The 133941-nt window shown below is 38.8% G+C and overlaps 6 protein-coding genes and 1 long non-coding RNA gene across 17 annotated transcripts; 5 read left to right on the top strand and 2 right to left on the bottom strand.

The window, feature by feature from the left end:
* Positions 1-734: 734 nt before the first annotated feature.
* On the bottom strand, positions 735-9719 carry LOC127450826 (uncharacterized). Of its 2 annotated transcripts, XR_007899036.1 has the most exons (4): positions 9576-9719; positions 7990-8125; positions 1271-1373; positions 735-1020 (listed from the first exon to the last, which is right to left on the bottom strand). It is a non-coding gene; the product is annotated as an uncharacterized LOC127450826 (long non-coding RNA). The 2 variants fall into 2 exon arrangements; XR_007899035.1 differs by lacking the exon at positions 9576-9719 and having other exon boundaries at positions 7990-8162.
* Positions 9720-11881: 2162 nt separating this feature from the next.
* LOC127450555 (prolactin) lies at positions 11882-16787 on the top strand. Of its 2 annotated transcripts, XM_051714779.1 has the most exons (7): positions 11882-13185; positions 13438-13495; positions 14032-14240; positions 14481-14602; positions 14862-14969; positions 15437-15619; positions 15827-16787. In XM_051714779.1, the coding sequence occupies exons 3-7, from the start codon at positions 14198-14200 to the stop codon at positions 16013-16015; spliced, it is 645 nt and encodes a 214-aa protein (XP_051570739.1). In that variant the 5' UTR covers positions 11882-13185; positions 13438-13495; positions 14032-14197; the 3' UTR covers positions 16016-16787. The 2 variants fall into 2 exon arrangements, with proteins under 2 accessions (XP_051570739.1, XP_051570738.1); XM_051714778.1 differs by having other exon boundaries at positions 11882-13495.
* A 6892-nt stretch (positions 16788-23679) lies between these two features.
* LOC127450694 (protein arginine N-methyltransferase 1-like) lies at positions 23680-43326 on the bottom strand. 2 transcript variants are annotated; one of them, XM_051714973.1, is made up of 10 exons: positions 43178-43326; positions 41937-42032; positions 41591-41746; positions 41351-41414; positions 38448-38590; positions 38252-38339; positions 38028-38143; positions 37783-37933; positions 37556-37677; positions 23680-25030 (listed from the first exon to the last, which is right to left on the bottom strand). In XM_051714973.1, the coding sequence occupies exons 1-10, from the start codon at positions 43202-43204 to the stop codon at positions 24947-24949; spliced, it is 1047 nt and encodes a 348-aa protein (XP_051570933.1). In that variant the 5' UTR covers positions 43205-43326; the 3' UTR covers positions 23680-24946. The 2 variants fall into 2 exon arrangements, with proteins under 2 accessions (XP_051570933.1, XP_051570934.1); XM_051714974.1 differs by having other exon boundaries at positions 41937-42023; positions 43178-43283.
* Positions 43327-54845: 11519 nt separating this feature from the next.
* LOC127450452 (AP-2 complex subunit alpha-2-like) lies at positions 54846-103266 on the top strand. Of its 3 annotated transcripts, XM_051714561.1 has the most exons (22): positions 54846-55592; positions 59607-59818; positions 69755-69948; positions 70963-71092; positions 74090-74191; positions 78727-78986; positions 79224-79392; positions 79531-79668; positions 80114-80296; positions 83673-83770; positions 83932-84163; positions 84270-84458; positions 86649-86782; positions 87134-87196; positions 87619-87690; positions 96013-96095; positions 96817-96907; positions 97050-97172; positions 97266-97382; positions 97482-97551; positions 98119-98253; positions 101977-103266. In XM_051714561.1, the coding sequence occupies exons 1-22, from the start codon at positions 55526-55528 to the stop codon at positions 102052-102054; spliced, it is 2940 nt and encodes a 979-aa protein (XP_051570521.1). In that variant the 5' UTR covers positions 54846-55525; the 3' UTR covers positions 102055-103266. The 3 variants fall into 3 exon arrangements, with proteins under 3 accessions (XP_051570521.1, XP_051570522.1, XP_051570524.1); XM_051714562.1 differs by lacking the exon at positions 87134-87196; XM_051714564.1 differs by lacking the exons at positions 87134-87196; positions 87619-87690.
* A 3070-nt stretch (positions 103267-106336) lies between these two features.
* Positions 106337-109325, top strand: LOC127450460 (tyrosine-protein phosphatase vhp-1-like). The gene is made up of 5 exons (XM_051714573.1): positions 106337-106541; positions 106705-106832; positions 107065-107224; positions 107447-107570; positions 107762-109325. Exons 2-5 carry the CDS (start codon positions 106740-106742, stop codon positions 108873-108875), a joined length of 1491 nt encoding a protein of 496 aa, XP_051570533.1. The 5' UTR covers positions 106337-106541; positions 106705-106739; the 3' UTR covers positions 108876-109325.
* Positions 109326-115064: 5739 nt separating this feature from the next.
* LOC127450475 (ras-related protein R-Ras-like) lies at positions 115065-121351 on the top strand. Its single transcript, XM_051714614.1, has 7 exons — positions 115065-115327; positions 115660-115750; positions 115964-116051; positions 116928-117030; positions 117852-117960; positions 119045-119163; positions 119244-121351. The coding sequence occupies exons 2-7, from the start codon at positions 115667-115669 to the stop codon at positions 119329-119331; spliced, it is 591 nt and encodes a 196-aa protein (XP_051570574.1). The 5' UTR covers positions 115065-115327; positions 115660-115666; the 3' UTR covers positions 119332-121351.
* A 6878-nt stretch (positions 121352-128229) lies between these two features.
* LOC127450474 (transmembrane gamma-carboxyglutamic acid protein 2-like) lies at positions 128230-133269 on the top strand. 6 transcript variants are annotated; one of them, XM_051714610.1, is made up of 8 exons: positions 128739-128766; positions 128849-128947; positions 129391-129484; positions 129627-129790; positions 129913-129946; positions 130906-131035; positions 131115-131258; positions 132679-133269. In XM_051714610.1, the coding sequence occupies exons 3-8, from the start codon at positions 129400-129402 to the stop codon at positions 132722-132724; spliced, it is 603 nt and encodes a 200-aa protein (XP_051570570.1). In that variant the 5' UTR covers positions 128739-128766; positions 128849-128947; positions 129391-129399; the 3' UTR covers positions 132725-133269. The 6 variants fall into 6 exon arrangements, with proteins under 6 accessions (XP_051570568.1, XP_051570572.1, XP_051570573.1 ...); XM_051714608.1 differs by lacking the exons at positions 128739-128766; positions 128849-128947 and adding an exon at positions 128230-128262; XM_051714612.1 differs by lacking the exons at positions 128739-128766; positions 128849-128947 and adding an exon at positions 128236-128254.
* Positions 133270-133941: the final 672 nt, after the last annotated feature.

The raw sequence follows: 133941 nt of genomic DNA, 5'->3' as shown, positions 1-133941 counted from the left end.
AAAAATACTCAGCATGAAAATTATTTTTGCAGTGCAGATCCTCTTGTACGTTTTGTCTACTCTACATAAAAGGAATATTCCGGGTTCAATACAAATTAAGCTCAATGGACAGCATTTGTGGCGTAATGTTGATTACCACAAAAAATTATTTAGACTCGTCCCTCCTTTTCTTTAAAAAAGCAAATATCTGGGGAACAGTGAGGCACCTACAATGGAAGTGAATGTAGCCAATTTTTGAACGTTATACTACTCAGTTTTAATATAGCCACAAGACAAAAACAATATGGGTGTAAACATGATTTTAGTGTGATAAAATCACTTACTTATAGCCAATTTTACAACTTCGTTGCCATAACAATGTAATGTCAACAAACCCTAAAATGACGATTGAAACAACTTTACAGCTCAAATAATAAATGAGAATAGTTTTCTTCTTTAAAAAAGAATTAATGTAAGTGCTTTTATAAAACTATGAGTTTCACATTTCTGCCTTTAAACCTCTCCAAATATTTGCCCCATTCACTTCCATTGTAAGTGCTTCATTGTAACACAGATTTTTGCTTTTTTAATGAAAAGGATGGACAAGTCTAAATAATTTTTTGTAGTAATTAACATTATGCCACAAATGCTGTCCATTGAGCTTAACTTGTATTGAACCCGGAAAATTCCTTTAAGGAACATGAGTAAAACTCAGAATAACTTAAATAATCAAGATGAAACAAATGTTACAAATGTTGAACCATTTTTAAACCTTTATTTCACATTGTAAGCATCTGAGACACATCATTTACATCAAATCATAAGCTCTCCCAAACTGTCTACAGATCAGATCAATACAATCATCCACATGAGGGGAGGGGAGGTGGGTGGTTGGAGGAATCCATTTAAGCTTCACAGGGGGGTAGAGAAGGGAAGAGACACAAGTATGGTCTCTGCTGCCAACCCCATCAGAGTCATTTAGTCCAGTGCCATGAGCTGCAGGGAATGATGGGAAGGTGGAGGACTCAGTGCAGTAATCCTCTGAGAACAACCACAAATAGAGAATTACCTTATGACAATTCACCATTACTGAGATCAGAAACTGCGACTGAACTCTGGTCATTTTTAAAACACAGACCAATCCATAACACTGTGACCAGTCAGCAGAATTGACATTCAGAAAAAAAAGAAAACAAAGTTCATTACATGGTTCTCCTGCCGAGCTGACATAATAAAAATATACATCTAACAAAGCAAATGAGAATGAAGACAGCAGGTGGATGTGCATTACTTCTGCATGTTGAGCTCCTCATGATGCCTCAGCATTGCTCTTCACACAGGCAGCAAACGCCTCCATCAGCTCCTTACATGCTTCCTCACCATTCTCCTTTACACTGAAGCACACAGAACACATGCTTATTACTCCAGCACAGGTACACACGCAGGCTTTCTGTCTGCACAAGCAGAATCACATCAACATCATCACACAGACAACATATAAATGCAGATCAATAATAATGAGGCCATTAAGCAGGTTCCAGAGGGGTCCATGGTAAGATTTTGACATAAAAGTATTAGGGCTGTCAAAAGATAAGCTAAAAGAAAACAATTAAAATTCATTATAATAAAAACTATAAATTATAATAACAAAAGATAAATTAATTGCATAATGTTTAACACATTCAGAAACCTTTTAAGGAAAGAAAACCAAATAAAAAGAGTGGGTTGTGTCAATTTGTGTGGATGACACTTGTAGTGCAGCATACTCTATACTTTATAAAGACTCTGGACAGAGGTAGATTTCTGCAACAGCTTAACTAGTCTTTTTTATAATACAGGTCCTATATTTCTCAAACTTATTCAGTTTGAGAGGTAGAGAGCCTTTTGTTCCTATAAAGTATCAACTGAGTTGAGTTTAAACATAATCATTGTAATAATGTGAATTTTAATAATACTGATGATAATGCTTAATAATATCCAGTACATATGTTTGAATAAAGGGGTACATGTCATGAGCCTTACTGATTAGGCTGTGGGCAAAAAAAGTTGAGAAACACATCTGACACACATGTAGACCAGTGTTGTGTAAATTACTCAAAGAATTAATCTACTACAAATTACTGATATCTGATAAATTTTACCCAGATTACTTTATAATTTAATATCGGGAAACACTTTACAATACAGTTCAATTTGTGAACATTAGTAAACTACATTAATTATCATATACTAACCATGAACAATACTTTTACAGCATTTATTAATGTTGGTTAATGTTAATTTCAACATATCCTGGTAATTTGATTTAATCAAAAGTTGTATTTGTTAATATTAGATAATGTAGTTTGAATTTACATGAACTAATAATGAACAGTTGTATTTTTGTAAATTAACATTAACAAAGATGAATAAATGCTGTAAAAAAGTATATTATTCATTGTTAGTTCATGATATCTTATGGATTAACTAATGTTAATGAATGGAACCTTATTGTAAAGTGTTACCAAATATTGTCTATATTTTCTCCTTGTTTATAGTCGCACACCTTTCATCTGTCACAGAAACACAAATAGATGTACATATAACATATTAATTCATATTTTAAATGTATTATAAACAATACTATTTTGGAAATGTGTTACCCAAATCATGTACTTAAAAGTAATTACCTTAATTAAAAAGTCAGTCATTGTAATCTGATTACAAGAATTTAAAATGTAATGCATTACACTACTTTTTTACTAAAAAGTATTTTGATTGCAGTAACAAATTACTTTGTAATCAGATTACACCCAACACAGCTGAAGACATTTTACTGTATGATCAAGCAGCACAGCATAAACTGTGCTATAAAGACAGAATACTGACTCTTCTAAGGACAAAATGACTCTACAAATCAGACAAACAGACTGGATTCTACTGGAACTGAATGAGACAGTCAGTATGTATGAGTTTGTTTGAGCGAGATTATTTCAGCCTCTCCACACTAAACAACGGCAGACACTGACACACTTCATTAGAGTGATGAAGCGAATAGGAGTGTTGGAACGACAGTGCAAAGAGGGAGGGAGGGAAGGGAATAATCCATGTGAACGAGAGAAAGATAGAGTGCTAGAGAGCTTGGAATCATGTGACAAGGCAACCAAACAGCTGCTGCTGGCAGGTAATGGATAAGAGGCATGCCCACTGATGGAAGAGGGTGATGTTGTGACCCATGATGAAAAAAGCCCCTCCCCCACTCAGAAAGCATTTTCAGTTGATTCCTCCCCCACAGATCATCTGCAGCATCTCACACGCTGACATCAGTGAGCAGTGATGTAACACACAGCTGGTCAATTTAAATATAAAGAGCTTTATGCAGACCAGTTCTAATGAGCCACGTGATGCAGGATTGGCTTCAGGATGCACTAGTAAAGGGCATTTCCTCTTCATAGGCAGCCATATTAATACTTCAGAGATTCACAAGAAGGACATGCGAGGATGAGGGGAGGGTAGGAGAATGGTCCATTGTGATGTTCACTCTTCAACACAAGACTAATCAACAGTGTGGGACAAGCTCCCTTTATCTGGACAAAAACCAATTAGGAAGTGATTATGTCCTCATCCTAAATGACCACTCAGAAGAGATCACAAAACCAATTCAGGTCAACTGGTCAAGAAAACCATTCATGGTTTGATTTGGAAGAATGGTTGATTTAAAAGTTAGTTACATTGATTTTAAAATACTTGAATCCTTTGTGAAAGTGCATTAAATTAACCGAACTGAAACATAATTAATTAATAATTATTTTCTTTATTTATCACACATTATACATTTGCACATATATGGTGAAATTCTTCTTTTTCACATATCCCAGCTAGGCTGGGGTCAGAGTGCAGGGTCAGCCATGATACAGCGCCCCTGGAGCAGATAGGGTTAAGGGCCTTGCTCAAGGGCCCAACAGTGGCATCTTGGCGGTGCTGGGGCTTGAACCCCCAACCTTCTGATCAGTAACCCAGAGCCTTAACTGCTGAGCTACCACTGCCCTTCATGGCATGTTTGAAGCAAGGTCAAAAATGAATATCAGCTAAGGGCGAAAATGCCACTGAAATTGACAAATATGCCCCTGAAATTGAAAATGTGGGGGCAAAAAATGCCTCCCTAATGAATTCCTTTATTTCTTATTTGTAACATCAGATTAAAAATGCATTTTAATGAACTGATTAAACTGAAGTATTTGACATAAAACAATGACGTCATATTTTGTATGGTTAGAAAAATATGCCCTAGAAATGCCCCCATAAAGTTTTCTTTTTTTTTTTTTTAAAGACTCTGAAAAATAAATCCAGGGGGGCAAATTGCCCCTCAATGGAAAAGTTGATTTCTGACACTAGTTTGAAGTCATTTAAATTTGGAAGTAAATAAATCAAACCCTTTAGTCTGTGGTATAAAAATCCAATGACACCGCAGACAACTGGGAGAAGGAGTTGATCGCCATCTCCAAATTGAGACTAAATAATTCACATGATGGCCTGTCCTTCACATATATAATGCAGAAGGAAAAGGGGCACAGCCCTGAAGTGTTCTGATCTTAAACACAACAAGTAAATACAAAGACCTGCCCTTCCAAGGATAGGATGTTCAACATAATGTAAGTCTGAGGTAAATGGAAATACTATCAAAGCTGGCTAGACCCCTGAACTCGCTAGGTAGTTTCACTTGATCGTAGAGCTAAAGACCAAAATTCTTACAATCTAACAATAAGGAACCCATAAATAAAAATAAACCACTGAATGGAGTGCCTATACCAAAGCACATCATGTGCTGATAGATTTTAGGCCTTTGTTTATTAATGGATTGAGTAACACAATTTACCCTGAGGGGGGCTTTTGCAAAACTGTCTGCAACAATACATTCCAAACACTACAAGCACAGGCCTGCTAACAAGAAACAGGAGGCACAATATATGCAAAAATGTAAAAGATTAAAAGAGTGTTTGCTTTTCATTATCATTTTGGAAGGACAATACCAAGACAAAATGGCTGAACATTGACTCTGAGAGTGGTTAATGTTTAGTCACAGCTAGCCATTTCACATATTGGTATGTAGTATGCCCTATACTAAGATCATAAGGTCATTACTATGAAACACAGCCAATTTACACAACCACAAAGTGATCTCAAGAATCAGAATGTAACAGAAAGGATGTGAAGTTCACATGTTCCACAACATGCAAACAGATCAATAGATAAATGCTTACTTCTAGGGTTAAACCTATAAATGTAAATCTCTTGTGATCCCAAAAGTCCATGATGATCCCATTTGTGGGGCAGCATGACAAAGAAAAGATCTCTTTTGTTTATGGTTAAACTGGAAAAGATGGCCATTGGGATGTGTTTAGACCAGGTGTAATGTGCACATGGAATGTGATCCAGTGTACAGAACGTGTCACACTGTATGATGAATGACACACAGACACATTTACGCATAACCATTTATGAGAGGGCTATAAATACCAGTGTGGTTTACATTACTTATAGAGTCAGCCTTCTGTGATCATTCTGACCAGCAACATGCATGTGCTGCTGACTAGCTGAATGTTCACAGAAGTCTGACTCTTTAAAAGGTCAGTGACATATAGAGGTCAACTGATAGTGTATTTTGCAGATACCGCTAAGTAAGGTGGTGCAAAATAGTATTGTAATGCCCTTTTTTCAGTGTTAAATCAATGCACTTTAGCACGGCTACAATCAGTGCAAAATGCTGCAGCTAGACTTTTGACATGAACAAGGTATTTTAATCATATTACTACAGTTTTAGCTTCTTTGCATTGGTTACCAATTCATTTTAGGGTTGATTTTAAGATTTTATTAATTACATATAAGGCATTACATGGGTTGGTGCCAGAATATTTAGCAGAACTTTTAAGACCTTATGAAACTGTTGGCTGTTCCAAGATCCAGGTGCAAAACAAAAGGTGATTGAGCATTTATAATAAAGGCCCTACGATTATAGAACAGCCTGCCCTGGGATATTTGATCTCCTGAATCTGTGGCTGTTTTTAAATCTCGTTTAAAAACTCATTTGTATAGACTTGCTTTTATTACTATGTGAATATGTTGGGTTTTACTGTGTGTGTTTTTGTTTTATGTTTTGTGAAGCACTTTGTGCTTTATCGCTAAAAGGTGCTATATAAATAATCTTATTATTTTTATGGAAAAGGCCAAAAACCGATTAATCAGACGATAGTTTTTAAAATCGATTTATCAAATGTAAAAAAAGAACATATTCAAAGTTATTTTAACTATGACGGGCACAGACATAGAGGCTACAAGAGTACAAAATAAATAAAATTCCAGATGCAGTTTATTGTTCAACCAAAGTCCCAATAATAACCAGAAAAATGAAGAATCAGTGCATAACGCGGGACTTTAAACTATAAATATGTCCGAAACTGAGGGGACTCTTATTTTGAAATGACGAAGACTTGACTCTGTAACTATGCTTTATATTTAAGTATTACCAAAATAAGCTTATTATAGCCTATATATTCACCAGATTAATGCCTTTATTGAGGAATAAGATTTATTACTATTCACAAGATACGAAGTTGGCAGATTCAATGTATGTGCTGTACTGGGCACGTTTCCATATTGTTGCATTTTTCTTTGCATGACCTCACTTCAATCTAAAACACTTGATTATCTAATCAAAACAACAAAATATGCATTGAAGTGAGGATAAAAATATGGATGAATATTGAATACAGAAAGTCCCCACGTGATTGTTTTTAATTCACCTCTAGAGTTATACTGTAGAACCAATGCGTTATAACTTTAGAATTTTCCAGTGCCAGTGACAGAGGAACATGGTGGAATAATAATCATTTAAAAAAAAAAACGATTGGCAAATATCGGCATAGATATTCACAAACTGAACCTAAAATAGTGTTCTAACTGCTAACAGTCTTATGCTGTCATGGTCCAATTAGAACACTGGGACTTTACACATTATTCTGCGTGAGTCCAGGCTAAAGTCTTAACCCCACACCCTTCTTCTATCTGGTCCTCACACACCAAAGGTCAAGGCATGTGCAACCTTATCAGGTTTCTCCTGCTGCCCAGGCCTGTCTACAGTGCAAACACAAAAAGCAGCAAAACTATATTTTTTGGGTGGGTGTGGGGATTTAGGGTCAAAATACATCTTGAACAATGGCTGGTGTCAATGATCAGGAGAAAGGACTAACACAATGAAACCCAAAGTGAATGTTCATCATCGATAGCATGCATGTACACTGGCCATCACAATCCCTATGCATTTACAGGATTTAAAAAAAACAAAATCCACTAATCCAGAAGGGAATGGTGGGAGGGCAGGGAATAGTGGAGAAAAGGCGCTTCCGCAAACATCAATGATTGTGATGAATGTAAGCAGTCACCACTCACTCAAACATGCCAAAGCAAGGCCAGGGAGGCTGCAGGGACAGAGATAGTGAAGACCCAGAGGGCAAAGAGGGAATGGCAGAGCAAGAGGAAAAGCATGACGTAGGCACATTCCCAACAGCCAATCAGGCGTGAGGAAGAATCGAAGTTGAAGAAAACCCCAGAATCCCTTTAATGAGTGACCCCACCAACCCCACTGCTGCTGCCTACTCGGATCAAAGTGACACCAATCAAACCATTTAAAAAACTCACAAAACGTAATTAAGTTACGAAATCATAAGAGACACCATACTAGATCCCCCCCACACACGCGAAAAGAAAAGAAAAAAAAACCACCATGTCGCATTTGTCGAAAGGTCCGTACTTCTTCCTCCATTTTGGATCGCCATCACAATTCAGCATTTACATTGCAAATTATAACTCTACCAAATAGTGATTCTAGCCATTCAAGAAGTACAATAATGGTATTATATGGAAATAGATCTATGTTGTTGAGTGTGAGAATTTAACACATTTTCATCAGGTCCATACGGGGTTAAAATGGACCAGTACTATGGACCATACACTACTGCTACCCCAGTCACTTACCATTTGTCTAAATCTGCCTTGATGGCCACACAGGGTGCTGGGACAGGGGTCTCGGCTGGAGCTGCAGTCTCTGAGTCCGACATGGTCTATTGCGTAGATGTGTAGCTATATGTGAGCGTGCCTTCTCTGTGTGCTCCTGTGGTTGCATGTGCAAGAGCAAGGGAAAAAGAGAGAATGGAGAGTTACAGTTGGCAAGTAGGAGGGGGAGTGTACATAGTACACTGGGGAGGGAGGGGGGAATGTGAGAGGACACACATGTGTACATGAGCAAGAGTCAAACGGTGCACAAGTTCAACTTATCTAAGCAAACCATTACATTCACTTTTCAGAATTTGGTGCTTAAAATCTAAAAGGCATTTCTGAGGCAAGTGCTTCTTTCTGCACCCTTAGAGCATGGTGCATAAATTATGCTGATGAGACAATGGAAAGTATTCAAAGAAACTTGCACTAAAAGCTGCACTATTTGTGTCACACATAATCATCTAATGGACTGTACACGGGCGCCGCCTATTGGCAACATGTGTTCATGACTGTTACATGCGCACTGCTTCATTTTAATTTCTCCACCACCAGCAGCCCACTCTTGTCACATAATTAGCTTGCCCTTTAAACGTTTTCCCCCCAGTATTGCAGAATGAGGTGCTGGCTACACTCTGTAAACCACGGACTCCGCATCTCTGAAAGGGCGTCATTTATGGTCATGGAAATGCAATTAGCTGTTTCTCTGTGAATTGTTATTATTGATTTTTAATTTGAATGTACTTGATACAGGGTGCACATCCGTTCTCCAAAACTGTCTGCACTTATTCGAGTGGGTTGCACACCTTTTAGAGTTGTACGAATAAAAGGTACAATTCGTGAGAGAAAAATGAATCAAAAACAATTTGTTGCTTTCAGAAAAGTTCGTACAATTCAAGGTGTGTTCAAAGTAGATAGGTCATTCATTGCTCACCCGCCTCCCTCTTCCGTTAAAATAGTTTCACCGCGTTCAACAAAAAAGCTCCTTATTAGTGTTGTATGTTATACTTAATGGGTCCTCTAAAGCCCGAACTTATTCCTGTAATGCGCGAGTTGTTTAAAACACAGCTCTGTTTATACTGCAAAATTTTACATCCAATTTATTTTACTGGAACTTCATTTTTAACAGTATTTGTCAATAAATTGCTGCCAAAGATGCCTGTAAATATAAACAAAATAACGATGAATTACGTACGTGTTCTAGTTAGTTTAGCAGCCTAAGTGTACCTGGACAGGGGCAAAAAACTCAGTCAGACCTGAAGCTCAATGAATCCACCACATATGAGGTCAGTTCAAAAGTTAATGACGAATAAGCATACATTCTAATTCATTCTAATTCAATAGGTTATGCAGTAAAATCCTTTCCTTGTTTTTTTCTTTTTTCTCCAATTTGAAACAAAAGACAATCCAACGTGCGCATGTGAAAATGACTGGGGCCCTTGACTGCGCGAGCGTTCTTCTCTTTGGACATCGTGTTCTCTGAACTCTCTGAAGTCTCATTCATATGCATTTACACCGGTGCCAACGGACTAAGTCGTTTTAATTAAATTAGCATGAAATGTCTTTACCTGGTTCTGCAGGCCTGACGGATCTGCCAAAAGTTGACTGGAAAACAAAGTGAATAGCCTATTGTTGAGTGGTTCCACGCCCCTTTCTTCAGGAGTCTTGGGGGAGGGCAAAACGACCAATGCAGAGGACACACGAGAGTGAGGGGCCACAACAAATTCTAAACTGTATTTTTTGAAAGGGGCCCAGAGCAATATACGGTCAGGGGGTCCAGAAGACCTTGCTACGACCCTGCTTGTTAGGTTTTCAAACACTGTATCCTGTATAGTTGTAAAATCAGGATTTTAAGCAGAATATTGTGCATTTAAAATAATTATTTCGGGTTCAATACAAGTCACACTTAGTCGACAGCATTTGTGGCATAATGTTGATTATACAAATATACATTTTGATTAATCTCTCCTTTAAAAAAAGAAAAAAAAAAAAGAAAAGAGGTTACATTGAGGCTCTTACAATGGAAGTGAATGGGCCCAATTTTTGGAGGATTTAAAGGCAGAAATGTGAAGCTTATAATTTTATAAAAGCACTGACATTAATTATTCTGTTAAAACCCCAGAATTGTTTGAGCTGAAAAGTTGTTTAAATCATAGTTTTTGTGGGATGACAGTGCATAACATGGTATTACACTGCATGGCAACAAAGTTGTATAATTAGATGTAACTTTACACAGAAAAGGTTAGTAATCTATTTTATTTCACTAAAATCATGTTGACACACGTTTTGTTTACGTTTTGTAGCTGTACTTTTGAAACAGTATTTTAAAGTTTACGCATTGGCCCATATTTACTTTCATTCTAAGCGCCTCACTGTAACCCAGAATTTTGCTCTTTTTTTTTTTTTTTTTTAAAGAAAAGGACGGACCAGTTGAAATGATTTCAACTGGTCCGTCCTTTTCTTTAAAAAAAAAAAAAAAAAAAAATAAAATATATATATATATATATATATATATATATATATATATATATATATATATATATATATATATATATATATATATATATATATAAAGTATGGTAATCAACATTATGCCACAAATGCTGTAGATTGAGCTCAACTTATATTGAACCCCCAATATTCCTTTAAAGAGGACAGAAGGATTTTCTCGTGCAAAGATAAATGAAAGAGGAGCTTTGCAACAAGCTCTCAAATGTCCACCTAAAGATTTGGTAGAGGGTCTTTGTTTGCACATGTGTGTGTGCACTTTCTGAACAAATCTCTCACTGGGGGGGGGGGGGGGTACACAAACGTGGAAACATGCTAAGTCAACGTTTATGAGTGTACAGTCTCACAGAGAGACAGCATACTGACTTAATTAAGTCAGAAATAAATGAAGGAGGCAGAGAACAGGAAGGTTTTGTAAGAACAGGCCTCAATCACACCAAGTGTATTCAAGTGTAGATAAACCAAGAAGAAAGGAAAACAAACCAAAAAAAAGAGGACCTATATGCTCCCAGTCTTGAGCAGGCCATGACAAATAAATGTTTCCTCATTGCTGGGGGGAAGGGTCTCTCAGTTTCAGTGTGCCAATTTACTCTAAACGGTGTGTCTGCAAGAGTGTGCAAGAATGCGCACAGACCCTCCATCATGGAGCAGACCTGCATGTAAAGCAGGGGTGTCCAAAATCCGGCCCGCGGGCCATTTGTGGCCCTCCGACTGCTCTGATGCGGCCCGCGAGATATTTTAGAACCAGAACCGAAGTAGGCCCGCTATGGAGTTCTATGGAGAACTTATCTGAAATTCATATTCTGGGCACTGGATGTCGCTATCACGTGCAGCTGCTATTCACAGCGCATCGCCTCCTCTAGTGTGATCTCACTGGCAGAGTTCAACAGAAGTTTGAAATACTCATTATTTCCAAGGATGAAGCGCCCCGCAGAAAGAATGATGCATTTATTAAAGAATTGACATCATGTTAGATACTTTACGCATGTACTTGTTCTTGTTAAAATGTCCCGATAACTCGCATCATTAAACTGAGTAGAGAAGCAGTAGTGCGAGCGGCTGTTGTTAATTGAGCGCGCACAGAGACACGCGAACCGAGCATACTCTTCCAGAACATCCTCTGTAGCACTGGTAAGTATAATCAATTGATTCGTTCTGATATTTAGTTGAAAAATGATTGACAGACTTCCCAGCGCCATTTGAATGAGGACATACTGTAGGAGAGAGCGCTTAAAACACTTCAGTTTGCACATGTACGTCTGTAAAATAAATAAAGCGCAATCATTTTGATCAAATTAAAACAGTATTTGTAACGCAAGTAAAAACAGAACAGAAGCTATAATTGGATAGCTATAAAGAGTAATTTCTTGAAAACTAAACAGTAATTTGTTGCATCACTTCATAAAAGGAAAATGTAATCTTATTCTGATTATTGTGATGGGTCACACCCAACACTTATAGCAGCTCTATATGTGCTTTGCAGTGCCACTGAATGGATGTCAAAAAGATGAAAATGTGAATAAATGAGTATAATATTTTGTATAAGATGCATCACTGTTCCATTATAAGAGTTCTCTGTGAGTGAAATACCCTTTCCTTTCCTTTATTTACATGTAGGGCCTACACAAGCATACCATGGAGCACAAATTATGATTAAAACTTGCATAAGCGTACAATATAAAGATTATGCATTTTGGCAGTCTACTAGCTTCTAGCCCTTTTTTAAATTATTACAGGAATGTGGCCCGTGGCACCTTATTTTTTCTGCATTTGGCCCCCGACTGTAAAAGTTTGGACACCCCTGATGTAAAGGATCCACTTGATGAGAGTTATGGTCATCATTAACTACTCTGTCATTGTGTTACATTATGTACTATAAGTTCTGAGAGATCAATCGAATCCTCAAACCCAAAAAAGTTTTTAAATCTAATTCTAACTGACCTGGATAGGATTACCTAGACATAATAAATAAGGACACATGTGTGCCAAAGAGATTATGTAAATTGTATCAAGGGGCAGTCAAGAAGAGGGTATAGTCATAGTTCTCAAAGTCAGACTGTAAGGTCAAACAAAGAATGTTTATGTACATTTGTATTATTGTAAATATATACAATAAGTGAACAAAAGGAGGAGCTTATGGTAAGTAGGGGGAATGCTCATGCAATACTGGTTACGGCACACAGATCTATAGTATCGCTGTTTCCCCTTAAACATCCATTACAGACAACTATATCATGCTCCAAGAAAACATGCATAAATTATGACAAATAAAATATTGCTAAGACTGCTAAATAAATAATACAAAAAAGCAATCCTTGGGAGGCCTGGGTAGCTCAGCGAATATTGACACTGACTACCAACCCTGGAGTCACGAGTTCGAATCCAGGGTGTGCTGAGCGACTCCAGCCAGGTCTTCTAAGCAAACAAATTGGCCTGGTTGCTAGGGAGGGTAGAGTCACATGGGGTAACCTCCTCATGGTTACGATTAGGGGTTCTCGCTCTCAATGGGGTGCGTGGTAAGTTGTGTGTGGATCGCGGAGAATAGCATGAGCCTCCACATGCTGTGAGTCTCCGCAGTGTCATGCACAGTGAGCCATGTGATAAGAGACGTGGATTAACTGTCTCAGATGCAGAAGCAACTGAGACTTGTCCTCCGCCACACGGATTGAGGTGAGTAACCGCGCCACCACGAGGACCTACTAAGTAGTGGGAATTGGGTATGCCAAATTGGGAGATAAGGGGATTAAAAAAAAAGAATAATAAAAAAAGCAATCTTTGCTTTTTGCAAGAAATCATGCACAAATATGACAATTAAAATCTTGCTAAGACTGCCAAATAAATAATATAATAAAGCAACCATTTGTTTTGGGAGCTTTAGCATCTGAGTAAACAGGGCCAAATAACCACCTTTTGTCATTTCAGGACTGAGAGAAACTTGGTTTGAAAGTAGTATTATATGACAAAAGAAAGCAGTAGTCAGGTGAGTAATAGTGCTTCTCATGATTTTGTCTTTTACAGTTGAATACAGCATACCACAAGAGTTCTTTTGGGATTCTGGGAGACAGCTTTTTGCATAATATCGCATCATCCCATGACTGAGATAATACAAAATAGGTCTTGCAGTAATAGTGATGTTTATAAACCTCCAGTGACATGTCTGTGTCAATTAGGACTTTTAAGAGGTGCCTTTGTGCACTTCATGGAAATGTAAAAATTACTTGCACAAATGTTTACACAGTTTGTTCTGACTTTTAAAAGCAAATAGGTGTCCCTAGAGCTGTGAGCTTTAGGACTGAGGGTAACCTGATTGTTGTTCTGTAATTTATTTTAAGAGACTGATCAGTAATATGGTCTCAGTATGTGTTAGAGATAAAGTTCCATATTACTGAATCTCTGCATACAGCAAAATGTTTAAGTACTCTAGCAGAATTATGGTAAATACATAATTCCCCCCCCCCCACGCTTATCACTATTGATTAACCAAACTCTCAAAACAATGTTTTTCATTGGTTTCAGGATTAAACTAGTTTAGGTACAATACACCTGGAGTGTAAGTCTTACTGCATATCCAAATAAAAGCACCAAGGAGACTATATAATGAGAAGAAAATGACGAGAGCCCAAGAGAGTAGAGCAGACAGCACAGATTTAAGCAAGAAAAGAAAAAAAGAAGAAAAGTACAAATGATGGCTCGATTCCTTCAAGGTTCTAGACTATACTTTGCAGGTAAGTGTGTGGTGTGTGTTGTTAGTGAGGTATCCGACCTCAGGGTTTTTGTACCCTATTCTTATCTTTCTCATTCTAACCTTTCCCTGCCACATTTTTCACTTTTTCTCACCTGCTTCCCTTTTTACATCTTCTTTTTTCATATGTTTTTCTTTTCAAGCTTTGTGGACCTCAGCTCCCTCTACCTGCATACTTAATTGCCCTTTAATGCCAGTTTTTCCTTTTCTCTTTATCTTTCAGTGACTGTTTTGATGTTCGCATTTGTCTCCATCAATGGTGTTGGCCTGAACGATTTACTGGAGAGAGCTTCTCAACTTTCAGACAAACTGCACTCCCTTAGCACCTCTCTCACCAATGACCTGGTCAGTACCAAACCCTCTCACTATAAACATCCATGTGTGTGTGGTGTGACATGCCTGCAGTTCCAGGCCCATGGGAAACTTCAGTTTTATCCAATTATGCATTTATTTCATTGATATGGGATTCATGGCTAAATGCAAGTCAGATTAATGCCTGAGAGGGTGTCTCTTTTGAACTGGTGAATCATTGGATATTAACCTCTCATTTTCTATTGATTCAAATTTCCCTATAAATATCTGTTCACCTTTTTGTCTTCCACAGGATTCTCACTTTCCTCCAATTGGGAGGATAATGATGCCTCGTCCGTCAATGTGCCACACATCCTCCCTTCAAATTCCCAATGACAAAGACCAAGCCCTAAGAGTGCCAGTAAGGACTATATGGCATCCATCTTCATCTCAATTCCCTCTTCATTTGCCTATATCATCTTAAAGGGATAGTTCACCCAAAAATTTAAATTCTGTCTTCATAATTAATTCACCTTCATGTCGATCCAAACCAGTATGACATGTTTGGGACAAGATGAGGGTGAGGTAAATAATGGCAGAATTTTCTTTTTTTGGACATAGTGATACAGTTACACGTAGTACACTGCAAGTTATCATGTTTGCCATTTCTAGAGTTTTTTTTCCAACTCCCTCTTGTGGTGACTTTTGAAATTGCAGGCAAAACAATAATAATAAAAAAAAAGGTTTTAGGCTAGAAGGTGCAGCAATGTGCATGATGTTCAGTGTTATGGATAAATTATTTACACATAAAGGTGTTATTAAGGATCGAGGATGGATCGTGCTGTTTATAATGTGGGATGGTGAAGTAAGTTTTATCTGCTTCTACAGGAGGATGAATTGCTGGCTTTGACCCGGTCTCTACTGCTGGCATGGTCCGATCCCCTCGCTCTTCTCTCATCTGAGGCATCCAGCCTGGCACATCCAGAACGCAACACCATTAACAGCAAAACCAGGGAGTTACAGGACAACATCAACAGTCTGGGAGCAGGTTTGGAGCGCCTCATTCACAAGGTTGGTCTGATTATTAGATTGTGTGCAATAAAATGACAGTTCACAGCATATATATTGTTAATGTTATTTGTAAGAGGACAACATGAAGCAAATTGGAATGATTTTAGGAAAAATTACAGCAAAAGGAAATCTGAAATCACCTTAAACAGTGTTAATCTTGAAATTTTCTCATCATGTCCCTGACTTTAAATTTTTACCTCTCTATAGATGGGCTCATCTTCAGAGAACCTGTCCGATCTCCCTTTTTTAATTAGCAACCTGGGCCAGGATAAAACCTCTCGTCTTGTCAACTTTCATTTCCTCCTGTCCTGCTTCCGCAGGGACTCCCACAAAATTGACAGTTTCCTCAAAGTTCTCCGCTGCCGAGCAGCCAAGAAGAGACCTGAGATGTGTTAAGAATGTCTCTTTCCATTATAAAGAGTGATTTGGAATGTTTCTTTATGATACCATATGGCAAACCATGCCTTCTATTTGTTTCTAAGCCATAGATATTGACGTACTTTTCCATATACTTTAATAAATAACTGAGATAATGCGGCAGAAGATTTCTCTGTCTACAAAGATTGAATTAAAAATGGTCAGGTCAGATCTATAGTATGCTCATTTAATGCACAAAGTAACATCTCAGATAACTCTTTATACACTGATCAGCTACAACGTTAAAACCACCTGCCTAATATTGTGTAGGTCCCCCTCGTGCCAACAAAGCAGCACCAACCCGCATCTCAGAATAGTATTCTCAGAATAGTATTCTGAGGTGCTATTCTTCTCACCACAATTGCACAGAGCGGTTATCTGAGTTACCGTAGACTTTGTCAGTTTGAACCAGTCTGGCCATTCTCTGTTGACCTCTCTCATCGACAAGGAGTTTCCATCCACAGAACTACCACTCACTGATTTTTTGTTTTTGTTTTTGGCACCATTCTGAGTAAATTCTATAGACTGTGTGTCAACCCCTGTTGTGTTAGGGTTGACCTACACAATATTAGGGAGGTTGCTGATCGGTGAATGTGGCACATAGGGCTATGTTAAAATGATTGACCATAGCTTAACGCAATGCTTGTATATTAGGTTTACTAAAATTTATTTGTTGAGGAGATGATGTACTATTTTTAACAATTTTACTTTTACTTTAATATTTAAATAATTTTTTCACCAATGTCAATACATTTCTATCATGCAGATACACTGACTCATGAATACTCTATTTTACACACACATGTGGAAAAGGTTAATAAATACAGAGCTCCTGTCATATTTATTAGAACAGTCATAGTCAAACACACAGACAAATACACAGTGCAACATAAATGTTTTATAATGAGAAGTAAGACACTTAGCCTAATATAGGGAAAGTTCACCCAAAATGAGAATTCTCTGATCATTTACTCACCCTCATGCCATCCCAGATGTATATTACTTTCTTTCTTCAGCAGAACACAAATGTAGATTTTTAGAATATCTCAGCTCTGTGGGTCCATACAATGCAAATGAATTGTGGCCAGAACTTTGAAGCTCCAAAAAACACAAAAAGTCAACATAAAAGTACTCTGTATGACTCCAGTGGTTAAATCCATATCTTCAGAAGCAATATAATAGGTGTGGGTGAGAAACAGATCAATATATATATATATATATTTAAAAAGAGCAAAAATCAAGGTTACAGTGAGGCACTTACAATGGAAGTAAATGGGGCCAATTTTTGGAGAAAATTGAAAAAAATGTTAAGTTCATAATTTTATAAAAGCACTTGTGCAGTGCAAACATAAAATTAATAATGGAGAATGCTTTTCATATATCACATTATAGTGTAGTCAGTAATGTGCAAAAGTTTTAGGTGGCGTCTGGTGTGATACAGAGCTCTCTGAGGCAGCACTCACACAGGCGACTGTGAAATGCATTGACGTCCTATCCTGGCCACCATGTCTTTCTCCTTCACAAAGGAAGAGAAGAAACTGTTCAGCGAATACAGGAGATCTTTGGGAAAGGAGCTACAAAACACACAATGATTCTGTTCACAAGGGAAGATGATCTGGATGACAGGATTGATGAGGACTATCTAAGAGAGGCTACAGAAGAACTTACAGCCTTAGTTGCCAAGTGTGATAGAAGATACCATGCTTTCAAAAGTAAAGATAAAAGCCACAACCAAGTGTCCACAAAAGATTCAAGATATGGTAAAAATGTAACAGTGTTAGATGCTACTCAAACTCAGCATACCAACTACTGGAGAAATATAAGAAAAGAGAGGCTGAGTTATAATGGGATGCTGAAGTTTAGAGGGAGATGAAAACCAAAGAGGCTGAGCTTCAGAGGAGGATAAGACTCATGGACCAAGAGGAGCAGCATCAAAGGTTAAAGAATCACAGCTGCAGGAACAACTAAGATGACATGAATTTAGAAGTGTCCTAGATGGTGTTGTTATGATTTCCATGCTGGGGCAAATGCAACTGGTAGAAAATGAGAGAAGATGAGAAAAAGAAAAGGCACAAAGAGCTTAAAGTGCAGAGAGAGAGAGACAGAGAGCAGAGCAATTAAGACATCTGCATTGCACGGAGGAAGAAGAGCAGAAGAGAATACTTGAAGCGACCCAAAATAAATGTATAATGGAGAGAGCCAGATAGGTTTGAACAGTAGAAGCTAGACATGTCAAGGAGGTATGAAGCAAATGTGCTGAAAGAGTAGAAACATAGCAGAGGCTGAAATTGATGAACGGTTGAAGAAATATGTCAAAACAAAGAACAGTTGCATTATTTCATAAGAGCTGTTTTTGACACAGTATCAGAATACACATGCAATAGTTTACAAATCAATACGATGTTTTTTTTTTTTGTTTGTTTGTTTTTAAACAAAAGTGTTACATTTTAGCAAATGTTATCTTCTGCAATAAAAAAAAAAACAAAAAAAAATGCCACAGTTTCTGAAAATTTCTATTGTGTGATGTCACCTGACACATTATACAGACTATTAAAAGATACTTTTTTTTTTTTCAGTTACTAACAAAATTCAGGATGTTGATCTACATAAATTTGAAGTATTTAAAAGTTATTTTTTGTAAAGGAATATTCCGGGTTCAATACAAGTTAAACTCAATCGACAGCATCTGTGGCATAATGTTGATTACAAAAATGTATTTCGACTCGTCCCTCCTTTTCTTTAAAAAAAAAGAAAAAAGAAGCAGAAATCGAGGTTACAGTGAGACACAATGGAAGTGAATGGGGACAATATTTGAAAGGTTTAAACACAGAAATGTGAAGCTTATAATTTTCTAAAAGCACTCTGTTAAAACTCATGTATTTGAGCTGTAAAGTTTTTTTTTTTTTTTTGGGGGGGGTTGTTTTAGGGTTTGTTGACATTACTTCATCATGCCAGTGAAGTTGTAAAATTGGCTAAAACTTTACACAGAAAAGGTTAGTAAGTGATTTTATCACACTAAAATCATTTAAACAAAGATGTTGTTTCTTTCCTGAGGCTATACTTTTGAAAAAGGGATTATTTTTACATTTACAGACTGACTTCCATTGTAAGTGCCTCACTGTATCCCAGATTTGTGTTTTTTAAAAAAATTTTAAATTTTTTTTTTTTGTAAGAAAAGGAGGGGCTGTGGTGTTTGACAAAAGACAATGAGGCCAAAAATGCTGTCAACAACTGTCTTTACTCTTTCTCAGCACAGGAAGGCCCTGTCCCAAATAAAAATGTAATGTAAAAAATGCGTCATCTGATTGAAGTCTGTCCCAAATGCACACTTTTACCAATCATGCCCCCTCATGGACTTGCTGACTAGTGCCCCATCGGTCTGCACTCAGAGGAAGACCACAAGGGCGGAGGGTGCCATTTGGGACAGGGCCACTAACTCTCTGTTAGGCAGAACCAATCGAACACTTCATAGTCAGGCATGCATAGTGATAACAGAACAATATATCGTCCTGTAAAACAGCGCTCTCTAGTGGACACAACAATTCTACAATTCAGGCCATCTGGAGTGCAAGTCGTACGATGGTTGTGGGGGACCCAATGAATCCCACCGCAGTTATCCAGCTGCAAGTGCTGCCAGGGTCGAGAGGGCCAGGCTAGGGGCCGGAGGGGCGGGGGAGGTGAGTGACTTGTCTTTCCGCTCACAAGGCAGGCTGGGCAGCCTTTAACTAGAATTTCAATCTCCCTGTCTAGGCCCGGCCACCACACCCATTCATGGCAGCACTGCTTGAGCTTCACTATGCCCAGGTGTCCCTCGTGCGCCATTGCTAACACACGTGCACGAAGGGGCCCTGGGACCACAGTGAAAGCCTGTGTGCCACGCAGGTGTCCTCCCAGCAGGACAGCTCGTCGTTGACATGGGAGAACGCAGCTAGTTCTCCTGACACATGTAATGGTCAACTGTCTCGGATTTAGGTATGGAGCTGCGAAAGAATGGAGTCCTATTTCGAGGCTGTTTTGAGCTCCTATAATGACACGATGCCTCGCAGGGGTGTGTGTAGTAGTTGGATGATGTCCGTTTCAGAGTGGCTAGTCTCTTCAAGTGTGTCCTGAGCCAGGACGGAGCGAGACAAGAGGTCAGCCACCAACTGTAGGCTGTAGTTATACTGATGGAGGTGGTCATACTAGCGATGCAGTCTCAATGGTCTGTGGCCTGTTCCTGTGGTTGCCAGTAGTACCACTAGGTTGTGGTGGTCTGTCCTCAGTGTGAAATGGCAGCCGTAAAGGCACAGATGCCATCTTTCGCAAGCCCAAACACACGCTAGTGCTTCCCGTTTGTCCACTGAGTATCATAGCTCCGTTGGGTTAAGTGCACGAGAGGTGAAAGCAATGGGCCTCTCGATGCCATTCAGCACCTGTGACAGCACGGCTCCGATGGCTGTGGCAAACGCATCGCAGGTGACCAGGGTGTTACAGGAAGTGCTGAAATGTGATGAGGTGAGTTGGGCCTTGAGAGTGCACACAGCCTCAGTACATGCTTGAGTCTACACCCAGGGCTCGTCTTTCCAGAGCAGCTGCTGCAGGGGGGCTGTAGTGGCCGAATACTGGGCAGAAACTTTTAGTAGTAGCCTGTCATCCCTAAAAAGGAAGCCACCTGGGCTGGCAAAGTTGGTTCAGGGATGGACTGGATAGCCTCCACATTAGACTGGAGTAGGGAAATGCCCTCTGCCGATAACCTGAACCCCACATATTCAATAACTGGCACAGCGAAAAGTCATTTGTCGCTGTTGAGGGTTAGTTTGTTTTTGGCTAGTGCATCGAAAACCTTGCTGAGGCGCTCATTATGGATATGGGTGGTTGCGCCATGCACTGCAACGTCGTCGAGATAAATGACTATGCCTGGTATGCCCGCTAGCACTGAAATCATGACCTTCTGGAAGCAGGAAGGGGCGGAGCTAAGGCCAAACAGCATCCTGGTATAACGAAAGACTCCCGGGTGTGTCACGAAAGCCGTCAGGTTCCTGTTGTCGGAGTGAAGGGGCACCTGCAGATACCCCTCTCTAAGGTTCAGCTTGGAGATCACTGTTGAGCCATAGAATTGGGCTGTGAGTTCCTCCGCTGTTGGCAGCGGGTAATTGTCGGGGATTATTGCCTTGTTGACTTGGCATTTATCTTAACGTATCTCTGGAGCCAAATAAAATGGCCTCAGTTTTTTCCAGGTGTAAGGAGTGTTTTTTTTTTAATCAATCCTGTTGACACATTTTGCATCTCTGTGCTCATTTTTACTTCAAGAACCCTTTGATCCACTTGTGAAACTAAAATTGCCGGATCATCTGCATAAAGAAAAAGTTCTTCTGAACAGGCTGCTTTAAAATCATTATATATAAGAAAAAAATAAAGGACCTAAACACTCCTTTGTGAAACTCCACAGGTTATGAGTAGTAAACGTTCTGCTCTTAATTTAAAGAGCGGAATGCCATGGTGTACTATAGTATCAAAAGCTTTCTGAAGATCTAACATAACCATCCCACATAGTTTACCTGTGTCTGCCTCCGTCCTAAATACAGCAGGCATGTTTCAGTGTAAACTCCTAAAACAAGATTATAACTCAAAATATTATGTCTAATATATATATATTTTTAATCTGTTCATAAATAATCCTTTCCATCACCTTTGACAGTACACATAAAATAGAATCTGGTCTATAATAAGTGCCATCTATATAAGAAGGGTAGTAAGTTAGAGGTACCCCTAGCACTCTTTAGCTCTCCTGGAATTGTGCCTTGTTCTATTGAAAGATTTATAATGTGATACACCATAGGACTAATATTGTAAATTTAGCAGAATCCTTAAGAAAGTTAGCAGGAATATTATCCAAACCTGTTACTTTATTTAAGTTCAATTAGATTCTTAAAAACATCACTCACACTGACTCTATTTAACTCAAGAGCCTTGCAAAATGCCACATTGAGGACAGAATGAGCTAACTTGTGCTGGAAGCTGTTTAACTAGTTGTTCAGCAACTGTAGTAAAATATCAATTAAAATATTCTGCTACCTCTTTTTGATGTTAATTTCCCCTTAAAGTTAGGACTAATTCTTGAGAATTGATCTTTTACCTGCTTAATATATCCTCTTTTTCTTTAGAACAATATATCATCTGTAATCCAAGGCTCAGTTCTTTATTTTTTTAAGGTGCAACTTTCTCTAAAACATGGCAGAATATACCTTTAAAATATTCCCATGCTTTGTCAACATCTTTACACATCATAACACGTGACCAGTCAGCCTGCCTTTGGGCTTCTTTAAAAACCTCAGGACTATAGTTTTTAAGCGATCTTATTGTTATAGAATTGTATGCACCCAGTAATGTTTTTACTCATTTAAAAAGTTTTACTTCTAAAGAAATAGTAATTTTGAAACATAAGTATAAAATCATGACCACTCATGTGAGATGAAGAGTTCGGTCATATCAGTAACCCTTTATAAGCTTTTATTCTACATGGAGAATAATGTTTCTATGGAAACCTTTGTCATTAGGGTTCAATAGGGCTAAAAAGGCACCCCTTAAGGAAAATTAGCTTTTTTTCTGGTCACAAAATGTATCAATGTCAAAATATTTTGTATTTATTTTTATTGAATATTGATGGAGCAACATAATGTGTTGGGGTAAAAGGCCTCAAAGGGGGTTAAACTTATATCGTGTAGATATAGGGGCAAAAGTTATTGTGAAAAATTTGTCAACTAATAGAAATACTTTTGAGACAGCAAGATGCTTTGAGTAACAAATTAAGATGATGCTTACTCAAAATAACTACTTCAGAAAAAAAGTCCACACTTTGGTGATATAACACCGCGTGTTGAGTAATGCCGGGTTCACATAGTCCATGAGTGGCACGTTTTCGTTCTGGTGCCCATATTGACAGATGACACAATTCACACTGCAAGCGCAAGTCGTGAGGTGAGCCAGATAGACTCAACTCCTAAACTATTTTTGCCACGCGGCTCACGCTGAGCTCAGCAGCTCTGGGTGCCGTACAACACTAAAATAATCAGATTATTGAAAAGACACAAAAGCAAATCAAAATTATTCAAACTGAACCTATAGTACACTACAATTTATATGTCTGCATGCAAGTAAACTGAATAAGATAACTTAAAAGGAAAATTAATAAACTGCCAGACCTTTTGCCATTGTGTATATGGGTGTACAGTATAGACACAACATTAACCAATCACAACCAAGTGTGCTGATAAAGATGAAGTGCACGTGACTGTCCACTGTTCTCCTTGAAGCAGTAATAACCTCAGCTTATGACCTTAAAGAAACAATTTGGCGTAGATATCTTTATTTCTTGCGCAGAGGCACTGCAGTTTCTCGTGGAAGAGACGAACGCAGCCAACGCGACCGCCCCGCTCACGGTGCATGTGTGAACCCGGTGTAATATGCATTAGCCTACAACTTTATTCTGATAGATAAAATGTCAATTAAGACATCAAACAGCCTCGTACATTGTCTTTCAAGATCACAAATGAAGATGTCATAGGACAGCAAGTCCAACTCCACACCAAACACATCATTTGGGAAAGGGCCTAAAATGTTCAAATTTTTAATTTTGCATTTTTGGTCATTGAAAACATACCATGTAAAGTTCCAATTTATTGTTTTTATTTCAAAAAAAAGAAAAGAAAAAAAGAAAAACACACTTCCTATTGGACAAATGCCTGTCTGTTAATAACCCACACCAGTGCTAAACAAAATGTGAGAACTCGCACTCCTGGACAAAAACACTGTAGTACTTCGCAACACATGAAAACTGAAGTCACAATATGGGCCCATGTAAAGTTACTCAAACACAGGAAAAGTATCACCCTTCACTAAAAACACAAATTAAGAATTTAGTCTGAAGTTTTCCTTAGCTGAATAAAACTATAGGTCTGGGTCTGAGAAGCTTGTTTTAAGTGCTTACAGTGCAAAAAAGCAGCAGATAAGCTTAACCAAAGTCATTCACTGGATGAATTTTCAATGTGACATTTAAAAGGCAAACAGATCTAAAATAATGCTCATTAACACCATCTATGAGTTACACAGTAGATTACTAGGTTGCCTCATACATAATATAACATTATCCTCTGTGTCATTGCCACAAAAGTATAACAAAAATATTATAAATGGTAACACTAGACGAATTAAAACTTTCCCCCAAAGACAAAAATGGAATGGGAGGCACCTCTACTGATGGTCTAACAGAACTACCTCCACTACTCTTCATATTGGCCACAAAAGTACAGAGCAGAAATACAAACCAACATGGGCTCATTTAACTTATCACAGGGCAGAGCTCCTTTACACAGTGAAATTAGCTGATTTACAGTTCTTACAGTAACCAACACAGACACGTTGACATGGTAGGGGAAAACTCACACAGGAGACTCCTACTGTTCTTATGTAAGAAAAACAAACAAAACACACAGAAGATGGATGGTATGTTGCCATATACACTTCTTACAATTCAGCCAGAGACTGACCTCCAACAGACATACAGGCAAAGAATGCAGTCATGTGTGCGCAAGCATGCACCCTAGGGAGCATAGAGGCTAAATGGTACACCTAAAATTTGGAAAAACTGGGCCAAAAGGAATTGTACAAAAAAATAAAAATATTGCACAAAAAAAAATGCTATGTTGAGTCCCCTCTGGCATATAATTACATGAAACTAAATCATTCATTTAAAAATGGTCAAGAACTCACAATCCTCATCCAACAATATACCACAAGACAAAAAAAAAAAAAATGTCTGTCACATGTAGTCATGAAACAAAGAGAACATGGTAACACAAACATGCACTGCTCTCCGATTTGCCCCACCCACACACACACACACACACACACACACACACACACACACAAACACTAGCGCATTCGGTACTCTGATGTCTTGGACACCTCACAAAGCTGACCCTTGAAGTCGATGTCGACATTAAAGTCAAGATCTCTCTGGAGGGAGAAAGAAAGAAAAAGGCAATGAGTGAGTTTATATGAAACCAACATACAATATATAAAAACAAAATCCACCTAATGGACAGGAATGTGAACCATCTCAAGGCAGTAGAACTGTAATAATACAACACTCTTATAAGCACTATGTTATACTATGGTCTATTTGAATGCTCTATTCTGATCGTCTAGAATGCATGCCTTAAAACAGTTTAAATCACAGGTAGTTCCAGTCCGTTTTAATCACCGTTCTATATTAATCTGCCTATTCTGCTGTGCTCTGCAATGAGACATTTTGAGAGTTTTACGCCTCCATTTAAACTACCACCGGACGCAAATACAGGATAGCAAGTCTGATGAATCTCAGAGCTGGGATCAACAGTCACATTACAAAATACATCATGTCATGCAATGCCATCTTTAAATCAATAGACTATGCAGTCACTTCCGCGTTTTACCTCAGGGGGCTCACTTCTGGCACAGTGCATCACATTTCATTCTAGGCTATCAGGGGAACCTTCAAACAGAAATTCTGGATCTTGACACACCACCAAAAAACATGGGTCATGTCTCCATCCTCCGATTGGCATCTTCAGCAGGTGGGTGTGTCTTTAAGACCAAGCTTATACAGTCTAGTCCAATAAAATCTATGCAAAATTTTGTATTATATAAGACACACCCCTGCATCTCTAGATGCAGACTTAAATTTGTGAAGAATCTTAGCCCACACTCCTTCCTCCAATGCAGAGTTGAAATCTTTCTCCCAAACTCTCTTGAGAAGGCTCCATCCCCCAGACACTGAATTAACAGGGAGTAATACACTGATGCCTCATGACCTTTTCCAAAAGCCACAATCACCTCTCCCAAAGCATCTGCCTCCTTAGGGGGGTGTGTGCTACTCCCAGAAATAGTACAAAGCAAGTGGTGCAGTTGTAAATACCTATAAAACTGAGGTCTGGGGATCCCAAAATGTTGGACCAAGTTTTCAAAAGATCTCAACACTCCACTTTCATATAGGCCACAGAGTGTAGCAACCCCTCTCACAATCCACTCTGGCCAGTTGAAAGGGGACTTGCCAATACACAATCTTGGGTTCTGCCATATGCGAGGCAACATTTAAATAAGTGTCCAATTTAAACAATCTGGACACTTTAGTCCATACCGAGTGTAAATGTGAAATAACGGGGTGTAACAACTTTTCCGATTAGTTTGATAGAGGTGCTTTGTAATGGCGAAATAGGGGCAAGAACTGCCTGTTCAATAACAAACCAGGGAGGGGCTCTCTCAGGTGGAATTGACCAATGAGCCAAATGTGTGAGACTGAACGCATAGTAATAAAGCAAAACCTTGGGTAGGCCTAGCCCACCTTTGTCATCAGCCTATGTAACTTATTAAATGCAATCTGGGACGTTTACCATTCCAAATGAAGGACTTCGCTATGCTATCAAATTGTTTGAAATAAGAGAGGGGGACATCTACAGGGAGAAATTGTGGCAGGTAGTTAAATTTTGGAATACAATTCATTTTAATAACATTAACCTTCCCAATCATCGATAAATGTAATGAAGCCCACCTGCCCACATCGCTCAAACATTTTTATTAAAGGATCGAAATTAACTAACTAAATTAGACAAATTCGCTGGGAATAAAATCCCCAAATACTTAATGCCCTGTTTGGGCCACTGGAAGGCGCCTGGCTGGAAAGCAGTTACTGGACAGTACGCTGTCAGAGCCAAAGCTTCGGATTTAGACCAATTGCCTTTTATCCTGAGAATTTGGAAAAGGAATTAATAATTCTGTGGAGGCAAGGCATAGATCTACACTGAACAAAAATATAAATGCAACATGTAAAGTGTTGGTCCCATGTTTCATGAGCTGAAATAAAAGATCCCAGAAATTTTCCATACGCAATGCTTAGATTAGATTAGGGCCTAATGAATTTATTTCAATTGACTGATTTCCTTATATGAACTGTAACTCAGTAAAATCTTTGAAATTGTTGCATGTTGCGTTTATATTTTTGTTCAGTATAGTAGGTTCAGAGACAAATAAAATATCATCTGCGTAAAGCAGAAGCTTATGCACCACACCACCCGCAATCACTGCTGGAAAATCATCCTCCCCCCTTATTGCGGCTGCTAATGGTTCCAGGGCAAGACAGAACAATAATGGGGAGAGAGGGCAACCCTGCCGAGTGCCCCTATTCAGAGTAAAATAATCTGAAATTGTTTGTACCGCTGCTACAGGGTGTCTATAAAGTAACTTAATCCAACCAATAAATGTACTCCCGAACCCATACATTTCCAAAATCTTAAAAAGATAATCCCATTCTACCATATCAAATGCCTTTTCGGCATCAAGTGAGATGGCAGCGACTGGAGACCGATCATTCCCTACGGACCACATGATATTGATGAGACTCCTGATGTTATCAGAAGAGCTGCGGCCCCGAATAAACCCCAGCTGATCTACAGTGCATCCGGAAAGTATTCACAGCGCTTCACTTTTTCCACATTTTGTTATGTTACAGCCTTATTCCAAAATGGATTAAATTCATTATTTTCCTCAAAATTCTACAAACAATACCCCATAATGACAACGTGAAAGAAGTTTGTTTGAAATCTTTGCAAATTTATTAAAAATAAAAACCGAAAAAAAAAAAATCACATGTACGTAAGTATTCACAGCCTTTGCCATGACACTCAAAATTGAGCTCAGGTGCATCCTGTTTCCACTGATCATCCTTGAGATGTTTCCACAACTTGATTGGAGTCCACCTGTGGTAAATTCAGTTGATTGGACATGATTTGGAAAGGCACACACCTGTCTATATAAGGTCCCACAGTTAACAGTGCATGTCAGAGCACAAACCAAGCCATGAAGTCCAAGGAATTGTCTGTAGACCTCCGAGACAGGATTGTATCGAGGCACAGATCTGGGGAAGGGTACAGAAATATTTCTGCAGCATTGAAGGTTCCAGTGAGCACAGTGGCTTCCATCATCCATAAATGGAAGATGTTTGGAACCACCAGGACTCTTCCTAGAGCTGGAAGCCTGACCAAACTGAGCGATCGGGGGAGAAGGGCCTTAGTCAGGGAGGTGACCAAGAACCCGATGGTCACTCTGACAGAGCTCCAGCATTTCTCTGTGGAGAGAGGAGAACCTTCCAGAAGAACCACCATCTCCGCAGCACTCCACCAATCAGGCCTGTATGGTAGAGTGGCCAGACGGAAGCCACTCTTCAGTAAAAGGCACATGACAGCCCGCCTGGAGTTTGCCAAAAGGCACCTGAAGGACTCTCAGACCATGAGAAACAAAGATTGAACTATTTGGCCTGAATGGCAAGCATCATGTCTGGAGGAAACCAGGCACCGCTCATCACCTGGCCAATACCATCCCTACAGTGAAGCATGGTGGTGGCAGCATCATGCTGTGGGGATGTTTTTCAGCAGCAGGAACTGGGAGACTAGTCAGCATCAAGGGAAAGATGAATGCAGCAATGTACAGAGACATCCTTGATGAAAACCTGCTCCAGAGCACTCTGGACCTCAGACTGGGGCGAAGGTTCATCTTCCAACAGGACAACAACCCTAAGCACACAGCCAAGATAACAAAGGAGTGGCTCCGGGACAACTCTGTGAATGTCCTTGAGTGGCCCAGCCAGAGCCCAGACTTGAACCCGATTGAACATCTCTGGAGAGATCTGAAAATGGCTGTGCACCGACGCTCCCCATCCAACCTGATGGAGCTTGAGAGGTCCTGCAAAGAAGAATGGGAGAAACTGCCCAAAAATAGGTGTGCCAAGCTTGTAGCATCATACTCAAAAAGACTTGAGGCTGTAATTGGTGCCAAAGGTGCTTCAACAAATTATTGAGCAAAGGCTGTGAATACTTATGTAATTTTTTTTTTTTCGTTTTTATTTTAAATACATTTGCAAAGATTTCAAACAAACTTCTTTCACGTTGTCATTATGGGGTATTGTTTGTAGAACTGAGGAGAATAATGAATTTAATCCATTTTAGAATAAGGCTGTAACATAACAAAATGTGGAAAAAGTGAAGCGCTGTGAATACTTTACGGATGCACTGTATAAGAGATGTCATAACCTTAACTTAATCGGTTAGCCAAAAGTTTTGCATCTAGTTGGATCAGGGAAACTGGACGGTAACTTTTACACTCGCTTGGATCTTTGACCTTTTTAAGAATCAGGCTGATCCAGGTGTGTGTCATGGTTGGAGGAAGCTTTCCATTCTTTAATGATTCAGTATAAACTTCTAACAAAAGTGGAGCCAGTTCTGTAGCATAGGATCTAAAAAAATTCTGCGGCAAAACCATCTGTCCCCGGAGTCTTGCCAGTAGGTAGGGACTTAATTACCTCGTCAAGGTTATCTCAGAATCAAGAGCGTTTTTTTGGCTCAGTCTTCAGTTTAGGAAGATCTAATGGTTCCACAAAGTTTCTAATATCTTCATCAGTAGACGAAGACGTGGAACTATAAAGATCAAGATAGAATTCTTTAAAAGCATTATTAATATCAATGGCTGAGGTAAATATTTCACCACCAGCAGATTTCACTGAGGGAATGGTGGAAAAAGACTCTCTCTGCTTTATATATCTAGCCAAAAGCTTCCCTGCTTTGTCACCCGACTCAAAGTATGACTGTCTTGCCCTGGATAACCAAAACTCCACTTTCCGCAACAAAATAGTATTATATCTATATTTCAATCTGGTCAATTCTCTGAGGCCATCAGATGACATATGGCGCTTCAGCTCTGCCGCTGCACTTTTAATATTTCCTTCCAACTCCATGAGTTCTCATACTTTGGATTTTTTGATGGAGGCATACTGTATGATCCGACCCCTAAGAACTGCTTTAAGTGCCTCCCAAGCCATGCCCACAGAGGATACTGAGAATCAGTTGGTCTCCATATAAACACTGATTTCAGTCTTTAACATTTTTTTGGGAATCAGGATTTTGCAAAAGGGATACAATAAAGAGCCAACTATATGATTTATTTTTCTCCGTATGTGGCAACATCTCCAGACTCACCAGGGTGTGATCTGAGACTAAGATGTTTCCAACTGAGCAATCAATAACAGATGAAATGAGGGACTTAGAATCTATTCTAGAATAAATCCTATGGACAAATGAAAAGAATGTATAGTCCCTACCAGATGGGTTCAAAAGTCTCCAAATATTTGTAAGACCAAGATTTTTTACACATCCTGTGAAGCGTCAATGTTGCTCTAGGGGCTTACACGCTTTTGCTTCGCTATGATCAAGGACTGAGTCCATCAAAAGATTGAAGTCTCCTCCCAAAATTATGCCATGAGGGGTGCCAGCGGCTTGCAACATCCCTTCAAGATCTATAAAAAAAAAGCCCTGATCACAGCGTTAGGTGCATAAATATTAGCCAAAATCAGACTTTGCCCCTGAATTTCTGCTAAAACAATAATGGCTCTTCCTAATTTATCATTAAACTGTTTGAGACATTTGAATTGTATATGTTTATTTACCAACATAATGACTCCCCTGCTCTTAATCCAACACTAAAGAAAACACATCCACCCCATATCTTCCCAAATTTTTCAGCTTCCTGCGGGGAAAGATGTGTTTTCTTGAAGAAACACTAGATAATATTTCTTACGTTTAAGAAAAGAAATAACCTTTTTATGGGGTGCCCCAACCCATTCACATTCCATGTGGAGAGTGATAGTACACTCATATTAACATTTGTCATTTTGATATAATAGAAAGACAAAATTATGAAGACCACATTTCAACATTAATGCAACAAAACCCCAAACAAAAACAGAAAAACATGTGCATTAACCCCGCGCACGACAGCGCCAACCAGCATCAATCCCTTTAAACTCTGAGTCAAGTACACCTACGAGAGCCCCCATGACAACTTTGCCATCAGATTGCTCAATTTTGCCTCACAAATTTGTAAGGGAAAACTACATAACATCAAATATTTTGTAACACAAACCCCAGCCAATAGGTAGAATAAACACAAAGAACATGTAGACTCATTCACAGAACTGTCTCAAAGGTGTGTTCTTTCACAAAACAAATTCCAGCCGATATAAAGCCGTTCAGTTTCCTCGTCAGACAAACAAATCTTCTGAGTGCAGCAGATGACAATCATTCCAGTGTCCCACGAAAATACTCCACAAATCATACTCCAGCCAACAGGAGGCATAAGCACAAGGAACTGACAGATTCATCCATAACTGTCCCGAAGTAGTGTTATTTAACAAAACAAGCTCCAACCACTAGGCGGAACCAGCACAAAAGGAAATGAAACACGCATCCCGATTCCTCGGATGGTCAAGAGTCAATTCACTGAGGCCACATAAAAGTATATCCCATGATTTACACAGTCTGCCAACTTTATAAAAGACATCCTTTGTGTGGGCATGTAGATATTTTGTGGTCATCCGTAGTGTCTATTCTCAATCTGCCCGGGTACTTCATTGTAAAAGTGATCTTCCGTCAATGCAAAAGTTTCTTTAAGGAAAAGTGTTAATCCACAAACCAAAACAAACTCCAACCACTCAGCGTAGCCAACACAAAAAGAAACAAAAATGGCGCCCAGCTTCCTCCGAAAGCCAGAGTATGTACAGTGAGTCAAATCCACTCACAAGAGAAACACCCAATGGTTACTCACCCATTGTTTCAATAAAAGACATTGCCTGACTGGGACATGTAAATACTTGCTGTATTTATTATAGAACCATATTTTCTTGTTCCCGGACTTTGCAAGTTCAACGAGAGAAACGCAATCAGTTCAAGGAATGTAAGAAACTCTTACATCAGCGAAAGATCACTTTTGCTCTGATGTTTCCAGCTAAATTGAGAACAGAAACGAAGGACGGTCGCAAAGTATTTACATGTCCCAAACAGGCAATGTCTTTTATTGAATCAATGGGTGAATAAACCATTGGGTGTTTCGTGTGAGTGAGTCGAATCGCTGTACTTACTCTGGCTTTTGAGGAAGCTGGGCGTCATTTTGGTTTCTTTTTTCTTTTTGTGTTGGCTCCGCCGAGCAGCTGTAGTTTTTGTGAATAACACTTTTCCTTAAAGAATTTTTGCATTGACGAAAGATTACTTTTGCATTGAAGTTCCTGGCCAGTTTGAGATTGGACACTATGGATGACCATACAATATATACATGCTCACACAAAGGATGTCTTTTATAAAGTTGACGGATTGTGTAAGTCATGGTATATATTTTATGCGGCCTCCGAGTGAATTGACTCGACCATCCGGGGAACCGGGATGCCAGTTTTGTTTCTTTTTGTATGGTTTCTGCCTAGCAGCTGGAGCTTGTTCTATTGAACAACACTCCTTTGGAACAGCTGTGGATTCATCTGTTCGTTCTTCGTGCTTATTCCTCCTGCTGGCTGGAGTTTGTTTTGCTGAGTATTTTTACGGGACATTGGAATGATTACGTCATCTGCTGAACTCATAACAGCCGGCTCACTGAAAATTCGTTTGTCTGTCCGAGGAATCTTAACTGTTTTATATCAGCTGGAATTTGTTTTGTGGAAGATCACATCTTTGAGTCAGTTCTGTGAATGAATCTACATGTTGTGTGTTCATTCTGCCTATTGGCTGGGGTTTATTTTACAAAGTATTTTCTGTTATGTAATTTTGCCTCACAAATTTGAGGCAAAATTGAGCAATCCGATGGCAAAGTTGTCGTGGGGGCTCGTGGGCGTTCACGGACCTTTTGAATTTAGAGGGATTGTCGCCGGTTGGCGCTTTCGTGCGCGGGGTTAATGCCCACGTTTTTCTTTTTTCTGTTTGGGGGGAAGTTCGGGGTTTGATTGTTTCACTAATGGGGAATGTGGTCTGTATAATTTTGGTCGACAATTTATATTTTCTACTATATCAAAATGTCAAATGTTAATGTGTGTACTCTCTCCACATGGAATGTAAAAGGGTTGGGGCATCCCGTAAAAAGGAGAAAGGTTATTACTTTTCTTAAACGTCAGAAATATGATAGTGTTTATTCAAGAAACATCTCTCCCCGCAGGAAGCTGAAAAATTTGGGAAGATATGGGGTGGACATATTTTTAGTGCTGGCTCAAGTAAGAGCAAGGGAGTCATTATATTGATTAATAAACATCTACAATTCAAAGGTCTCAAACAGACTAAAGATAAAGTAGGGAGAGTCATTATTGTTTTAGCTGAAATTCAGGTTGATTTTGGCTAATATTTACGCACCTAACGCTGATGATAGGGCTTTATAGATCTTGAAGGGATGCTGCAAACCGCTGGCACCCCTCATGACATAATATTGGGAGGAGACTTTAATCTTTTGATGGACTCAGTCCTTGATCACAGTGAAGCAAAAGTGTGTAAACCCCCTAGAGCAACACTGACGCTTCACAGGATGTGTAAAAATCTTGGTCTTACGTATATTTGGAGACTTTTGAACCCATCTGGTAGGGACTATACATTTTTTTTTTTTTTTCCATCAGTCCATAAGATTTATTCTAGAATAGATTTTTTTTTTGATATCCAAATCCCTCATTTCATCTGTTATTGAATGGAAATATCTTAGCCTCAGATCATGCCCTTGTGAGTTTAGAGATGTTGCCACATATAGAGAAAAAGAAATCATATAGTTGGCGCCTTAATGTGTCCCGTTGGCAAAATCCTGATTTCCAACAAATGTTAAAGACTGAAATCAATGTGGGCGTGGCTTGGGAGGCACTTAAGTCGGTTCTTAGGGGGTCGGATCATACAGTATGCCTCATTCATCAAAAAATTCAAACCACGAGAACTCCGAGTTGGAAGAGAATATTAAAAGTGCAGAGGCAGCGCTGAAGCACCGTGTCAGCTGATGGCCTCAGAGAACTGAAATACTTCAAAAGATATTGAAATTACAGAGAACTTCAAACAGAACCGAAATAGCGACTAGGAGCGCTATTATGAAATAGATATAATACTATTTTGTCGTGGAAAGTGGAGTTTTGGTTATTCAGGGCAAGACAGTCATACTTTGAGTCGGGTGACAAAGCAGGGAAGCCTCTGGCTAGATATATAAAACAGAGAGAGTCTCTTTCTATCATTCCCTCAGTGAAATCTGCTGGTGGTGAAATATTTACCTCAGCCATTGATATTAATAATGCTTTTAAAGAATTCTATCTTGATCTTTATAGTTCCACGTCTTTGTCTACTGATGAAGATATTAGAAACTTTGTGGAACCATTAGATCTTCCTAAACTGAAGACTGAGCCAAAAAACGCTCTTGATTCTGAGATAACCTTGGAGGAGCTTGACAATGTAATTAAGTCCCTACCTACTGGCAAGGCTATGACAGATGGTTTTGCCGCAGAATTTTTAGATCCTATGCTACAGAACTGGCTCCACTTTTGTTAGAAGTTTATACTGAATCATTAAAGAATGGAAAGCTTCCTCCAACCATGACACAAGCCCGGATCAGTCTGATTCTTAAAAAGGACAAAGATCCAAGCGAGTGTAAAAGTTACCGTCCAATATCCCCGATCCAACTAGTAAGGTTATGACATCTCTTATACATATAGATCAGGTGGGGTTTAATCGGGGCCGCAGCTCTTCTGATAACATCAGGCGTCTCATCAATATCATGTGGTCAGTAGCAAATGATCATCTCTGGTCGCTGCCATCTCACTTGACGCCGAAAAGGCGTTTGGTATGGTAGAATGGGATTATTTTAAGATTTTGGAAATGTATGGGTTCGGGAGTACATTTATTGGTTGGATTAAGTTACTTTATAGACACCCTGTAGCAGAGGTACAAACAAATTGATTAATTTCAGATTATTTTACTCTGGATAGGGGCACTCGGCAGGGCTGCCCTCTTTCCCCTTTATTCTTCTGTCATGCCCTGGAACCATTAGCAGACGCAATAAGGGGGGAGGATGATTTTCCAGGGGTGGTGGCGGGAAGTGTGGCGCATAAGCTTATATTTTATAATTTGTCTCTGAACCTACTAGATCTATGCCTTGCCTCCACAGAATTATTAATTCCTTTTCCAAGTTCTCAGGATACAAAGTTAATTGGTCTAAATCCGAAGCTTTGGCTCTGACGGCATACCGTCCAGTAACGGCTTTCCAGCCAGGCGCCGTTTTATAGCCAGGGATTTTATTCCCAGCAAATTTGTCTGATTTAGTTGTTGTTAATTTTGACCCTTTAATAAAAAGATTCAAGCGATGTGGGCAGGTGGGCTTCATTACATTTATCGATGATTGGGAAGGTTAATGTTATTAAAATGAATTGTATTCCAAAATTTAACTACCTACTACAATCTCTCCCTGTAGATGTCCCCTCTCTTATTTCCAAGGAATTTGATAGTGTAGCGAAGTCCTTCATTTGGAATGGTAAATGTCCCAGATTGCATTTTAATAAGTTACATAGGCCGATTGACAAAGGAGGGCTAGGTCTACCCAAGATTTTGTTTTATTACTATGCATTCAGTCTCAGACATTTGGCTCATTGGTCGCTTCCACCTGAGAGAGCCCCTCCCTGGTTTGTTATTGAACAGGCAGTTCTTGCCCCTATTTCGCCATTACAAAACATCTCTATCAAACTGATCGCAAAAGTTACACCCCGTTATTTCGCATTTACACTTGGTATGGACTAAAGTGCCTATTGGGCAGAACCCAAGATTATGTATTGGCAAGTCCCCTTTCTGCTGGCCAGAGTGGATTGTGAGGGGGGTTGCTACACTCGGTGACCTATATGAAAGTGGAGTGTTGAGATCGTTTGAAAACTTGGTCCAACATTTTAGGATCCCCAGACCTCAGTTTTATAGATATTTATAATTGCGCCACCTGCTTTTGTACTATTTTTGGGAGTAGCGCACACCCCCATGAGGCGGCAGATGCTTTGGGAGAGGTGATTGCGGCTTTTGGAAAAGGTCATGAGGCATCAGTGTATTACTCCCTGTTAATTCAGAGTATGGTGGATGGAGCTTTAACTTCTATTAAGAGATTATGGGAGAAAGATTTGAATTTGGTATTGGAGGATGGAGTGTGGACTAAGATTCTGAAAAATGTCTGTATCTAGAGATGCAAGGGTTCGCCTTATTCAGTTCAAGATTTTACATAGATTCTATTGGACCCCCTCTAGACTGTATAGGCTTGGTCTTAAAAGACACACCTACCTGCTGGCGATGCCAATCGGAGGATGGAGATATAACCCATGATTTTTGGGGGTGCATTATGTTCCAAGGGTTTTGGTTGAGAATTCAGAATTTTGTATGTGATGTCTTGGGTACTCAGGTTTCGTTTTGTCCCAGACTCTGTATTTTGGGAGATGGGGCAGAAATCAATGTGGAGAATAAACATGGAGGATTGGGTCCTAACCTGTGTTATGGTCGCCAGGCAGGTGATTTTGAGGGGTTGGAGCACCCCCGTTTCAGGAGTGGTGCTCGGAGATGGGGAGAGTGGCAGCCTTAGAAGAGGGGTCTTATAGAAGACTAGGGAATCCAGATTTGTTTGTAAGAAAATGGGGTGGATATTTAGCATTCTTGGAGGGTTCTCGGGTGGAACAGCGGAGAGAGAGGGATAACTGTCAGTGTGTGTGATGTATATATATATTTTATTATTATTTTTTTCTTTCTCTTAGTTGTTGGTTTTTGTATTCTTTTGTGCGTGTTCATCTAAGACCACAGGGATGTTTGTTGAGGTTTGGGGTGGGGTTGGGGAGGAGGAGGGGTGGTAGTGGGTGTTAAAATTTGATTGTGTATTTATAATTACGTTTTGTTCTTCTGTGTTTTAATAAAAATGTTAAATCAAAAAAAAAAAAAATTATTAGGCTATTATTGTCAAATATTACAGATCATTTGCCCATAGACATACAGACGCGCTTGACTACTAGGGGGCAGCCCCCCCACTAAGGTTTGGAGTGAATTTGGACTGAACTATGTAATTCTTCCTCTCCTCAGACACGAACTGCAGCGCTGCTCTCGTGCGTCATCATTAGTTTAATGTGATCTCATGTTACGTTAAATGAGATCAAACGAGCTGTGTTTTGCACGAAGTGGGAGAGAAGTAAACCAGGACCTATCAAATAAGTCTTTAGCTGCCTGGCAAGACAATCTGAATTGTAATATGATTAACTTATATTGCTGCGCTGCTCAGCATGTGCCACACACACACCTAGTAGAGGACGCCGCTCGATCAGGCATCGCTGACTGAATACAAGCTATAAAACACAGCTTTTTGCGGTTTACTTAACTCGCAAGGCCATAACCGCAATTTCTTAACTCTGTTTCAAATGTAATCTTATCGCACTACTTCATCTGAGTTTGATTTAGAACTGGCAGAACTTAAAATCTAACGACCCCCTTAAGATAGATATTATTAGTCAAAATTAGAGAAATATTTACAAAGACAATACAACATTACTGTTTAATGTATAATATCGACCAGCTCAGATGGTAAACTAGAAAAGAACAGATTATATTCTTAAAAAAAAAAAAAGTGAGGTTTCAGCATGGCAGGGGCTGAATACATGAAGGAGCTTACATTATTCTTGATGTTGGGTTTCATGCTGATGGTGCCAAAGATCTCCTCTCCAGTCTTTACAGTTAGATAGTCATCAAGGTAGAACACAGTCTGCTTCCAGTGAGTGTAAGGAGACTCTGGGCCTGAAGAAACAACACTGCATTTCAACTGGACACTCATACAACACTCATGAGAAAATTGTATGGTTACAAAACAAAGTGTGTGTGTGGGGGAGGGGGGGAACGCACTGGTAGAGAAGCCAGTCCTCTTGTGGCAGCGAGTGAACTCTATGTTGAAGTAAGTGACCAGTGCATGGATGTAGTCATTCCTCTTCACCTGCAGGCAGAATGGTGATGTGAAGGATAAGTCCTCAATCTTCACTGTGTAGATGTCCACCTCCTAGTGCACAGAGAAAAAGGGTAAATTGAAATCAAACTTTATAAAAATTAAAAAAACTTATTGTGAGAGCACATTTGGAATAGAGGAAACTAACCTTGATGAGGCAGGCAGTACTAACAAGTTGCTTGGGGTCAACAACATCCACCAGTGGTTCCTTGATGGCCACTTCCTTGATACAGGACATGTCAAAGCCATAAACATTCTCCCACCCTGATAAAGCGAACATGAAACAATTAAAAGGGTGCCATTTGTCAGAAAAGCACTGAAATACCTCAATAGTGCATGTTTAAATGTAACTGCTATTAGATCGACACGTACAGTGAATTTTGTAGTCCTTGTACTGTCTGTCTTCAATTGCAGTGACGTAGAGTGTAGCTCTGTCAGGGAAAATCAGACCATCAGGTTTCTGAAAGAGAGAAACATGACGTAAATGAACAATGAAGAATTAAGGTCAGCAAGAACAATTTCTTTACCAAATAGCTTGGGAAACACAAGGATGTTAGCATTCACCCACCAGCCATTTGTCCCTTGCATAAATGACAGTGTTAAGCATGGACTCATAGAAGAGACAGTAGCCCATCCACTCAGAGATGATAATGTCTACATGTTCCACGGGAAGCTCCACCTCCTCCACCTTGCCCTTAATGATGGTAACAACTGGAGAGAAACAATAAGGTTTAAACATTAAGATACATCATGTTCAAACTGTCAAAACTACCGAAACATAGCTGTGCTAATTAGGGATGTTCACGAGTAATCGAATACACGTTCTGCACCAGCTACTCGAGTATTAAAAACACTTTTCGAATATCGCAAATTAATTTTCCTTTCCACACTTGCCTGCTGCGAGCAGTGCTGAATTACATTGTTTTCCCTCTGAATCTCTCACCACATATTGCTGTTACAATTGAGTCCACTGGAGGGCGCTGTGGATACGAGTACTGAGGTGTTGGATGAGAGATGTAATGGTGTCTGTGCTTTTAAAGACAAAGTGTGGCAATACTTGTGATATTTTAATTCTTATTGAATTCTACTCTTTTTGTATTCGGTTCTTGGAGTCATGCAAACCAACAGACGAGGATCAGCGTTTATGGTGGGGAAAAAAGTGAAGCGAACTCTGAGCTTATCAGACCAGTATCGTGTGCTTGAAATCTCTGAACACCGGCAGAGCGCATTTTATAAAAACCAAACTTGACCACTTATTTTTCTGAATAATAACTTGTGAAATTATAAAAATGTGATAGCCTTTAACTTGTTAAACTCTGATGCTTTTTTGGGCTGCCGCCTTAAATTTTTCACACTCAAATGTAAAAGCTCACTGTTTACAAACTGTGTCCTAAATTGCAAAAAATTTGGTCTCTTAAGAAAACCCCTCAAAAAAAAAAAAAAAAAAAAAAGATTGCATGTGTTTATAATCTTGTGTTTTTTTGTTTTTGTTTGTTTTTTATCTTTTTTGACAGGGGTGGAAGCCTATTCTTTTATATTTCTCACAAAAAGCATCATCATATTTATTACACATGTATTTATTTTCAGACATGCTCTGTGATTAACACATGTCAAAAATATGGGGTTAAGTAAAACCAAGGTATTTTTTTAAAGCACCTTGGAGTGCCATGACAGTATCATGAAATACAAACATGATCAATCATTCAGTACCATAGCATTACCCTGGTAACGGCACAGTGTCTTTTTTATTATAGGGCTCTAATGTTTTTCTTGTCTCACTCTTAGCACATTCATCCTGTCATCTCTGCTGCCTAAAATCTAACCTCATCATCCTCCTTTTATAACTTACACTTATATTACTTTCTCTTCATTTTTTTATATTCATGTTATTTTCTGTATTCTGTCATTAATATTTATAATATACAGGACCTTAACCCAAAAATATGGCAGTACAATGATGCTGTCAAGATAGTACCATGGTTTTGAATGGTTATCATGGTAGAATACATGTCCAAAAAGGTAATGATATTTTTCTGAAAGTGATTAGTCTAATGGCTTTAGTTTCAAAACCAAACTGGTTTTGACTGAACCAGACAGCTCCATTAGATTGTCAATTTTCTATAAAAGATGAATTGAAAGTCTAGCACTGAAAGTGATGCGACCACTCCCCTTGTAATTCATAAATTTGTCTGCAGGTGCAAGAAATTAGTCAAGTATTATTCTTTTGATGAACTTACAACACAATACATGGAGTGGACTTTTTACTCACCTCATGTATAAGGGAGGATTACTAGGTGACAGCAAGCACTAGAATTTTTTCTCCATCACAATATACAGATCTGAAATGTAGGTGGTGCTCCAGCACATTTTAGCCCTCACAGATGTGCTCGTCCATAGACGTGGTCTAATTTCAGTTTATGCACCACCCTCAATGTTTTAATTGAACATCTCGGCCTCTGACTGAACTAGAAGCTCAATCTAGGTGTTATTAGAAAGCTGCGATCCTCGTCTTTGCGATGATATATAACATTTTATCAATTGTCGCAAACATGATGATTTATTTGGCATGATTTTCCTGCTGGATGGCACATTTTGTTCTGGACATCTGGATTACCCAGCCAAGCAAGCTCACAGACAAGTAAAAAAATGGCTAGTTTTTTTAGACAACTGCCTAAGGTAAAAGCTGATATAAAGTTTTTTGCTGTTTGGGGCTTACAGCAGCAACGATCGGTGCATAAATGGAACATATGTAATTAATGACTTACAGAAATCATATTTCATTGTGATTCTTTTGAAATGTGGTATTAGGAGAACAGAATAAACTGTACAGTCATATTCCAGAGAATGAGAGCTTTCATTTGATATATGACTTGCCGATGTAAGTGCCATATTCATATTTCTACCCCATTACCTCTAGAGGGCGTTAATTTTCAACGCACATTTTCAGGCCTTTTGTTATTTTCTGTAACAAATGCAAAAGTGATGGTATTCTCTGAAAAGGTCAGATTCTATGCTTTCAAACAATACCTCACATGCCTGACTTATGTATACGGGGACTTCAATGTTTTAGGTGTAAACTTATCACGATATAGCACCCCATGAACCCACCGGTGGGTCCATAGAGTTTATATCAGTGCATTACCCTCATGCCGTCAGTCTTGGTTTCTATGTAAGCCCCAGGTGAGTGCAAATGTTTTTTTACTGTTATTTTTAAATCACACCCCCTCCCACTTATTAATGCATATTTCATTAATTTTTTTCCCAAAAGAAAAACAGTTTGTTGAAGTTATCTTATTTTGAATCCGTGCTTGGTAAAGTTTGTGAATTAAAGTTTTTGAAACACGCATTTTAATTTGAGTAATCCAGTTGTGGGTTAGAGTACTCGACTACAAAATTACTTGAAAATGCCCATCCCAAGTGCTAATGACTTTTGCAACAATGTGAAAGTTAAAAGCTCTGATTGGTGCTTACCATGATCTAACTTGTTGGCCTTCACAATTTTCACAGCATAGTCTGATATGCTGCTGCACTCAATCTGGGGAAACAATGAACAAAGTGAATATTCAAGAAACTGACAAAAGCACAGCATGATCACTGTCCATATACATGAGCATGGCAGGCACACATCACATTCAACCAAACTACTCAATATCCATCTCAAACACAATGGGGTGAACATTTGCATAAAATGGGTGGGGTCTACACACTCACCCCAATAACTTTCTTTGCCCCTGCTTTGGCTGCAAACATACAAAGGATGCCAGTTCCACTTCCAACATCCAGCACCACCTTATCCTTGAACAGATGCTTGTTATGGAACATGGAGTTCCTGTATGTCAGAGTGCGAACCTCATCCTTCAGCATCTCCTGTGGACACAGAACACATTTTCATAAGTCATAAATCTAGTAAAGTTAATTTTTCATAAAAAAAATAAAAAAAAAAAGTAAAAAGACATCAATTCAAAACAGGGGTCTCGATTGACAATGATTTACAGTCTGAATATTGTATGCTGTGCTACCATTATTCATCAGACATAATGGTCCAATAAGACTGTACCTCATGGATACCGAAGTGTGCATAAGAATCAAAGTAGTAGTCCTTGGAGGTCATGTCTTCTGCTGCAGTCTTAGCTGAGCTCTCTCCCTGGGACACCTCAGGGGGGGAAAAGACATCAAATTGTGCACAAACAAACAACCAGGATGATGTAAGGTGATTTCACTATGCTGCACAGAAACCAGTACACCGAATGCATTTTCGATAATGTCTCATGGTTTAAATAGACAAAATAAAAAATAAGACAATTTCTTTCAAGAAAGGCGACCTGAAAACAACAAAAAGCCTTTGGTTCCAGTTCAGTTGCTGAAATGTAGAATTAAAACCATTTTATTGCCAAGCATGTTTTGGGGACCATATTTTACTTATATTATTTGACAACTTTGGTCAAGCTGGTCTATATGCAACAATAACTGGCTTATAAATGTTGTGCTAGCAACATAGACTAGCATTGCCCTATTAAAAACAGTTAGGACCATTTAAAATGGACCAAACTATTCCAAGTAGTTTTTTCTTCAGCCTAACAATTTTAAGTTACTGCAAAACAAAGGAAAGTGCTAGTTATGAGACTTACTCGACACTTTATTTTTATTAACACGATCATTTAACACAATTTGGTTTTTTTCAAACTTTTGAATTTCATCCATGTGGGTAAAAACGTGGTCGAAAAAAAGTAATAAAAAATAAATATAAAAAATAAAAAGAGGGTCAACTACAGCATCTTGGCTAATAATAAGTGATTAATCGTGGTCGGTTAGCTAAGCCATAAGCAGTTAAAAAAACTAGTCTGTTTCAATCCCAGACTTCAGTCCCATGCGGTCTGTGCGCAACAATAAGTCATTCGAGCAGATTTAGCTTATTAGTGAGCCAGCGTGCTTTCTAAATGACCCTCAGGAAAACTGAACAAGGGACTCGCTAACATGATGTAGATAATGTATTTTATAAATGGTTCTACCTCACATTTAAAACTAGAAGCTACTCTCATTTTTAGCCAATTAGCACTAGCAGACACGTGAGGACAAATGAATGAATTGTCATCGGCGGGCTAAAATGGATGCTCAAGATGCGTGTGCGCACATTTCTAACCACCTGACGACAACTACATACGCAGCAAGCAAATCCCTTCAACGACTAAAGCCTAGAAAACCAAAACGGCTTAAATAAAGGTAGTCCTTACGAGTGTAACGCGCTATTTGATACTGGGTGTGTTATAAGCGCAATAGCCTTGAGTGGCTCCAGCTTACCTCCATTCTGTCAGCGGTCTCCGCCATTTCGACGATGCTGAACTGGCTTCCACCACGACTGCAGCACAGCTCGTGCAAAACACACTTGTTAAGTTCCGGCCTCTGTGCTACGGCTAAAATATCTGATTGGACTGCAATCACGTGTTTTCCTAAAAGTACCGCCCATTCTTTTGAAAATCTCCACCATAGGCTCAACCTTACGTTGAGTTTACGCTACACGATTTTAGCCCTGATTTTCCACTCGCCGACAGTTAATGGAGATCGCGACAAAAGTCCGAAATCAGAGGCAAATCGGTGCTCGCTCCCGTGAGCGACGATCGTTATATGTATGAATGTTCAAAGACGCGATCTGAGTGTTCGCCGATGCGTCGCAGATGCCCGAGAGATATTTAACAGTTTAAATATCTAGACCTGTCTGCAACTCCAAGTCCTGCACTGTGAAATGTGTTTTGATGTGTCATCCACAGCAGCTCCCTGAACCCAGTCTCATCATGCATCTATTTGTATGGCGAACACAATAATATAGTTTCTATCAGAATAAATTCGCATGCACACGCATTCAATTATTTGAAACAAACAAAGCACAAACATGTCCTTGTTGAGCACTTCTCGCGTGTGTTTTGTTGTGAAACGTATTTTGGAGACCAGACAAGAGTTGTCAGGGATTCTTCCTAGTGAAATGTTGTTGCATTTTCTGCTCGTTTTGAAACGCGACTTTCATTGGCCCAAACTGTTACAGAAAGTGCTATTGCTAATTGTTTAGTCCTAAAAAAAAAAAAAAGTAAACAATGTCAACGAACACTGTTGAATACATTTATATTAATAATTACATACCTCTTATGATGGTTGGTTCCCTTTAATTATTGTATCTATTTATTTTCCATCAGGATTGATATATATATATATATATATTTGTCTTGTGTATTTCTATATATAGGCCTACTTATATTTTCTATTTGCTCTTTATTTTTATTCTATTTTTTATTACCTCTGTCTTCTTGCTGTATTATTTTTGTGTACTGGAACCTTCTGTCACCAAGACAAATTCCTTGTATGTGTAAGCATACTTGGCAATAAAGCTCATTCTGATTCTGATTCTGATTATTCTTTTTTGTTGCAATGTTCTTTTTTCCAGTATGTAACTTCTGTAAGTATGCCAGTTGTTCTTGGCAAATAATAACAACAATAATTGTTTAGTCCACGTTAATTGATAGTATTATTTTTTATACACGATTCATATCTAAAATTGCTATTTTGTGCAAACATGACTAAAGTGCACAAGATAAGTTTAAACGGCTCATATTAAAGGTATTAATTTATTAATTTAACAGACCAAAACTAAAAAGACCAAACTAAAAGATGTAAGTAGGGCACCCTTACACAAACTAAGCCATAAACTAAGTAGTTACATACACTATATTGCCAAAAGTATTCGCTCATCTGCCTTTAGACGCATATGAACTTAAGTGACATCCCATTCTTAATCCATAGGGTTTAATATGATGTCGGCCCACCCTTTGCAGCTATAACAGCTTCAACTCTTCTGGGAAGGCTTTCCACAAGGTTTAGGAGTGTGTTTATGGGAATTTTTGACCATTCTTCCAGAAGCGCATTTGTGAGGTCAGACACTGATGTTGGACGAGAAGGCCTGGCTCGCAGTCTTCGCTCTAATTCATCCCAAAGGTGCTCTATCGGGTTGAGGTCAGGACTCTGTGCAGGTCAGTCAAGTTCTTTCACACCAAACTCGCTCATCCATGTCTTTATGGACCTTGCTTTGTGCACTGGTGCGCAGTCATGTTGGAACAGGAAGGGGCCATCCCCAAACTGTTCCCACAAAGCTGGGAGCATGGAATTGTCCAAAATCTCTTGGTATGCTGAAGCATTCAGAGTTCCTTTCACTGGAACTAAGGGGCCAAGCCAGCTCCTGAAAAACAACCCCACACCATAATCCCCTCTCCACCAAACTTCACAGTTGGCACAATGCAGTCAGACAAGTACCGTTCTCCTGGCAACCGCCAAACCCAGACTCGTCCATCAGATTGCCAGATGGAGAAGCGTGATTCGTCACTCCAGAGAACGCGTCTCCACTGCTCTAGAGTCCAGTGGTGGCGTGCTTTACACCACTGCATCCGACGCTTTGCATTGCACTTGGTGATGTATGGCTTGGATGCAGCTGCTCGGCCATGGAAACCCATTCCATGAAGCTCTCTACGCACTGTTCTTGAGCTAATCTGAAGGCCACATGAACTTTGGAGGTCTGTAGCGATTGACTCTGCAGAAAGTTGGCGACCTCTGCGCACTATGCGCCTCAGCATCCGCTGACCCCGCTCTGTCATTTTACGGGGCCTACCACTTCGTGGCTGAGTTGCTGTCATTCCCAATCGCTTCCACTTTGTTATAATACCACTGACAGTTGACTGTGGAATATTTAGTAGCAAGGAAATTTCACGACTGGACTTGTTGCACAGGTGGCATCCTATCACAGTACCACGCTGGAATTCACTGAGCTCCTGAGAGCGGCCCATTCTTTCACAAATGTTTGTAGAAGCAGTCTGCATGCCTAGGTGCTTAATTTTATTCACCTGTGGCCATGGAAGTGATTGGAACACCTGAATTCAATTATTTGGATGGGTGAGCGAATACTTTTGGCAATATAGTGTAGGTTAGTTAGTAACTCACAGTTTGGTGGCTTTTAAGTCCCCAGTACAAGTTATGGTGTTTATAACGTATAATTTTAACTGACTGCAATTTTAAGAGGCTTGTTAAAAAGAATAAAGACTATTTGTGATGTTATACACTGCTGTGTGCCTAAAAGTCACATTTTAAACAACATGTCATTTTAATTTAAGTATAATTTCCCTATAATTTTTTTGTCCCTTGATTTGATTGTCTGCCCTTCTGTGTCATGATACTGTGACCTTTAATTAACCCTTATGCACTGTTCATCATTAAATCACGTTCCAATTGTTCCCGGTCAAAAGTGACCGGAAACAATAAGCATGTCATTTTTTTAATTGTTAAGAAAGAAATGTAACAACTCTAACTTCAATCATGTAAAATCACTAAAGTTGTGTATTTTGGGTGGGTTTTTGGGTATTTATATACCGTTTGAAAGCTTAGTCTCAAGAATCAAACTGTGCTGTCCATTTAAAAAAATAAAAACCAGATGAAATTCCTAGATGGCTGCAGAGAGTTACTTATTCACCCCTGATTGCAGAGAATATGATTTCTAGATTTTGTCACAAGTTCTGCATTTAGATATATGTTTAAACATAATGTTCAAATATATATATATATATATATATATATATATAAACATTATCAAAGACCACTTTTGTCAAAGTTTAGCATTTTGCTTGATTTGTTTGAGGTTATTTTTGTTAGCTTTTGCAATATTATTACAGTCAAGCCTGAACATGGTGTTACAAAGAGAGGACATATATAGAAAAAGCATCACTTATCATTTACTTCAAACATCAAAATTCAGTAACTCAATAATATAGTAAATAAAGTAATTCAATATAAATATCAAGAAAATGAACATGAATGTGCTGTGATAATTCAAACAGAAGAATAAACATTTTCAATAGCAAACTTAGTATTTATTTAGCAAAAAGTCAAAGAGGTGAACAGCAATAAAGAAAATCAATAAAGAATCAATAAACTTATTCATAAAAATTATCAACAAACAGTAAATAACAGCATTATAAACAGCATGATAAACAACATTATCATAAAGTACAGTGTTGCAGTCTATGAATTCTTGCACAAGTGGAAATGGGTGTAAATTACTGCATGTGACTTGCATGCATGCATATGTGTGTGTGTGTGTGTGTGTGTGTGTGTGTGAGTGTTATTATAGTTAACGAAAACTAACTAAAATAATTTTCGTTAACTAAAATAAAAATAAAAACTGAAATTATTGGAAAAAACTGAAACTAAACTAAAATACTTTTTCATAACTCCAAAACTAACTAAAATAAAATTAAAATGATCTCAAATTCATTTTAGTTTTAGTTATACTAGGGTGGATATGGGCAAAGTGGGACACTTTTGGAAATTGTACTTTTCTTGACACTTTGAATTATGATCTAAAGGACACATAACCTAAGATCATGGCTCGAGTTGAGGGGGGATGCGAGGGGATGCCATCCCCCTTGTTGCAAGAAATACCAAAAAGCATCCCCATTGTAAAACTCCCATCCCCCCTTACCATCCCCTTTAGATCAATTGTGTCATGTATTACTTAGAACTAATTATGCAAGTAAAATATTTAATATTTAATTTGAATACCTTTGATAAATAACTGACTTTAAATAAAGGCGATTAGCCGGTCAGAATTAGATTTTGACGTGTGAGGTTGCCAGATTTCTATATGTGAAATCTCCCAATCAGATCTGGACACTTGTCCAGTTTGGAAATATTCTGCCAGGGCGATGCTTCATTCCCACAATTTGGCAACCTTGAATGCGCAAGCACTCTCTCCACTGCAAAAAGATGCTGGATTTCTGAAAACACTGGCAGGTATGTCGGAGTTTGTGATGGGTTGACTTGTCCTTCAAAGCGTTCACATGAAACTTACGCCACAAGTTTTCAAATGTTTCATGCACTTTCAAACATGGTAGATTGGAGTAGAAAAAATGTGTGTCTGCGGTGGGCGAGCGATCTAGAAAAAAAAACTTTTTTATGATCATAACGTGGATACTTTTCATAAAATTAATCATAAAATACAATTACAGAGGGTAACAGGTGCATATTATGGCCATGTGTCCTAAGTGTCAATGAAGTGACGCTCATTTTTGTCCAAATCTATTAAATTAAAAATACATAAAAAATAAAATTCACACAAACCATTTACTTGAATACACCTCTTCTATGATGAGCATTTTTCAACTGCTGAGTTTAAAGTCATAGTGATATTTTTTCTGGGGCTTAAAGTAAAAAAAAAAAAATTATGTAAAAATCAAAAAGAGAGTTAAAAAAAAAAAAAAAAAAGTCAAAGTCTCATTAAAATCTGAAATTCCTCAAAAAATAAATGTTGGCTAGCGCAGAATAATATTTGATTGTTATTTCTTTAAAAAATAAACAGTGAAACAATTGTTTTAAAATATGATTCATATTTTAAAATGCTTTTTTCCACCAAATCAAAATCTTTGGGTGTAACCAACATGTAGATAGACATTTTGTTGTTTATGTTGACCATAAAAACTATAAAACACAGTAAAATAGTGTTTTGTCATTATTTAGTTTGATGAGATAAACATTGGTACTGAGACTATTTAGTATAAATGGGCCACTTCTATTAAAATGGATGGGAGAAATTGGAACGCCCAGCAGTCAGCAGATGTAGAAAGGAAGATGTTTAAAAAACATCTGATATTTATTTTGACATGTTTATGAAAAGGCAGATTTTGTTCATGTGGTGTAACCCTGAGAAAAATTCTTGATTTTTTTAACAAAAAATTCATAATATTTATTAAAAAAAAGAAAATAAAAAAAATGCTTGAAAAATTTGTTTGAAAAAGTTGTTCATGTATTCAAGGTGCAAAGAATGTATTATAATACGTTTTACTCAATGGTTACACCACATGACAATTTGAAAGTTTTTTTATATATATAAAGGTTTTTCAAAAATTTATGAAACCAAATTGGACAAAGATTACATTTCTGAAAATATGACATAAGTGTTTTAAACTAGATTTTGATATATATATATATATATACATACATATATATATATATATATATATATATATATATATATATATATATATATATTAACATTTTATTGGTTCACAAAACAGGATTGAAGAAACAGAACATACACACGCAGAATCAAATTATATAACATTAATTCCTCCCCTGAACACTCCCCCCCACCCCCACCCCTTTATTTAAAATTAAATAAATAAAAATCAGATTTCAGATTTTAAAAACAGACAAGAGGAAACACTTAAGAATAGATTAAAAAAAAAATACAATCATACATTTAAAACTACAAATCTCTCTCCACTGCCCCTCCCCGAGAACCCTCCAAAAAGGCCAAATAGTTGCTCCATTTTTTATTAAACGCATCCATGCTGCGTATCCTTTTATACGTTGTTCCCTCAAATGCCGCTACCCTGCCCATCTCTGTGTGCCACTCTCAAAACAAGGGTGCTCCAGCCGACCTCCCTCCCCTAAGAATAATTTGTCTTCCAATCGTAACACTGGCTAGGATCCCATTTTTTATGTATTTTTCCCCAAAATAATGACCGCCCCATCACCTAAAATACAGAGTCTGGGGCAAAATGAAATTTGAGCTCCCAGTACATCACACATAAAACTCTGAACCCTCAACCAAAATTATTGGATCTTAACACACCACCAAAAAACATGGGTTGTGTCCCCATCTTATGATTGGCATTGCCAGCAGGTGGGCGTGTCTTTAAGACCAAGCCTATGCAATCTAGAGGGGGTCCAATAGAATCGATGTAAAATCTTAAATATCATAAGGTGCACCTTTGAATCTCTAGATGTAGACTTGATGTAGACTCCCTCCTCCAATACCAATTTAAATCTTTCTCCCATAATCTCTTGAGATAAGTTGAAGCTCCGTCCCTCAGACTCTGAATTAGCAGGGAGTAATACACTGATGCCTCATGACCTTTTCCAAAGGCAGTAATCGCCACTCCCAGAGTGTCTGCCGCTTTAGGGGGGTGTATGCTACTCCCAAAAATAGTACAGAGCAGGTGGCGCAGCTGTAAATACCTAAAGAACTGAGATCTGGGAATCCCAAAATGTTGAACCATATTTTCAAAGAATCTCAACACTCCACTCTTATATAGGTCACCAAGTGTATTAACCTCCCTCACAGTCCACTCTGACCAGCAGAATGGGGACTTATTAATACTTGTAATATATTTGGGTTCAGCCATATGCTTGAGGCTACATTTAAATAAATGTCCGAATTAAACACTCTAGACACTTTTGTCCATACAAGTGCAAATGCGAGATAACGGGATGTAACTTAACTTCTCTGGTTAGTTTGATAGAAAGGCTTTGCAATGGCGAGATATGGGCAAGAACTTCCTGTTCAATACAAAACCAGGGAGGGGCTCTCTCAGGTGGAAGTGACCAATGAGCCAAATGTCTGAGACTGAATGCACAATAATAACACAAAATCTTGGGTAGGCCTAGCCCACCTTTGTCAATCGGCCTATGCAACTTACTGAAATGTAATCTGGGACGTTTACCATTCCAAATGAAGGACTTCGCTATGCTATCAAATTGCTTGAAATAAGATAGGGGGACATCTATATGGAGAGACTGTAGAAGGTAGTTGAATTTTGGATTACAATTAATTTCAATAACATTAACCTTCCCAATCATAGATAAATGTAATGAAGCCCATCTGCCCACATCGCTCGAAAACCTTTTTATTAAAGGGTCAAAATTAACTCTAACTAAATCACACAAATATGCTGGGAATAAAATACCCAAATACTTAATGCCCTGTTAGGGCCACTGGAAGGCGCCCGGCTGAAAAGCCGCTGCCGGGCAGTACTCTGTCAGAGCCAAAGCTTTGGATTTAGACAATTGACTCTGTATCCCGAGAACTTAGAAAAGCAATTAATAATTCTGTGGAGACAAGGCATAGATCTAGTGGGGTCAGAGACAAATAATAAAATATCATCTGCGTAAAGCAAAAGCTTATGCGCCATACCTCCCGCCACCACCCCTAGAAAATCATCCTCCTTTCTTATCTTAGCGCCAAATGTCGTCTGATGGCCTCAGAGAATTGACCCGATTGAAATACAGATACTATACTATTTTGTCGTGGATGGTGGAGTTTTGGCTATTCAGGGCAAGATGGTCTTATTTTGAGTCAGGGGACAAGGCAGGAAAACCACTGGCTAGATATATAAAACAGAGATAGTCTTTTTCTACCATTCCCTCAGTGAAATCTGCTGGTGGTGAAATATTTACCTCAGCCATTGATATTAATAATGCTTTTAAAGAGTTCTATCTTGATCTTTATAGTTCCATGTCTTCGTCTACTGATGAAGATATTAGAATATTTGTGGAACCATTAGAACTCCCTAAACCGACAACTGAGCAAAACAATTTCTTGATTCTGAGATAACCTTGGAAGAGCTTGGCAAGGTAATTAAGGCCTTGCCTGCAGGCAAGGCTCTTGGGCCAGATGGCTTTGCCGCTGAATTTTTTTAGATCCTATGCTACAGAACTGGCTCCACTTTTGCTAGAAGTTTATACGGTTATGACATCTCTTATACATAATAGATCAGGTGGGGTTTATTTGGGGCCGTAGCTCTTCTGATAATATTAGGCGTTTCATCAATATCATGTGGTCAGTGGCGAATGATCAGACTCCGGTCGTGCCAACTCACTTGACATCGAAAAGGCGTTTGATATGGTAGAATGGGATTATCTTTTTAAGATTTTGGAAATGTATGGGTTTGGGATTACTTTTATTGGTTGGATTAAGTTACTTTATAGACACCTGGTAGCGGCGGTACAAAGGAATGGATTCATTTCAGATTATTTTACTCTGGATAGGGGCACCCGGCAGGGTTGCCCTCTTTTGCCCTTATTGTTCTGTCTTGCCCTGGAACCATTAGCAGCTGCAATAAGTAAGGAAGATGATTTTCCAGGGGTGATTGCGGGAGGTGTGGCGCATAAATTTTTTCTTTACGCAGATTATATTTTATTATTCGTCTCTGACACCACTAGATCTATGCCTTGCCTCCACAGAATTATTAATTCCTTTTCTAAATTCTCGCGACACAGAGTTAATTGTCTAAATCTGACAGAGTACTGCCCAGTAACGGCTTTTCAGCCAGGCGTCTTCCAGTGGCCCTAACAGGGCATTAAGTATTTGGGTATTTTATTCCCAGCAAATCTGTGTGATTTAGTTAGTGTTCATTTTGACCCTTTAATAAAAAGGTTTTTGAGCGATGTGGGCAGGTGGGCTTCACTACATTTATCTATGTATTAAATTAAAATTAATTGTATTCCAAAATTCAACTACCTGCTATAATCTCTCCCTGTAGATGTCCCCCTCTCTTATTTCAAGCAATTTGATAGCATAGTGAATTCCTTCATTTGGAATGGTAAACGTCCTAGATTACATTTCAGTAAGTTGCATAGGCCGATTGACAAAGGTGGGCTAGGCCTACCCAAGATTTTGTGTTATTATTATGCATTCAGTCTCAGACATATGGCTCATTGGTCACTTCCACCTGAGAGAGCCCCTCCCTGGTTTTGTATTGAACAGGAAGTTCTTGCCCATATCTCGCCACTGCAAAGTCTTTCTATCAAACTAACCGGAGAAGTGAAGTCACATCCCGTTATCTCGCATTTGCACTCGTATGGACAAAATTGTCTAGAGTGTTTAATTTGGACATTTATTTAAATGTAGCCTCGAGCATATGGCTGAACCCAAAATTATGTATATGTATTAATAAGCCCCCTTTCTGCTGGTCAGAGTGGACTGTGAGGGAGGTTAATACGCTCAGTGACCTATATGACAGTGGAGTATTGAGCTCCTTTGAAAATATGGTTTAACATTTTGGGATTCCCAGATCTCAGTTCTTTAGGTATTTACAGCTGCGCCACCTGTTCTGTACTATTTTTGGGAGTAACATACACCCCCCTAAAGCAGCAGATACTCTGGGAGTGGTGATTACTGCTTTTGGAAAAGGTCATGAGGCATCAGTGTATTACTCCCTGCTAATTCAGAGTCTGGGGGACAGAGCTTCAACTTCTCTCAAGAGATTATGGGAGAATTATTTAAACTATTTGAGGAGGGAGTGTGGGCTAGGAGTCTAAAAAATGTCAAGTCTACATCTAGAGATCCAAGATGCATAGAGACTTATGCAATTTAAGATTTTTCATAGATTCATTTAATAAAAAATGGGGCAGTAATTTGGCCTTCTTGGAGGGCTCTCGGGGAGGGGAAGTGCAGAAAGAAGTGTAGTTTTAAATGTGTGTGATTATTTATTTATTTTATTTTATTTTTCTGTGTGTGTTTATACTCAGGTGTGACCACAGGGATATTTGTTGAGGGTCAGGGTGGGGTTGGGGATTGGGAAAGGGAATAATGGGGGCTAAATGTTGATTCTGTGAACATATGTTTTGCTTTCTTTCTTTTTTTTTATATAAAATTTTTTTATATAAAATTTTTTTTATTGATTCCTATATTAACACATACAAGCAAGAACATATACAAACAGAATCCATACTTAACCCCCTCTATATGCTACTCCCAAAAATAGTACAGAGCATGTGGCGCAGCTGTAAATACCTATAAAACTGAGATCTGGGAATCTCAAAATGATAACCCAGATTCTCAAAAGGTCTCAACACTCCACTCTCATACAGGTCGCCGAGTGTAACAACCCCTCTCAAAATCCACTCTGACCAGCAGAAAGGGGACTTATTGATACATAATTTTAGGATCAGCCATATGCTTGAGGCAACATTTAAATAAATGTCCGAATTAAATACTCCGGCCACTCTTGTCCAAATCATGTGCAAATGTGAAATAATGGGGTGTGACTTCACTTCTCCGGTTAGTTTAATAGAAAGACTTTGCAATGGCAAAATAGGGGCAAGGACTTCCTTGCTTCCACCTGAGAGGGGCTCTCTCAGGTGGAAGCATCCAATGAGCCAAATGCCTGAGACCGAACGCATAATAATAAAACAAAATCTTGGGTAAGCCTAACCCACCTTTGTCAATCGGCCTATGTAATTTGTTGGAATGTAGTCTGGGACATTTACCATTCCAAATGATGGACTTCGCTATGCTATCAAATTGCTTAAAATAAGAGAGGGGGACATCTACAGGGAGAGACTGTAACAAGTAGCTGAATTTTGGAATACAGTTCATTTTAATCACATTAATCTTCCCAATCACAGATAAATGTAATGAAGCCCATCTGTCCACATCGCTCGAAAACTTTTTAATTTAAAGGGTCAAAATTAACACTAACTAAATTAGACAAATTTGCTGGGAATAATATATCCAAATACTTAATGCCCTGTTTGGACCACTGAAAGGCGACCGGCTGGAAAGCCGTTACTGGGCACTATGCTGTCAGAGCCAAAATGTTTTGCTTTCTTTGTCAATTGTGTGAATCAATAAAAAGTGTTAATCAGAAACATTGTTACATCTGAACACCAACTTTCACTGATGTAAAAGCATGTTCCACCGCCTCTCATAGATAGATAGATAGACAGATAGATAGATAGACTATTCAGCACATAAAAATATTGCACTATACTGATACAGTACATACTATATTGTAGATTTACACATAGGCTACTCGAAATATAACATATTATACTATTTCTGGTGATCCTCTTCACGCATTCATTTTCACACTATTGCAGACAGCAGTTATAAACCAGAACACCAATTGTGGGATTTAATTAATTTAATTTGCAACCTCTCTTCTAGTAATTTAACACTATTCTCACATTCTTGCACTTTGATACATTCAACGGTGTAGAACTTGTTTTCAAGCCAATCAAAATTGTTGTATCATTTAACAGACGTATCAATGAACAAATGATGTAGCGACTGGCATGGGCAGAAGCGCAAACAGCCAATCAGATGAAGCGGAATGAACTGAAGGCGGGTCATTTTGGGAGGAAGCGTTAGAACGAGCTCAGTGCCCGTTCTGTCACGAGCTCCGTCCTGTACACTGACCGAACGAAAAGTCTCGTACTTTATTGACGACTTTCTACAGCCTAGATTGATCTTTTTCTCGAGAAACGGATCTATCAGTTAGGCTCGTCAACAAGTTGGATTTCCCGTTGTCCCATCGCGGTCATTTGGGTGATGTATTCTCACATTTGATAGAGCTGGCCAGCTCGCTAGCTGTTTGCTAGCTTGCCGTGCGTGACTCAAAGTCAGAGAGGGAGCGATTGTTATTTTAACAACATCCACATTTAGGTGTTTAACCATAAATTAACAACAACACGTTGACTTGTTTTAAATTTAAATTAGTCAGTGCCGCAACTGAGGCGTATGACTTGTATCGTCGCTTTCCCATTGAAGAGAGTTCAAGGGTTTGAATGAATTAGCCAGGGGAAACACCAATCATTCGGACTACAGAGCTTCACTCTCACACGCTGCATTAACCTATTTTATTCATTTGTTTATTTAATATTAATCCAATTCATAATTAGTAGCTTTGCCAATTAGGGTGTGAGTCCGTGGTAGTTAGCCCGCTAGCTCGGTGTGGTTGAACTCACCTACCGCCTGTTAAACCTGCACCTTCCGAGCATCTGAAAGTAATTTGTTTCGTGTTGAGGCCGGCTTGAGGAAACACCCCTGCAAACATGCCGGCTGTGTCGAAGGGAGACGGAATGCGAGGATTAGCGGTGTTCATTTCGGACATCAGGAATTGTAAGTGTCCCTTTCCCTGTCACTCTTAAACACCTTTAGTCGTTTTTTTTTTTTTTTTTTTTTTTTTGTGTGTGCGGAAAGATATGCACAACTCTTCCTATACACGCCCTGAACTGATCGAAACAGATGATGGTGTATTCTGATTTACTCTGTGTTGGGTTTAAGGCAGAATTAAGGGGTAAATCCCACAAGCTTTCACTAAAGTCAGATCAGTGGTTCTTGATGATGGATGTCAGAGTGATCGCACCGTTCACTCCCCGTGGCAGCGGATCAGGCCCCGTTAGCTTTAGCTCCGCTGATGGAGTGATGCTTGATCGCCAGAGAGCCCGCTAGGCCGCCACAGAAAACCGTGTCTTTTACTGCACACTGTCTATCCAGAATGTGGTTTCTGCTGCTCTTATCGCATTGACTAGCTGGTTAGCGGTTGGTTTCGCTGCTCGGCAAGAGGGCACGTTTCAGATGTGTTTTTCACGATAATCCAGTCATCAAGCTGTCGCCTTGAGTTAAGCGTTGTAGGAGGGTCATATTGTGTGTAAGATGTGTCTTTGTGGTCTTATGTTAAGACTATATAAAAATGTCCAGTTTTAAATGCTGCGTTTAAGGCAGGGCCATTTTTAGTCAAATTCTTAAGTGATCATTTTGTAAGTTCGATCTAATAACTGCAGATATGCTTACCTGTTTTTATTCATCTTGTTTGAACTTTTGATTCTCTTCCCGTAATTTTATGCTGAACTACAAAAATGCTTCAATTCTCAATTGGAACACTTTATGTAAATAGGCCAGTTCACCCCAAAATTTAAATTCTCTCATTTACTCAACCCCATGCCATCCCAGATGTGTATGACATTTTTTTCTTCTGCAGAAAACAAACGAAGGTTTTTCGCAATGCAAGTGAATGGTGGCCAGAGCTCTGATGGTCCAAAAAGCATATAAAGGCAGCATAAAAGTAATCCATATGACTTAAGTGGTTAAATCCATGTCTTCAGAAGTGATGCATGTTATATGTTGACTGTATAGTGGTAATACAATTGATTGAGAGCAGTAACCATTAAGCTGGTTTTGCATCAAGAATGTAGTTCCTGGGGGCCTGGGTAGCTCAGCGAGTATTGACGCTGACTACCACCCCTGGAGTCGCAAGTTCGAATCCTGGGTGTGCTGAGTGACTCCAGCCAGGTCTCCTAAGCAACCAAATTGGCCCGGTTGCTAGGGAGGGTAGAGTCACATGGGGTAACCTCCTCGTGGTTGCTATAACATGGATCTAGCTCTCAGTGGGGCACGTGGTGTGTTGTGTGTGGATGCTGCGGAGGATAGCGTGAAGCCTCCACACGTGCTAGGTCTCCGCGGTAACGCACTCAACAAGCCACGTGATAGGATGCGCGACTGACGACCGGGTGGCAACTGCGATTCGTCCTCCGCCACCCGGATTGAGGCGAGTCACTACGCCACCACGAGGACATCGAATGCATTGGGAATTGGACATTCCAAATTGGGGAGAAAAGGGGAGAGAAAAAAAAAAGAATGTAGTTCCTAATTAGGCTAATGACTCAAGGGTGAAAACTACAAATTAGTCATGTATTTATCATACACGTTCTTTCCTTTGTGAGATTTGACATGTGCAAGCTAGGGGTGTAAATCGGCAGTTTCATCCCGATACGATCTTCTAGGCCTGGGCGATATGATAAAAAAAATGATCACTATATTTGTTTCATATAATTCGATATCGATATTTATCACGATATATATATTTCATCTCATTAATGGGGGTAGAACTGCATTCCATGTGTTTGTTAGACCTTAAGAATGAATTAAACATAACTTGTTTGTTTACAAGTAAACTCCATAGGATAAGCTACCTTTAAAGTACACTCAGTTTAGGATTTAATCCTATATACGGTGTGTGACCTCTTTTTATTTATTTTTTTTAATGAAATTTTGCCAATTTGATTATCTTCAGCTGATGTTCGACTCCTGAAAGACTTTCTTGTGACGTTTCACTATCCAGCTCAGTAGGTGGTGGTAATGCACCATAAACTGGATTGCCAACCGACAATAAACATCACCAGAAGAAAAAACCGTTCGTTCTTGTGACAGCGCTATGGATAATTAAAAAATGTTTAACTAAATAGCACATAAATAAACAGCAATGGTGTTGATGTCGGAGTTGTTGTTATGTTCAGTACACAGTGATATTAAATTAACTGGATAGCTAGCTGCTAGCTAGCGGCTACGGAGCCTGATTGGTTTCCATGACCTAGCTGGCTGCTAATACTTCCTAACAGGCTGATTTCATGTCTGTGATTCATTAAGTTAGTTGTGTGTATTACTTTGTTGAACTGCTTGCGTTTTTAGCGACACGTACCTGATCCGATCGTCTAGATATAGAACATAGGTTAAATAACGAAAATTACTCAAAAGTTTATCATCAATATCAACAATTTATTTTTTTCTATAAATATCGATATTGTTTTATCGCCCAGCCCTACAATCTTCTATCGATTCTCTTAGCCACATGATACGATTTTGATTCGATTCAGGGGTCTGCAATCGATATTACAATATCGTGTTCCTATTATACACAATCAATTACATTTATTATGGAAAAAATGCAACCAAAATATAATTTGAATATTTTGAGCTGCCTGAAAAGGGCAAATCCAGTATCCACACTGGGACATCCACAACAAAATAAGGTAGGCTAATTAAGTTAATAACAAATAAATAAATATAATATTTAAAAAAATAAAGTACGTACAATCACACACAAGTGATTATCATTCGTTTGATGACAGCTTATTGCCTTGTGGAATGAGGGAGACACTAAAGGGCCAATTTGGCATCTCTACAATAGTAAAGCAAGTCTTTCAATCCAAAATTCTTGCATATGCACAAGAGGAGAGTATGAGCTATCAGTGTTTTTTCTTGGCTACATCTTCCATGGTTGTATTGAAAACTTCTGTTACAGTTTACTGTGATAAATGTTAGTAAGGGTGTTGATGTGAAGATGTGAAAAGGCTTGTAATTGATGCAGCAGGACAGACGTTTTCTCTTTCCCTTGTAAGCGCTGTTCAGAATATTGCTGTTCTTTAGCCATTTGACATGGTTGAATTGCTCCAAAGCGCTTTAAAAGCGAAAATTCTCATGTAGAATTCAAATGTGTGGCATGTGCCACCCTAGTGTGGGAAGCCCGTTTTAATTGTGTATGTGAGCCACTCTGCGTTATCCTGTCACCGGAGCTCGCAGCCCTGTTGTCGTGCGTACACACATAGAGCAGAGCGCAACTTCAGGCTTCAGTCACTCTGCACACATCCGTGTCCCACATGAGCAGCATATTTAGCGCTTATAAAGCGAGATTAATATCATAAGGTTGCTGCATCGCATGAAGGAAATGCGTACGGACGTGGCTGGCATTAGATCATTAAAATAAAGTTGCATCTTAAAAAAATATATCGATGACATTGCATCGTTAGTTAATTGATCAATGCATCTATCCAGATCGATGGATCGTTACACCCCTAGTGCAAGCTAGAACATTTTAAACCACAATGCCACCTAATCTTAACAAGCACATTTTCCTGTTTAACACTCAAACCTGAAAATTTTTTTGCAATTTCCTGTCGTCTTTCCTGGTCTCCTGTCCTTTTTAGTAATCTACTCTTCTGGCCCCTCGCTTATTTCATTCAGTGCACCAACTAGATGAAGATGAAGATTTCACCAGCATTTATTGGTGAAAAGTCAAATAGATGATAGCCACTTTTTGAAGTGCCATTGAATGTTGTAAGAAGGACCTACCTATCCTAATCTTCAGGGATGGAGAGATTCATATTTTTAATGACAAAGATCTGACAGCACAGTTTAGACTAAGCTGTACAGTGATGGATGCAAACAATTATCTTCATTTGAGGCAGCATGGCAGGAGCCTGAATATGTTCAGATCAACCACAGATAACTGATTGCTTTCCTGTGTCTTTTGCAAAACTGTTGTCGGATTCTCCTGCTTTCTTTTTCTCTTCTCAGGTAAGAGTAAAGAAGCTGAGATCAAACGCATAAATAAAGAGTTAGCCAACATCCGCTCCAAGTTTAAAGGAGACAAAGCTTTGGATGGCTATAGCAAGAAGAAATATGTGTGCAAGCTACTCTTCATCTTCCTTCTGGGCCACGACATTGACTTTGGCCACATGGAGGCTGTCAACCTGCTCAGTTCCAACAAGTATACCGAGAAACAGATTGTGAGTGGAACCATCTTAAAATATCTTGTGCTTACTGTGTGTGGGTGTGTAAATTGTAGACTTGTTTTGTTAAAGTCAACATGAAATCAAACTTGACTCTAATTACTTTCTTAATGCATGTTCTTGGTCTTGTTGTGCACGATTAAGCAGTGTATTAGGGTTGCTCCGATACCAACATTTTGGCTTCGGTACGATATCAGCCCTGGTACCTCAGTATTGATACTTAAGCAACAAATAAAAAGCTTCAGATTTTTATGAAATTACACTTAAAATTACTTGATTAAAAGAACTACATAAAGTCTTACAGATACAAATTCTGCATTTTCAGTTGAAATTATTCTGGATTCCATGTTAAATGTTTTAATTAAATGTTATGATCAAATGGTGTATAATCAAATTAATACATCAAGCTTTAATCAAATGAAAATATAATATTTAACAAAAAATTGAAATTTTATTTTTGGTCAAATAATAATGATAATAATAATAACACAACCATTTAATATTATACTATTGTTATTTTGAGTATTATTGCTACTTTTTGAATATTACATTTTATATTTTTCTGTCTTCAATTTCACGCATGCAGTTGAATAGAGCTTTCATTTTAGCGGGACTTTTATTTTGACAGACCTTTGAGTTCTTCCATTTTTTGATGGGTTAGATATATCAAGTTTCCCATTAATGCTGGAATCATAGATATACATACGGCTGTAATACTCCCGTCGTGACTGCAGTAGAGAAGGAGATTTGAGTGTTCACAGCCATTTATGCACTAAACACACTGCATGAAAATCAAGCACCAGTAGTGTGTTGCGTGTGTGTGTAAAGTAGAACGTTCATTCTTTAGCACGCAACGAACGCGACTGTACAGTATATTTAATTAAATGACATCCTTCTGCTGTTTAATGATCACACTTGGCCATATCGAGATTTTTTTTACATTTTATTTTCAAATTGTCATTGATTTAATTTCAAAACAGTCACATCTCATAGCATTTTGTTAATGGCAACGTACTGTAATATGGTACCGAAATTAGCAACAAGATGATATTGTACCGTTTTAATTTCTTTGGTATCGCAATATTTCATTAGTACCAGTTAACCAGTATACCGCACAACCCTACAGTGTATGTTATTCCAGTGGAACAAAAACATTCTAAAACATTGTAATAAAATTTTTTACCTGTGAAATGACCATCAAGATTGGCTGACGTCACTTTTTAATCCATCCCCTCTAAGCATTTTCAATACAGACCACTTTTCATCATGCAATCAATACATGTAATTTTTTGAGAAATGTCACATTACAAAAAAAATGGGTTGCGAAGTGCCTTTCATGTTGACTTTAATGTATTGTGAAATTTGTTTCTGCCTCTTTTTTTTATATTTGAATTGCAACATGTACAGTGTTGTGAAAAATGGCTAGATTTCTTCTGTTTTTTTATATTATACTAAATTGTTTAAAAAATTCAAACAAAATCTAACATAAAACAAAAAGCAATCTGAGTAAACACAAAATACAGTTTTTAAATGATAATGTAATTTATTGAAGCAAAAAGGTTAACCAGTACCAACTGGGCCTGTACGAAAATGTATTAGCCCCCTGAATTACTATTACTCAATTACACAGTAGTGAACCTTCCCAGAAGTGTCCGACCTTCCAGAATTCCTCCAAGAGCACAGTAATGACTCATCCAGGAAGTCACAAAAAAGCCAAGGACAACATCCAAGGAACCGCAGGCCTCTCTTGCATCCATAAATGTCACTGTTCGTGACCCCACTATCAGAAAGACACTGGCCAAAAATGGCATCCATGGAAGAGTGGTGAGGCGAAAACCATTGCTAACCCAGAAGAAAATTAAGGCTTGTCTGAATTTTGCCAAAACACACCTTGATGATCCTCAAAGCTTTTGGGAGAATGCTCTGTGGACTGAAGAGTCGAAAGTGGAACTGTGGAACATCTGGCGTAAATCAAACAGAATTCCACAAAAAGAACATCATACCTACGGTCAAGCATGGTGGTGGTAGTGTGATGGTGTGGGGATCGTTTGTTGCTTCAGGGCCAGGACGACTTGCAATAATTGAGGGAAACATGAATTCAGCTCTCTACCAGAAAATCGTAAAGATAAACATCTGGTCATCAGTCCGTGAGTTGAAGCTCAAGCGCAACTGGATTATGCAGCAAGACAATGAACCAAAGCATAGGAGTAAGTCCACCCCTGAATGGCTCAAATGAAGCAAAATAAATTTTTTGGAGTGGCCTAGTCAAAGTCCTGACTTGAACCCGATTTGAGATGCTGCGGCAGGACCTTAAACAGGCAGTTTATGCTTGAAAACCCTCCAGTATGGCTGAACTGAAGCAGTTCTGCAAAGAAAAGTGGGCCCAAATTCCACCACAGCGTTGTGAAAGACTGATTTGGCGTTTGGTTGCAGTTGTTGCTGCTAAATGTGGCACAACCAGCTATTAAGTTTAAGGGGGCAAATAGTTTTTCACATGGGTGATATAGGTGTTTGATAACTTTTTTGCTTCAATAAAAAAAAATCTATATTTGAAAACTGTATTTTGTGTTTACTCAGGTTGCCTTTCTTATACTTTATATCTTGTTTGAAGATCTAAAACAATTTAGTATGAAAAATACACAAAAATAGAAGAAATCAAATACTTTTCACAGCACTACTGTTGACATTGTGTGTTCATGTATGAGTGTGCGTGGCAAGGTACCTGCATTCTGTACTTGTAAGCAGTTTAACTGCAGTGTTATGATCATGACCAAAGGTACGTAGAAATATGATGACATCAGAATAGGACAGCTGTACAGGAAATAGGATGGCATTGTTTATAGAGTCATGCATACAATAGCCTTCTAAATCGCTCCTTGTATTTTACAATCAAAATTGTAAAATGTGTTTCAGCATGTCAGAGAGGCTTAGTGGCACTCCATGGCATGTAGACCCACTATGAGGTCTAATTATCTCCTGCTGCTTTCTTCTGCATCCTGCTGGATGTTTCCACTGTAGCTGCTGCTATCAGCCAAGCACCTCTCCACAGGATAACACTGACAGAAGCCGGGCAAAAACTGGGCAATTTGAACATGTTTCAGTACAAAAGAACAACAAAGTGAGGGCCAGACTGTGTCCGCTTGTCCTTTCCTCGAAAGGGAAAGGCATTGAATTAACATTTACAATGCAAACTAGATCAAAACATATGCTGTCAGGAAACAACATATGACCATAGCATTTGTTTTGGCCAAAATAGAGGACATTTACATAGCACTATTGAATTGTTGAGGGGTTGCAGAGCACACAGTATCTTTTGCTTCTGGTTGCACTTTTATATAGCTCTGTAATAAGAAATTAGATGAGGTCATGTATCTTCTTAGCTTTTTGTAAATGTTCTTTTCACTGCAAGATGTTATTGTATAATGATGAGGAATGTGGTGTTGTCGTCATGTTTTGAGTTACTCCTCTCATATTTGTCAAATTCATTTTTTCCCATGAGCCCAGCCCAAAATTTCAGCAAGCTTTTCTCTCTGTCAACACTTGAATAGAGGGGACCAATACCATTGCTGATATAGCCTATAGAAATGAAACAAGCTTCACTACAGATTCAGTTTCTTGTGATCCTTGAAATAAGACTTATAAGCACATTAAAATGCTGGATTCCAAACATGATTTAGGTTGCCAATTTGCCTGCTGTGTAATAAGTGTTAAAATCTAAGACCAAACAATGAATCGTAGCCTCTAGCTAACAGTTTCAATGCATCACTAGCCATAAAATGTAGCTGCTCTTCTGATACATGATCTTAAAATTATACAGTATTTATTTGATACTGATATTTGCTAGTGAAGGTTACAGCTGTGCATCAAGAAGCTAAAAACATCTCAATATTTTCAGCCATTTGACAATATTTTATACGTAAGGGATAATCTAGTCAGCAAGTCAGTATTGCAAAGTAAATCCTGGCAATTTGAATGCCATTTTGGTGAATTAATGTACAAATTTCCTTACGAAACTATAAAATCAGTACATTATTCCAAACTTCTGGCCGCCAGTGTACATAGAAACCAATACTGACAGCATGAGGGTAATACACACACACAAACTCTGAGTCTACATAAAGGCTATCACTTTTTGCCGTGTTAAGAGACTTCACTCACATACACACGTACTGGTCTGATCAGCTTCTGAGATCACGTAGCAATTTTTCCACCAATAAAAGCTGATCCTCGTCTGCCGGTTTGCATGTCTCCAACAAGAACCGAATACCAAAAAGATTATAATTCATTAAGAAACAAATTATTACAAGTATTGCCTTGTAATATAACTTAGCTGCACAGACGGCATGATGTATCTTCCTCTCTCATCCAACACCTCAACAACACGTATCCACAGCGCCCCCCAGTAGACTCGGTTGTAACTGCGAGATTTGGTGAGAGATTCAGAGGGAAAACAGTGTAATTCAGCGCTGCTCACGGCAGGCAAATGCGGAAAGGAATATAAATTTGTGATATTCGAGTAGTGTTTTTAATACTTGAGTTGCTGGTGCAGAACGAGTGCTCTATTACTTGATAACTTGTGCACATCCTTAGTTATTATGTGAAAAGAAAGAGACTGCGGAGTGTCTAGAAACAGCTCAATTCAACCCCCAGTTTGCTTCAGAGATCTGTAAGGTGTTTATATTGCGAAAATGACAATCTGACTGCTCATTATCCTTCTTATTACAAAACTACTTGGCAAATAAATAAACATGAAAAATTTATTTTAACTGAAAAAATATTATTAGCTTGCTTGTAACAATCACATCAATATGAGAAATTGGAAAGATGACTTGCAACATCTGAATGACTGGTGAAATATCACTTTATCCCTGGAAGTACAGTCTTTATTCAGAAGTATCAGACCGGCAGCTGGCACAACTGACCAATTATAATAGAGTATTCCAGACAGCTGTGTAATCTCAGTATTTATGTATTTGCCCTGAATTAGTTTAAATGGGTGAAAAGTAAAAGAATGTAAAATGCCGCATGGGAAGTTTGTGTGTAATAACCCAAACAAATTGTTGAATCATAGTATATGAACTTATTAAAATGGTGTAGAAGAGCTGATTCCTCTGAACTGATTCCATCAAAATATATGTCTGAACACTTTCATACTCATGAGTTGTGACACAAGGAGTCCACTGGCACATTCTTTGGGAGACTTAACGGCCTAATATAAGGCACATGAAAATCATCGAGATATTCACCAAGTTGGTTAATTTTATTTCAAATGATATTGAATGTGTCGTAAATAGGTAGGGCTGGGCAATATGTAAAATATATTTTTGCGATAATTGCCTTAAAAAAAATATCGCAATATCCGATTACATCGTCAACCCCCCTGACGAGGGTCAGTACATTTTTTTGCTTTATTGATTTTGCTTAAAAAAATGTATTTGTTGGGCCTCATGTATTCAGATAGAAGACAAAGGCAGGCCTAAAACAGTCGTAAAACATAACTCAGGCCCCCACATACCAGGTCATAAATTATACTGATAAAAATCGTGCCAAAATCAAACAAAGGGAGTCCAAAACAGACTACAAATCCCATGAAGCCTTGCTCACTAAAGGATCGAACTCTCAACTCCTATTGGATGAGGCACACGACAGAACGCACCTCAACCATGACATCATCAGGAGTAGAAATACCTCTGAAATGCTTCCGGGATTTGCTTCCAGCAACTTTGCTCGCCGTGTGTAGACGCAGCTCATCGCTGCTCTCAGGTGCAGCCTCGTGGCACAAGGAAGTAACGTCCGACTTGAAACTGTGGCCATACAATCTCCATCTCGCTGGACGAGTTGAGATTACTCTGTGTTCCACCGAACACTAACGGATCCGAAGGAGACCGCCGAGCAATCCTCATCTTCATCCGTTTACCTGCAGAAGTGAAGAGATAAAAGATTTCTCTTGCCTCTTCAATCAAGTCAACGTCGCTGATTTCTCCGTCAGCCCGCCGAGAATCAGCAGCTGTACCGCCCACCGACAGAGCGAGGAATCGGCCTCCCGTCATCACCCAAGCCTCGAGGAACCGAGTCTGAGTTAAAGGACGGATGAACACACATTCTGCATCCTCATGCGATTCAAGTAAGAGGTTTACGTCTGGGCAGAGATAGAATATTGTAGTGTGTTATTCTTGTGTATCAAGGTTATTGCTTGTACAGTTTACGGACTGCCATGTCCGCTCATTATTAATACTCAGGGTATTAATTATCACGAATTTGATTTGCTGTATTGTGGTCCAACCACATTGGACTGTTGTGCATTTCTGCCATCGCGGGTGAGACCGGCAAACTGAGTTTATCCATTAAAAAATCAAAGACCGGGACGGTTTACGAGCCGTCCACCGCGTCTCTGAGTGATAAACTAACAGCTGCTTCCTCTCCCACGATCGCGAAACCGGCTTTGGGGCCGTCACTTTATTCTCTCTCTCTCTCGTACTAACCACACACGCGCGATCCCTCACAAACATTCTCGGACACATTTTTGGCTAGTAGATAGCTTCGTGATAAAGCTCAGCTTTGTCCCTAAGCTATCGTACAAGCGGATACACGCGGTAACTGGTAGACGCCATTGACTGGTTTCTCTCCGCCCACATTCGCGGCCATATTCTCTGGCCGGAAGTCTCACGTGACATACTCTTCACAAGAATCACGTCCGCCATTTTGTGCGCGTTCCTCCTTATATACACACACACACTCGATCTCACACACACACACACACACACACCCTTATGTGTTATAGGATTATTTTAGTTTCCATATCTAATCATATCGCTGTTTAGTTTGTAGTTTAAGTCAGAAGTTTATTGACTGCATTGTATTAATTATTAATTGATATTACTGCATAAATAAACTTTGTTATATTACAAAGAAAAGTGTTTTGGTTTGTTTTGCATACACCTGTGTCATGCTGACGGAATGTCAGTGCTCAGATTCAAACCTTCATTCATTGTTTTTTCCCCGAAAATCGATATTCTTCGGATGTCGATTTTCCTAAGAAAACAATCTAATATTGAGACTGTTTTACTATTTGGTTATTAGTCCCTGATTCCAGGGTGGTGCCCCGTCAATGTTAATCCTTATTAATATTCTATTGATTTTTGATAATTGATAATTATCTTTGATTGTTGAATTTGAATGATCAGTAAGCTAGTGTTAATTTTAATTGTTTCATCGATGTTAACAATTAACGATTATCTTTGATAATTGTTGATTTAAAGGATCAGAAAAGCTAACATTGATTCTCATCAATGTTCTATTGATTTTAATAATTAATAATTATCTTTGATAATTATTAATTATTGCTAATAACCAAACCCGCTCCTAAACGTAGCACACTACATTTACTGGAGCCCCATATGAGGTTTTAATGAGTTAGATTCAATTAATTAATTTAAATATTAATTAATAACTAAAGAAATAATTATTATTTCTGATAGTAACACTGATCTAAACAACCAGTAAAGCCCTACATATTCATTTATTGAAACACGAAAAACAAACATTTCTAAATTCAAATTGCACTTTAAACTAAACGAAATAAGCAATAAAACAACAAAGTGATCAAAAATTCTTATTTAACCACCTCCCCAAATCCAAACATTTACTGTCTCCAACGGCTCCATTTGCATCACGGAATCCACGATGCATGCCAACCGCGAGGAAATAAAGCGAATTAAACTCACAGCACCTCCCGATATGATCGGAGATAATTTTCAGCATTCTCACAGACAACATTATTCTTGCAAACAGTTTTCAGACGAATGAAACTCTTTACATGCACTTGTTCCACGAGACGGGCTCGTGCTGCACGCCTCTGTACAAATAGTGAATCAGACACGAGCACTGACGGCTTTTCTTTTGTCTGTTCTTAAAAATATAATAAAGTGTGTTTCTTCAAACGCATGTCTTTGTGACTAACAGCATTTCTTGTCATGTGTCACTTCGAGACAGGTCGCCCGCCTGTTGCGGGTAGATGAGCAAAATTACCCGCGCATGAAATACATTTGGAAATGGAGCTTGCGAACTGGATTCAACCTTGTTGCATTTGACAGGTGGTGGGTGCTAGTTTCTCACCCTGGCCACTGTTTAATATATTTGGTGACATCCCAGATCCATGGTTTTGCCATTTCCCGATATTGTCGATCATCATCTGTTCGCAGTCGGCAACGGGATCATTGTAAGACATTGTCAATATCCGATTACATTGTCCTATTGCCAAGCACTAGTGAAGGTTGTGTTCTTGATAAATTCAGTGCACGCTTTATACTGTGAACTACAATAATGCTTTCTTTACACTGCAAATACTTGAATATTGGTAACTAAAGATAACGCAGAATAATTTCTGAGCCTGGTTATCTTGCAAGACAGATTCTTCCAAACCTTTACAATCATCTTCAGGTATACAGACTTAAAAAGGACATATAACACCAAGATTCGAGAGGGTAAAAGCAGCAAAAATGGAAAAGAAGCATTTTATTGAGTTTCAGCCCTTGCAGCAGTGAGGGAGACACATTAGCTCAGTGAGGGGGAAAAGCTCTCTCTTGTGGTTTAGTACTTACCCTCCGAGCTCTCAGGACTGCTGCTCTGAGCCTGTTTGAAGATGATAGATCTGCAGTGATGCACTGTTGTCTTCATTTCAGCTTTACCGCACACTCATTCGATCTCAGTCTGAGTGATGCTTCGTGGATGGCTTTTTTTATGTGCAAAACAGAGCTAGCGCTCATGTGTAAAGCCCAGAGGTTACGTTAACCGAAAATTCTCCATCAATTACAATTTTAGCGATGGATAAAAAATAAGTTGTCTGGTTTATTGCATGTCCTCACATTAAAAACTAATAGGGATGATAATAGGGATTAGAAGAAAATAGCAAATAAATGTGTGATGGTGAGCCTGTGGAGCATCACGGAATTTTACTGTGTTCAAAGGACTTATTTATTGTTTTACTCACCATTTTGCAATATTTATTGGGGTTTTATTGTGCAATTGTTTTTATCCATCCTATTTATAGTATTTATTTGGTTTTGTTTTTAACTCTCATTTGAACTCATTCTTATGTATTTATTGAAGAATGGTAAGGTGAGGGTTAATTTGATTTAAATAATGGTATGTTCCAATTGAAAAAATAAATAAAAAAAATCCCTATTTAACCCAGCTGTGACTAGGGGAGAGGAAGAAAGATAAGTGTTTGAGTACATGGTCAAGGTCATGCCAGCACTGCATGAGTGCAAATATACTCCAGCCTCAATTGTTTAGGGAGGTGAGTAGGTACTGCTCTTAGTACCTAAAACAGGTGTAGTTTTTAGTCTGTTTTTTTTATGTAACCATGTTTTTATGATTGCTTTTAAACACTTTATTTGCACTTTTTGCACCTCACAAACTTTTTGGAACGCCATTCCTTCTCCACAGTGTGAATCTCTTTGTGACTGCTTTGGTCCCTATCACAAAAAGTTTAAAGTGCCTTTCCGAAAAATGGAGAAAAAAAATGAAAGGGAGAGAGACACGAAGATTTGGGGAGAGAAAGCGTAGTCGAGTGGAATAATTCATGGGATTTTGTTTATTAAATTATTTTATCAGAAATCAAGATTGTTGTTGTGTACAGTTTGTTTTTTTTACATTATTAAAGGAGAATAAAAAGAAAAGGCAGAGAATCTGCAACACAAAAAGAGCTCTTGCCACAGAAGTTCTTGTGATATCAATTAATGTCACATTAAAAATGCCCAACATTACAATATTTTACTGATGTATAAAAATAAGACTTGATAGAATATGTACATCCCAGTCCGTCAAAGTATGATGAATAATTATTTGTTGTGCAACCTTTGATTTAACAGTCAGCATCTTCTTGTTCCTTCCCCTTTCCTTATTATCCCTTCCTCTCTTTCTGTACTCTAGGGTTATCTGTTCATCTCTGTGCTGGTGAACAGCAACAGTGAACTGATCAGGCTGATTAACAATGCCATCAAGAATGACCTGTCAAGCAGAAACCCCACCTTCATGTGTCTGGCGCTTCACTGCATCGCAAATGTGGGAAGCAGAGAGATGGCTGAGGCCTTCGCTGGAGAGATCCCGCGCATCCTTGTGGCTGGGTGAGAGCCTCAGGGGGGCCGGAAGGGTGGAGCAAGGGGAGATGAAGGCAAAAAAAAAAAAATAGGGATTCAGGCAGAGGAACAGTAATGTGGTGTGCTTTTGGAGTATAATGCAAAAAGCCTCATAGAAGGAAACGATAAGTGGGATGGCAAAAGAAGATGAATTAAAAGGGAAATGTGTATTTATGGTGATCTGTACAGGAACAGTTAAAGTGTTTTTGAGTTAATTATTTATGCAGTATGCAAAGCAAGAGGGCACTTGTACTGATTATAAGTACGGCTGTGATTTAGCAGAGTACTGAAGGTAATCACAGCTGTTCTGATACTCAGTACAATAGCCTGTACTGATAAGATATTTTTCTTTTTCTCCCAATTTGGAATGCCCAATTCCCAATGTGCTTTTTAAGTCCTCGTGGTCGCGTAGTGATTCGCCTCAGTCCGGGTGGCGGAGGACGAATCCCAGTTGCCTCCGCATCTGAGATCATCAGCCCACTTATCACGTGGCTTGTTGAGCACATTGCCACGGAGACATAGCGCATGTGGAGGCTTCACGCCATCCACCGCGGCAATCACGCTCAACTCCCCACGCGCCCCAGTGAGAACAAACCACATTATAGCGACCATGAGGAGGTTACCCCATGTGACTCTACCCTCCCTAGCAACCGGGCCAATTTGGTTGCTTAGGAGACCTGGCTGGAGTCACACAGCACGCCTTGGGATTTGAACTAGGGAACTCCAGGGATGGTAGCCATCATCTTTACCACTGAGCTACCCAGGCCCCCTAGATGTGTGATATTGTTTTTCTACATCAGTTCTATAAGCTAGTTGATATCCACTCGAAGTTACATTTTAGACACAAAATGGTTGTTGTTGTTGTTGTTTTTTATCTGTAATATCACAACTAACTGAATAATAGAGGATTATCTTCAGTTATTTGCAGTTAAGTGTCTGACTAAATGAATATTGTGGTAGATGACTAATATGTACAGTATATATTGCTCGTGTTAATGACAGTGACACGATGGATAGTGTGAAGCAGTCTGCTGCTCTGTGTCTACTCCGCCTGTATAAGACTTCTCCAGATCTGGTGCTCATGGGGGAATGGACCTCTAGAGTGGTGCATCTGCTCAACGACCAGCACATGGTGAGTCTGACACACAGGTAACCACACTCATTATCAGGGACTAAAAACGGTTCAAGGAATTAATTTTTGTGTATTATTTTTTGCAGAATGCACCCGAAAATGGAATCGAATTGATTTTCAATTGTTCCGGAGTGATTTTTATAAAAAAAAAAAAAAATTTAATGCTGGTAACCGGTTATTACCGGTTAATTTAATTCCGATAATGTTTTCATGAAACCAAAGGTTTTATCACAGTAAAGTTTTGGAAGGAACTACACCACTTAATGTTTTGTTCCTGAAGGACAATTCTGCATCACACGTTTCTTTCCCTTATTGTCCATCGTGGATGTCGTATTCTGTGAATTAAGACCTTTTTAACAACTATTTATAAATACTACATACTAGAGCTGCACGATTCTGGATAAGTTGAGAATCACAAATTTTTTTTTTTTTTTTTTTGCCTAGAATAAAAATCATGATTCTTCGACTCTGAAGAAAAATGCTTATTTCAGTTATTTACAAAACCTCAACATTAGGGTATTAAACAAAGTAACGTAATTTACTAGAGGTTCTGACAAAATGTTCTCTGCTTCAATCTATGTAAAAATGCAATAAAGTTGTAATCAAATATATACATTTAAAATGTCCTAAGTTCACAAGAGGGTGCAACGAATACATTATAAACCAAACAGCACCTTGTGAATATTGCAAAAAAATAAAATAAAAAATCTTGTTAAAAAACTGCATAATAAATAAAAAACTATTTAACCTGTTTCTCACATGCTAAGTTAAAAGCAAAATGAGCAGAAGAAGCTTCATTAACAGTTCTATGTTAACTTGGTATTGCATTTGTAAGCAAATATGCCAATAACAGAGAGCATGCAGCTTATATACATTTAGACATCACACAGATCTAACATTTTGAAGACTTTGCCCCGTCTGCTTATACATTAACGGCTGTGTTTGCTTTAATATTTCATCAAGACAGTGCAGATTTAATCCCGTCTCTTTACACTGGTAATACATTAGCAGCTGTATCTGTGTTAATATCACCTAAAGAGGGGTATTTCGATTTAAAACAGCGCAGAGTCTCGTGCAGGAGCGCTGCATTCATCACAAAACACAAGTGCATGGGCAGAAACACGTATGTGAGCATTTGAAAGCACCCAGCTGTGATCAAACAGCGCACGGGTAGTGAATTTAGTCAGATCCCTGTAATACCTGTATTTTTGTAGCATCGGTGGCTGTTAAAATATTGAACAGAACAGAGATTCCACCTCAATCCTAGAGAATCGTGGCTGTTTGTAAACCACTATGCTGGACAAACGTCTTTGGCTGTTGCGTTTTAGTTTATTCAGTGTTGTGCAGGAGCACTGTGTTTTGTAGATGCCATTTAAAGTTTAAAAGATAACCATTTAAAAATGTGTCTTGAAGTGAATTACTCATTTAAATTTGACCACCTTACAAATGCATGCCACTGGAACGTTAATTATACATTGCAGAATCGTCATATAGAAATGAGATCACGTGAGTGTCTGAATTAAGATCGAGATCTTTTAACGATTAATAGTGCAGCTCTACTACATACAGTATACTGTACAGTACATGCAAGGCAGATACAAGGAAAACATTATTAAGAGGTAAAAAGTATATTTCTCAGTTGTTTCCAAGCCTTCACTGATTTTTTGTTAGATACGATGCATTAATACAGATTTGATGCTGTTGGGTTTTGAGTGAGAAGCAGATCTGTAATAAAAATTAGACTTAACTGTTAATTAACTGTATGGTTATTATAATTTCTATGCTGATAAATGCATCACACAGGAAAAAAATTAATAGCTTATTTTCATTTTTTTTTTTTTTTTTTTTTGGTTAGGCAAGTGGCTTAATTTGGCCGTGTATTTCCATACCAGGTTGCTTGTTTCTCTTGCGAGATCTGGCAACACTGCAACTGGTATTTCACCCACACCTTAACGCAGAGTACTGTCATTTTTAAAAGACCGTTATTAACCTTTTTTTTATTTTGTTCTAACCGCTAACCATTTGGAAAGGAGGCTGCGGAACTTCTGAACCAGAATGGAAAAATTCTGGTTTTGCTCTGAACGAACCGAAATGAAAAACATTTCGTTTTTAGTCCCTGCACATGTTATTAATTAGGACTGTCAATTGATTCAAATTTGTAATCATATTAATTGCATGTTGTGCTTATGAATTAATTGCAATTAATCGGACATCAATATTTACTGAGGACCCCAAATAAAGGTAATTGTGAATACAATAATTTAAATAATTATACATTTTATAAACATTAATTCAGATCATTCAGATACATTGCATCATGTTGTGGCAACAGACAAGCTTTTAAGCAATACAAAAAGTGGCTTTAAAAATCAAAATATTGTTGTGCTTTATCATTGAACATAACCCTATTGTTGGGCTAATTCCCTCTGCTCTGTTTAAGTGTTGATCTGTACTCGTGTCTGATGGCTGCTTTTGGAGCATCTCAATTTGGTTGCGTTTAAACTCTCTAGTTTTCAGTGGCTTTAGTCATGAGTGCTGTGTTTTTAGGATGCTCTGTCAAGTTAAAGGTAGTTTAAAAAAAAACAGCAAAAAAAAAAAAAACACCTTGAGATCCCAGCATTCTGTTGTGCTCCGTCCAGCTGCCTTTGAGTGCAGAAGCGCTTCTGTGCCGCCTGTTGCTTTTGTTAGTTTGACAAGGTGCGATGTCTACTTCATCAAGTTGGTACATCAAACTTGAATTGCTCTAATGGAACATTGCTTTTTACGGAATTTACGTACAGGTCGGGGACATAATTGTTGATTTTTTGTTTTTGTGTGTGTTATTTTTCATATAATTATTCCTACTAAATTAGCGTGTTAAATCGACAGCCCTAATATTAATGCACACCGGTTTATACTGTGTTTTTCTGTTGAAAATGGAATTTACAGAACAGCTGGTCTCAGTGTGGTTATTGCCAATCATTTTTAAGAGGTTATATTTCTGATCTTTTCTTTCAGGGTGTGGTGACTGCTGCAATCTCCCTGATCACCTGTCTCAGCCAGAAGAACCCAGATGAGTTCAAGACATGTGTGTCACTTGCTGTGTCTCGTCTTAGCAGGGTGAGTCTGTGAATGTGTATGAGGCTCAGCAGCCTGTAGACAGATTTTCCAGATTAGGTTGGTTTACGTATTTCAGAACATTATCATGTAAAAATGCAAAGATGAGATACCCGTATAAAGTCTAATTTGAGCTACGTTGTAGCTTATTCTGATCAAGAACTAACTTAGAGTATCTCAAGTAAAAACTCTTGACTATCTTTCAAAAACAAGCAATGCCATAAAACTTGTGAACTTCGTCAAATACAGTGACTAGATCTTCCACATTCATACAGTAGCTTTAATAAAATATTGATCGCCATATATTTATATTTAACTTTAAATGCCTCCCAGGGCTCTAGACTGTGACTAAAATGGTCGTAAATGCGACCAAAAATAATTGATTGCGACAATAATTTAACATCTAGTCGCCACTGGCGACAATCGGGTTGTGTGCGTTCATAAGCGGTTTCGTCAGATATCATCTTGAGTTATTGAATACATCGTTAGAGCCAGGGCAGGAGTGGGATTCATATTCAGCCCGGGATGTCATTTCCAAGTCAGCCCACACCCAAAAGGGGGGTTGGAGGTGAAGATGATAACAATAAACAAGATCACAGCAAAAATATGCAATATGTGTAATTACTTGAAAATCATTTAAGATCTCCATGTCATTATACCACATACGGCATTCACTAAGATTTTCACTTAGTCATAAGACATCATTGTATGTGTTGTAAAAATAAGTGAATGTTAAAGGGATATTTGATCATTTCCTCACCCTCATGCCATCCCAGTTGTGTATGACTTTCTTTTGCAGAACATGAATGAAGATGTTTAGAAGAACTGTTGGTCCATTCAATGCAAGTAAATGAGAAGCAGTGAGAAACAGATCAATAATTAAGTCATTTTTTTACTATAAATTTCCACTTTCACTTTCATAAGCACTCTTCTCTCTTAAGAGTTCTTCTGTTTTTGGTGATTTACATAAGCATATTGCCCCCTACTGGGCAGGGAGGAGAATTTATAGTAAAAAAAAAAAAAAAAACTTAAATATTGATCTGTTTCTCACCCACACCTATCATATCGCTTCTGAAGACATAGATTAAACTACTGGAGTTATATGGATTACTTTATGCTGCATTTATGTGATTTTTTTTTTTTTTGTACCTTCTGAGTTCTGATCACCATTCACTTGCATTGAAAGGACCAACAGAACTGAGAAACTCTTCTAAAAAGCTTCATTTGTGTTCAGCAGAAGACAGAAAGTCATACACATCTGGGATGGCATGAGGGTGAGTAAATGATGAGAGAAATTTCATTTTTGGGTAAACTAAGTTTATTTTAAAGACTATCTAGGCACATAATAACACTATAGAACTGTAAATGTTTATAACTCTTTCAAGATGTACAGGCTCACACTTTAAATGGTCAGTGCTTTGTATTTTAGATAATTAAAATAGCAACAGATCCAGTGAAACAATTAAGTTTGAGTGATTGTTTTTAAATTTTCACATGCCATTCAAAACCGCACCATTTTACAATGATAAGAGTGAAATAAAAGACTAAAAATAACACATTTGTACTTTTCTTTTACTTGGAATGTAAATGTTCAGGACAAAGGTAAAATGGTTACTGTCTCTTTAAGAAGGTTTTATCGCATGAGACAACATTGAAGGCACTTTGTGTAGTTTGTTTCGTTGAGTTTATTCTTTTGAGAGCTGTATTCATTTACTTTAAGTATTGTTATTTTGTGACAAAAATAATTTTGCTATTATCATTCTGCACTGCTAGGGAAGAGGATTTCAGAGATTAACTAACTGAGATTGTGAGACTGCAGTCAGTATTAAACTTGTGATGATCTTGTACCTGAAGCACGTTCATCCATTCAGCTATTAGTAGCCTATCTGTTCTCGATGGATCTTCCGTGATCCTTCCCGCGCTGTCGAGTGAAGCGGCGCAACATCAGTTTCGTCTCTCACAGGCTACTCTCTCATTTGTTTGGGTGTGAGATGATAAAATACAGGCTGCGTCCGCAATAATACGGAACGCAATTCTGATCCTTTAAATACCGGATGTTACGGACTGTTGGCAATTGTTATGCGACATATGATGAAAGTTTGTCAATCAGCATGCGGACCTAACCTGCCCAACTTTTGACCGGCCCAGCGGGAATTCTCCCGATCTTCCCTATTGCCACTACGGCCCTGGTTAGAGCGCACAACAGTGTGTCTCGCGCTGCTTTTCACCCATTCTGTTGTGACAAGCTCGCTGCACCGCACGCAACAACAAACCCAGTCGTGAACAAATGACTCTTTTGAACCAGGTTTTTTTTTTTCATGAATCACCCGAAAAGAACTGAGGGTTTGAACTCAGGTGCTCTGGTTAGCAGTTTGAATCAGATTCACTTTCTCAGCGAATCAGACGTCAGTGTCCTCACATCTGGGAGTGCAGACATTTCACAATAAGAGTCCCATGCGTATTTCGGGCTTCTTTATAATTAATAGTTCTGTATTGTGCACCACTTTTTTAATTCTTCTGTTAATTATTGATTGGAATTGGAGTAGCACAATAAACTGCATCTGGAATTTCTTTTAATCTTCACTCTTGTAGTCTGTGTCTGGGCCATCCGGTATCCGTAAAAATATATATAATATGTAAAAAGTGTTTTTAATTTTTTTTAATTTTTTATATATATATATATATATATATATATATATATATATATATATATATATATATATATATATATATATATATATATACACTATATTGCCAAAAGTATTCGCTCATCTGCCTTTAGACGCATATGAACTTAAGTGACATCCCATTCTTAATCCATAGGGTTTAATATGACGTCGGCCCACCCTTTGCAGCTACAACAGCTTCAACTCTTCTAGGAAGGCTTTCCACAAGGTTTAGGAGTGTGTTTATGGGAATTTTTGACCATTCTTCCAGAAGCGCATTTGTGAGGTCAGACACTGATGTTGGACGAGAAGGCCTGGCTCGCAGTCTTCGCTCTAATTCATCCCAAAGGTGCTCTATCGGGTTGAGGTCAGGACTCTGTGCAGGCCAGTCAAGTTCTTCCACACAAAACTCGCTCATCCATGTCTTTATGGACCTTGCTTTGTGCACTGGTGCGCAGTCATGTTGGATTAGGAAGGGGCCATCCCCAAACTGTTCCCACAAAGTTGGGAGCATGGAATTGTCCAAAATCTCTTGGTATGCTGAAGCATTCAGATTTCCTTTCACTGGAACTAAGGGGCCAAGCCCAGCTCCTGAAAAACAACCCCACACCATAATCCCCCCTCCACCAAACTTCACAATTGGCACAATGCAGTCAGACAAGTACCGTTCTCCTGGCAACCGCCAAACCCAGACTCGTCCATCAGATTGCCAGATGGAGAAGCGTGATTCGTCACTCCAGAGAACGCATCTCCACTGCTCTAGAGTCCAGTGGCGGCGTGCTTTACACCACTGCATCCGACGCTTTGCATTGCACTTGGTGATGTATGGCTTGGATGCAGCTGCTCGGCCATGGAAACCCATTCCATGAAGCTCTCTACGCACTGTTTTTGAGCTAATCTGAAGGCCACATGAACTTTGGAGGTCTGTAGCGATTGACTCTGCAGAAAGTTGGCGACCTCTGCGCATTATGCGCCTCAGCATCCGCTGACCCCGCTCTGTCATTTTACGTGGCCTTCCACTTCGTGGCTGAGTTGCTGTCATTCCCAATCGCTTCCACTTTGTTATAATACCACTGACAGTTGACTGTGGAATATTTAGTAGCGAGGAAATTTCACGACTGGACTTGTTGCACTGGTGGCATCCTATCACAGTACCATGCTGGAATTCACTGAGCTCCTGAGAGCGGCCAATTCTTTCACAAATGTTTGTAGAAGCAGTCTGCATGCCTAGGTGCTTCATTTTATACACCTGTGGCCATGGAAGTGATTGGAACACCTGAATTCAATTATTTGGTTGGGTGAGCGAATACTTTTGGCAATATAGTGTATGAGATCAAGCTTTTGACACTTAGGACAATTGAGGGACTTGTTCACAACTATTACACAAGGTGCAAACATTCATTGATGCTCAAGAAGGCAACATACTACTATATGCATATTATACTTTATGTAAATATCTCTTACATTTGTATAATATATGAAAGGGATGTGAACATTTGAGACAAAAAGGAATGCAAACTTATCTTCTCAACAATATATTCTGTTTATTAAACCTCTGATTAATGGGTTATCAGCTGTCTTTTCTGCTGCTTTCTATCTTCTGAACAACAATCTAAATCGAGCAACTCTGTGATTTGGTGACTAAAAACTTAAATGTTTCAGTTTAGGAGCCAATGTTTCTTACGTCATTTTTTTTAGTCTGGAGCCCAGTCTCCACATGTTAAGGTTGCATTCTTTTTTTAAATGCAGTTCTGTACTTTTAAAAACAACATTTTATCTTTAAAAATTATTCCATGGAAATTTCTTGAACATTCTTTAATCTTATACCTCTTTGCAGCTCTAGTCTCACATGTGTCTTTTCCCCTTTCTCAGATTGTGTCCTCAGCCTCCACTGACTTGCAAGACTACACTTATTACTTCGTTCCTGCTCCTTGGCTTTCTTGCAAGCTGCTGCGACTGCTGCAGTGCTACCCTCCACCTGAGGATGGCGCTGTGAAGGGACGGCTGGTGGAGTGTCTGGAGACCATCCTCAACAAAGCCCAAGAGCCACCCAAGTCCAAGAAGGTTCAGCACTCCAACGCAAAGAATGCCATCCTGTTCGAAGCAATCTCTCTCATAATTCACTATGATAGGTGCGCACAGTCTTGGTTTCTCCACTCTACAATTTTGTAAAAAATCTGTATTGTTTTTTTGGCCATATGATGCTAGAAACAAACATTCATGCAATGCATCAGTGAAATCTAATTGCACAAATAATAGCTGTGCACGTTTTTGTTAGTTTTGAAATTGAGTCTAATTTATGGTATGAGATTCTGGTGGTTTGGTCTGTATTTAGCACTTATCTCCATTCATTGCCTCTTTCTCTGCAGTGAGCCGAATCTTCTTGTGCGTGCGTGTAATCAGCTGGGGCAGTTCTTACAGCATAGAGAGACTAACCTGCGCTACCTGGCCCTGGAAAGCATGTGCACGCTTGCCAGCTCCGAGTTTTCCCACGAGGCAGTCAAAACACACATAGAGACAGTCATCAATGCCCTGAAGGTAAATTATTCTGCAATCTTGAGAGAAGTTTTTGCAAAATAAAAAACTGGTCATATGTACAGCAGATCCATCCTCTTTTATTATTCATGATTTTTAACAACAGTTTATAACCATTTATTCCATTTGTTCGGCTGGCAGACTGAGAGGGATGTCAGTGTGCGTCAGAGAGCTGCTGACCTCCTCTATGCCATGTGCGACCGCAGCAATGCCAAACAGATTGTCGCAGAGATGTTGAGTTACCTGGAGACAGCAGACTACTCCATCAGAGAGGAGATGGTGTGTGTGTGTTTTCAGTTCCCACAATTTTGGAAAACCTGGTAATATCAGGGAATTCTAAAATTGTGTTTTCCAGGCCTGGAAGTAGAAATTTCTATATGCAATATAATTTTTTTTAGTTATGCTCTAGTCTAAAATACTTTATATTTTGAAGAATAAAACATGCTCACAGCCATAGTGATGTCAGATTTGTTTCAAATCGTTCATTTGAGTTCTTTTTCAATGAATCAGTCAAACTGGTTCACAAATTGGTCTGAAGGATTCACTAGTGATTCAGTCTGAATCTTAATGATTAAAAAAACCTTATCCAGTACTCATAAATGACTGGAAAGATCATGGAAGTTGATTGTCAAAACGTGTGGTAATCCTGCTGAGATAAATCCATACTTCTCTGCACCATCTGTATCTTTGCAGTCACAGGTCATTGTTGACTGCTGTGTTATAGGTGCTGAAAGTGGCCATCCTGGCAGAGAAATATGCAGTAGACTACTCCTGGTATGTGGACACCATTCTGAACCTCATCCGCATTGCTGGTGATTACGTCAGTGAGGAAGTGTGGTATCGTGTCATCCAGATCGTCATCAATCGTGATGATGTGCAGGGATATGCAGCCAAGACAGTCTTTGAGGTAAGTGATACCAACCATTACTTGTCAAAAGGTCCAGAAAATAGATTTCCACCATCATTACCGACACTCAGAGATTACATTTACTGTGAAAATATTTTTATTCCGATACAAATTACTAGGGCCATTCCTACATTTCGGTGACATTTAAGTCCCCAATACAAGTTGTGGTATTTATATTGTTTAATTTCACCCAATTACAATTTTAATAGGTTTGGTATAATAATTAAGACAATTTACTGTATAATGTTACATGCTGCTCTGGGCCTTATAGTTACATTTTTAATAATTGAAGTCATTTTCAACTATTGCACTTAGAGTGCAATATGCTAAATCATTGGATTTCTATTTTTCCCCATACAATTAAGAGTTTAGTATTACATTCTCTCACTAACATGTATTCATTTGTGGTAAATGTGTCATTTTAACACTAATAGTGGAGGTTTTTGTGTGTCCCTTGATTTGATCATTATATAGTGACCTTTAACTGAAGATACGCAGATCAGCCACAACATTAAAACCACCTACCTAATATTGTGTAGGTCCCCCCCGTGCTGCCAAAACTGTGCCAACCCGCATCTCAGAATAACATTCTGAGAAGCTATTCTTCTCACCACAACTGTACAGAGTGGTTATCTGAGTTACCATAGACTTTGTCAGTTTGAACTAGGGTTGCAAAGGTATACCGGTTTCATGGTATACCACGGTATGGAAATGTCAGAGAGAGGCGAGGGGGTCTGACGTAAGTGTGTGTGTGAGTTAAAGCAGTGTTTCTCAACTGGTGGTTCGCAGGTCTATTCGGACTGGGTTGTGTACAGCAGTGAAAGAACAATGCCATGGTTCTCCCATTTGAAGATATTTCGGCGGCCGCACAAGTGATAGGCTATTTAGGACTGCCGAGACAGATTTAATGATAATCTCGCAATCAGCTAAAGGCTTCTCATCTGCACTTTCGCACGAGTGTAACGGAACTAGCTCGCACTAATGATCTGCTATTCTCTCTGGCACGCGCTTGCAACAACCGGGCTTGCGGAGAGCAGACCTCAAAACTGATGTGACCAATTTCAATTCTAGTGAGACTTTTCTAGTTTAAAGCGTTACAGAGAAACTCAAGTCAAACCTCTCAAACAGTAGGCAGCCCTGACATGCCAAACAGCACTGAGGAGGAAAAGAGCAACACTGTGCTATGCGCTAATGTTTTTTTTTCATTACACATCACCTTTACAAAATTGTTTCACGATTTTACATGAGGAAAAGTAACTGTTATATTTTGACAAAATGTTATAGTTTCTTATGAAATAATCTAAAGGTAGAATCTATTAGACCTCATTTTATATCAACAGTGAAAGTTTCAAGATGTGTTTCAGCTAGTATTTATAAATAAATACTATAATTTGTTATTATTATTTCTATTATTTAAGACTGGCTACACTGACCTAACCATGGTAATAAGGAGCCTTTCCTCCTGTGTAATATGTTCTGTTTGAATTATGTTTGAAATTAGAAACAAACGGGATAATGATGGGCTCTTATAAGTAAATATGCTCTTCAAATTTTGCTGACATCAACAACAAAAATAATGTCACTTGATGCATGTCCTTGTACTTAAACCATGAACAAAACTATGCAACATAAAAGGAAATGCGACCCAGGATATATTAAATACAGGTTATGTTTTTACTATGATGGGTCACCACTTAATTTCCAATGTAAAATCTGCATCCTGAAGCAAAAGAGTTAAAGGTACAGACAGGAGCAGTCTGGCTGCTCTGTCGCACACCTACAGTATATGTTAACTGTTAATAATCATAGGACATTACTTTAAAGCTCACACAGCTTGATGTTATTTTTCATTTAGTAGTTAATTTAACATGCTATGCTAACATGTAAACAAACATGCTTTAGTTATATAACATGTTATAGTTACATGCAATTTTTTTTAATTATGTTTATAATTTGGTTTATTATTAAATTCTGTTAGCTTTCTTATTTATTTTATTTATTTTCAAAAGGGACACCTTTTTTTTTTTTTTTACACATACTTCAATTAAAAAAAATGGTTTCAAGTTTCAATTATACAACCAAAAAAAAAAACCTTCTGTTTTCACTCATTTAAGGGTCATTGTAACTGATGATAATAATTGTGTAATACCGTATACTGTATACTGTGAAACCGTGATATTTTCTGAGACTGTTATCGTACCGTGAAAATCTCATACCGTTGCAACCCTAATATCTAATAATCACACAGTAAAGAGTGTCAAATATTTAAGTAGTTTCATTTTGCATTAAATTACTTTTTAATGTTTTTATATTATTATTATTTTTTTCATGTTTAATTGCTACTGTTGCTGAAAAACTTAAAAGCACTGTTTAGTTTGTTCTCTCTTTAATTACCGGCTCTTGAATAATTAATTCTTTAAAAGCTTGAAGCAATTTTTACAAGAGAAACACTGAAGGCCTCATTGTTTTCATTTGAATTGTTAATATATATATTTTTCTTTTACTTTTGTAAAATAACAGTATTTTGTTGCATATTTGCATACCAGTGCAACACCAAGTTAACCCAAAAATGAAAAATCTAATTATTTACTCACCCTCATGAATATCCCAGGTGTTTATGACTTTCTTTCTTCACCAGAACACATTTGAAGAAAATTAGAAGCTCTTGAAGCTCCAGAAATCACAGACAGTCAGCATAAACATCATCTATACGAGTCCAGCTGTTAAATTAATGTCTTCTGAATCGACACTATCACTTTTAGTGCGAAAAAGAAAGGAACACTGTACGGAAGCTTCGTTGGTTTTGGTTTAGATCTGTATTTCTCTGTTTCTTTACTCTCAATGGTGCGTCTGTGTGCTCATCCTGGATGTCTCAACTGTGAGGAGAATGTGAGATTGTCCGTAATGTGAATACGTCACACGAGAGACAGTGTGATCTCCACCCTCTCATGAAACTTACCGGAAGCGATGATTTAGAGTTAAAAAGCACTTAAATATTGATCTTTTTCGCACCAAAAGTGATCATATCACTTTAGAAGAAATTAACCGCTGGAGTCATATCGATGACCTTTATGCTGACTGTCTGTAGATTTATTTAGTACACTTATGTTCAGGTTTTGTAAATCACTGAAATAAGCACTTTTCAAAATCATCTTCAGAATCGTGAGAGAATCGTGATCTTTATTCTAAGCAAAATAAAAAAAAAAAAACATGATTCTCAATTTATCCAGAATCGTGCAGCTCTACTGCATGTATTGTCAGTAGATTATTAGTTATAGTAGATTATTATTATTGTGAACTGTTAATAAACTGTTGTTTTGCCTCCCAAGTTTTGCAAACTGTGTCTAATGCTTTCTTTGTCTCTTAATTATCACAGGCTTTACAAGCTCCAGCATGTCATGAGAATATGGTGAAAGTTGGAGGCTACATCCTGGGAGAGTTTGGTAATCTTATTGCTGGAGATCCTCGTTCCAGGTGAGTAATTTCATCAGCATTTGCTGATATTACACTTGAGATTGTAGACTTGTTTTAATCTTGATGTTATATAAATGATGTCCTCTTTGTTTTTCCCTCTCTCCATTTCATTCATCTTGCCTATGATTTCTCTCATATTACCCCTTGTTCCATCTCACTAGTCCTCTGGTTCAGTTTAACCTGCTCCACTCTAAGTTTCACCTGTGTTCGGTTCCCACTCGTGCCCTGCTGCTTTCTGCCTATATTAAGTTCATTAATCTGTTCCCGGAGACAAAAAGCACCATTCAGGAAGTGCTGCGCTCTGACAGCCAGATCAGGAACAGTGATGTAGAGCTTCAGCAGAGAGCTGTGGAATATCTCAAACTTTCCTCCATCGCCAGCACTGACGTGTTGGTGAGAGCACATGCAAATGGACACCCTTTTACATGCACAGTCTTTGATTTGTGTGACACCATTCATTTGCATAATCATGTCTAACTGTATCGTTCTGTATGTTTAGGCCACAGTGCTGGAGGAGATGCCACCATTCCCAGAGAGAGAGTCATCCATCCTTGCCAAGCTGAAAAAGAAGAAAGGACCAGGAGCCGTGTCTGTGAATGAGCTAGAAGAGGGAAAAAGAGAGGGAGGGGAACTCAATGGAGGGGGAGAGAGAGGAGGAGACAGCTCTGCCATTGCTGCATCTAATGCTGTGAGAGACACAAACACACTTGCCAACAATGGTTTGAGATTCATTCCTATTTGCTCAGTAACACATAGGGTATGAAATTAACACCCTCCACCAGCCAAATGCAGGTACTTTTTTTTCGAAGTAGCAAGTAGTAGTTTTGAGCCATTTTCACATGTTTTGCACTTTTGGCCTTCGTTTCAAAGGTTTCAATGCGGTTTCCAAGAATTTTGCCTTGTATGTTAATGCTTTGTCCAATTTCATGTAAACAAAAACATTTACCAGACACTGTTTCAAGTAGGCAACAAAAAAGTTCATTTCCTACCCTGTTTACATGCACACATAAATGAGCTCTCTGTAGTAATATTCATGCACACACATGCTGAGACAAAAATGCAGATCCAGACTTGAGCCTTTGCAGGCACACATGCACATTAAATGTCTGGCATGTTTGCATTGTGCATGAAGTTGGCAAATAAAGAACAATCCCTGAAACACTCCCACCCACTGTACACATCCTGATTCAACCACTGTCAAACCTTGATTCAAACCGTCAAACTTGATTTCCAGTTGCACACAATTAGGTATGCAACGGTGTCACGGTATGCCACGGTTTTAAAAAGAGACGGTTATCAAACCGTTGACATTTATAATTAAAGGTATTGCATTCACTGTTTTACTTAGGATTTTTTTTCTTTTTTTTAAAATCCAATTAAAGGAATGAAAGTTTCCATTTGTAAATGTCAGTTAAATTAAAAGAGAATCGGTTACATTTACACAGCATCATATAAACTTGATCAAATAAATCTCCAAATTGAGATGTACGTCACTTCATTTTAAAATCCACACATGTGAACTGCACAGCAGAGAAAGCACAGCACACTGAAATGTCAAAGCCTGAACCTTTAAAAAAGTGTGATCAGATCGCAGCTTCCTCCCTCTCAGCCTCTCGCTTGCTCACTCTTTCACGTGCGTGTGGATGTAGGCACGGGAAGGGACATATCTTTTTCACTCATTGCATGGTGGAATTTCATAATCATCTGTGGTGATGGGGGCGTGGCCGAGTGACATCTGTGGAGAGCGAGGTCGAGAGAGTGAGTGTGGAAAGGGTTGGCACCTGTGGGAAATCACTTCTAACAGGTGTTTTATGTTTGCAGTGAGAGCAGAGAGTGATTTAAACGGCGATCCAGACCGCTTCCTCCTTCCCGGTTTCGGCACCACTGTGACAGGTTCTTTGCTCTCTTGTAGAGGAGGAAGCGGGAGCCAGGTGTACACTCTAACGTAAGACTTTAATATTACCACTTTTCAGTGTAAGTCAATAAACTGCTTTTCAGCACAACATAGTTTCGGTGTCGCGCGTCTCTCTCTCCCCTTCCGCCGGTCTGGATCGCCCTTTAAGTCACTCTCCGCTCTCACTGCAAACACAAAACAGCTGTTAGAGGTGATTTCCCACAGGTGCCAACCCTTACCACACTCTCTTGGCCTTGCTCTCCACAGACGTCGCTCTGCCACGCCACCATCATCGTAGCTCAACAAGATCACCCACGAGTGCAACAACGACATGAAACGCGAACACCGGCGAAGTGGTAGTTCTACTGCATTTAATCAGTTTAAAGTTTTTAGAAACTTGCCAGTTAGACACAAGTCAGTCAGACCTTTCAGTGTGTCCTGAAAATGATAGAAATTCTGTTTTTATCTCAAATGTAAATCTGTATATTGTGTGAAAATACACAGAGCATAGAGATGTTGGTGCAAAACAGTAGAATAACGAGTGGTTTTAACGTTATCATAAAGGGGGAGCACAAGATGACAGGGGGATTAGAAAAAAACTAATAAATCAAAAGGGGAAATACTTGGGAGGGAATAAAATCATATATAGGCCAACAGTATGTATTATAATTTGTAATGTTGCCTGCGTTTCAAAAATCAGTTAGGGGATGGCATTTTTATTTATTTATTCATCCAGAAAAATGCCCCAACATCATATCCTGGGCCATCATCCAGTCAGATGACTCGTTGCTGTATTTTTCTAATAATTTTAGTAAGGCACCTTAAAACTGTGATACCGTGGTATTTTTTGTGAAGGTTATCATACCGTGAACATTTCATAGCATTACACCCCTACACACAATATATTAGGCATAGCTCATTCAGCGATTCAACCACTCCGTTTTAAAACAGTGCAATGTTGTGAAATGACTCTTTCTCTTTCAGTCCACTCCGTCCCCATCTGCTGACCTTCTGGGTCTCCGCACGGGTCCCCCTGTTGCTGCTGCTGCTTCCAGTGCAGGCAGCTTATTGGTTGATGTTTTCTCAGAGGCTGGTGTCAATGATGATGGCTTCCTGAGGTAAATGAGGATCTCCTTATGTGTCCTGTTTCAGTCGTTTTAATTAACTGAAGTGAAGAACACTAATATTTTAAACATGTCCTGATGCTCAGATGTTGTATCTGTCCGTCAGGCTTTTGGCTCTTCTGTCGTTTCACTTTCTATCACTCGTTCTTTTTGCCTTCCTTTTTGTGTTTGTGTAATCTTGTCTTTTATCTTGCTGCATATGTGACTTTCTCTTTTCTTGCTTATTTTTCTCTCTTTTCCCTTCCCTTTCCATCTCCCTCATTTTGGTGTGTATGTGCACATGTTTGTGTGTATGCGTGAATGTCTGTTCGTCTCACGTCCTTGCTTTTCATTGGACGATGGCAGAGATCTGGAACCTCCCACTGAAAGCTCTGAATCCCTATTGGCTGAGGGTCCTGGTGACTCTGAGTAAGGGGCCAGTGGTAGACTACAGCAAAACTTACTGGCAGTCAATATTCAACATATAAACATTTAATTTTCTTGTTTCTTTATAGATGTTGTTGTGTAAATGTGTTCTGTGCTGTTTGTGTTTGTGGAGTATTTTATATTTGTAAGCTGAGGTGTGCTGTGTTGTGTGGTGATAATAAGAAAAGCTTACATTGGTGCTGTATTATTTGGCTGCATATTTAATGCTAATACTAATCTCTGCCTTTTTCTCTCCTCTGTTTTGTTTCCCTGCTTTTGCTTTACTCTGCTCTTTTTTTTTACTGGCTCACTGCTGTTCCTAACATCCTTAATCTGTGCCTTTTCACACTTAACACTTCTCACCCCTCTGTTCATCTCCTGGGGTCACTCTTCTTTCTTTGCATCTCTCGCATTTGGTCTCTCAGCTCTGCTCCCCCTTCTGCGGTCTCTGAAGATCCTGCTCCTCCTCTGCCTGAGTCAAACGAACTGCTCAACAAGTAAGAGCTCACTTACCCACTTCACTCTTTCCAATCTTTCACCCGATCATCTCCCAGCACCATCACCGCCAGTCTCAAAATGCAAACAGTGGTTGAAAAATAATTACCGAAACCTAAATCATGGACAAATAAGTTTGAACCTCATTGGAGATCATTGACTTATTTGTCTTTTTTTACTGTTTAACAGTTACTGTTATTCTTAGATTCTTTTCTGTAGGAAAAGTGTGTAAAATGGCCAATATTCACACTCTATTTTTAGTTTCAGTATTAAACAGGATCAACCAGTAAAATCAAATAGATGCAAATCAAATGGATTTCTCACTCTATGTACATTGCAGCAATAAAGGCAATATACATGCTGTGAGAAAAAAACATACAAGTAACTTTTTATTTGCTGTTGGATAAAGACACCTTTTTGTTCTGCAGGTAATCCACATTTAACCTGTTACATGGGCGTCAGTTACAGTGACCAAATTATATATTTAAAGGGATAGTTCTCTAATTAATTTACTTACCCTCATGCCATCCCAGATGTGTATGACTTTCTTCAGAAGAACACATGCAAAGATTTTTATAAGAATATTTCAGCTCTGTAGATCCATACAATGCTAGTGAATTGTGACCAGAACTTTGAAGCCTGAAAAGCACATAAAGGCAGCATGAGTAGTCCTTAGTAATCCATAAGACTCCAGTGGTTAAATCCATGTCTTCAGAAGCGGTATGATAGTGGGTGAGAAACAGATCAACTTTTAAGCCCTTTTTTACTTTTGCCTAGGCCTCCTATGGACAGTCATGAGAGGACCCAGTTCTTTTGTTTTTGTTGCTTTGCATTCTTTGTTCATGTCGCCACCTATTGGACAGGGAGGAGAAATACTAGAAAGAAGGTATGGATAAATGAAAGCAAAAGAATAAATCAGTCATAATTGACCCTTCGCTAAGCCCCGCCTTAAAAGCGCTTCTGACAATCCTGTCTTAGCAACTGTTGCCCTGCCGCTATTACTCTGACATGCGTTTGCTATTTTCCAATGACAGCCTATGGAAGTATTGTATGTTTGAGTACTTTTAAGCGGGATTTTATCAAAATAAAAAAAAAATGTAAAACACATTGTTGCCGGGTCATTTGTAATAGTGACACGAGTTACCCAGAGAGGATACCCTAAGTGTTTTTATTTCTTTAAAAAAAAAAAAAAAAACATTTAAATAAATCTGAAGAAGAGCATGTTATGGATAAACTGTGTCAGCCCTCATTCCCAAATGAACATATAACATCTGCAGCGACACCTACATTTGCTCCAAGGTTAATTAAAGTTAACAACATTAATTCATTTATGTATTGATTCAAGTCATAGTAAAAGCGGTAGTAAATAAACAGTTCTCAGCATCAAAATGAGTGTGTTATGAGACGTTATAAACAGCTCTGTTCACTAACGCTAATGTTATTATGGTAATCGCTATTAAGTGAAGTTTTTCTCTTTTCAAGTGACTGTAATAATCGTTTGCCTTGATTCTGATTCACAGTCTCCACAGTTTTTTTTATAAAATTACTGTGTAATTTAACAATTTCTTTTACAAAAAACGTAATTAATAAATATGCATTAAAATGTCACTCTTCATACCAGCCCACGTAAAAATATTATCCATTCCGTTTGAGAACATTTTGCCAAAAACCACACCATTCACGGCAGTCTCCCATTCATTCCAATGGGGAGTTCTGCAGAGCTTGTCAGAGAGAGCAACCATAACTGGGGGGCGGAGCTTAGTGAAGAGACAATTACACAACAGCCTAGTATGTAGTGATATGCATAAAGAATGTGAATCGCCATAAAACGAAAGAAATTTAATTTGGTCCTCTCTAGGGCTGCCCCCTAATAGCCGACCAAAGGTTAGTCGATGAGAAGAGTCTTGGTCGACCAACTTTTGATTGGTCGGTTGGTCAAAAAAATCTCCACAGGAAACCGATGAACACCGATATTACTGCTGGTTGGACGCTAGGTGGTACTATGGGGTAATTTTCGTTAAGCAGGGTTAGGGTTAAGCCTACACAATAAAGCAAGACACCTTGATTTCAAACTTTGAACTTTATTTTTTATTTATTTTAATTAAAAATTCAAATGAAACTGGAAAAAAAAAAAAATGAAGTGCAATTAAAATGTGTGTTGTTCAACTTTTTGAAAGATGGCTTTACAACAGTTGTCAACATCTCTCTGGCAAAGAACCTGCTTCAACTGTGCATTCTCTACCGGTCAGGTATTTTGTTGTCTGGGAAAATACATCGTGTGTGTGAATAAATTTGTTTTGTCCCCTCCTTCACGATATATATATATATATATCGCAATATCCAATTATATCGGAAACCCCTGGGCTGAGGGATTGGTGAATATTCTTGCTTTGATTTTGCATTGAAAATTAAATTATTTATAAAACGAAAAACTTAAATCAAATACATTTCTAAATTCAAATTGCTCTCCAAACGAAACGAAAAAGCAATTAAAATAATGAAGTGATCAAAAAAATAATAATATATAGGCTATATAAGTAACCACCTTTCCATTTACCGTCAGGCAAGTGTCTGTCTAAACATGCAGGCAGAAAATTACTTACACAAATGAAGACAAAATCAATTATAAATGTAAAAATTATAAAGATGATGATAATCACTGAAATATAAATCATGGATCGAGGTGAACGTGTTTTTGTATTTTATGTTTTAATCACAGCTATAGAGGCTGCAGAGTTGTGGTCACAATAAAACTGCTCTGTGGAAATAAAGTGAACTGAACTCAAAACACCTCCTGAGCTGAGATGTCTGAGGTCATTTGCAGCACTCATAGATGATACTGTTCTTGCAAAAACAATTCAGAAGACAGAAACGGTGAGAACCTTTTACATGCGCGTGTTCCACGAGACTGCAGGCCTCCGTATCAACATGCATGCACTTGGACGGTTTTTCTGTCATCTGTTCTTAATAATATAATAAAGTGTGTTTTTCAAGCGTGTGTCTGTGTGTCTATGGGCAAATTATTTGTAATATTAATTTGATGATAATAATAGTCTAATAATAATTTAATACATTAATGGTAAACGAGCCAAATATCGTCTTGACATCGTCAAAGGCATCAGCTATTGGTGATCACTCTGACCATCGTTGATCCACGTGATCATTGTCTGTCGGCAAAACCCTAATGTGCATTTCTCTCTATAAATTAACAAAATGTTCAGACAGTCTCCTTACTGGTTTTTCCGACACATTCAGAATTATTACCACTTTTGCCGGTGTCGCTGCGGCTCATTTCATGCGTGTGCTTGTAAAATGTATATTTTAAAGGCTCATTATTACGGTTTAGAATTTCTCTGTAATGTACAACAGTGTTAGCAATGTTACTTATAGCATTCTTTCTCAGCCCTGGAACTCGAACCATTTTCTGATGCCCCCCAAAATATATATATATATTTAAGTAATTAAATTAATATCATAAACGTGCAACAACTAGTCGACTAGTGGCTTAAAGTAACGCCTACTAGTTGACTAGGAAAATCTTTGGTCGGGGGCAGCCCTAGTCCTTTCATGAACGTGCATAGGAGTGCTGGGTGAAAGTGGAGATTTATTGTAAAAAAAAAAAGACTTTAATATTGATCTGTTTCTCACCCACACCTATCAAATAGCATCTGAAGATATAGATTTAACCACTGGAGTCTTATGGATTACTTATATGCTGCCTTTATGTGGTTTTTAAAGCATCAAAGTTCTGGTCACAATTCACTTACATTGTATGGACCTACAGAGCTGAGATATTCTTATAAAAATCTTTGTGTTCTGCAGATGAAAAAGTCATACACACCTGGGTTGACATTAAGGTGAGTAAATAGGCCCTTTCCCACCTACAGTCCTGGTACTGTTCCCTCAGTAACTTTCTAGTTGAGAACTTTTACGAGGAACGGAACACCCGAGGAGACTTTTCCCCTGTTGCATTCGCATTCACAAAAGTAACCACCGTAGTGACGTTATCTAGTATCGGCCATTTTTTTCTGACGTTATTTGCAAGCGCGTTTCAATAGCAGTAACAACAACAAAAAAAATCAACAACACCGACGGAGGACGCCGGGTTTGGAGCTACACTTTTGTTTGTTTAGGGCTGTCTTATACGTACTTATGCTGCATCTGAAAATGTAGACAGTAGACAGCCTTATCTGTTAATGGTTTAAACAACAGTGTTTTTGGATGAATGGAACTCCTTGAACAGTTTAAAAAGCACCTTATTTCGTCCTACCTTCATTCATCCTTATACAGCCACCGAAGGCAGCATTTACCAATTTTCAGACGCAGCCTGTGTCTTCAGGTTACAGTTTAAACTGGGCTCATGAGCCACGCATGTGGTGCTCCGTGCTGCCTACAGCTGGAGAAATGAAAGCATGCTTTAACCATGGAGCCCATGCTGAACTCAGGGGACAACATGTTAGAAATGCACTATAAACCTATTTATCAACACAATCTTTTACAATAAAGGCTTTTATGTCCACATTTACATGCACTTAAGAAAGCAGGTTATTTCAGGGTTTTTGCAAAAAGCGGTGTTCTGAAACATCATGTAAAGAGATCGCTTGTACATTGAGGGAATCTTTTCGTAAAGGGAAACCCCACTATTGATTGGTAATTCCGCTGCAGGTCGTGATAGAAAGATAAGGAAACAAACAGCAACAACTCTGGAATATTTTGAAATAATGCGATGTAACAGAGAATACAATTTTGAAGTCTTCCTCAGATACCATGTTTATTTACACAAGCGTCGCGGGGTAATTATGTTGCTGTGGAGAAAGCTGCTTAGTGACAGAGCCGCATGTATATGGGAGTAAAGAGTACGCCGCTTATGCAGTGCATGTAAACAAGAATGCTGCTTCTCGCAATAACCCGCTTTCTGGTGTACATCTAAACGCAGTAATTGACTTAAAGACGTCTTGACTACCACCCCTGGAGTCACGAGTTCGAATCCAGGGTGTGCTGAGTGACTCCAGCCAGGTCTCCTAAGCAACCAAATTGGCCCGGTTGCTAGGTAGGGTAGAGTCACATGGGGTAACCTCTTCGTGGTCGCAATTAGTGGTTCTCCCTCTCAACGGGGCGCATGGTAAGTTGTGTGTGGATCGCGGAGTATAACATGAGCCTCCACATGCTGTGAGTCTCCACGGTGTCATGCACAGCGAGCCACATGATAAGATGTGCGGATTGACTGTCTCAGAAGCGGAGGCAAGTGAGACTTGTCCTCCATCACCCGGATTGAGGTAAGTAACTGCGCCACCACGAGGACCTAGTATGTAGTAGGATTTGGGCATTACAAATTGGGGAGAAAATTAATTTAAAAAATAAATAAAAGAGGCCTTAATGCAAGTTAACCACGCAGTAAAAGGCACGCAGTACTTCCCCTTATGTAAACTAGATTTAATGACCACGTTTAATGTATAATAATGTTCAATTATCCACTCTTAATAAACATCTGATTATTTATATCCGTCATCCCAGGAAAATTCGATGTAGTAATCCAGAAATCACTTTATTTTCTGTATAGACACACAGTCAGATGCGATGAAAACTAAAATAATGAGTGCTTTACATGGATGCCAGAAAGAAGCGTATTGCGAGAAAGAGGCTTATTGAGAGTAAGCTGCGTTCCTGTTTACATGTACTGTATAAGTGGTATAAAAAAAAAAAAAAAAAAAAAAAGCCGTGTGAAAGCGGCGTTCTCCATAGCAACGTAATATACCCGCAACGCTTGTGTAAATAACAAACACGGCATCTGAGAATGACTTTGTTATTTTACTCTGTTGCTTTGCTTTATTTACATATATTCTGCAGTTGCTTCTGTATTTGTTTCCTTAACTTTCTGTTGCAACCTGCAGCAGAATTGCACAGCAATAGTGGGGTTTTCTCTCTTACGTAAAACACCAGAATTCCCCCAATGTAGGTGCGCATATATACGGAGGTAAGGGACAGTCGATAATTTACACTGGTGTTTATAAATGAATATAGTTTGTTGTGTATGTGCTTTTCCTACTGTACTCCCGGAAATGTTGAAGTCTCTCTGCTTTGTTTACTTCTTGTTCGGCTCCATCTGATGACGCCTTACCCCGGTCTGTTCACGCACATGCGCACTCTTCAAAAACCAGTGAGAACGGCGCTAATGTGTTTACATGGCCAGATAAGCCACATTCTCCGGGAGAAACCTAGGTGTGTTAAACCGCTTTCTCTTAATCCCTTAAGTGGCGTAAGGAAACTTGTATTCTTGTTTACATGGCGTTTCAGAATGCCGCTTTCTGCAAAAACCCTGAAATAAACAGTTTTCTTAAGTGCATGTAAACGGGGTCAGTGTCTCCCGATGATGTCACACACACACACCTAAAACGGGCTTTAGTACCGCCAGTGGGAAAGGCCCTAATGATGAGAGAATTTTCATTTTTGGGCAAACTATTCCTGTAAGATTACATACAAAATGAGATCAAAGTTGACAAAATACAGGTAAATGCTTGTAAGCTGAGAAAACCTCTAGTGCCCAGTAGATTGCTTGTGCCTGTTTGCACATTGCAGCATATTTGCGCATAGAGGATTTTTACACAGGTATAAAATAAATCCCTTTTTGCCACTCTTGTTTATGGGCATTGTAGAGAGTTGTCAGGAAATTATGGGAAGCAAGAGATGTGATGGACGTGATCTCGAAATGTAACGAGATGGATTCTCAGACTCTCATTGCCAGCAGAAACACCATGGCTCTTAGGGCCTTTTCACCCCTGGCTCGTTTGGAGTGTTTGTTTCGGAACCTGGCATGTTTTCTCCCTTGGTTCAGTTAGTTTAGGCATATATGAACACGGCAATCACACTCAGATCTGCACCAAAACAATGGCCTGAACGAGGTGGTCTTGGACCGATTGCAAACGAACTCTGGAGCGGTTCGCTTGTGGTGAGAATGCAAACTGACCCAATGGACCAACAAACCAGACAATATCCCTATAAAAACCATGAACATAACAGAGGGATCTTTGGAGAAGACATCTGTAGATCAGCAATTCTCTGTAATTCATCATCAAAATGTGGATACAGCCTTTTAGCAACTATATTAGATATAATTGCACATTTAAAATAGGAACTGTTTTATAATTCCTGAGGTAATTTTAGTACGATCGTTTCTCTCTTTTGGATAGCGGCAGAACACGGGTAGGATGGTTTTAGCAACTTTTTGACAAATAAAAAACATTTTTACGTGGCTTTACTCTGATGTTTGTGTGTGTGTGCACGTGTGTACTTGCGAGAGAGGGAGAGAGAGAGATCTGTGAGAACAGGCGCATTTACAAGGAGAAATAATGCAAAAGCAACTAATGACGGATATAAATAACCATGACGGAAACTTTACAACTCCCATCCATCCGAGTGACGGATAATTTGTATTTGGAGCACAGCCTCTAACTGGTGACGCTCTAAAATTCTCTAAAATTTGTAATGGTTGACAAATTTTTTACAGACATATAATTTTAACCTGTATATATTGATGAGCTTAATCCTGGAACAGTGAACATAGTGACCAATAAGGGGACAGCTTGCTCACATGTGACTTTTATTGACATAGTTTTGGTCCGTTTTGAAAAGTTGCCTTGAGAAAGCGAACCGAACCAAGAAGAAAATGCAACATTGTAACAATTTAGTCCCCATTTTGGAACAAAGCAAACAGTGTACAGGTCTGAAAATGCCCTTAACCTTAGTTAGAATATTATATGAGTCTCGGACCATGACATTGCTGTGGGCAGCAGTCAGCAGAGCACTGAAAAATTATGACTTTTCATCTTTGCTTAGGCGTCACATCTCTGTCTGCCCTCTTGTTTGTCTCTCCCAATCCCCACCCTTCCTTTTAACACAATGTTTTATGCTGCATTCACGTGATCCTCGGATGGTCATATTTCCAAGATTGGCATGCTTGACTTTACCTGCCTTGTTAGAGTGAATACTGACAGCTACATTTGTTAGCATGGATTGAAACTTAGTTTGTTACTAATGCATGAACAGAAACTACTGGCAATTATTTTATTACTAATGATAATGATATGCTGTACATAAATACAAAGTTTCTCCCACCATTAGCAAAAAACATAATTTTGTCTACAATGTAGGATTTAGCAACTTGAGTAGCAACGTTTTCTCATGTGTTGCTCCAGTGGGCAACTCGTGTTTCTGATTTGTTTTAACAACATGTGAATGCACCATTATAAAACCAGTCCTATTGCTATCTACTTAATGATGGCATTGTTAATACATGACCCCACATGTCTCTTGTATCTTGCCCTCAGGTTTGTGTGTAAAAACAATGGAGTTCTGTTCGAGAATCAGCTGCTACAGATAGGCATAAAGTCTGAATATCGCCAGAACCTGGGTGAGTCAGCAAAACATCTGCAAAAACGTAATTGCATCATCTGAAAGTAAACATCAACAGTCAGAAGTTTGGACACCCTTTACTGAATCTGTTTCTTATGATCTTAAAATCCATTTGATCAAAAGGTTAATTTCCTCAATGCTTGAGATTAGTTTTGTAGACAAACAGAAATGTGTGAATTTCTTTAAAAAAAAACCAAACATTTTAATTGAGTTCAATCGAATAGTAGAGGAAAAGCAGTAAACAAGTGCCCACCATACATGGGAACTCCCATGGGCATAAATACGCTTTTTTAAGAGCATCACTGGTGGATACCTCATGAAGTTGGTTGAGAGAGTGCAAAGCTGCAATCTAGGCAAAGGGTGGTTACTTTGAAAAAACTAAAATATAACATTTTGTTTTATTTAAATGAAATTACTTTGTCTCACATAATACCATACTTCTATTGTTGCTTCCTGGTTTCATAGTTCATGTGGACTTGACTTATTATAACGTGGAAAATTGCAATAATAAAGAATGAGCAAACTTGACTGGCAGTATCAGCTGACTTCTGGACTATGTCATCAAATTTATTGTATTTTAACCTGTTTACAGGAGTGTTTTTTTTTTTTACTGGTTATAGCTGGTTTTTATTGCACGTTGCGTTAACACGATAAAAACCTGAAGGTGATGTGTTAATATGTGATTTATTAAAACACGTTTATCTTTCCCTTCCTTACAGGGCGGATGTATCTGTTCTATGGAAATAAGACGTCAGTGCAGTTTGTAAATTTTACCACCACAGTCACCTGCCCAGGAGAGCTACAGTCTCATATCCTTTACATCTACACATGCAAAAACACACATCATTCCTACTCATACATATCGTGATAACTGAGAGTGAATTAAGTGTATCGTCATATGACTGATCTGTGTATGCTGGTTTGTTGAGTTAGCTCCTTGACTGATCCCACAGCTCAATGTTCAGACTAAACCAGTGGAGCCTCTCATAGAAGGAGGTGCGCAGGTGCAGCAGGTCATCAACATTGAGTGTTTGTCTGACTTCACTGATGCACCACTCCTCAACATTAAGTTCAGGTGACAGATGCACACACTTGCACACTGTAATCATGGGTAAACGCTGTGTGCGGTGTTCACTCTGAAATTGAAATGGCTGTTGTGCTGTCTCAGGTATGGTGGAGCTCTCCAGAACCTCACACTCAAGTTGCCCGTTACCATAAATAAGTTCTTCCAGCCCACAGAGATGGCATCACATGACTTCTTTCAGCGCTGGAAACAGCTCAGCCAGTAAGTGTGTGTGTATACATAAAAAAAATGCTGTTTACATTTATTGTTTTGGGAATGAGGGTGATGATTTTCCAAAATGTTATATTCCTCTCTTCACAGGCCACAGCAAGAAGCACAGAAGATCTTCAAGTCCAACCATGCAATGGACCCTGAAGTACTCAAAGCTAAGGTAGCTTCACTCACCCTGAAAAACTTGCCTACTGCATACTGTGCAATGTGGACATTGTGAAACATTTCAAACAGTAGTATGCTACATTATTGTCCGCAGTGGTGTCCAGTTATCACCTCTGTGTTTTTAATCTGAATTTATTTAAAAATTGGTTCACTTTTGGCAAAAATCGCTGCTTATATTACATTGTTTATGCATTGCACTAGGAATGGTATGTTAAGTCCAGTACATTGTATTGTGGGATACAGTACCCAGCGCCTTGTGCTCCATTTATATACTACTCCCTTTGGCAAATATAGTTGGTCATCTGGGTATACTATGCATCTACAGTGAATTTGCATTACACGATACGCAAATCATATGGTAGAATACTGTTCCGAAGATAGCCATTCACTTTAAAAGGGTGATGCATTCCTGTAGAAAGTGTGATTTATTTGCTGACAGTAGTTCACTGAAAATGGCATAAATTGATTGGTTTTTCAAGTGTTTTGTTTTTTCTTTTTTTTCTTTCATTTTCACCTCCTGTTTTTCTTTTGCCACTCTGTCCTTCTGTCTTATGTTTGGTAGTTACTGGGATTGGGCATGGCTCTGTTGGAGAATGTGGATCCGAACCCTGAAAATTTTGTGTGTGCTGGAGTGATCCAAACCAAGGCCCAGCAAGTTGGATCTCTGTTAAGACTCGAGCCCAACACACAGGCTCAGGTATGAACAAACACATTCACAATTATCTGCACTCTTATCCATTGGGCACGTCACACGAAAACCCATTGCAAACACAAAGAAAAGGAAAGAGGCAAAGAAAAGCCATAATCATCAAAAGTCTGGCAGCAAAGCTTGAAGTATATGCTGTTGCTTTATTGGTGGCAGCGACCTGTAATAAAGATAAACATACAGAGCTCTGTCCACAATCTTACAGCACATCTTACTGTTGTCTGTGTGTCTCTGTGCTTCCTGATGCAATTCAAGTCTGGGGAGCAGGTAACACATTCATCCTGCCACCCCCATCTTATCCTTAAATACTTTCCTTCCCTCTATTGTGGTTCATTCAGTGTCTGGTAGTAGAACCCAGTTCATTTGGGGTGACTGGAGATTCACAGTCCTTCTCTTTGTATCCGTGTTTTATCATAGAGTTCCTTTACTCATTGTGTAAGATTACATTAAGCATGTGTATTGACGGTAAGGATTAGACACACTTTGGGACTGCAGAATGGGCACCTATCTGCAGAGATAAAGGGATAGTTCACCCAAAACTGAAAATTGTCATTTACTCACTGTCATGTTGTTCCAAACCCATATGATGTTCTTTCTTCCATAGACGATAAAAAGGAGATGTTAGGCAGACTGACAGCCTTAAGCCAAAAGTATTCTTCGGTCACATATGAACACTAGGCATCTGCGTATATGAAATGTGAAGCAAATTTCGTCATCAGCAGTGCTCGAGCACTGAATGTGTGAAGCCTGAATTTTTTAACCACGCATAGTCTGAATGCGCAGAATGTACATGCGCCTGGAATTATTTGCACTAATTAGTGTGACCAAAAGTTGGCAGCACTCACGAAAAAGTGATAGAAGATTGCCGCTAAACATCAGGAGACAAAGGTGGAAACAACAACAGTGAATGTGCATATTGAGAGCACGTGTGTGAGGAAGTCAGGAGACGCTTGGATTTGTATGACTCAAGTCTAAAGGAATATAAAGACATCTTTATTGGTCTAAACTCCTGAAGAGAAACAGTCCAGGATCACATAGCAGCTGTAGCGCATGCAGCCACCGTCAGTGTATGTGCACACAGAAGGTTTGGCACGGTTTCACAGTATACTGCGGTTTTAAAAAGAGACTGTTATCATAAGGTTGACCTTTATGTTCACAGTATTGCATTTACGATATTACGATTTATTTATTTTTTTATCCAATTAAAGGATTAAAAGTTTCCATTGTAAATATCAGTTAAATTAAAAGAGAATCGGCTACATTTACACAACATCATATAAACTTGATCAAATAAATCTCTATTTTGCGAAGTACATCTCCTGTTTCACTGAACAGTCACTTCATTTTAAAAGCCACACATGTAAACTGCACAGCAGAGAGAGCGCAGCACACTGAAACTTTATTTCCCTCTGCCAAGCTGCTGAAGTCTGTGGTGTGAGAATATTTAGGTTTTTTTAAAAGACCCACAAGGCTCTATCAATGTGGATGGCCACTCAATTTGTAAACTGTCGAAAAACATGTCGGCTCAGGCAGGGAACACTTCAAACCTGAAGAGCCATTTCTGTGATCATCCCAAGGAATATGCAGAGATGAATGTAAGTGAAAATACAATATATAGGCTCATGGTGCGAATTATGGGGGGTCTAAGGGGGTCTCGTACAGACAGGAGACCCCCTGGAAAGCTTATTTGTCCATTTTGGGGGGTCTGGTTTTAAATCATGCGATTGATTTCAATGTTATATTTTAACGCTGTAGTAGGCCTAATGCATGTATTCAATCTGACATCAAAATGTTTAAATGGGTGTGATTTTTATAAAACCTGATTGGAATCAGAGCTTATCAAGATCAGAGCTGCAGCACAGCTCCCTACCTCTCACTTGGCCACTCACTCACTCGCTCGCGCGTGCCTGCGTGCACGGGAAGGGACATGTCATTTGCCCTCTTTGTATGGTGGAATTTAATAATCATTGAAGCTCAACAAGATCACCCACGAGTGCAACAACACCATGAAATGCGAACACCGGCGAAGTGGTAGGTCTACTGCATCTAATCAGTTTAAAGTTTTTAGAAACTTGCTAGATAGACACAAGTCAGTCAGACATTTGTGAATATGCGAAAAAACCCTAAAAACTGTGTCCCCGAAAATGATAGAAATGTAAATCTGTATATTATGTGAAAATGTGCTAAGAGCATAGAGATGTAGGTGCAAAACAGTAGAAAAATTAGGGGTTTTAATGTTTTCATAAAGGGGGAGAACAAGATTATGGGATGTTTTCCTGTCTTACCATTATTATTATATTTCAAAACAGCATAAAAAAAAATTCTGCATAATTTTGTCCATTTCACATGACATTGTTTTTACTTCATTCACCAGATGCGTCTTAAGGGAAATACCTGGAACAATATAAAGGCCTATGTATTTTAATGTTTAATGTTGCCTGCGTTTCAAAAATCAGGACGGCATCAATGAACTATAAAGATTTCAAATGTATTTACTTATTCATACAGAAAAGATCCCCATCATCACATTCTGGGCCATCATCCAGTCAGTTGACTTAGTTGCTGTATTTTTCTAATAATTTTAGCAAGGCATCTTAATACCGTGATACCGCGGTATTTTTTGTGAAGGTTATCATACCGTGAACATTTCATACCGTATCACTCCTTGCACACAGTCAAATGGAGTATCCACCTTTTTCCTGGGGGTCTGAGTGGGGAAACGAATGTGGGTGCAACTTCCGCTGGTTGTTTTTCTATAGCATTCGCTTGCTTCAGCTGCAGTCATTTTAGACCTCGTTTACAGCTGGTATTAAGACGCGTAATCGGGTGCAAAATGTTTTTGAGTGGTTCACAAAAAACACAAACAGAGGTAGTCAAAAACGCATGTGGCCACATTGCATTTGAGGTTTAAATGCCTTCCTGATGCATCCTGGACAGCAGCGAAGCACCACCTCTCACCTGTCAGTCACCTGCCGAACAAAGTTTAAACATACGTAGGGATTTAAATGGAAATAACCATCTGATCAAACAACTTGAAAAAGTGATTACATTCCCAAGAACGAGAACTTCACGGTTCTTCCTCAGTGTGTTTAGTATCAACATGCAGGGTGACAAGATGACAAGCACACATCTGAAGCTGAACTATCACAGGCACTCAATGGGTAATTTTGCTTGAAACTTTGCATTTGTGCTTGGTTTAAATTTCAACTGCATCTGGGAGAAACTGAACACTGGTTTTGTTTTTGCTTTCTTTGTCTTTTATGAATTTTTTGCAGTTTATTATCGTTCAGTAACGCACTGACATAGTGATTGATGTATGTCATCATGAAATCAGGCATTCTTTCCTCAAAATCCCAACACTGCAACAAAAGAATGGATGGACGGATGCCGTAACAACAACTGTGTTTACTTGATAGAAGTAATGCCCACATTTCGCGCTAAGCATTACAGGACGTAGGGAAAAGGTGGAGAATTTGAAAGGCTAGCGATCCACTGTGCACAGATGCTAAACAGAAATACTTTGGTCTTTAGTCACCATTATGTGGCTGTATTAGGCTGTATTAGGTGTTCCCCCGAAAAATTAATGTCATTAGGGTGAGTAAACAATGACAGAATTTATATTTTTGGGTTAACTATCCCTTTAATGTGTCTTCCTCATTTGTGTGGTCTGTGTTTGCATTTGTGATTTGAAACACTACCTGTGTTCTTTCTTAGATGTACCGGTTGACTCTGCGCAGCAGTAAGGACACTGTCTCCAAGCGTCTTTGTGAGCTGCTGGCAGAACAGTTCTAGACAGTGAGCTAAGACCAGCGCCATCTAGAACCAACACCCAGACCAGACCAGCGTTCCACCTGAAAGACCCCAGAATAAAGATTCCACAAAAGCATTCATACATAAGGGAAAAAGTAGCTGTCAGCCTCTGGCAGCCATATTACTGTCCTTCTGATAATGATTATTATTATTACTGTTAATATCATCAGCGCTGCCCTTGTTTTTATTGATGTTTACCTATGTGTGAGCAATGGAATGAAAGGAAGTGCGTGTATGTTTTTTCGTACATGTGTGAAAGAGTCATGGTGATAGTTCTGTTCTCCGTCCTGCCTGTTTAACGATCAACTCCTGTGCTTGTTTTGACTGCTGGTGTGTATTGTGGTTTGGGGGGAGGGAGAAAAGTAAAGAAAAAGATGCAATTTGAGGAAGCATTCCCTCTTTCCTGTTTTATCCATTAAGTTTCAACCTTAAGCCACTCACACGTGTTAGACTGCACATTAGCTGTTTCTTTGGAACATTCCCTTTTAGCCAGTTGTTGAGTGGACTGGGTAAGTCTGTTAGCAGGACAGAAAAACACGATCTCAATACACTAAAAGAAATGGCACTTCCTTTTAAAGAGGCCAGAATCACTAACCCCATCCCTTTATCTCTCCTTTTCCTCCTCCACTGAAGTCTGTCAGATCCAGAGCCATTGGTGTACATAGAAAAATATATTTCAGTAGTATCCTACAAGCATTTCCAATTCATGCCACCATGGTCCTTCTGACAAAAAAATGGCCAGTGCACTTTAAGAGGCTTTGCGAGGAAAGGCTTTTATAGTCCCACCCCTTTTTCCTGTTCTTGTCATATGTATTCAAAACTCGTCCTGACCGCATACCTGAAAAAAAATTATTGAAAAACAAATCTCTATATATAAATATATATATATAACCATGTAAATGATTTCCCTTCATGGTTGCATTTGTATGTCTCCCTGTTGTTGTTGATAGTGGTATATTGTCATTATGTTTGTATTCTTAAGTGGTCTAATGTTTTTGCTCTTCTTTCGGACATTGCATTCTGTACTATGAGTGAATTGGCATAACGTTTCAGGTTTGTCATACAGTGTTAAACAAGGTGGGGTGGAATGAGAATAAGACTAAGTTTAGCAGAGGGAAGGTCAGGTCCCCATGAAGAGTGCAACAGCAGTGGACCTTCATTTACATGTCTCAATTTTTTTTTTTTTTTTTTTTTTTAAATAACTTGAAAGAAAAAATTTAAAAAACATCTGTTGGACTTTGACATCGTGTGTTCATCCTCCAGCACAGTTATTGACTGAAATTAATAGTAGATAGTGGTTACCACATAACTAAATCCTTACATGACACACAATTAACTTTGCTCTGTTGAGTGGTGACTGGCCTCCCATGTAGACACATATTTGCTTGTCTTGCAGCGATAAAACCTGGGAAAGTACTTAGTTTGTGAAAAGTTGTGCAAGAAATTTGTCACATGCGCACAGTTGTACACACAACCATACATTCTTAGGCTTAGAGGACAGGGGCTTCGGGGAGCACTGGACCAAAGCATCTGCCAACTGTCAATCACGTACAGGGATCATAATGATTTTGGTCAGCATTGTGTGGCGAGCGAATGTGTGGTATATTCTGTGCGTGTGGTGTGTGATCCATGTAAAAAAATATTATGAAATGTATAGGACACTGTCATATTAGTTCAATTTAAGGGGTCATGCTTCCCTCAATGCAGAGATGCAGTACTGGGGACATTGTCATTGTAGTTGATTAGAGAGTCACAGTCATGGTGTGTGTGTTTCTGTGTGTCTATGCCGTATCCGCTAGCTAATGCAGCCCCAGTGTATCTCTGTTCAACCTGTCAGATACCTGTGTTAGATTAAATTTACTCTGTACTGAATAATGTGAAAGTAAAATTATGCCATATACTCGAACCAGGTGTTTTCATTGTGTGTTTTAGGGGTGGGAGATCAGGAGAGCTGACAGCATGAAGCACAAGCTAGGCCATTATCTCTGAGCACACTGTTAAAAGTAGCAGCACACTTATACACCTGTGCATAATCAAAATATATGCGTAAGTCTGTGCTAACCAACTAGCACCAGTCTTCACAATCATTTTTAACCTCTCCCTCAGCCAGTGTGTCATTCCCACATGTTTTAAGTCCTCCACTGTCATTCCTGTCTCCAAAACCGCCCGTTCAGCCTCCCTGAATGACTACCGTCCAGTAGCACTAACTTCTATAGTGATGAAGTGCTTTAAAAACAGGTCAGAGCCTACGTCTGCTCCTCCCTCCCCAGCTGTCTGGACCCATTACAGTTTGTGTACCGGTCAACAAGTCCACAGATGATGCCATTAATCACACCCAACACACTGCCCTCTCCCATCTGGACCAGTGGAAAGGGAACTACATGCGGATGATGTATGTGGATTACAGCTCCGCATTTAACACCATCGTCCCCTCACACATCTGTAAAAAGCTCCAGAACCTGGGGCTGAACTCCTCTATCTGCCACTGGATCCAGGACTTCCTGACCTGATGCTCCCAGGTGGTCATGGAAAACTACACTTCTTCTACGCTCACCCTCAGCACTGGAGACACCCAGGTCTGTGTCTTCAGCCCCCTGCTTTACTCCCTTTACACCAATGACTGCTGGGCCAAACACAGCTCCAACAAGTTGGTGAAGTTTGCTAATGACAGTGGTGGTAGGCCTCATCACTAACAATGATGAGAAGGCCTACTTAGAGGAAGTCGATGTCCTCTCCATATGGTGTCAAAAAAACAATCTCTTCCTGAATGTCACCAAGACCAAGGAGATGGTTATTGATTACGGGAGGAAGCAAGTGAGGAACTACAGCCCCCTGATGATCAATAAGGCCACAGTCGAAAGGGTGAGCAGCTTTAAATACCTTGGGGTCCACCTCACAGAAGACCTCTCCTGGACAGCACACACAAACTTGGTGACAAGGGTGCGCCAGCACCTCTACCACCTACGATGCCTGGCCAGGTTCAAGGTTTCCCATAGAGTGCTGAGAGCTTTCTACACTGTGGAGAGTCTTCTCACAGGGAGCATCACAGCCTGGTTCGGAGGCACCACGGGCCAGGATCGAAAGGCGCTGTCCAGAGTGGTGAGGACAGCGGAGAAGGCTATCAGGACTTCTCTCCCCTGCATCACAGACACCTACACCCAGCAATGCAGGACAAGGTCCAGGAGAATTATCAAAGACTTTCACCACCCCGGATACAGACTCTTATCAGTGCTCCCATCAGGGAAACGCTACCAGATCTTAGGACCAACACAGAGAGACTCAGGAGGAGTTTTTATCCTCAGGCAATCCGGCTACTGAACGAGGACACTTGAGAGAGTCTGTATATTCCTGCTTTGCACACACACAGTTTGCACTATAATTTTAATTTACTAAACGTTTTGCACAATGCATAGTTCTGTATATTTCTTTATAGTCGACTATATTATATTTTTTATCATTATGTCCTTAGTTCACTGTTGGTTCTGTTTGTTGCACTGTGTGACGAGGAACAACATTTCACTACATCACATGTATGTAATATGTATGTGACAAATAATAAAACCTAACCTAATAACTCTATTAAACAAGACAGTTGTTTTGTATTAGCATTAATAGTTTGTTTAATAAATGGATGTAAATTATTTTTAATTGTAAGTAGGGCAACACTGCATAGTGTTCTGTTTTGCAGCTGAAGGTGAGTGGAATGATCTGGGAAATGTGCATGACCACAAAAAAATTGAAACATAATGATATCTTTAGTAGAATGCATCGCATAAAATTGTATAAAACAGAGCATAACAGCACAGTTCCTTGTGCAAAATGCATGTAATTATGATGGCAACATGTAAATGTGTCCACTGAGCTAAGCGTTCTGAATAATGCATTTTGTGTTCGAGAGAACCATTGCTCGCATGGGATGTTGAACAGAGCTTGGTTACAAAAACATCAAAAGATAGAAAAGTCTCATTTGACTGATTAAATGCATTCGAACAGTGTGCTTTTAAAAATGCCAACAGAGAGAAAGTGGTCGTTGAATTAAAACCCGATTCATCACAATAAAAATGCCGAGCTCTTCAAGGCAAATTGATGATGGCGAACAAATAGAGCGTGCCCGCGCGCGCGTCAAAGTGCAGCCTTGAGCGCCGATTGGCTGAAAATGACATCACATACAATTGTACTATTCTTAGCTTCTGGAAACGGGATGACCTCATCTTTTTCCTCCCTCTCGCAGGTATAGACATGCAACAACAAATAATGTTAGAGGCGCAGACAGAACGGAGAGCAACACGGGAGCACAACTTCTGAGAGGAGAGATAACGGAACTATTTATAATTAAGCAGATTGAACATTTCTTAGCACAAGTTACTCGCTTCCTCTTGTGCTTGTTTACACATTCGTCCACCAGCTTTGTCGGACTTTCCCAACCTTTTTTGATTTCCCTGGGCACTCTGTTGACTTTGACAGTGCCGGTGAGTATCAGCTTTTGGTATATTGTGATTAAGCCTAACGCGTTTATAGCCATTGTGAATGCAATTTTTGCTATTTTGGTACAGTTTTGAAAAACCCGTCTTTTCTACTGTTTGATACGTCATACTAATACAATGTTGTTCTGTATATTTCCTTTCTTTACAGGTTCGAGGTTCGGATTAATTACATTTACAAAAGATATGGTTTACTACAGGGACAGTCAGTCCGAGCGGCCGCCGTTGTCGTGTATTCTGCCGCATCTCTACCTTGGTGCAGAGACTGATGTAACGCAGGTATGTTTTCAGTTCTCTAATATATATATATTTTTTATTATTATTATTTTGTATTGCATATATCTGCATGATGGATGAGTGCAGAATCCTCCCCATCCCATCTTAAAATAGTTATTTACTTCATATACCAATTTTAAAACTGTTTGCTCTATTGGCGCAGTCGTCCGTGTTGTGCGTTCATAACGTCTCTCCGTAACTTTTTCACCTTTTTACCCTTTGTTTACAACCACAGGATGGTTTATCTGACCGAGGGATCTCATACGTACTAAGCGTGAGCCGATGTTGTCCTCAGCCGTCATTTCTACCCCAATCCCAGTACCTCCGTATCCCAATAGACGACTCCCTTCGGGATGACCTGCTTCCCTGGATTCCTCAGGCGTTGCACTTCATTGGTGAGGGACCCGGAAACCCACTGCTTACATCAGCTTATATTTGCATCTCAATTGCATAACATCATTAATACTATTGATGAATAGAAAGATTATGGAAATATACTGTGCTTGTCATGCATTTCACCACAATTTTCTTATGCTAATGTGAGAAAATTGTTACTATATAGTGCACCATATGCTCTAAAATGCATGGTTTTATTAAAACAAATGAACTTTTTTCAGATGGGGCCATGTCACTTGGCTGCTCAGTCCTGGTCCACTGTGCTGCAGGAATCTCTCGGTCTCCAGCACTCGCTGTGGCCTATGTTATGTATAGTCTGAAAATGGATCTGGACCATGCATACAGGTAATGTGTTTATGTTGCACAATGAGACTGTGCATTAAAATAGAAAGAGACAGACTTATGAAATTTGTGTTATTATGCGTATATGAGAGGATTAAACGGAAGTGCACTGATCTGAGCTGTTTATCAAAAATACGGTTGATTAATTACGGTTGAGCAAATAACTGAATAATCCCTGTCTGCTCATTCCTTAGGTTTGTGAAAGAACGCAGACCTACAATTTCACCTAACTTCAACTTCCTGGGCCAGCTGCAGCTCTTTCAGGGAACACTATCTTTGAAGAATAATAACAACACAAACCTTCACACTCAGTCGCAGTCAGTCGAACCTTTGGATAACTGCCTGCAGCCCACCAATGACAAAAACAATAGCAGTTCTACAGTGTCGCTGTTAACTAAATTAAACCTTCAGAGCAACATGGACAACAACTGTATAATTAATGGGCATACTGAGGATTCCAAAGTAAATGTACACTGTGAGAACAAGAACAACCAAGTGGAAAATATTCAGAGCCAAGGCCAACACGATGAGGTGATGAAGCCAGAGTTTACCTTATCTCTTTCAGACAAGCTTGGAGCTCTCAGTCTCCACACAAATCCTGTAGAGTTACAAAGACCAGTCAGCATCCCATCTCAGACACCAAAGCTCAACCCACTTAAGCCTACTTCTCTACAAATTCCATCCGGCCGCATTTCTCTAGCTGAGAAACGCCAAAGCCTTACTCTTTCCCTAACACCACTGAGTGCAGGTCCTCATACTCACCAGAAGGGGTCAACAGGAAACAGTAATGATTTGAAGCAGAGCTCGACATGCAGTTCTACAGTTATTCAGATGGGGGAGTCCGATGGCCTGGGTAGAGTCAAGATGGAGATGCCTGTAGTAGAAACCAGAACAGAACCAAAAGAGGTAAACAGGTTCAGCAGCAAGCAGGCTTCAGCCAGACAAAGCTGCTCAAGATCACATAAAAAGAAGAGTAAACTAAACAGAGACAACCCCACCTCCTCTTTTAGCAGAGCAAATGAGGAGCAACAAACATCAAAAACAAAATTATTAAACAATTCAAGCACAAGTTCACAGAGACAGATCCAGGGACCATGCGGCATCGCAACTTCCCCACTGGAGCTTTTAGAGAAGGAAGTTATTGGTGGTGTAGAGGCTGTGGAGGGTATGGATGGTGACCAGAGTCCCCTGTCTCCAGTCAGTCTAACAATCAACAAAATACTGGACTGGGGAGAACGCATGCTGCTCGGGGTCTTACTTGGTCCACATATTAAAGTGGGACAGGCTGCTTTGCCCTACAGATGTTGAGGGGGAACTGGTGGTATGGATTACTCTATTTAAAGATACAGGTGTAAACAAGAACTCTTTTAGCAAGGCATAAGAAAGGAAGTGTGATTATACTTTACTTCCCTAATGAACAGGAGGGAACTTAAATGAAGAAGAGGACATTATGGACATAAAAGCATACTGTATGTATAAGTGTGTGATGATAGTGCATGTTCATTCAAGACTATTGGACAGACACCGTTTGACAGACTGATCAGTCAGTGCCTGTTTGCTGCTGACTCATGTATAAATCACTGAATGTCTGCAGAGAGACATGCATTTTGTTCTGTTATAATGCACAGCCTGCCCGTGAATTTATTTATTGAAATATACTGATAATTGTTATTTATAAAGGGGTATTTTGTGGATGGAATTTTAACACTATAGCTTGTACTGAAAACAGTGTTCATTAAAGACAACTATTTTACTCTGTTTCTTCGTTTTTTATTTTCGCTTACTTTAACTCTTTTCAATGCACAATTTTCCAGGACATTTTATGTGCCACACGGTTGTAATATTTAAACAAAAACTCACTAGTGGTTTTTGGAGGGGTATTCTTTATTTATTTTTTCTTATAAATTCCGTATTCAACAGTTTAATTACATTTCATCATCAAAATGGTGTCTAATCAAATTAATTTAAAATAATCAAATGAAAATATATTTATTTAATTAATTACAATTTTCAACATAACATTGCATTGTTTTGTCATATGAAGTGCTACACAACAGAACATCACAGACGTGAGATTTTGCTTTAATACAATATTATTATTATTTAATTGCATTAAACATGACCTTTTTTCCCATTTCATGTGTACATTTAAATTAAGCTTTTATTTTAGCATTTCTGTGTGTTTTTGACAGTAGTTTCTCATCTCTTGTTAACCAGTTTGCTACATAGCCATTGTGATTATTAAACCCCAAAAAGCAATGATTCCATTAATATACATATACAGTCTGTATGTGCTGCACGCTTCATCTACTATATATACACACACCCAGAGCATGTGTGATGCTCATTATGAGGTGATTTAAGCATATGAGCGGCCGACTTCACACATTCATTTTGAAGCATGCAGCACATGCAGATGATATGTTTATGTAATTAAATCGCAGCCTTTTGCGGTTTAATAATCTCACTTGGACACAGGGGCGGACTGGCCAAAAGAAAAACAGGGTGTTGCAGTGAGAGCTGGAGGGGTTTAAACTGGTGGGTGTCTCCAGAGTCATAGCCCTACACTGGGGCTAGTCAACTGGCGGCCCATGGGCCAAATCTGGCCGCCAATCATCTTTGTCTGGCCCTTCGACTGTTTTTGATAAAACTGGCTCGCCATCTGAAATACCATTGCGCTCTCTGTGCAAAACTCAGCGTTCACTAGCGCGAGCCTCAGCAATCAGTGGTGAGTTTAACAACGCTCATTGGCACGTGCAACAGCATTTAGCAGCCATCAGTTGTCCAGACCGAAGCGCGAGTTTAAGCTTTTCTGGCGATAGTTCAGTTATACTGCTTTGCTAAACATGGATCGCACGGTTTAGGTGAGCATTTAATAGCGTCTTTTTTTATATGTATTTTTTTATTTTATTTTTTTTTTTATCAAATGTATATAAATTGCTTAGTTGTATGGAGTGCGGTCACATCTACAAATGTAACAAATGATCACCGCGGTTGTGACAGAAATGTTGTCGGCACATATGCACATTAGGCAACAAAAGAGAAATCAATTATGAAAACTGAACATTCGAAGGAAATGCACTGAAAAGTTTGGTTTTATTCACTATTCTTGAAGTGTCAAACGATCGTGTTTCATCTGTTCAGGGTCAGGGTCTGTAAGGCTCGTAAAAAAAATGATAATGTGAAACTGAACCTACAAATATCCTGATTGTATTTGGTTCTATACAGCTGTGAGTCAGCTCTAATCACGAACAGCATCAACTCAGTTTTTTCTTTTTTGTCAATGAGTGCTATTGTGTGCAGTCACAATAATTGCAGGACTAATTTTTTCTTCACTGAATAGGATGATACTTTATAGAGAAAATGGAAGAATAAGCATTTTATTGTATCTCTTTTTTCCCCCCCAAAAAAATGTAATTTAAATACAGCATTACATTTTTATTTGACCATTGTTTTCATATATGGGTTGATATTGTGAGAGGGCTTTAGCAGATCTAAATGTTTTTATTATTATTATTATTATTATTATTATTATTATTATTTGCAGCGTATTAATGGTGTTTTTGCGATAAAAGCGCTAGCTAAAATGAATACGGATAATTGATTGGACCCCGCCATGTTTTCATCTGGATAATCTGGCCCCCTCAAGGTATTTGAAGAGCCCTGCCCTACACCCTGTTTGACATATCCTGGGAGGCGAGCATCTGAGACTATCAGAGATCCTCCAACCTCCGTTGCAGAGACTGTAACGGTTAATTAGCGTATTACGACAGTAAGTCACCGTTTGGAGATGCCTTACAAGTGAATGGAGAGAGCCGTAAACTAGGAGCAAGGTAGTTTTGTTTTTGATATTCCAGACACATTCAGCGATAAACGGCGATAACTCTTAAACGGCTTAGAAAATATTTTCCAAAATAGTATTACTGTAAAACATGGAAAGATAATAATATTCGTCAAGCTTGTTTTCATTATTTTCACTCATTATTATTAGCATTTGCCTGAAAAAGCCGTCGTAATGTGAGTTACCCCGGGAAGAGGTCCTCCTGTAACAGCGGCAAGTAAGGGACCGTGGAGAAAGTGCATTTTTATTTATTTATTTTTTATTTTATTTTTTTTTGTAATAGCTTGGTGTGTGAACTGCATGTCCAATATAAACCTTCTTTTTGTAATAGGTTTTTTTTAATAAATGACATAGAGACACGAAACCAACGTCATTCAATAGAGTAGGACAGTGCGCAATTTTCACAACCATTCGTTTTACGCATCCCTAGTGGTGGAATAGGGAACTGCACGCCCAGAATCACCTTTCTTTTTGTAATATGTCCTGTGACATACACATCACTGTAATTCACACAACGTTGCGATCATGTCATAGCTGTTACCACACAGCTGCATACAAATATTGAAGAACAGTAATACCTGTGTATGTAACAAGTAATAACATAGAAATCAAGCATTATTCGTTGGACTACACTGAATCTTCATTGGTAATAGACAACTACTGAACACATTAAGTTATTGTAAAATGTAATACCTATAAACTACTATTTCAATCGATTAGCAGTGTGTCCAGTAACACAACCATCTCTACAATTCTTGAAGGTATAGTTTCAGTAACGACTGCTTCTTTAGCATTTTCATTACATTTAAGTAAGTGTTGCAGCATGGGTTAAATGGTAATGACAATTTCCCATAATTACTAGAATTTATACACATGATGTGTTGTGTAGAACCTTCTTTCTTACACTAATTGTTGTGACCATAAATACACTTTAGTAATGATGTAGTTCTTCAACATACAATATGCAACTGCCCATAGCATACCTCAGATCACCAACAAACTTTGTTGTCCGGTACAGATGCTAGTGTGTCAGGGGACACGCTGTATCCCAAAAGATTTGGAAGCTAGCAACATGTCATTCAAACAAGACAGTGCCAAAGTACATGTACTACATGCCAAATTCTGGTTAAACATATTTGTGGAAAACAAACTTTAAACAGGATTTGCAGTGCAGTAAGCTGTCAAGACGGAGACAGGCATGATTTAGTAAATATCTGTGTATATTATACTTAACTGTTGCCCAGCTATGAATTAAAAACAATATTGTATAGACAGTACTGTGTATGAAAGACCCATACAGTAATGAGTGAAACATTACTGTTACATATAGGTGCATATATTTAACTCCCTACGGGTTTAGGTCAAGCGTTGCCCTGCTGACTACTTGATAACATCATACTGACTACAAATAACATCATAACAAATGTATAATCAACTTTTATTAAGTTAATCAAAAGCACATATTTCTTTATCTGCCACAAATTATAAAAGTGTATATGATTATATGCAGAAGTTAATATTGTAATGTCATTAATGTAGTATGAACAAATGTAGTAAAGTTCATCTGTACATTAATATGTTTGTTATAATAAAAAAAAGTGTACAAAGTTTAATTGTCACAATTTCCCCCCACCAGATTCAGTGCAGTAACTGCAAACGATGGTACCACTCCTTCTGTGTCAACATGATGAAACAAGACATCATCAGATTTAAGAGAATAAAGTGGTTGTGTGTGATCTGTGGGTAAAAACTTAAGCACATTTAAAGATTGTATAGGCATATAGAAATAAAAAAAAAAGTGTTATTTTCTGTACAAGATTCTATACATTTTGCAATTAATGTGAAATGCAGGCAATACACAAGCTGTTATTTATGGTTTAGCCATGCAAGGCAATCACACAATCTGAAATATATGAAGATAATTAACCCTTGAGTGGTGTTAATTTTTATGTTATTCACCCAATGTTTGTGGGTCTGATGGAGCCACAACTTTTTTGTGTTTTTAACGCAAAGTATGCATGTAAATGAGTTTGGTCCATCTCCTTCCATCTCTCTCCAAAAACACAAATTCTCTCAAACTTAGTGCTGTCCAGAAGATTTTCTATATGGTGTTTGGGATAAAAATGTCAAAAGAAGACTTTATGTCCTGCACATAAGTAACCGCCATCCGCATCGGCCCTAGTTGCATCCTTATAACATTGTCAGCCATACGGGGTGGCTCATTCCCTACTGATGAGCTTGTTGTAGATAGGCTGGTCCTGGGGCTGACTGAGGGTCAATCTCATCCTCTTCTTCCTACTCACTGTCAGACTCAGAATGGACAGGGACATAACACTGGTTTCGTACCCCCATGCTTTTCGACAAAAAAGCTATTACAAAAAGAAAGGTGATTTTGGGCGTGCAGTTCCCTGTTCAACCACTAGGGGTAAAACGAATGGATGTGAAAGTTGCGCACTATGCTACTCTATTGAATGACGTTGGTTTCGTGTCTCTATCTCCTTTAACAAAAAAGCTATTACAAATAGAAGGTTTATATTGGACATGCAGTTCACACACCAAGCTATTACAAAAAACAAACAAACAAAAAAAAATGCACTTTCTCCACGGTCCCTTACTTGCCGCTGTTACAGGAGGATCTCTTCCCGGGGTAACTCACATTACGACGGCTTTTTCAGGCAAATGCTCATAATATCGAGTGAAAATAATGAAAACAAGCTTGAAGAATATTATAAGCTTTCCATGTTTTACAGTAATACTATTTTGGAAAATATTTTCTAAGCCGTTTAATAGTTATCGCTGAATGTGTCTGGAATATCAAAAACAAAACGACCTTAACCTCGCTTCGCAAGATTGCCTGCGGCTTCTCTTGTAAAAAAAAAACAAACAATTTTATCGTAGTAAACTCCACACATAGTTAATTCAAAAAAGGATTGTTTAGTGTAAAACATGTTAAAGATTAGCGGACAGGCAGTCAACTCATTAAGTGATTAGCTGTTTCCTCACAAAAGCAGGTTTTTCAACACACTGAAGCATCTCCTCCAAAGACATCCATTAAAAAAACGACCTCTTGCCTCCTTTCCAGAGTACCGCCCTGCATTGCTTTTGCTAACCTTATAGGCTCTTTTCATAGAAGGTCTGTGGTCTAATCCAAGTCTACATTAAAATTCTTTAAAGTTTCCATCGGTTTCTTTTCATATAGTTTTTTCAGTCTCGCAAACCCCATATGAAACTGACTTACCGACTCTCGTTACAGGGTCCATACAGACACCTAGACCACTATAAATGTCAACACATAGTTTTCACTTTCACTACTTTTTATGTTTTATTTTTTACGTTTATTTACACGGATAATGAATTTTAAAGTTATTATACTTGTAAAGTAATATCTAAACGTTTACTGTAATGCAGACAAGCCAGGCCCTTTGCCAAATATGGGAAAGATGACACTCGAATTACACATTTATCAAGTAGCCTCGCCTTCTATTGCGGAAATACAAGCGCAACATAGGCGTAGTAACAGCAGAATCGTTCGTCGAATCATTCACGTCAGCCAATCAGAGATCTCAGAGACTCACCGATTAAGGAACGATGCGTTCGAAGAGAAAAACAACACTGGAAGACACGCCCATATAAAATACTCTGGGGGGACGAAGAAAAAAAAAGTGCCCCTGCTCATTAAAAAAAAAAAGCCGTCAGAAGCAAGAGTCCAGAAATCACCAAGAAGAATCCAGCGAGAATCTGCTTTTTATCTCCATGAGCAAATATGGTTTTTATCACGTGTACATCGGCGGAATTTGTAGGATAAATCTTCCGGATTTAGCCCATTAAAGTTGTCAGTGTGGCAGTGAAGTTGTTTGACTTTAGAGTCTCAAATTTGGCACGAGCAGGCTAATTTACTCAAGGCGGCTGCGGAAGAAAGGTAATCGGCGATCGTTGCTCACACCAGTACGGCATTTCTAGTTTTATTTTTCCGTTACATTAATCTGTCTACAAATATATAGAGAGAGAGAGAGAGAGAGAGAGAGAGAGAGAGAGAGAGAGAGAGAGAGAGATTGAACAATGAGGATTCGCTAAATATACATACTTCCCACCGAATCTGTAGCATTGTATTGTAGATGTTTATTAAAGATGCCAGGCCTTAGAAAAGCGGCTCGATGGAGCAGTAATATTCCAGCCTTTTAAAGAGCCAGTTTAAATCTAAAAATAGTGTTTTCGTTTGTATTGATTTTATCTTTTGGTACGTATTTGCAGTAGGAACATGTCAACGGAGGAAAGATACAAGTTGGTGGTCGTGGGCGGTGGAGGTGTGGGGAAAAGCGCACTTACTATCCAGTTCATTCAGGTAAGTGCATTTCCGAGCACATTGTATGAAAATAAAGATACGTTTATTGCACATGGGACAACAACATAATGCTCGGGTAATTATTTCTGTGGATGTGTTGTAACAGTCTGTGTGATGTTTTCGCTGCATGTTCTTTCACGTTAAAGCCCAAAAGCTGCCTTGTGGAATATTTAGGGACAACCAAAATGTAACCATCTTTGTTTTCTTTCACAGTCTTATTTTGTGTCTGATTACGACCCAACCATTGAAGACTCGTACACTAAAATCTGCACCGTGGATGGGAAGGAGACACGATTAGATAGTATGTTGACGTTAATAAAATCTTGCTCAATTGGAATGAATGAGTGTTAAAAATCTCCACCAGTTTCCTGAGTTGGAAGATTTCTGTCAGAATTGCATCACTATGATTAACTGTCGACAGCGGGTTCCTGCCCAGGTTTTGTTTTGACTTGCTGGGTTGCCAGCTGTGTTTAAAGGAGTAGTACACCCCAAAAATGAAAATGATCTCTTCACCCTAATGCCATTCTAAATGTGTATGACTTGCTTTCTTATGCACAACGCAAACAAAGATTTTTAGAAAAATATCTCCACTCTGTTGGTTCATTCAATGCAAGTGAATGGTGACCAGAACTTTAAAGCTCCAAAAAGCACACAAAGCCAGCATAGAAGTAATCAATACTACTCCAGTGGTTAAATCTGTATTCAGAAGTGATATTATAGGTGTGGGTGAGAAACAGGTAAATATTTAAGTCCCCTTTTACTATTAATCTCCACTTTCAGCCCTCCAAAGCACTCTTCTCTCCTAAGAGTTTTTTTTTGTTGATTTGTATTTTTCTTGCATATCACCTACTGGGCAGGGAGGAGAATTTGTAGTAAAAAAGGACTTAAATATCGATCTGTTTCTCACCCACACCTATCATATTGCTTCTGAAGACATGGATTTAACCACTGGAGTTGTATGGATTACTTGATTGCATGAGGGTGAATAAATGATAGAGAATTTTAATTTTGCAGTGAACTACTCCTTTAATGCAAACTTTTAGTGTTGATCGGTTCCTTGTGTGTTTTAATTAGTTATGTATGGAAAAAAATTGGATTTGACATCTTCCATGTACCCCTCTATTTAACTCTGCTTATTTTTCATTTATGTGTGTTTGTGTGCTTGCCTGTTCGTTAGTCCTTGACACAGCAGGACAAGAAGAGTTTGGAGCAATGAGAGAGCAGTACATGCGCTCTGGAGAGGGATTCTTACTGGTGTTTGCTCTAAATGACAGTGGCAGGTAGGTGTTAACCTTGGTGTGTTTGTGTGTGTGTGTATGTATGAGAGGATGGGGGAATAGATGGCGTGACAGATCACTAACTTTCTTGTGAAGGAGGAAGCGGGAGCCGGCAAATAATCCAACGTAAATCTTTATTTTGCACACTTTTCAGTCTACACAAACGGATTGCTTTTCAGCTCAACATAAGCACACGCAGTCAGCTTCGTGTGTGTCTCTCTCTCTCTTCTCCGGCGGTCTGGACTGCCCTTTTAAACCCCTCCAGCTCTCACTGCATCACAAAACAGCTGTTAGAGGTGATTTCCCACAGGTGTCAATCCTTTCCGCTCTTCCTCTCCCAGCCTCGCTCTCCACAGACGTCGCTCGCCCACGCCCACAGATGGTTTCTAGCTTGTGAATGACTGAGAAAAGAACCGAAAGTATGTGGCTACGATTGTGTACGTTTCAAAGACAAAACCACACAATGTGTTTATGAGAATGAGAGTGCAGGTTATGAGTGTTCGTGTTGTTGATTGCACAGAGTTGAACCTCAGCTGCTGAACTTGAGCCTATTTGTGTGACAACTGGTTAAATGTAAATGCAGAGGTTTTTATAAAATAAGAATCCTCACAGATGTTAGACTTGATGTGTTTTCCAGAGTCACAGTAAATATTCTGATTGGCACGGATCATTACAAACTGCAGTCAAGTATTCGGTCTCAGGCATTGCATGGAAGATCAAGTTTTATAGTTATTATTTTTTAATATAGAATTCAATTTACTGGCTACTATGTCACATTCTCCTATAAGAATGCTAATGAACTTTGTTGTTTCTCTCTGTTTCAGTTATAATGAAATTCAGAAATTTCACACTCAGATTTTGCGGGTGAAAGATCGAGATGACTTTCCCATGGTCCTTGTTGGCAACAAATCAGATCTTGACCAGCAGAGAGTGGTAATGATGCACTGATGAGTGTATTTTTTGAAGAAAAAACATTTGAAATAGTCTGGGATAGGGTTGTCACGAGACCAAAATTTTAGTCAATACTAATAGCAGTAAAATTTCCCAAAACCAATTTTGATCCAACGGCAAAGCAAAAAAAAAAAAAAGAACTAATATAATTAAAGGGATAGTTAACCCAAAAATGAACATTCTCTCATTATTTACTCACCCTCATGCCATCCCAGATGTGTATGAATTTCTTTTGCAGAACACAAATTAAGATTTTTAGAATAATATCTCAGCTCTGCAGGTCCATACAATGCAAGTGAATGGTGACCAGAACTCAGAAGGTCCAAAAAGCACATGAAGGCAGCATAAAATAAATTCATACAACTCCATATCTTCAGAAGTGATATAAGTGTGGGTGAGAAACACATCAATATTGAAGTCCTTTTTTACTCTACATCTCCACCTTTGACTGGCTCTGTCCAGTACGTGGCTGAATGTGAAAGTGAAAGTCACTTCCAAGAAATGTAGATTTGCAGTAAAAAAGGACTTAAATATTGATCTGTTTCTCAACCACCCCTATCATGTTGCTTCAGTAGAAATGGATTTAACCTCTGGAGTCATATGGATTATTTTTATGGTCACCATTCTATTGCATTGTATGGACTTACAGAACTGAGATATTATTCTAAAAATCTTAATTTGTGTTCTGCAGAAGAAAGTAAGTACACATCTGGGATGCCGTGAGGGTGGGTAAATGATGAGAGAATTTTCATTTTTTGGTTTACGATTCCATTAATACCTTGCCAAGAGAGGTATTTTGAATGGATTTGTGTATTTGACCATTTAGACATATATCCGCATTGTTGCGACCACTCACAGAGCACACGTGCTCGTAAGCTGTCTGTCAATCACAAAGTGTGTGGGAATGAAATGAGTCAGTACTCTGTACTACCGGTACTGCAGAAAGTCTAGTTTATTACATCTTTTTAATTTTAGTATTGACTTGGTATCAAAGTGCCAGTACTTTTGACATCCCTAGTCTGGCAATTCTCGAGATGGGTTTATTTATTTTTTATTTTTTTTGTAGATCTCAAGAGAGGAAGCCCTGGGGTTTGCCCGAGAAAATAGGATCCACTATATGGAGTCGTCAGCTAAGAACCGCCACAATGTAGATGAAGCCTTTATGGAGGTTGTGCGAGCAATAAGGTATTTCAGATAAAGAGAAGTTGCGAATGACATTGACAATCAGTGCATTGTGATGAACTTGCATTGCCTTCCCTCTTCAGGAAGTTTCAGGAAACAGAGAGTCCACCGCTCCCTTCTAATCACGCTGGGAAGCAGAAGAGTGGTGGCTGTCCCTGCACCCTTCTCTGATGGCCCTCTGCACTGTTGCCTAGGAGACTGAAGTCCTCACTCTCACACCTGGTGCCTTATATGTCTACACTGCACGTGTGTGTGTGCGCGTGTGTGTGCACGTGTGTGTGCGTGGCTGTATGCATCAATGTTTTAGTGGCTTTTACAGTATGTGTGTAATATGAATGGGTTCCCAAGGAGGAACTGAATCTAATGCAAGAGAACCGTGAATCAGTTGGAAAGGGTGACCTTTAGATCTTGTTTCATCCACACATTTTATTATGTGCCTTGTAGAATTATATCTCTTTTGATTTCAGATTCAAGCACAGTATTTTCATCAAAGTATAAGGTTGCAGATTGATTGTGTGTTGAGAGAGATATTTTTTTTTTAAATTCACCACAGAGGTAGGAGCAGGGAATAGCAACAATATATGTTTAAACAACCCACATGAGCGATCACATGCTGTTGACTAAGCTTTTTGATGGTTCTAGTGTTGCTTGTATGTCATCTTAAGTATTGGTTATTGACTCAAAGACAGAGAATAGTTTATTAGCTTAGACTCCTGTTTAGTATGTCCCTTCTCTGGGGATTCATTTAGTCAGTGAGACTGCACTGAAATGGCTGCTCTACTGTACACCTTGTTTTTCCTCTCTCTTTTACCATCAATGGCAACAATAGTATTGAACCAGCTTCTTTTATGTATCTCATCCTGATTAAGCAATGTTGGACACTGTAGGGATGACTAAGATGTTTTAACATGTGGTTTTAATAATTAGTGTTTTTTCCTTGTTTTAAAAAAGATAGTGGGAAGACGGTGGTGTTAAAACAATGGGCCCAGTATCTGTGTAATGCTTGTATGCATATAAACCAAAGGCTATACTGTATATGTTTGCACACCTTTGTCCTCATGAATAGTTATCTAATGTAGTTTAACACTAAATGGACAGGTTCTGTGGTTTCGGGGGAGTTGGGGGGGGGGGTGGCATTTTGATGTCTTTTTGAAGGTACTTCTCATTGTGTGTATGCAGAATACGGCGGTCTGTCTCCAGAGTCACATGCTATTGTTGGACATGATGTACTTTACTTGATTTTTGCACCTTTTATTAGTAGTCAGTGATGAAAAAGCGATACACAAAGAATTGCCAAATGAATTTACTAACAAAATATAGTATTTTGAGGGAAAAAGTCACTCTGTCTATACAAAATACATAGCCAAAATGGCATAGTTTAGGGTGAAGAAAAACCAGACAAGGTGCTTTTGCCTGAGTCAAACTATATAGTTCTTACACAAGGGAGCGCTACACACACTTACACAGACTTTAATCAAGGGAAATTTTTTTTTATTTTTATTTTTTTTTACTGAGACTAATTGTCTTTTAGCTTGGGTTTGTCAACTGCAAATAAAGAACAAAGCACTATTTCATTTTGAAATGTTGAGAGAAAAATACAACATTGTAATATTATTCTCATTCATGTATTTTCAATATCATTCGATGTCTTAAGTCTGATCATTTCAATCTTTTTATTTTAAGCCTTTTTCCTTGATGGCTATGAGATATCAAACACCATTTATTTTTAATAATAAAAGTTGCAATTTTGTATCTAAATCTAACAATAGTCTTTTGTACACAATTAAAATATGTACTTAAACGGTGCCATTTGAGAGTCTTGATTTATGGGTGAAAATGTTTTGGTGTTTCATTTTGATATTGTACGGGATTCACAGTCTTAACACAATGTGAATGTGTAAATCAATGGACTCTTGATAAACTAATGCATGACAGACAGTAACGCTTTAAACAGGCTTTGTATAATTTACTAATGATAAAACTTTACATATTATTTTGTTTTAAATATAAAGTGATTCAGGTAAATCTTCTCAGTCTCACATGTGAGGTATGATTTCACTTTTTCACCAGAAAATCACAGGGAACAATATTAGTATTTCATAATACAGGTGCATCTCAATAAATTAGAATGTTGTGGAAAAGTTCATTTATTTCAGTAATTCAACTCAAATTGTGAAACTCGTGTATTAAATAAATTCAATGCTCACAGACTGAAGTAGTTTAAGTCTTTGGTTATTTTAATTGTGATGATTTTGGCTCACATTTAACAAAAACCCACAAATTCACTATCTCAAAAAATTAGAATATGGTGACATGCTAATCAACCCAAAACACCTGCAAAGGTTTCCTGAGCCTTCAAAATGGTCTCTCAGTTTGGTTCACTAGGATACACAATCATGGGGAAGACTGCTGATCTGACAGTTGTCCAGAAGACAATCATTGACACCCTTCACAAGGAGGGTAAGCCACAAACATTCATTGCCAAAGAAGCTGGCTGTTCACAGAGTGCTGTATCCAAGCATGTTAACAGAAAGTTGAGTGGAAGGAAAAAGTGTGGAAGAAAAAGATGCACGACCAACCGAGAGAACCGCAGCCTTATGAGGATTGTCAAGCAAAATCGATTGAAGAATTTGGGTGAACTTCACAAGGAATGGACTGAGGCTGGGGTCAAGGCATCAAGAGCCACCACACACAGATGTGTCAAGGAATTTGGCTACAGTTGTTGTATTCCTCTTGTTAAGCCACTCCTGAACCACAGACAACATCAGAGGCGTCTTACCTGGGCTAAGGAGAAGAAGAATGGGACTGTTGCCCAGTGGTCCAAAGTCCTCTTTTCAGATGAGAGCAAGTTTTGTATTTCATTTGGAAACCAAGGTCCTAGAGTCTGGAGGAAGGGTGGAGAAGCTCATAGCCCAAGTTGCTTGAAGTCCAGTGTTAAGTTTCCACAGTCTGTGATGATTTGGGGTGCAATGTCATCTGCTGGTGTTGGTCCATTGTGTTTTTTGAAAACCAAAGTCACTGCAACCGTTTACCAAGAAATTTTGGAGCACTTCATGCTTCCTTCTGCAAACCAGCTTTTTAAAGATGCTGATTTCATTTTCCAGCAGGATTTGGCACCTGCCCACACTGCCAAAAGCACCAAAAGTTGGTTAAATGACCATGGTGTTGGTGTGCTTGACTGGCCAGCAAACTCACCAGACCTGAACCCCATAGAGAATCTATGGGGTATTGTCAAGAGGAAAATGAGAAACAAGAGACCAAAAAATGCAGATAAGCTGAAGGCCACTGTCAAAGAAACCTGGGCTTCCATACCACCTCAGCAGTGCCACAAACTGATCACCTCCATGCCATGCCGAATTGAGGCAGTAATTAAAGCAAAAGGAGCCCCTACCAAGTATTGAGTACATATACAGTAAATGAACATACTTTCCAGAAGGCCAACAATTCACTAAAAATGTTTTTTTTTTATTGGTCTTATGATGTATTCTAATTTTTTGAGATAGTGAATTGGTGGGTTTTTGTTAAATGTGAGAAAAATCATCACAATTAAAAGAACCAAAGACTTAAACTAGTTCAGTCTGTGTGCATTGAATTTATTTAATACACGAGTTTCACAATTTGAGTTGAATTACTGAAATAAATGAACTTTTCCACGACATTCTAATTTATTGAGATGCACCTGTATTTTCAGAATAGATCTACTGTGTTAAAGTTGCACTTTGTAGTTTTTTCTAAAGTAAATAGTAATTTTGAAACATATGCCTGGCCAAAAAATAAAAAAGTCGCCGTTTGGATAGTTTTTTTTTTTTTTTTTTTTTTGTATTCCTAAATGACTTTATTGCTGTTTTATGCATCAGTAAATCAAGAATAATTAAACAGTGAACTTTACATTTATAAGCATAAAAAAACAAAGCTGTTATTCATATTTTTAATAAATCACATACAGAAGCAAGCAATGAACATATCTCTAATTGGTTAAAATGATCAACCACTGAAAAAACATATGTTAAATAGAACATTTAATGGAAAAGTTTGATGCAACATAGGTAAACCTATGGACTGCTATAATTGACACTATTCATGATTACTTAATTGTGGCAACTGTAATTGTAATCTCAATTATTTATTTGATGAATTTTGCAGCCCTAGCCATGATGCTCATTTGGGCTGCACGAGTTCGAATCTGGCTTGTAACATTTCACAATCCCGTCCCCCCCTCTTAACATATTTTCTGTCCTTTCTCCACTACTTTTGATAAAAAGGACAAAAAATATAAATATATTCATAATCATTGAACTGGATTTAAGATTATCAATCTAAATTTACCCACTCTAGATTTTTCTCATGTTCTAACTAAGCAATAAGCCACCAGAAGCCATGCCTTACAATGATTGTACCATGGGCAAGGTGCATTTTTTTTTTTTTTGCCATTAACTTTTTTTATTGATTCAACCATTAAATATAAATAGCAGAACACACATATACAGAATCAATATCCAACCCCCACTATCCTAGGTGGGTGTGTCTTTAAGACCAAGCCTATGCAATCTAGAGGGGGTCCAATAGACTCTATGTAAAATCTTAAACTGCATGAGGCAAACCTTGTTTTTTAGAATCCCAGCTCACACTCCCTCCTCCAATACCAAATTTAGATCTTTCTCCCATAATCTCTTAAGAGAAGTTGAGGTTCTGTCCCCCAGACTCTGAATTAGTAGGGAGTAATACACCGATGCCTCATGACCTTTTCCAAAAGCAGTAATCACCACTCCCAGAGTATCTGCCGCTTTTGGAGGGTGTAAACCACTCCCAAAAACAGTACAGAGCAGGTGGTGCAGCTGTAAATACTTAAAGAACTGAGATCTAGGAATCCCAAAAAGTTGAACCAAATTTTGAAAGGATCTCAACACTCCATTCTCATATAGGTCACCGAGTGTAGTAACCCCCCTCCCAATCCACTCTGACCAGCAAAAAGGGGACTTGTTGATGCATAATTTGGGGTTCAGCCATATGCTCGAGGCAACATTTAAAAACATTTCAGAATTAAACAGTCTGGACACTTTTGTGCATACCGAGTTCAAGTGCGAGATAACGGGATGTAACTTAGCTTCTCCGATTAATTTGATAGAAAGGCTCTGCAGTGGTGAAATAGGGGCAAGAACTTCCTGTTCTATACAGAACCAGGGAGGAGCTCTCTCAGGTGGAAGCGACCAATGAGCCAAATGTCTGAGACCGAATGCATAATAATAAAATAAAATCTTGGGTAGGCCTAGCCCACCTTTGTCAATCGGCCTATGTAACTTATTGAAATGTAATTTGGGATGCTTACCATTCCAAATGAAGGACTTTGCTATGCTATCAAATTGCTTGAAATAAGAGAGGGGGACATCTACAGGGAGAGACTGCAGTAAGTAATTGAATTTTGGAATACAATTCATTTTAATAACATTAACCTTCACAATCATAGATAAATGTAATAAAGCCCACCTGCCCACATCGCTCGAAAACCGTTTTATTAAGGGGTCAAAATTAACTCTAACTAAATTACACAAATTCACTGGAAATAAAATACCCAAATACTTAATGCCCTGTTTGGGCCACTGGAAAACAGCCGGCTGGAAAGCTGTTTCTGGGCAGTACGCTGTCAGAGCCAAAGATTCGGATTTAGACCAACTGACTCTATATCCTGAAAACTTAGAAAAGGAATTAATAATTCTGTGGAGGCACGGCATAGATCTACTGGGGTCAGAGACAAATAATAAAATATCATCAGCGTAAAGCAAGAGTTTATGCGCCATACCTCCTGCCACCACCCCTGGAAAATCATCCTCCTTTCTTATCGCGGTTGCTAATGGTTCCAGGGCAAGACAGAACAATAATGGGGAAAGAGGGCAACCCTGCCAGGTGCCCCTATCCAGTGTAAAATAATCTTAAATTAATCCATTTGTTAATACCGCCACTACTGGGTGTCTATAAAGTAACTTAATCCATCCAATAAACGTACTCCCGAACCCGTATATTTCCAAAACCTTAAAAAGATAATCCCATTCTACCTTATCAAATGCCTTTTCGGTGTCAAGTGAGATGGCAGCGACCGGAGATTGTTCATTCGCTACTGACCACATGATATTGATGAGACGCCTAATGTTATCAGAAGAGCTACGGCCTCAAATAAACCCCACCTGATCTATATGTATAAGAGATGTCATAACTTAATCGATTAGCCAGAATTTTTGGCAAAATTTGTACATCTAACTGGATCAGGGAAGTTGGATGGTAACTTTTACACTCGCTTGGATCATTGTCCTTTTTAAGGATCAGGCTTATCCGGGCTTGTGTCATGGTTGGCAGAAGCTTTCCATTCTTTAATGATTCAGTATAAACTTCTAGCAAAAGTGGGGCCAGTTCTGTAGCATAAGATTTGAAAAACTCAGCGGCAAAGTCGTCAGGCCCCGGAGCCTTGCCTGTAGGTAAGGACTTAATAACCTCGCCAAGCTCCTCCAAGGTTATCTCAGAATCAAGAGAATTTTTTTGCTCAGTTGTCAGTTTAGGGAGATCTAATGGTTCCACAAAGTTTCTAATATCTTCATCAGCAGACGCAGACGTGGAACTATAGAGATCAAAGTAGAATTCTTTAAAAGCATTATTAATATCAATGGCCGAGGTAAATATTTCACCACCAGCAGATTTCACTGAAGGAATGGCAGAAAAAGACTCTCTCTTCTTTATATATCTAGCCAAAAGTTTTCCTGCTTTGTCCCCCTGACTCAATGTATGACTGTCTTGCCCTGAATAGCCAAAACTCCACTTTCCGCGACAAAATAGTATTATATCTGTATTTCAATCGAGTCAATTCTCTGAGGCCATCGGATGACAAATGGCGCTTCAGCTCTGCTTTGGAACTTTTGATATTTCCTTCCAACTCCACGAGTTCTCGTGCTTTGGATTTTTTGGTGAATGAGGCATACTGTATGATCCGGCCCCTAAGAACCACCTTAAGTGCCTCCCAAGCCACGCCCACAGTGGATACTGAGGACCAGTTGGTCTCCATATAAACATTGATTTCAGTCTTTAACATTTGTTGGAATCCAGGATTTTGCAAAAGGGACACATTAAGGCGCTCACTATATGATTTCTTTTTCTCTGAATGTGGCACCACCTCTAAATTTACCAGGGTGTGATCTGAGACTAAAATGTTTCCAACTGAGCAATCCACAGCAGATGAAATGAATTCTAGAATAAATCTTATGGACTGATGAAAAAAATGTATAGTCCCTACCAGATGGGTTCAAGAGCCTCCAAGTATCTGTAAGACCAAGATTTTTACACATCCTGTGAAACATCAATGTTGCTCTTGGGGGCTTACACACTTTTGCTTCACTATGATCAAGGACTGAATCCATCAAAAGATTAAAGTCTCCTCCCAATATTATATTATGAGGGGTGCCAGCGGCTTGCAACATCCCTTCAAGATCTATAAAAAAGCCCTAATCATCAGCATTAGGTGCATAAATATTAGCCAAAATCAACCTTTGCCCCTGAATTTCAGCTAAAACAATAATTACTCTTCCTAATTTATCTTTAATCTGTTTGAGACATTTTAATTGTAGATGTTTATTAATCAATATAATGACTCCCTTGCTCTTACTTGAGCCAGCACTAAAGAAAACATGCAATAAGCAGATACTTCAGAGCCTATGATTGGATCATTATTGCAGTGATTAATATGTTTCAGCTGGCAACCATTCTTTTAACCCTAACTGATGCAGTGTGTAGCTTCTCATTTCTTAAACAACCATGTCGGAATGCGTATCTTGTGGTCATGGAAAAAGATGTTACTGTGTTTCAGAAGGGGCAAATTATTGGCCTGCATCAAGCAAAGAAATCACTGGAATTGGGTTAAGAACTGTCCAGCGCATTATTAAAACCTGGAAGGATGGTGAACCTTCAGTTTCGCGGAAGAAATGTGGTCGGAAAAAAATCTTGAATGATCGTGATCGGAGATCACTAAAATGCTTGAAACTTTGTAAACAATCGACAGTAGAACTCACAGCTATGTTTAATAGTGAAAGATCATTTCCACACACACAATGCATCTTGAACTTACAGGATTGGGACTAAACAGCTGTGTGGCCACAAGAAAGCCACTTGTTAGTGGGACTAATAGGAAAAAAACAACTTCAATTTGCTATAAAGATTGGACTGTGGAGCAATGGAAAAAGGTAATGTGGTCTGATGAGTTCAGATTTACCCTTTTTCAAAGCGATAGGGCATCAGGGTAAGAAGGGAAGTGCATGAAGCAATGCATAGTGCCCCCTGTACAAGCCTCTGGGGGCAGTGTTATGATCTGGGGTTGCTTCAATTGGTCAGGTCTAGGCTCAGCAACTTATGCAGCAATAAAATGAAGTCAGCTGACTACCTAAATGTACTGGATGACCAGGTTATCCCATCAATGGATTTTATCTTCCCTGACGGCACGGGCATATTCCAGGACGACAATGCCAAGATTCATCGGACTCAAATTGTGAAAGAGTGGTTCAGGGAGCATGAGGAATCATTTTCACACATGAATTAGCCACCACAGAGTCCTGAACTTAACCCAATTGAAAGTCTTTGGGAAGACTTAATAGAGTGGTTTGACTCTCCCATCATCAATACAAGATTTCGGCCAAAAATTAGTGCAACTCTGGATGGAAAAATGCTGTGACGTTGCATAAGTTTGTCGAAACAATGCCACGATGAACGCGTGCCGTAAACAAAGCTAAAGGCGGTCCAACGAATATTAGAGTATGCAACTTTTTAAAAAACAATTTTTTGGCCAGGCAGTGTATAATCATGACCATTCACTTAAGATGAAGACTCCGGCCATATCAGTTACCTTATAAAAGCTGTTTTATTCTACATGCAGAGTGTCCCCTCATGGGGGCGGCCATGTTCGAATCACATGATCACTTGAAAACTACTCTCTTCATCTCAGTAACCGCCGTTATTGGACACTTTAACTCATGGATTAAATGATGGCTGACTGTGAATTTCTAAAAGGGCATCGATAACTGAAAATTATTGCTTTGGAATGATGCTGCATCCATGCCACTAGGTATCAGTGTAAGTCCAAGAAGACATATACAAAATACTGAGTACACCTTTAATGTGATACATCTAAATTTAAAAGGGGGTTTAAATTAACAGCATACCACTTATACGACTGGATTTCTCTCAGAATTTAGCTGTTCTCGGGTTGGTACTTGTACATAAGATAAGAGGCCAATCATAACCTAACTATCTTAGAAAAGCGCAGTTGATCAAATCAAGATGCAGTCGACTGGAGAAACCGAAAGCTGTTAAAGGTGTATTGTGTGACAGGAACTTGTGTTTTTTAATTACAATATTTTGTTAATATTGAACAGCGACATAATTTAAACAACATCAATATTAATATTTTTTTGTAATGAGGTCGCCAAATTCCTCAAAGCCCATTTGTTTACTCTCAGGTAAAGGTAAGCGCTTGAAACTGCCACGCCCCCAGCCGCGCCTAGAAGCGCTCGCGGTTGTGAAATATGTTGTCAAACTGGTTTCTCTCGTACATGATGGGTTATTTTCGCAGCACAGGTGAATATGGTTGAATTTCGTTTGCCGGCTAGTGTTAAAGCTTAGGGTATGTTAATTCTTTGTATTCCTATTGTTGATCTAGCCACAGTAATTCAAAGCAACAAGAGAGAAAATCACGGGACAATTCTGGAAGTGTTTTTATTTTAAAGTTTCTTTTTGCGGAACACAAAAGAGCGCAAAGGTAAGCGCGCGTTTACCCATGTCGTTTTCCTTTAAACGCAGGGCCATGGTTTTACTTTCTTTTCTACTATTCTTCTGTACTGCGTTGTGATGATAATCTAATTTCGTGGCTAATCAACAAAAATGCTGATGACCACTATTTAATTGCTCCCTTTCTAAATATAAAGGTAAAAATTGAGTTTTCTCTTTGTTAATGCGACTGTTTTGTCGACGTTTGTCCTGTTTTGGTATTGAAAGTTGTTTAAGGTTATATATTTGGTGTATTTCCTTTTGAATGTTTTCTGTGCTGTGACCGATAGAGGACGACATTGTAATGAAAATTCAGTCTAGAATAACTAGATCTGTGACTCATTCTTTACAGTTAGAGGTCCCCCAGAGGGACTCGGTTTTATGACTTCATGACAACCTGGCCTATTAAACTTTTGTATTTTCCCCCCTTTTTAGTTAGGGACAATGCTGGGGTTTCCAGAGATATATTTCAGTCTAATATCCCTGCTGCATCTGGTTTGGGGCAGAGTAATCTACAATGGAAATGATGGTAATAATAAAAAACTGAACACGTGTTCAATACATCAGTGAGGGATATACTTTGGCCATTAGCCTTCTTACAGTGCTGTTCCTTCTGTCTGTAGCAAGCCCTATGATTCCTAATATGGTTCATATTATCTTGTGTACTTCAGTGTTTCTAGAAGAGAAGTCGGCAGGCACGTTTCTCTCCCGTACACTACTGTACAACAGTTGGGACTTCGAGGTAGTGGTTCCTGGCAATCTAGAGAGAGAATGCCATGAGGAAATTTGCTCATATGAAGAGGCTAGAGAGGTGTTTGAAGATGACAAACAGACGGTAAGCCAAAAAGAAACACGGTTTGCAAGGGAATATTTGTGCAGAATTACTCAAAGCATGTTTGCACCAATTTAGCCAAAACAACGAGATGGATTTTGAGTTACTTCACTTTTTCCCAACAGTCTGCTTTTTGGAAGGACTATGTCAGTAGTCATGGTAAGAGTTTTTTTTTTAAACTGAGGAAATGTATTTGATATTTTATTAATGTAGTCGAAGATGTTCAACGTTTAAGCTGAAGTGTGTCATTTCTGCTCCACCAAACGGAATTGCAAAAATAAACATGGACCTTTTTCGCAGACTGTGATGACTCGTTTCTGCCTTATCAGTGTAAATCTAGCTACATTTTTTTTTATTATTATTATTTAGTGTAAATGTATAACATAATACTTTATATTACACTGATATTAGTTTAAAAAATGAGTTACCACAGATGCAATTAGATTTCTAAAACAGCTGCTGAGAGAGTGACAATAAATTTGTCATCTCTTTTTTTCTTAATTTGGAAAGTTGTGGAAATATAATTGTACCGTTTTTCTTTTGATGTTGGAGCAAATTGGTAAGCAAAAATTAGATTTGCCGTGGTCTCCCATTCACTCCCATTAACCGCTATTAAAGTTTACCCTGCAATCCTTTATACTTCCCTGTTCCAAAACCCGGAAAGTGTGAAAAGGGTCCATTGTTTTCAAACAGCCTTCCGAAAACACCCTGCTGTTGATCGATAGTCCTGCTCCCTACTCATGCCATTGGTTGAATCAATGTTGTGTCGGGCTGGACAGGTCGCTTAAAACAAAATCTTATAATTTTTATAGCATGACAGGGTCATAGTTTTTGAGTTTTGAAAGTTGTTTTTGAGAAAATTAACCTATGAATGGCTTACTTGCAGTTCAGTCTGCATATTAAGCTGGGAAAGGAGAAAGTATTTTAACATAAAAGTTACACACTCCAGTTTTAAGTGAATTATTGTATTAACCAGACTTGACTAGTTATCATAATAGTGTAAGCAAATGCAGGATACAAACATCTGGAACAAAATATTTATCTGAATATTTCTTGCAAGAGGGCTGATGATGGCTATTTTTTTGACAATAACAGATTAATTGATTGATTTTCCTCAGAGACTTTGCCACCGGTGGATGTGTCTGGTTTGGTGGCTGGCATTTTGGCTATTGTAATAACGGGTATTATAGTCGCTGTGCTTGGCATTTATTGCTACAAGAACAGAGGCAAAACTGCAAGAGGGGACAGGTAAGTGTGTGCTATCATTACCACTATCATATGCCTTTTATTTTGTATTATCACTCTCATGGATGATGCATTTCCACAGTGTTCCTGTACAAATGGCAGTGGATGGATGTTCAGCACAGGAATCTGTGCCCTTGACAATTATTGTGCCCCCAGGTCTTCCCTCTTACAATGAGGCTCTGACCCGCAGTGGGCAACATGATGCACCCCCACCTCCTTACTCTGGGTAAGAACTCTGCTTTAACTGCTTGTTTGTATGTATATTATATACAAATGCTGCGTTCACGTCATGTCAGAATTTACCCTTCGCTAAGCCCCGCCTTAAAGCGTTTCTGTCCAATCCTGTCTTGGCACCTGTTGCCCCACCGCCATTTCTCTGACAAGCATTTGCCTTTTTACAATGAGAGCCTACGGGAGTGATGTGTGTTTGAGTAGTTTTAAGTGGGATTTTCTCAAAACGATCCAAAAAAAATTAAAACCATTGTTCCTAGAGAGAGGATACACGCAGTGTTTTTTTCTTTCTTTTTAAAAAAATCTTTAAATAAATATTGAGAAGAGCATGCTGTGGATTAAAGTGTGTTATTCCTCATTCCCAAATGAGCATGTATATCATCAGCGAGGACACATATTTCCTCCAAGGTAAATTAAAGCGAACAACTTTAATTTATGTATTGATTCAGGTCTTTGTAATGGTGATAGTAAATAGAGTTCACATCATCAAAATGAGAGTGTTATGACATGTTATAAGCAGTTATTTTTACTTACACTTATGTTATGAGGTTTGTAATCACTATCAAGTGATGCTTTTCTCTTTGTATGTGACTGTGATAATCATTTGCCTCAATTCAGATTCACAGTCTGCACCATTTTCAATCAAATTACTGTGTAATTTAACTATTTTACAAAAAACATCAGATAAATATGATTTACAATGTCACTCTTCATTCCAGTCCACGTAATAATATTATCCATTCTGTTTATGAGAATATTTGGCCAAAAACCGTGCCGTTCACGGCAATCCCCCGTTCATTCCTATGGGTAGTTCTGCAGAGCTTGTCAGAGCGAGCAACTGTAACCAAGGGGGTTGGAGCTTAGGGAAGGGTCAATTACTGTAATTAGGAGATGACAACTCGAAGATTCTACTCCAAGCTTTTCACATCCTCGGACTGAGGTTTCAATGGCAACACTGATTAACAACACCAGTGTGGATCCATGTGTCGCTTTGTTGTTGATGACAGCAAATTCTTTAATCACAACATTAATTCATTAATTTACTTCTATATGTTCTCGCAAAATGTTTAAGAACAATGAAAGTGTTCCAGATAACAGTGGCTACAATAAAATGCAACATCAAACAGCAATACAAGTTGACTACCTTTTAACTGCTGGGGCCACTGCCATTTTGGTTTTCTTTACATGACGTCATGATTAGTCAGAGCTTTCATAGTATCCCCAATTCAGAACTTGAAATTATGAGTTCTACAAAGACGTGAAAGGTTTTTACAAGTTGCAATTTGTAATTACGGCAACTCCAACATGACGTAAATGCACCAATAGGCAAATTGGTGCCTGCTTATAAAATATAGCACGTAAAACAAATGCTTTATTTCTTCTTTGTATTTCCTCTTTATCTTTGCCCTTTGCAGGGACGGTCCATCCGAGCCACCAGATACTCAAGATGCTGATGAGTGACAAAGAGATATATTGTTTTTAAAATGGGGGGGCTGGGGCCCACAACGGGGCATCAGCAAACTTCCAGGGGGGCCTCAAGATGACTTAAAAATATTAAAATTGTATAATATTAAAATATGATAGCTTTTAATGTTATAGGTTGTTTACTGTTATAATGGTAAACATGATGTAGGCCTACAACATATAAACTGACAGTTCCTGAAATATCTTGAATCTCGAATTTTATCATCATAGGTATTTTATTTTATTGACACTCCCAAGTTTCTGGGTGCTCCAAATATTGCCCTGGGCAATAGGGGAGCCTTGGAGTCAAAAAGGTTGCGAACCATTGTCCTTGCTGGTGATGGTCAAGCCCATATTCTACAGTTAACTTTATTTTTATTTTTTGAAATAGTTTTATACATGTGGGAGAACGCGGTCCTCCAATGTGAACACTGTCGATAATTTCAAAAATCAGGTTTGTGTTAAATGCTTTTATGGAGTTTACTCAATTGTTCTTGTTAAACAGAATTTAAACTGAAGTTGTGTTGCTAATAAAAATATTACATGTATAAATGTAGACTAATTTGATTGACAATTGACAACGGCTGTGTACAGCAACAATAATGTTCGCTAAGTTCCAATATTTGCCATTAGTCTGTTGGTATCATTCAACCGCACTTTCATAGTATAAGACCGCACTAGAGAAGTGCCAGATACTCTGTAGTGCCTCTGTGCTGTATGAAGGCGGCAGTACGCACGAGACTTCCAGACAGAGAGAGAGAGAGTGAGTGAGTGAGTGAGTGAGAGTGTGTGTGTGTGTGTGTGTGTGTGTGTGTGCGCGCGCGCGCCTCTAGTCCACTCTTGAAAATGGCGTCGTCTTTGCTAAATAACTGAAAATAGCTATTTTCATCCCAGACATTTAGCGTTTATTCCAGATGATGAAGCATTGCAATAGCCCTTTGTATATTCCATTTAAATTAACCTAAAGCCAGGAACAACTTTGTTTCTGACGAGGATGTCCCATGCTATGCATTTATGCACGTAAATATTTGGGGCGCAACAGCTGACTAAAGACAAGCCAGCAGTGTACTATTTATAGAATCCTAGTATTTCGCCTTTTTGTGGCAGTGCAGTGCGTGAACAACTAAGAGGAAATGGGGTACAATCAGCACGTGCCGTATGTCTCAGTAGTGTAATAAGCAATGGCATGAGAATTCGACGTGCAGAGCGTTTTC

Source organism: Myxocyprinus asiaticus, chromosome 13 (assembly GCF_019703515.2).
Source record: "Myxocyprinus asiaticus isolate MX2 ecotype Aquarium Trade chromosome 13, UBuf_Myxa_2, whole genome shotgun sequence".
NCBI classification, from domain to species: Eukaryota; Metazoa; Chordata; class Actinopteri; order Cypriniformes; family Catostomidae; genus Myxocyprinus; species Myxocyprinus asiaticus.
Note: the sequence above shows the minus strand (reverse complement) of the source record. Positions and strands in the feature narration are given on the sequence as shown.

Excerpts from the sequence above, each read along its gene's own strand:
- LOC127450460 (XM_051714573.1), top strand. The coding sequence starts at position 106,740 with ATGGTTTACTACAGGGACAGTCAGTCCGAGCGGCCGCCGTTGTCGTGT. Across the intron at positions 106,833-107,064 it reads CAGAGACTGATGTAACGCAG|GATGGTTTATCTGACCGAGG; the intron begins GTATGTTTTCAG and ends TTACAACCACAG. Across the intron at positions 107,225-107,446 it reads TCAGGCGTTGCACTTCATTG|ATGGGGCCATGTCACTTGGC; the intron begins GTGAGGGACCCG and ends AACTTTTTTCAG.
- LOC127450475 (XM_051714614.1), top strand. The coding sequence starts at position 115,667 with ATGTCAACGGAGGAAAGATACAAGTTGGTGGTCGTGGGCGGTGGAGGT. Across the intron at positions 115,751-115,963 it reads TTACTATCCAGTTCATTCAG|TCTTATTTTGTGTCTGATTA; the intron begins GTAAGTGCATTT and ends TTTCTTTCACAG. Across the intron at positions 117,031-117,851 it reads GCTCTAAATGACAGTGGCAG|TTATAATGAAATTCAGAAAT; the intron begins GTAGGTGTTAAC and ends TCTCTGTTTCAG.
- LOC127450452 (XM_051714561.1), top strand. The coding sequence starts at position 55,526 with ATGCCGGCTGTGTCGAAGGGAGACGGAATGCGAGGATTAGCGGTGTTC. Across the intron at positions 69,949-70,962 it reads CCGCGCATCCTTGTGGCTGG|TGACACGATGGATAGTGTGA; the intron begins GTGAGAGCCTCA and ends TGTTAATGACAG. Across the intron at positions 84,164-84,269 it reads TCGCCAGCACTGACGTGTTG|GCCACAGTGCTGGAGGAGAT; the intron begins GTGAGAGCACAT and ends CTGTATGTTTAG.
- LOC127450694 (XM_051714973.1), bottom strand. The coding sequence starts at position 43,204 with ATGGCGGAGACCGCTGACAGAATGGAG. Across the intron at positions 41,747-41,936 it reads CACACTTCGGTATCCATGAG|GAGATGCTGAAGGATGAGGT; the intron begins GTACAGTCTTAT and ends CTGTGTCCACAG. Across the intron at positions 37,678-37,782 it reads GAGGACTGGCTTCTCTACCA|GCCCAGAGTCTCCTTACACT; the intron begins GTGCGTTCCCCC and ends TTGTTTCTTCAG.
- LOC127450555 (XM_051714779.1), top strand. The coding sequence starts at position 14,198 with ATGATGGCTCGATTCCTTCAAGGTTCTAGACTATACTTTGCAG. Across the intron at positions 14,241-14,480 it reads TTCTAGACTATACTTTGCAG|TGACTGTTTTGATGTTCGCA; the intron begins GTAAGTGTGTGG and ends TTTATCTTTCAG. Across the intron at positions 15,620-15,826 it reads TGGAGCGCCTCATTCACAAG|ATGGGCTCATCTTCAGAGAA; the intron begins GTTGGTCTGATT and ends ACCTCTCTATAG.
- LOC127450474 (XM_051714608.1), top strand. Across the intron at positions 129,485-129,626 it reads AATCTACAATGGAAATGATG|TGTTTCTAGAAGAGAAGTCG; the intron begins GTAATAATAAAA and ends TGTGTACTTCAG. Across the intron at positions 131,036-131,114 it reads AAAACTGCAAGAGGGGACAG|TGTTCCTGTACAAATGGCAG; the intron begins GTAAGTGTGTGC and ends GCATTTCCACAG.